Source organism: Crocodylus siamensis, chromosome 1 (genome assembly GCF_052110815.1).
Source record: "Crocodylus siamensis isolate JL-2025a chromosome 1, ASM5211081v1, whole genome shotgun sequence".
Classification (NCBI taxonomy): Eukaryota; Metazoa; Chordata; order Crocodylia; family Crocodylidae; genus Crocodylus; species Crocodylus siamensis.
In genome coordinates this window covers 332,698,412-332,842,590 of record NC_143395.1, presented here as the reverse complement: position 1 = coordinate 332,842,590, position 144,179 = coordinate 332,698,412, and the positions used below count along the sequence as shown (strand labels likewise).

The following is a 144,179-nucleotide window of genomic DNA, read 5'->3' as shown; positions in this document are numbered from 1 at the left end:
TTTCATATTGTATACACCTTGGTTCATACTCATTAACATTCACTCCACCCTTACTCCTCCTTCGGTTCCACCCATTTCTCCTCCCATCTCAAGCTCTGCCTCTATTTACTGTTTGCTTTATTAGCATGGAATTGTCTATGCATTTTACTCATTTACATGCCTTTTTGCTATGAGCATATGTCTAAGACCTTGACTCCTGTTCTTTGGTCAATGGGTGGACTTTGACCAAAAACTGGAAACTTCTGGAGGCTTCTTCACCAATTACCAGTCACCTTTTTGCATATGTTCATTTCGGATTCTGTTACCAATTACATGTTGTTTTTCATATTCCGTTCTGTTTTTCTGTCTCAAGTTATACCATCTTCCACATTCCTAAAACATCACCTCATTCACAGCACATAGACTCGCACAGATTCACTTGCTGCTTTTTTCTATGAAAATGATTGACACAATTAAGACGATTACTTAGCATAAGCAAATGGCTGGCTTAGCTATCTGCTAGGCCACAGCTCATGCCTTTATCCAGCTGCAAATCCAGTGCTCCCCCGAAATCCACAAAATGTTATTCTAACACATACGTAGTTTTTTAATATGAAGAAGAGGTTATTCAGGCAAGCTTGAAACCATGAATCACAGAAGGTTTCCTTCATTTTTAGCTGTACATTTTTTTCTTACATAAGAAAATATGTTTATTCATTATGTTTAATCTTTACACTAAGTTACATCTACTTTAACAAATAAACTGCTCGGCATGTACTGTACACAATATTAAAATCAATAAATTTATTATACTTTAACTTTATCTACATATGGTCTATATTCAGATAGTTTGGGAGGCCAGATTGTCTTCTCAATCGGTGCATCTACGTGAGATGCTGCATTGCCATAGTGACGAGCTACATCGCCATAGCTCATGGCTAAGGTGACATAGCATCCATGGGCATGAACCATGATGATGATACTACTGTGCAGTAGTGTGGGAAGAAACCCTATGGTAATGGGACTGTGCAGTAACACCAGTTACTGTGCAGTCATTTAGTTTTTGCTTAAGCAAGTATAAAGTGACTGTGCAGTAACAACTGTGCAGTGTGATGTATGTACAGATGTGTCCAGTTACTGCTAGTAGCTATAGATTGTGTAAATTATTGATTCCATTAGTTTATCTATATACCATAGAGTTGAGAGCAGAATTTTGTCATCTGTATATTTTAGTAAAGTTTTCAAACAAAGTTAAAGGTTAGAATATTTTTTATCTAAAATGGTTATATGTTTATTAATGTATTCTGTCTTTTCTCTTAAATCAACTGATTGAAGATACTACTACGTTTTGTTGCAGGATATTGAAATTCAGGTCATTTTTTATCATAAGTTATATTCAACTTAACAAAAAAATTATTCCATGTTTGTCAGTATGAAGAATGAAAGAGGAATTTAAGGAGACAAGAGAAAGTTTAAATGCTAATATTTTTGCTAGACTATTACCAAGAAATCTCAGTCATGAGACCTACCAATTCAAGGAGCTGATGTCATAAACAGCTAGATTCTGAGCTAAAAAACTATTCTCTGCAAAGGATAGCAAATGTTTAACAAAGAAACATCATAGGAACATTAGGAATACATCAGACTACACATTCAGAAGTGAAAAAAGAATATGAACATTCATATAGCTAGGCTGCTTAATCTGCAATATCTTGCTTAGTCCACGGAGTGGAATTACCACCACATTTTCTACCTGTCTGTAAGGGAGCTTACGTTGATCTAATTTAAATGTCAGAGAAAGGCTGCAGGAAAAAAAAAGATCTAAAAGGCTGCAAAGTAAAGTATCAACAGTCTAAAATTAAGGGTTAGATTTGTATTCAACAACACTAAACATTTTTGAGCTCTTGTAAATTCTGGGCCCCTAGCATCATAGGGTTTATGAGATCAGTCAGACATTGTAGATTTCTATTACTTTTTACCTTGCCTCATGAAAATGGTTGTGTTTGCTTAAAACTACATCAATATTGGAACTAGTTAATAGACTTATTCTTCTTTTGGACCTGACCCAAGCCACGATAACAGGTTTGAATTTGGAGATTCACATTGAAGAAACCTTTCCTGCACCCCTAATTTGAAGGAGTTCAGATTTGTGGCCCTTCATTTTTCAATTTATCTATATATCTGTCCACTGGAATGTCCACCCTAAGTACTAAGGATTTATTCTCTTTTATTCTCTTTTATTCTGGAGGGTGAGATCCACTTCCTCTAGTCTACATTTTGTAGGGAACCACAATTTTAGGGTTATTCAAATTAATATCTTTTAGTGTCTGCCATATTCAAAGTATACTTGCTTTTAACTGTTCCAAACCTGAATTGTCATAATGGTATTTTTTTCACTGTTTTTGTTTGCTTCATTGTTGAATCTTCAAAGCAGAATTTTGTTTCACCTTGTGGCTGACCAAAATGCAGCTTGAGACTAACAAGGTGCAACCCCATGAATGTCCATTTCCCTGGGGACAACTAGCAGCAACACATATTTATGCTGCTGCTAGTTGTCCCCAGGCATGCCCCTGCATGTCTGCTCTGGTGTGCAGTAAATTGTCCTGGGTGGGGTAAAGGAAGTTGGGGTCAGCATGTGGGCTGGCCCTAGCATTCTTTGGGGTCTCTTGGGGCTGCAGCAATGGTGATCGACATGTGCAGACCCTGGCCAGCCAGTCATGCTCCAGCAGACTCCCATTCTGGGTAGTGTATGCTGCAGCCACATGCACCACCTTCCTTTTTTTGGTGTTTGTTTTTTAGACAGCAGAATTTCCCAGTATCTAATTTTGCTACCACACTACAAATATGAAGTGAAATGAACATGTGTGCCATGTGTCTTTTGCAGTGCCTCAAAAGGCTTTATGTTGCTACAGATCTTATGTTCCCACTTGTGTGGATATGATCACGCCACATGAGTTTTTGGATTTGTATAGAATCCCTGTGGATGCATCATAGAAACATTATCTCATTATACCCATTATAGGAATATGGAGAAAACTGTACCTTTCTGGAGTGTGATCTTTTTGCTATAATAGGGTCACTAATGTACCTGGAGGGGTGGGGTAAAAGGAATCAAATCACTACTGTGTTACAGCCAGATAATTCAGTTAGTTTCAAGATCACTTTGGTTGTCCAGTGGGTGAAATGGAATTATGCCCCTAGTCTCCAGTGCCTTCGGTCACAGAGTTTACTTCTAATAGCCAATGCTTAGCTTAAAAAATTGATTGCCCATACTACATGAAACAGAGACAAACAAAATTTTTAAAACTTTCTCTTTAGCTTCACCTAATAAGAGAGAACTCTTTAAGTGCTTTGTTGTCTGAAGACATTCTAAAAAATTACATTATATATTATGGCAGGGGTGGGCTAAACACGGCATGCGGGCTGGATATGGCCCACTAGGGCCTTCTATCTGGCCTGCAGAGCCCCTAAAAAAAATTAGAAAATGAATATGTACCTGTCCTTGGTTCCTGTCAAAGATGACAGAAGCCAGGGGCAGTGGGACTCAGGGGAAGCCCTGGTGGGCTTCTGCAACAGCAGGCCCTACCCAGCCACTCCCCCCAGCTGGAAGCTGGAAGTCACTGCCTAGTAGAGGCTTCTGGCCTGAGACCATGTGACTTCTTGTGGGTGCACTGGCAAGGAAAACTCAGGTAAGAAGGGGCGGGAAAGGCAGGGGAGGACCTCAGGCAAGGAATAAGCTGGTGCTGAGAATGAGGAAAAGAGGCCCTTCCCCACCCATGGCCAGTGCTCCCTGCTGCAGCCACTCACAGCCCATGAGGGGCTGTTCTAAGCAGGCACAGGCAGCCCCACGTGAGCTGCAAGTGGCTGCAGCACAGAGGACCGGCCACAGGGTGAGAGAGGGGCCACTTTTCCCCATGCTCAGCATGTGACGGCCAGAATCAGAAATATTAATAAGCAATAAATATGTGCTTTTTGGAGGTATTTGGAATTTTTGTCTAATAGAAAGCTTGTAAGTTTGTAACCCACAAATACAACTTGTAACTGTTCATGAAACTGACTAGGCCTCAAAGGCAAAGCTGTAGCTGCAAGATTAGCTGACCTATCAGTTTTTGCTCAGAGTTCAGCCTTGATGATAAAAACTGGATCCAACCACCTGGCACACCCAGCACATTACAGGAAAACATGTTCCAAGAAAGCATATTCATAGAAACCTAAAAGGGGTTGGGCTTAGGCAAAGCAATGTCCATTTCAAACCTGAAGATGCTGCATTGTAGTTTGCTTATTGGATAAACTCGGGTCTGGGTAGTAACATTTTATGATAATTTTTAACACCTTTCAATCCCATAGGGTAACAGCTATAGGGAAAGATTGTGAGTGGCTCTAAAGCCAACAGCTTAGTATAAAACTAAGTACAAAAAGTGTGTGTGTCAGGTGACAAGCAGGAAGGAGGGAACAGGATGGTAATTACTTTTCTAAGCCTGGACACGGACTCCCTGTGTCAGTGAGGGTTGAATCCTGATAAAGGGGACTTCCCCGATAATCCCTCTGACAGTGTCTATTGGGGATGCCTGATTCTCTGGAATCACTTGGTGCACACCTGGCCTTGAGGGACTATCAATAAGTTGCAAACCCATGTCTGTCTATCTGTTGTTTTAAACAGCCCAGTGGCTGGTACTCTTGCAGTGCCCAGCTGACCTATGACAGATTGATATATTTATCTGTTGTCATTATCTGTTGTTATTATTTACAATTAGCTCTTTAATACTGCATCAGCTGCTTATTGCATTTATCTTTCTGTTAACTGGTGTGTGTGTGTGTGTGTGTGTGTGTGTGTGTGTAAACTATAATAAATTTGCCATTGCTTTACTCCCAACTCTGCCTCCTCAATCCCGAACCAAAAAGCCCAGTGGCTGATACCCTCACAGTGCCTATCTGGCCTGTGATACAGCACCAGCTTGTGACCGACCCCTGCTGCCAGCCTGGGCCCCACACCAGCTCCAGGCTTGCCAGTTAGGGTTGCGCCATGGTGGCAGCGGCTGCTCGGCAGGGAGTAAAGCGCCCTCCCCACCCCCCCGGCTTGTCATACCGGGCAGTGTTTGCTTGAACCTCAACAATGCCATCTATTCATAGATACATGGATTCATAGATTGTAGAGTCAGAAGGGACCACAAAGGATCATCGTGTCTGATCCCTTGCCCCTGGCAGGAAAGAGAACAGAGGTCAGAAGACCCCAGCTAGGTGAATATCAAGCCTCCTCTTGAAGACCTCCAAGTTAGGTGATAGTACTACCTCTCTTGAAAGCCCATTCCAGATTCTGGCCACCCTTACTGTAAAAAATGTCTTCCTAATGTCTAACTTGAATCTACTCTCCACTAGTTTGCACCCATTATTCCTAGTTACTCCTAGGGGTGCTCTGGTAAATAGCATATCCCCAATTCCCTGTTGTCTTCCCTTGATAAACGTATAGGTAGCTACAAGGTTTCCCCTCAGATGTCTCTTGTGAAGGCTAAAGAGATCCAAATCCCTCAACCTCCCCTTGCAGGGTCTTTCATGGAGGCCACTAATCATGCAAGTGGCTCTCCTCTGAACCCATTCCAGATTCTCCATGTCCCTCCTGAAGTGCCCAAAACTGGACAAAATACTCCAACTGTGGCCTGATCGATGCTGCATAGAGGTGGAGCGTCACCTCCCTCAATCTGTTGGTCATGCATCTCCTAATTCACAACAAGGTGCAATTGGCCTTGGTGATGGCATTGTTACACTGTCAGCTCATGTTCATCTTGGAGCCAACTATGACTCCCGGATCCCTCTCAGCTGCTGAGCTGATAAGGTCATCCACAGCCTATAGGTGTGCTCAGGATTCCTCCTCCCAAGGTACAGTACCTTGCATTTATCTTTGTTGTATTGCATCATATTTCATTCTGCCCATTGATCCAACCTGTCCAGATCAGCCTGTGTCTGCTCCCTGTTCTCCAATGTGTTAACGTTGCCCCATTACTTGGTATCATCTGTGAACTTGGAGAGGGTGCTCTCCATACCTTTGTCCAAATCACTGATGAAGATATTAAATAACACTGATCCAAGGACTGAACCCAGCAGGACCCCACCACCCACCTCCTTCCAGGCTGAAAATGACTCATCTACCTTTGAGTGCAGTCACTGAAGTCATTGCTTAGCCCTAGGCTTGGGCTGTCTGAACTGCAATTGACCTATTTTGGGGATATGGTGGGGAAAGTGGTTTTATGATATTTTTACATCTACTTCAAATCTATGGTTGGTTAAGGACCAAGAAGATCTTTCTAGAAATCTGAGCAGCTTATATTCACCTCTTCTTCTTTAAGAAACCTGAAAGCTATCTGATATTGAAGCAGAGCCAGGTAAATATAAGGGGAATGAAGTTCAAGTCCTTTTGATCACTTTCTGGTTGTTATTGTTTATGTCATTTTATCATGAATAACCTGGTCTTTATTCAATGAGAAATTTTGATATACAAATATGAGTTGGAAAATAACCCGGGCCACTATCCATTGATGAACTGAGAATTCAGAAGTTTCTTCCAGACTCGAATGCATATTGTCGTACCTTTTTCAATAACACTGAACTCTGGGAAGAAATTATATTCAACCGACGAATCTAGACATGGTTGCTTAAAAAACAAAAACAACCCCCCCACTCCCAAAACCCCCCACAAAAACATCCCTGACTGGATTTCTTAAGGGAGGGCAAAGTTTTTCATTTTGGTAAGTTTTGCATTTTCCCTATATTGACCCTGTTTCAGTTAGGTTATGCTTTCATTTATGTGGCTTTATAGCTGAGGTACATATTTTTTCTTTAGAAATAGCCAGATTTTGTAACTGAAAAAAAATTATATTATTTTCATAGATTTCATAGACATCAGGGCTGGAAGGGACCTCGGGAGATCATCGATCATTTAATTTATTTGATTTGTTCAGAATAATTATTTGAAAAGCTATAACAAGTCACAGTTTGAATATCAGTGAGCTTGCCTTAACTTTCATTTTGGTTTTGAAAGCTGGGATTAATATAGTAGGAAATGAATCTCTCATGGGGTTTTTTTTTTACCCCATTTTCCTACAGAGCAGATTGGCAGGGAGCTGCAAAGCATGGAGAGTCATAGCTGCAGCTTTCTTAGTAGGCTACTGAGCACATATGAACTGAACTGTAGTATGTCACAAGGTGTCCCAAAATTAGAAATGTGGGAAAAAATATGAGTCTGCAGTCTATTCGAGACACCGTGCTTCCTGAATTTACTCCTAGGAACCCATTTTATGCATTAGTCCTTTTCCAGGCCAGTGCTTAGAAACAAAATCTAGTCCTTAACAAAGCAGAATCTCTCCTTTAACCAGGAAGGCAAGGGTAGGGGAAAATGTCACCAACTCCTTTTCTTCAGTAATATTTTATGTAATAAAATTTCACATACAAGATGCATCAGAAGTCTTTGCCAAGAAAACAGGACTTAAAAGAGAGTGGAAAAAGATGTATTTTCTTTTTAAAATATTAATTGCTTTTGTATTTATGAACGTTTCCTTAATGAGAGATTAAGAACTAGGTAGTCTAGTATTAGAACTGCAGGTGGACAGCAACCCATATAAAGATTTTACCCAGCCCAAATGAGGAGGCTCATCTACTTAGATTGCTTCATTCCTCCAGAGATAGAAAATGCTGCATATGGGTGGAGGTTGCATTACCTTTTCCATGAAGCCCTCCTTTATGCTGTGGAACTTTTTTTCATTAAAGTATATTGAATTGATTACCGAAGATCTAAAGGTAAAGTCTCACTCAGGCTTATCCAGAGGGTATTTCGGAGCTAGACTGATGGTACTAAATTCTCATCAAATCATAAAGCTTGTCTAAACCAAGAAGCTAAAATTTATCTTGCATCTCATATGCTCTTAGAGTGCACTTTCCCCCAAGCCTGGGCAGTTACTGTCCATTTAAATTCACATCCTAGCTTATTATGTTTTAATTTCCCCATGTAGACAAGTGCACAGAATCACAGAATGTCAGACTAGAAGGGACCTAAGATCATTTTATCTATTTCCCAGAGCCAAAGCAGGATAAGTATACCTAGGTAAGTGACTCTTGACTAGGGTGCCATGGCATGAGGTACCTTGGGATCCTTTCAAGGGTGCCACGGGATACTGTGCAATGTTAGCACTGTTAGGTGTACAAACATGATTCACAAGATAATCCCAGATACATCAAATAGAAATTCACAGAATTAAAAACATTCTGACTTCTTGTGGTCCATTTGAGTTCTTTGCAAGAGGAGAATTGCTCTATTATTTTTCTGTAGTAAAAAAAACAAGTAACAACTAATAACTGTCATTTTGTGAGGAGTGCCTCGTGTCTACCACATGTCTCAAATCGACTGAGGGTGCCTTGAGTCTAAAAGCATGGAGAATCACTGGTCTTTTTTTGCAGGACTTCTGCCTAACCAGGAATTCCCAGTTAATTTTGTGCATTTGATTTATTCTTCTTACATAAAATGTGTGCAATACTTTTTGTGTGTCTCTCATGTAGAACAGTATCAAGGACTTAACTAAACTCAGGATATCAGTTACTACTTTCCTGTTATCATTACTCCAGTTATCTTGTCAGAAAAGGAAGTTATCTAAGTCTGACTTGACTTGTTCCTGACAAAATCAATGTTGGCTTTTTATCACTAAATTATCTTCTAGGTGCATATGCTTTGATTGTCTAAAAAATTGTTACAGTGACTTTCATGTTATTAAAGTTAAGTTAACTGGCATATGCATTCCTTGTCCTACTCTTCATGGTTTTCAAAGATAGGTAATCATTTTTTTTCTTCCTCAGATCCTCACAGATTTGATCCATCCTCCATGTGTGCTCTAAAATAATTGTTTTTAGTTCAGAGATTACGTCAAGCAATTATTTAACTACACTAGCTTGAATTTCAACAGGGTCAGAATATCTATCTATCTTCAATTCTTTAACATGTTCCCCTCTTCCCCCTTCTCTCATTCGCCCTTCCCCATCTCCTCCCACTCACACTATCTTTTTTTTTTTTTCCCATGTGCTGGCTTGCACTTCTATCTCCTTGTTAAAATACATTTCTGTAAGTGTCTGGTCAGAATTAACTCTCTTCCTCTCTCTTTTTGGGTGATGATGACTGAAGCAAAGAAGCCACTGACTACTTCAGCCTTCCTTGTATCAGTCACTATTTGTTCTATTTCCCCATTAAGAAAGGGATCTTACTTTTCTTAATCTTTTTCTTACTTCTAATATATATATATATAACCCTTTTTGTTGCTTTTAATGTCCCTTGGTAATTGAAACTCATTTTGTTCCTTAGCATTTCTGATTTTCTTTCTATGTGTTTTGTTATTAATTTATCCTCGTGGCATCCTGAATCATGTGTCCTTATTTTTATTTTTGTATAATTCCTTTTAGATTTTCAAGTCCTTAGAAGTAAGAAAAAGATGTAGAAAAGTAAGATCCCTTTCTATTACTATGCTTCCTGTCTTCCCTCTGAATTGGGATAGTTTGCTGTTGTGAATTTAATATAGCCTTTCTCAGTAACTTTCAGGTCTCCTTCACTCTTCTATCACTTAGATTATATTCCCTAGACACCCTACCTACAAGTTCCCTGACTTTGTTTAAGTCTGCTGTTTTGAAGTACATTATCCTTAGTCTGCTGCTCTGCTTCCTTCCTCTTCCTAGAAAAATGAACTTGCTCTTTTCAAGATCCCTTTTACTCAAATTACTTTTTACCTTTAGATGTTCAACCACAGTTCCTCCTTATCAGTTAGAATCAAAATGAAGAAAACGGCTCCTTTACGAGCTTAATTCACTCTCTGAAAGCAAAAAAGTTGTTGCTTGTACACTACAGGAACGTCAAGAATTACCTGTGTCCTGACATATTGCTTGTCCAATGGACACCTGGGTTAGTACATTTCCCCACTACCACTAGGTCCTGTCCTTTGCAGGCTTCTGCTAGCTACAAAAAAAACCTAAATTTAATCATCAGCCTCCTCCTCTTCCTGCTTGGATAGTCTATAGCAGATCTCTTTTGTTATTTTGCCACCGTTCTTGGTTCCTGTCTTCACTCAAAAAGTGTGGATCTCAACTCTTCTGAAACTTCGAAACAAAAACTTTTATCGCTATATAATGCACAATTGCTTCCTTTCTATCCTTGTTATCTTTCCTGAACAAGGTAGAGTAAGGATGGATACAAAGGTTGTGCAGTGTTACAACCATATTTTTCCATGAGCAAAATGAAATATCACTATATATATAGAAAAAATGTGGATTTGGGGTTCCTTTTTTTAAGAAATTGTTGTGGTTTTTTTAATCAGAAAAAAAACAGCATATATGTGTGTGTGTGCGTGTGTAGTGATATTTCATTTTAATGATGGAAAAATGTGGATTTAGGGTTACTTTTTCACCAAAATTGTTTACAAAAGAATATCTATATATACAGTTTCCCATATATCTATCTCTATATATATATCTATTAGTGGTGTTTCATTTTAATCACAGAAAAAATGTGGATTTGGGGTTACTTTTGTTAACCAAAATTGGGGATTATTTTTAAATCAGAGAAAACCAGGATCCCTGGTTATATGTAAACTCTTGGCACAGGTACTGCTCAGAGTCTCTGGTTTTGCATGGATCCTGACTCTAGAGTGTGAAAACTTCTGCTGCTCATTGTCCCCTGCTTTCCCCTGTTGATGAATTTAGCAGTGACAGGGAAGAAATCATATGGCCATTTTTAGCTGCATAAGTGACATTTTCATTTGACTTACAAAGCTTTTAAATCTTCTTTCTCTGGGTTTGTTTACTAGTTGTTCACTGATAATATCTTTACTGAGTAAAGTGAGGCCCAAAGGAAACATAGAGGAGAAGCTGGGATGTTGAGTCCTTTTTTGCATATAGCCCTAAGCAATTTAGGACATGGCCCTTTTGTCAGATTTTAATTGCATAAATCAGTACAGAGGCAGGGCTTTTAAAAACATACTAAACCTTATTTTTCAGATATTCTATTTATAATAAGTATTGCTAATTATTCTGCTGTCTTTTTCCCATTTCTTTTATTTAAATTATTGAAACCATTCAATTTAAAAAGATATACCAATTTGAAATTACCCATTCCTAAATGTAATAATGCTCAAAACTATTCCCCCCCTCACATTTTAATGGAAAGATATGAGAGAGTACTTTGAAAAATGCCTCCAAGTGGTAAAGGTAAAGTGGGACATAGTAACCTTTATTTTATGGGTGCTTCTAACCAAAGTCTAGAATAAAACTATAAAATGAAGTCACTTACGTAGATGGTAGTATATAGAATTCTTTGTAAAATAAATACATCTAAATCATTAATCATTTGTATGCTTGTTATAATTTGATTTTGGTACATACATTTTTTACTATATAGATTTGGAAAGGAAAGGGCAAACTTTGGACCATATTCCTGCTCTACCTATAGGGACCATTAGTGGAATGGACTTAGTATCCATTCCATACTGCTCAAGCCACTGTAAAACTAACAATAATTCAGGCAGGTGGTTCTCCTGATCTTGCCTGGTTTTGTGTGACAGTCCTAAGGGGAAGATGTTAGTGAATGAAAAGGTAAATGTATTAATAGATTTTCAAGGTGCAATAGTATTATACTAATATTCTATGGTATTATAGTATACTTAGACACCAATTGGTGGAATAGTTTTCCTTGAAATTGCTTATAAGCTTACCTTAGACTTTAGGTAAATAATTGCTGGCTGGAATATGATACTTCTCAGCTACCCTGGTATTTGTATCCAAGAGAATTGGTTTAAAGTGAGTTCAGGCATGTCTATACAAGTTGAAATCACATCTTTGCATTAATGTTCAGACAGACTGAATCTGAGTAAAAATATCAAAATATTGTTGAGTATGAATTACTATATTTTCTTACATACAATATACCACAGAATAAGATATGAACTTGTTTTTGAAAGGCAGAATAAAGAAAAAACTTGTTTCTTGTACTAAGTAACTGAGTAACAGCAGGTAGGGAGATGAGCCTTTTCATTATTTATCATGAAAGTTGTGCACCAATAAAAAGGAAAAGCTACAGGTACTGATTTTTCTTCATTCAGTGCAACCTATGTTGCTCCTTCAAGCCTCATTTCTTTCACCAGAAATGGTGATAAACATAGAACCATATAGAATAATAGAAAATTAGGGTTGGAATGGACATCAAAAGGTCATCTAGTCCAAACCCTGCTCAAAGTAGGACCATCCCCAACTAGATCATCATCCCAGCCAAGGCTTTGTCTAGTCAGGTCTTAAAAAACCTCTAAGGACAGAGGTTCCATAACCTTTCAGAATAATCTGTTCCAGTGCTTTACTACCCTCCTAGCAAGAAAGTGTTTTTCCTAATGTCTAATCTAAACTTCCTTTGCTGCAACTTGAGACCATTGCTTCTCATTCTGTTATCTGCCACCACTGAGAACTCTATCCTCTTTGTTACCACCATTCAGGTAGTTGAAGGCTGTTATTAAATCCACCCCCTCAGTCTTCTCTTCTCCAGACTCCAGATTATAAACATCACTTTCTCCATACCATCACTGGTATGTATTTTTGGTTTTGGCACTGGTTATACAGAGCCCAAAACACTAGTGAACAAGCAGCTAATGAAAATCTATGAATTTATTCTTAGAAACATGCCAATCAAGAAGAGAAAGCACTATTACTTCTATTTTATAGATTGGAAACTAGGATGTTAACTGATTTCCCTAAGGTCACAATGAATTAGCAGACCTTCGATCTCCTGAACTGTAGTATAATGTCTTAATCACAAGAACATCTCTCACTCTCTACTGTCAAACAAAACTTTCCTTTGCCCAAAAATAAGAGTGCTCCCAATAACTGTTTTTATCACAGAATTTTCTCTTGTGGATATTCTTACCTCTGAATGTTAGCAGTTATCATTATATGCTTAATTTTATAATTCTAATATTAAAAAGCCTAAGTCTGTCTGTCTGTCTGTCTGTCTGTCAATCTGTAATGCTTTATTTACTCTCTGACTGGCAGACAGAAACAGCCAATCAGAGTGCTCCAAGCACAGGGGAGAGCCACCGTAATTCCGAAGCCATGCTGAAAATTGGACGGGGGGTGGGGGGAGCTGGGGTGAGAAACGCTGGCCCCAGCTCCCCTCCCCTTCTCCCTGCAAGTGGCACCGAGGACCAGACAGGGCTAAATTGGCTAAAATTTGATATTTTCCATGTGTTAGGTATCCAGCTTGTAGCTGTATTGGTCTAGAGGAAAAGACAATCAGGACTCATAGTAGAAATGATATCTTGTATTAGAACAACAAGATTTTTGCAAAAAAAAAATCTTTAATTGCAAGCTTTCAGGCACAAACACCCCTCATCAGGCACTGGAAAAAAAATTGTAAAAGTTCTCCTGCGTAGAAATGAAAGTTAATATTTCATAGGATTTCACAGAGGAATCAATAGATGGAAAATTCATCTGGGCAGTCATAGCTGGTATGAAGCCTCTCACCTCCTGGGAGGATCTGTGATGATGCAAATGACCTTGAAACAAAGGCAGGAGCAGGATCTCAGGTTTCAGGTGGTCACAGTTGCTTATTAAAGATTTTTTTTTTGTTTTTTTGCAAAAATCTTGTTGGTCTAATAAAAGATATTAGACCAACTACACTACAAGTCCTGATTACCTTTTCCTGTAGACCAGTACAGCTACATCCTGGATACCTGCTACACAAGTAGATTCATTCCTATATTTTTGGGACTTGAACAGGATGGAATAAATTATTTTGGTGCCTAAGCCTATTTAGAAAGCTAACAAGTAAAAGGGGTTCTGGACCCATCCAAATGATTGGAAAAGATAAACATTTCTAAATTTGTTTAACCTTTTTCTAATGCCAATAAAGCATGATGCTAATGACAAACCAATGCTTTTATTTATTTATTTATTTGGTTTGCAAATGATATTTTGCTAAATGTCAATAAAATATCTATTTTCTAATTAAGGATAAATAGCTGTGAAATGTAATAGCATAGTTTAACAACTGTTAATATTCATTAGGGGCCCTTTTGGAAAGTTCTGAACTTTGCAGCTCCCACTATAAAGTATGATGAGCCCTAGGGAAAAAAAATAACTCTGAACCTGCCACAGGTAAAGGAGTGGGGCAGCAGTCAACATCTGCAAAGGTTGTTAATATGTGCTCGAGAAGTCCCAGGAAGAGGGCCATGGCCCCTACTACAGAGCAAAACCCTCCACTGTGGACACATCTACATGTGCAGTTAGTACACCTGAATAAATTCCGGTGCAGTTCATGCCAGAGTATATTGCTCCAAGGTGTAGTGTTTATACATGCACCAGAAATGGCAGCATGTTGAGCCATGGCAGAGCAGCTCCAGTTGGCAACAGGTCCAGAGGGGCCAGCCAGTCCACCTGGAGTTGGTCTGCCCTCGCTCAATATGCTGTGAAGGGCCTGGCTGGGCTGTGAAGATGCTACACTGTGGGGCTAGCTGGCAAGCAACCCTGCATTGTAGCATTCTTGTGCCCCAGCCATCCTCGGTCACCATCTACATGTGTGTTGTGGTGCACTAAACTCCACCATAGGAAAATACTTGTACCAAACAGTACTATCCTACAGCAGAGTTAATTAATTTACTGCAGCCTAATAGTACTGCATGTGTAGATGCTGATGTTTTACTGTGTAGTCAATTCCACTGTAAAGGACACATGTAGATGCTAATCTGATCATGGGATAAAATTCCCTTCAAACTCCAAATATAATCAGTCTGACCTTGAGTGAAGGGATGTCCCAGCCTTCTGCGGAAGCTTCAGGATTGAGAGTATGGTTGAGGGCAGAAAGGTAAGAAAGGTTTATTGACTTAACAAAAACAAGAGTACGCGTAGTATACTAAGATAATGACAGACAATAATAATTTGCATTGGCAACTTATTGGCAGTCCCCTCTGATGCCTGATGTACAGCAAGTTTCTCTTTCCACAAAGCTTGGAGAAGTCAGAAGTCCCCAATCAGCGCTGTCTGAGGGGTACCGGGAAGGACGCTGGTATTCAGTCCTTGGGCTCCTCAAGATCCATGGGCCCACTGATCCAGGTTAACAGCTAATTAGTCATTCTTTTCACAGAACTGTATCTTCCTTGTAAATGATTTCCTGATGTGGCAGCCAATTTATAACTTCTCAGCTATGCTGATAACTTATAGCCATTCAGAGTCTTTTTACTTCAACTGTCCTTAGACTGACCAATAGCAGTACAAGCAGTACAAACCTTGCATTCTTCTGATAAGGTTAATTTTAACTATGCCACAGGGCCTACCATCACTACTTCTATAAGATTTACTCCCTACATCTTAGACTTTAATTAGGCTCTTAGCAACAACATATAGCTTAATATCTGAACAAATGACAGAAAAACACTTGGTCTAATCTTCATAGAGCCTTCAGCAAGCACCTTTATCACACAGACATAATTTTCAGCTGTCACAAAGGGGCAAGAGCCCCTAACCAGGAAACTGTATGTTAGAAGTAGCTGAACAATGTATTTGGAGAGAATGGAACATACTTGTTTTTTATTGATCATACTTGAAAATTGGATGGTGTTTCATGGATGTAGGATTGCTTATCTGGTTTGCATGAAACACATTTGTTCATATAAAACCATAACTTTTACGTTCCTATTAATGTGAACTTTCTATGGAACAAAACATTCTATTAAAATTAATTATAACAATTTGCTATCTCAATATACAGAATACACAGCAATAAACACAACAGAACAGACATTCTAGGAAGTGGGTCTTTTAAATCAGTATGGTAAGACAGTAAAAGCAGAAAAGAGAAAACTAGAAAGCTGGTACTATTTACGGGAAAAGTAAAGGTTGTTTTTATTAATCTGTTACAAAGATATGGAAGGCAAAGATTCCCCCAAAGGAAAGTGATCTATTTAAACATTATGTTGGAGGGTTTTTTTTTTTAATTGTCCTTGCTATGCTCATGTAAATTATATATTCTGAAGCCAACAGAACAGTTCGGGTAAAGGAAAATTTGCAAAAGGTGGTGTAGTGTGATGGCTCTGAATTATAGTTATGTAGCAATAAGAAGTCTATACAATTCTTACTATTTCCACAATATAGTTTAAATGCAAACATTTAAATTTAGGTCCTAAAGGATTTTAATTTTGTAAATTAACCCCCCCCCACACACACACACATTCTTGTAACAAGCATTTAAATAACATCATATGCTATGCTTTCTTTAAAGAAGTATTTTGAATTTCATTGGTAATATCTCAGTATATTGTTAGTTGACTGGTCCTTCCTTTTATGTTTCTTTTATTATTTGATAGCATAGTAATTGGCCTTAGGAGACGTTCTACTATTGTAATTGGAAAAAAGCAAAATTATTTGATTACTCTGTATGACAGATTTTAATTATAGAACAGAGGTAACGTGTTCCTTGTATTCTAAGGGGAAGAGAAAGAATGTATCACACTTTAAATTTAGACTGCCATCTAGTGCTGAATATAAATGTCCTAAATTCTAAATTGTCTAATCAGTCAACTATAACTATGATTTAAATCTTCTTATGATCCAGAAAATTATTTGTGAAGTTTAATTCTATGTCTGGACTACATTATAACCTACCCCCCCCCCAAAAAAAAATACCAAGAAAAAAGGAAAGACCAATTCTCATCTATTTAAAATGTATACCTGAATAGTCAGTATCAAATGAAGATTAGAAATACCCTGAAAGCAAAATGTGGAATAAACCCTGTTCTGTATGCTATAAATAACAAATCTGATTTCAGTTCATTGAGCTTTTATGCTTAGGTATACTTTCTTTATTAGTTAAACCAGGAGATCTTGAACTTCTTCTTCTAATAAGCAAGATTATTTTGGGAATATCTCCCTGTACATTCCTGACCATGTAGATTGCTTTCATGACCACTCAGCAGATGACCAAGGAACAGCTTAAGTCTAACTTCTGTACTCCTATCATAAAAACAGGATTGCCCTCCAGAGATATGCAGACCTATAACTATCTTTATAAGGAGGAAGTCATTTGTAGGAGCAATATAATCACTGCTACTCTTCAGTTGAGTTAGTCAGAGTTAGTTCCAAGTTGGACTTTGGCCATCTGCCAATGAAACAGAATTCTGCCATGTATGTCTTTAGCAAGCAACTGGTATGTGGAAAGGAACTATAAAGAGTTATTTAATATGTGAAAATAGGTTAGAAGGAGATGTGTGTGCCATGGCCAGGAAACACGGAAATTCTTAGAGATTGACCTATAGATCATTCAACTTAATAAGACTGCTACAAATATTAAAGCTGTAGAAGATAACTTTGTGATAATGATGGGTCCTGTTGCCACACAGAAGGTGCATCTATACATGAGCTTTACTGTGACTTGACTAATTAACTCGGAGGTAAAGCATTGCTTTACATATCAGGGCACAATAATATAATTAACTCTGCCATAAGATAATACCCATAAGGACAGTACTATTATATGGTGGAGTAATATAGACAGTGACAGGTGCTGGATGGGGCATGAGGATGCTAAAGTGTGGGAGCTACCTGTCACATGGCTTAGCTAGCCTATCTGGTGCCCAACACCAATATCTGGAGTTTGCACCTGGCCCACTGAGGCTACTGCCAGCCAGGGGCTACACTGCCCTGGCTCAAGCTGCTGCTGTCCTGGGAGCACTTGTAGATGTTTGCCCAGGAGCAGCTGACTCAAGCTTGAGCTGCTCCTGTGTTTATTGAATTTCATTAATTTCACATGTAGATGCACCCACTGAAAATAAATAAGCTAGTACAGTCTTTGGGTGTAGCATTTAGATACGGATACGTGGGTTTTTGGTGAATAATTTATTTGCCCCACAATGCAACTGTTGTTTCTCCAAACTATTCTCAAATGCAAGTAAAATTAACTGAAATGTTTCATGTTTTAGCTATATTCTCAAACCCAACAAAGAAGAGGTGATGGCTTACCCAATAAAGCAGAGGTTGAGTAGTCCCAATACTGCCCAAGGAAGTGTTAACCTATATCTCCCACTATCCAAGCAGCATGCTACAAGTACTTTGGGAGTATGCTACTCTGTATCTTTCCTGTTGACACTATATCACCTTAAATGATCTATTTAGATATTCACTGCAGCACAGGCTGAAACCAACATTTTTAGCCTTCTGGGTGAATGTCCTAACCACAATGCATGCATACTGTTTTAGATAATAATTAGTCATTTCTACAAAATACAAAAGTTCTAAGGAGAGATAGGCCACTCACAGTTGAATTATTCTGAAGCATAATGATTAGAGTTCCTTGATGGGAGATGTGGGTTCAAGGCCCTATAAAGATTAAGGATATTAGACAAAGTTTCCCACATCCTAAGATGTTGTCCTGCTTTTCTCTCACCCTTCTCCCCAAACATACCTGTTTACTTATTTCAAAGACCAACAGAAGCATGCTAATACTCATTTTAGTTTACAGCTCCAGTGGCCTAATGGATAAGGCATTGGCCTCCTAAGCCAGAGATTGTGGGTTCAAGTCCCATCTGGAGTAACAGCTAATATCTTAAGGCAACTTTTCCAGTTTTGGGTACCACACTTCAAAAGGGATCTGGACAATATTGAGAGGGTTCAGAGGAGGGCAACTTGTATGGTCAGAGGCCTGTAGGCAAGGCCCTAAAGGAGACACTGAAGGATCTAGATCTCTTCAGCCTCCACTAGAGAAGAGTGAGAGGTGATCTTGTGGCTGCCTATAAATTCATCAGGGGAGGACAGCAGGGAATTGCAGATGTACTATTTTTTCATAGATTCATAGACTATAGAGTTGGAGGGACCCAATGGGTCATCATGTCCAAGGTGATAGCACCACCTCTCCTGGAAGCCCATTCCAGATTCTGGCCACCCTTAGTGTAAAAAAATTCTTCCTAATTTTGAACCTAAATCTACTCTCCAATAGTTTGCACCCATTATTCCTAGTTACACCCTGGGGCCCTCTGGTAAACAGCGAATCCCCAATTCCCTGCTGTCCTCCCCTGATAAATTTATAGGCAGCTACAAGGTCCCCCCTCAGCCATCTTCTGTATAGGCTGAAGAGATCCAGATCTCTCAACCTCTCCTCATAGGGTCTTTCATGCAGACCATTAATCGTGCAAGTGGCCCTCCTCTGAACCCTTTCCAGATCCTCTGCATCCCTCTTGAAGTGTAGCCCCCAAAATTGGGCACAGTACTTCAACTGTGGCCTGACTAATGCCACATAGGAGGGGAACATCACATCCCTCAATCTGTTGGTCATGTATCTGCTAATATACGACAAGGTGCAATTGGCTTTGTTGATGGCCTCATTACACTGTCGCCTCATATTCATATTCAATGATGACTCCAAGATCTCTCTCAGCCTCTGAGCTGCTGAGGAGGACATCCCCCAACCTGTAGCTGTGCTGGGGATTCCTCCTTCCTAGGTGAAGTACCTTATATTTATCTTTATTGAGTTGCATCCTATTATATTCTGCCTATTGATCTAACCTGTCCAGGTCGGCCTGTATCTTCTCCCTGCCCTCTGGTGTACTAACTTTGGCCCATAATTTGGTCTCACCCATGAACTTGGAAAGGGTACTCACCACACCCTCATCCAAATCGCTGGTGAAGATATTAAATAACACTGAAAGGACCAAACCCTGCGGGACCTCACTGCCCACCTCCTTCCAGGCTGAGAATGACCCATCAACCACCACTCTCCGACTGCGGTTCCTAAACCAGTTAGCCACCCACCTGACTGTGTAGGCATCCACTCCACAGCCCATTAGCTTCCCTATGAGAATATAATGCAAAACTATGTCGAAGGCCTTCCTATAATCCAGGTAGATGACATCAGCCTCAGCTCCTGTGTCAAGGCAGTGTGTGACCTGGTCATAAAAGGCTATAGGATTCCTCAGGCAGGATCTACCTGTGCCGAACACATGCTGGTCTCCTTTCAGCATCATTACCCTTGCTGAACCTTCACAAATATGCTCTTTGATAATTTTTTTTCTAGTATTTTCCCAGGGATAGAGGTAAGAGTGACTGGCCTAAAGTTACTTGGTTCCTCCCTTCTTCCCTTCTTAAAAACAGGCACCACATTGGCCTTTTTCCAGTCCTCAGGGACCAGAGTACCATGAGAGCTCAAACAGCCCAGCCACCAGCTCTGCAATGACACTGGACAATTCCTTCAGCACCCGTGGATGGAAGTCATCTAGGCTGGCTGACTTGTACCCATCCAGCCATTCTAAGTGCACTTTAACTAAGTCAGCATAAACCTTTGGTAGTCTGGTGCCTTTTGAACATCTGTCTATGCTCAAGGTGGGGGGATTGTCTTTGTCAGTATTAAGGAATACTGAAGCAAAGAACTCATTGAAGAACTCTGACTTTTTCTCTGCATCAACCACCAACTGGTCTGATTGGTTCTGCAGGGGCCCTATGCCACTCTGCGCTTTCTTTTTCCTCACTCTGTATCTATAGAAGGACTTCTTATTGTCCTTAATTGTTGAAGTCAGCCTAAGCCCTAGTCCTGCCTTGGCCTGCCTGACTCCCTGCAATAGCCTGCCAGGGTGGTGTATGCCTCCTTGGTGGCTGTTCTCTGCTTCTACTCTTTCTTTGCCCCCAGTGTTTCCTGAAGCTGCCTGTTCAGCCAAAGGGACTTTTTTTTATCCCCTTAGCCCCTTTCCTATGTAAAGGGATAGACTCCTTTTGTGCCCCAAGGATCACTTCCTTAAGGCATTTCCAACCCTCTTGGACCCCCATTAACTTGATCTTCTTAAGTTCCAGCACTTCACTAACTAGGTTTCTAAGTTTACTAAAGTTGGCCCTTCTGAGGTCTAAAAATTTAGCATCGCTGGACATTTTTCCCATCCTTCGCTGGATAGTGAACTCTACCAAGTGGTGATCATTATCGCCCAGGTTACTGTGTACCCACAGGTCCCTCACAAGATCACCCCCTGCTGCTAAGACCAGGCCTAGCAAGGTGCTACCCCTGGTGGGACTGGAAACCATCTGGGTTAGGTGGAGGTCCTGCACACAGTGTAAGAACCTCCTTCAGTGGCTTGTTTTGGCTGCCTGTTCCTCCCAGAGGATGTCTGGGTAATTTAGGTCCCCCATGACCACTGACTCCCTCACCTGTATGGCATCTGAGAGCTGCTTGGAAAATACCTCATCTAGCTCATCATCCTGGTGAGGACATCTGTAGTAGACCCCTACTAGCAAGTTCTTTTCCCCTGCCCCCCACCTTGGATCTTGACCTACAATGCCTTGGTATTCCCCTCCTCCACTCCTGCCTTGATGATGGAAATGTGTATTGCTTCTTAACATAGAGAGCTACACCCCCACCTCTTCTCCCCACTCTGTTTCATCTATACAACCTGTACCCCTCAATGCTTACCAGCCAGTTATGCACAGAATCCCACCATGTTTCAGTTAAGCTGACTAGGTCATACTGTGTGCTAGCAAGTAGGAATGTGCGTTTCTCCTGCTTGTTCCACATACTCCTGGCATTTGTATAAAGATATTTTAGGCCCCCAGTGGGTGCTCTTGGTGTCTCTTTTCCTTGATGGCATGTGGTTCCCTTAGTTAGGTCCAGTGTCTTGTTTGAGGCTTTCCAACCCTGGGTTCTCATCAACCACTGGTTCCGCATCCCTCATTGAACCTAGTTTAAAGCTCTTCAGAGATCATCCAACCTGCAGGAGAACAGATACTTACCTCTAGGAGAGGGATGAAGATTGCCCCATCCCAGGAAGCCTTCTCTCTGGAAGTGCTGGTCATGGTTGCAGAATCTGAATCCCTCCTGAAGACACCATCTCTGGAACCACCGGTTGACTTCCCTGATGTGGGCAACATGGTGCCTTCAGCTAATGCCAACTGGAAGGATGGAGGAGAATAACACCTATGCCCCTGACTTTCTGAGGCTGGCCCCCAACTCATGGAAGTCCTTCATGATACAGTTAGGACTACTCCTAGTCACACCATTAGTGCCCACATGGACAAAAAACATGGGGTGGTAGTCAGAGGGCTTGATGAGGTTAGGAATCCTTGCAGTGATGTCACTAATCTTAGTTCCAGGCATGCAAGAGACCTCTCTCATTTACCGGACACCCCCTGGAGTAACTAGGAACAATGGCCACAAACTGACAGAGATCAGATTTAGTTTGGACATTACAAAGAACTTATTCACAGTAAGGGTTGCCAGAATTTTGAATGGGCTTCCAACAAAGGTGGTGCTCTCCCATACCTTGGGGATCTTCAAGAGAAGACTGGAAAAGCACCTAGCTGAGGTTGTCTGACCCCAGCGCTCTTTCCTGGACAGGGCAGGGTGTTGGACTCAATAACCTACTGAGGTCCCTTCTGACCCTAACATTTATGAATCTATTAATCAGTATTTGGGAATTATCATAAAAGTTTAAAATGAAAAAAGAGGATGGTTTACATCATCTAGTTAGTACGCATTTCTGCCAATGAAGAAAAATACTCCAAAACAGTGATTTGCACAGTTAGAAACAACAGGTGGTCCATTCATTTTGACTTAACTTACAAATAAGGCATCAACTCACCTCTTCTCACATGCTTTTCACACTTCAGACTCAAGGCTTGATTCATTTTGGTAGTTATGTACATGTAAAGTCCAGATAAAGATAAAGATATCACAAGGGAATCTGCCTTAAGTTGTAGCTGAGACTCCATGGGAATACCACAACAGCAGCCCAATAGGAGACAGCAGTAAATCACTATATTTCCTGTATGTCCTGGCCCACCACCTTCTTGACTGTGCTGGCAACCAGTGAAAGCTGCTGTTATACCTTCTCCCAAGGTAGGCTTGCTACTCCGTGGACTTCACTTGATCTATTTTATATGCAGCTCTGATAACAAAGGATGTGCATGTTAAAATGCCATCTTGGGTTAAGTCAGTTTTTTCTCCATATGTTAGGAGACTATTGCAAGGGAAATGAAATTCTCCCTTCAGGATTGTCTTTAGCATCAGAAGAAAGTAGTACAGATGGGTTCTAAAACTAACAGAGCTAATCTTTCCAGCTTCTTGGCCCTCATTTCTCTTGTTGTTTATGAAAGATGAATTCCCTACAGTGTGAATCAAATTAGTTTTAAATTATTAAATTAGTTATGCTTTTCACTAACATTTCTAAAAGGAAAATATCCTCTTCCTCAAAGATATGGAATGCAAGTGTCTGGATCAACCAAATTTTTCTTTATCACTCAGACAGGGTGTGTCCACACATGCAAGCAGATGCGCTTGCAGCAGCTCAAACGTAAGCAGTGCAAATTTGAGAAGGAGCTTTTTGCTTCAGCACACATGCTCAGACATGCACTTTGGTGTGGTGCAAATTGTGCAACCTTGGGCAAAATAACTCTGCCTGGCTTCTCCCAGATCTGCAGCCGGGGGACCTACAGGCCAGGATCAGCAGCTGTGCTGTCCCCAGCAGTATAAAAAGCTGCCCTATCCTGGCCCCAGCATTAAAAAAAACTCACCCTGGCAAGTAGCTCAGGGCTACTCCCCCTCAGGAGCTTCTGGGGTCCAGCTATTTGGTACCTGGGGACACTACCCCTTGTGCCAGCTGGACTGCTGAAGCATCCCTGAGAGTTCCCTGCACCCTCTACCCACTGCAGCAGTCTGGCAGTGGGGGCTGCTGCCTGGCTGTGACCTGCAGTGCACCAGCCAGACCCAGATGGGGACTGCACAGACAGTAGAGGCATCTTTCCCTCTGGGCCAGTTGCCAGTGGACTGTGGTTGCAGGGTTGGCCTCTATGCAGCACTACTGCCATGTGTGCCCCTGCCCAGCTATCTTGGCAGCTATCGCCCAAAAGACATTCCAGGTCTGGTGGCCTAACTTGAATTTTCAAACATGTCCTCCTGGCCTCATTTGGCCAGGAGGTCAACCACAGACAGCTGGGTCCAAGGTGCTAGCTGTGAGCAGGGAGGGTCTTGCCACTGGCCTCCTTAGCAAGAATTCTGATGTTCCCTATTGGAAAACTGGAAAATCCCTGATAAAAAAAGTCCCAAAGTCACTCTGTAAAATACCCCCAAACCCATGTTCCTCCGTAAGTAAAACAAAAGACCACTATAAAGAGAGGGAGAGAAGGTGAGACAGACACAGCGATCAGTTGGACAATATTTTATTGATATAGCTTACAGTGTTAAAGCAAGTGTCTTTTCATAATAATAAAGTGAACCCTAAATACATGTTTCATGATTTCATGAATACATATTTTTCTGCAATAGCCCCCATACAGGGGTTACAGCCCCCCAACAGGGGGGTCTGGGCCCCAAAGAAAGTGTATGGCCACCCAACAGGAGATTTTGCCCCCACAAAGGGGTACAGACCCTAACAGGGGATTCAGTCCCCACACAGGGTTTGGCCGCCTAACAAGGGGCTTTGCCTCCATATAAGGAGTTCAGCCCCCCAGCAGGGGATATGGCCTCCCCAACAGGGGCCAAATGGCCCCTACAGGGACTACCACCTCCCTGTAAGGCCCACATACCCCACCCCAGTCTCCTAGCTGCTGCCCGACCTAGCCTCATCCCCCACCAGCTGCTCCATACCCCCAATGGCTTCCCACCCAGCCTCACCTCCCAACTTGCACCCCCAGCCTCCCATGGCTACCCCAACAAACCCAGGCACAGTCACTTAAAAAAAAAAAAACCCAGAAAAAAAAAAGAAAAAAAGGGGGGGAAGCCTCTGCTTACCTTAGAAGTGGGGGGGGAGGAAAGGGGGGGCTCCAGGGCCTCCTGGCAGAGTCCCCCAGGCAGCACAGGACAGTGGGGGGGGGGCAGGAGAGCCTGGGCTGGGGCTGTCACCCTGCTCTGCACTGTGCAGGTGGGGCCCCAGTCAGCCAGATTGCAGCCAGACTGCCTGTAAGTGCCAGGGTTTAGGGTTTTTAAAAAAATATGGGGTGGGGCTGGCAGGGGTGGGGCCAGCCAGGGCAGGAGTTGGGGGCCTGGGGGAGTGGGCAAAGCTGTCATGGGTCCCCCCCATGGTCCCGTCCACCCTTCTCCAGCCCTCCAATCTCTTACACACCAGCACTGGAGCCCTGGTGCTGAACATTCAGCTTTGCTGGCTGCATGTTTCAGCACCAGGCTTAGGGGCCAACCATAGAGATGCTCTGGCAGCAAGAGCATCTCCGTGGAGGACACAGCCTCCAGTTACCTTGGGACACAGTGCCTTGCTTCACTTTTTGAGACCCATATCCAGGGGGTCTAATTTATTCCCCATACTGCAAACATTGTTTCATTCCCACATGTGCCTGTTGCCCCACCTCAAAGGAGTTTAAAGCAGGGCAAAAGCCACGTGCGTGCTCATCTGGATGTGCCCTTAGGTTGTATCGACACATGGAAGCATGTGCGCTTCCGGCAGCTTAAATAGAAGCAGTGAAAATTTGAGCCGGGGCTTTTTTCCCCAGCACACGTGCTTGGACATGCACTTTGTTGAGGAGCAAACTGTGCCCCTTAGGACAAAATAACCCTGCCTGGCTCCTCCTGGATCTTCAGCCAGGGGGAGCTGGAACCTGGGGCCAGCATTTGTGCTGTCCCAGGCAATATAAAAATCTACCCTGTCCTGGCCCCAGGAGTACCAAAAGCTGCCCTGGCAAGTAGCTAAGGGCTACTCCCTCTCAGGAGCTTCTGGGTCCCAGGCAATTGGTACCTGAGGACACTACCCCTTGTGCCAGCTGGACTGATGAAGCAGCCTAGAATGTTCCCTGCTCACTGTACCCACTGCAGCAGTCTGGCAGTGGGGGCTGCTTCCTGGCTATGACCTGCTGCTCACCTGCCAGACTGGGATGAGGCATCTGTCCCTCTGGGCCAGCTGCCAGTGGGTTGGGGCTGCTGTGTTGGCCTCTGTGTGGCGCTACTGCCATGTCTGCCCCTGCCTGGCCACCTGGGCAACTATCACCAGGAATATGTATGGGGTGTGATGGCCTGCTTTGTACTGTCAAAACATGTCCTCCTGGCCCCCTTTGGGAGGGGACCCAAAGGGGGCCAGCTCTGACCAGGAGGTCAGCCACAACCAGCTGGACCCAAAGTGCCAGCTCTAAGCAGGCAGGGTCCTGCCACTGGCCTCCCTAACAGAGAGACAGCAATCCATTTGGCAGTGCTTTATTGATATATCTACAATGTTAAAGCACTGGCTGTTGGGGGCTATGACCACACAGGGGTTATGACTCCCCGACAGGCACAGCCGAGATCAGGGACCTCGGCGGGGCAGGCTGGGGGTGGGGCTGCGCAGGACAGGGATTGGGGAATTAGGAGAGTGGGTGGGGCCAGTGGGGGTCCCCCCCATAACCCCCTACCCCCTTCTCCATCCCCCAACCCCTTACTCACCGGCTCTGGAGCCAGTGAGTAAGGGCCAGCCATGGAGATGCTCTGGCAGCCAGAGTGTCTCCCTGGAGGACCCAGCCTTCCATTTCCTCAGGGCACGGTCTGGGACTGTGCCCTGCTCTGTTTTTTAAAACTTCAGGGTTTTTAGACCCTTGGATATCTAATGAATATGTTTTCATTCCCACATGTGCCTTTTGCCTCGTCTCAAAGGTGTTTGAGATGGGGCAAGAGGCATGTATGCACTCATCAGGATGCAGCCTTAGTGATTATGTAGATTAAAATGGGAAAGTAGAATTTGGACTTAGTTCTGCCTCCTGGTTTGAGGAGTTCTTAGTTCTGCCTTCTGGTTGTAGATGTCATGGCCACATCTACAAGAGACACTGGTTATGCCGTTGTTACTACTCATTCATTTAAAACTAGTTTATACTAAATGACTGCGCAGTAAACGGAGTTACTGCACAGCAGCATCACTGAATGGCTTTCAAGTGTTGTTGACTGTTCAGTAGCTTGTTACTACTGTGCAGCAGCATCACATAATGCAGTCAGCATCTTGTACAGATATGGCCCATGCGTTTTTGTTGTACACAAGATATAGCTTTTTCCCAGACATGTATCAATATCGTAAATTCCCATGGATTGAGATGATCTTTACCTACTTATTTCCTCCCTTAAGGAAAAAAAACTACAAAACAAGTTTTCATTTATATAAGGGTTTTTTTTTACATATTTAGAAGACAGTTATGAAGCCTCTTTATTAAAATAATATTAAACATATCAAGAACATATCAAATAACAACTTGTTAAAAAAGTTTCATTTTTTATGTTACTGTAAAAGCAAAATCATAGTTCTTAGAAGTGCTTGAGTGGTGTACAATCCTGAGTCTCAGGTTCCTAAATGCTCCATTTTTTGAAAAATCGAGAGTCTTAAGTCACAGAAGCATTTTTGAAAATTTTATATGGAAATTATTTTTAAGCAGCATAATATTCCAAGTAATAAGGCATATATCTCAAAAGAAGAGTGTAATTAATACATTGTCCAAATGGAACATAGGGAAAGTAACTAGCATATTAAGATTTTTTTCTGTCACAAGTTGAAGAGTATACAATGAAATAATTCCATGGCTGATAAAAATACTAAATTGACTTGGTTTTGTCTTTTTCCCCTTTCTCTTATGCAGAGAAAGAGTGGCACAGGCCCCGTGTTTCATGCTCAGATATGAATATCGATATTCTATTAGACCTAGCAGTTATATCCTCATTGAATTTGGATTCTTAATTAACAACTTATTAGTTACTAACTTGAGGCAAATGTTTGATATTAGACAGTGAAAGAACCAGTGTCTTATTGGTTATTGCTTACTTTGAGCAATGTCATTACTTAAAAGCCTGAAAAAAATCACTGTCTTAAGTGAAATTAATTGGAACATACTATTTCTTTTGGGCTTCTATTAATGGCATAACTTTTAAATTAATAAAGATAGTTCCTTATATTCCAAACAATAACATGAATGTTCACTCTTATTAAAGTAAGATTCAAAAGCCATGTCTGAAATTTGTTGGCCTTTGCATTGCTATACATTTAGTTTTCACTGAAGAAAATTTGTGAGGGATAGAGATTTATTGTCACTTAGGTCAGTACTATTTTTCAAGAAAGCAGTGAAATAGAGAGATAATCCATACTTGGGAATATCAGTGTCCACAGATCAGCACAGTTCCCTTCTCTTCATGATGCCCTATGTAAGATGTACATGAGTATAACTGACCATTCTGTGCAGTAAGATTCTGTGCATGCCAGAGTCTGAATTAGTGGCCTATTTTCAGATTTTTTTTCCCCCCAAAAGGATACCCTCAAGAATGGTAGTAATCTTATAATGTAGCTCAGTGGAAGCAACACAAGCTATCAGTACTGTTAGAGGATAATGGCTCCTTTTCCTTGCGAACTCAATCCTCTTTCCAGCTGTCTCCTGTGGCCTGATATGCCTTCCCTTCACATCCTCTTCTGTGAGATTCAGATATTACTATGTTCCTCTGCCCTGATTTGTTGCTCATGCTACCTTTGCATTTTGAAGTTTTCTGACTAAGGAATGCTCCATGAACTGAGTCCACACATATACAAAGGAATGCTCCATGAACTGAGTCCACACATATTCAAAGGCTGCATCTTTTGGGATAAGTTGTGCAGCAGTGCCTTTTACCTCACTTTGGTACATTTTAAAATGCAACTGTCATTTATGTTATATGGTTATTACAAAGTGGAAATTCACTTTTAAAGGAAAAGGCATAAATGAGTGTTGAAACAAGAAGGTGGTTTGGGTATAATGGCTCACTGTGTGTCCTGTACTTCTTCAGAAAGATGCCGACATTTTCTAATGCAGCTGCTTAAAACAGAGTAACTGAAATCTCTAATCAGGCACTTAAAATTAAGGAAACAAACATGCAGGTGCTCAACACTTCTGAAAATCAGGCCAGACCAATGCTTAGTATTAGCTACTCTTATTTACAAACATTGCCCTTATTCTATTTGTGCCTCACTTTTCTTTATGTAAAAAGTTAATAATATTGGCATTTACAGAGCATTTTGAAATGTACCGCATTAAAAGAAGTTGTTAAGCAACTATATAAAAAAATTCATACACCACATACTATATTTTCTTCATGCCACACACTCCCAAGTAAGAGATACACCTTTTTCTGGAAGGCAGAATGTAGAAAAAATGATTTTTCCGAAGTTGTGGCCTAGATCTGGCTTTTTCATGAAGACACTGTGCTACAAGATAGCTGCCAGCTTTTCTGTGCCTTGCAGGAAGCAGTAGGGGTTTCAGTCCAGTGTTAACCCTTTCACAGCCATTCTCAAATTGGCAACAGTTTTTTGGCAAGCTTTGTCCCATAACAAAGTGTCAAGGGTAGACCTGGTTAAAATTGCAAGAATGGGTCCCAGATATCCCTATGACATTAACTCTTGCTCATGCGATCACTTGCCTGGTTCCCTATAGTAGTGGTCCCACCTCTCTTCTGCCATGTCTTGATGTTTTGAAAAGGATATCTTTTGGGAGGTGGTATTTTTCACCGCTGATGGATGATGATCACTCGAGGAAGTTATCCTCTGGGGCGCCCACCTCCTCTATACCCCAGCCTAGCACCACCTAAATGCTATGTCAATGGTTCTGTTTTTTCTGATATTAACTGTTGTCTCTTCTTTTATTTTACAGGCTTGTGTGTATCCCAACAATTGTCTCAACAGAATGGAACTGGCGAGGCCTGACGGACATCTTTTTCAATCTCAGGAGGGTCTCGTCGTTGTTCTGAGGACAGCTTGTTCTCTGCCCTCTCTTCTAGTTATCAAAGTTTCTAATAAGAATAACCAATCAAAGTAAGTACAAACAAAGGAACAGAAGCCCATCTGGGCTGGTATTCCCAATCCTGGGAATATCAGTCTGTCTGAGGCTTTTTCTTTTAAGATAGTTTAGGTATGTTTCTTTTCACCTGATGTCCCACCCTTCCAGCCTGTATAAATAAGGGCATGACAGACAACCCAGTTCCCAACCGAAGGGAAAAAAAAAAAAAAAAGAAAATGCCCCCAACACACTGACTTTGAGGCTCAGCTGCTTTTATCAGGCTGGCCTTTTCTCAGCAGTATCACTTTCTTGCCAACAATGCTTCTCCTCTCTGTGGTACCAGACCTGTATTTCCCGAAGTAATTAAGCTATTCCAAGCTTAATCAGCAGCTGTCCACTGGCTCTATAATGCTGGGGAAGTCCCGCCATGCTTCTCAGGGCTCGGGAAGCTGTTCCTCACTCCCTGACTGCCTGTGCTCTCTCTCTCTCTCTTCTGCAGTTCTCCAAGGCTGCTTTAGCCTCACCAAGCAGGCGCTCAGGAACCATGGCTCCGGGGGTGCTCGTCTCTCTTTCCCCAGCTCCTTGCTTCTACTGGTAAGTATCTCTCTTCTTACCTCTTCTTCACACAAACTAATGGAAGACAAACAGCACTGAGGTGGGAACTCCTGTATCCTTTCCACTCTCTCCAGCTCCCCAGACCTCATCCATTTTTCTCAGTTTCCAGTTTCTTCTCACCAGGACTTGCATTGTCATGTGTATCTCCACTGGACATCTCTTAAGTGTTGGGCATCTTACCTTTGTTAATAGGTCAACAAAGCCATTCAAGGCTCTGCTAAAGCTGACTATCCATTTGGTCTTCCCCTGTGTCAGCCCTTGCACTTAACCCTTTACTGTCACTGCAAAGGCTAAGGAGGTAAATTGAATCTTACAATATTATGTGAACACAGTTAATACAAAATATCACACTGTAGTCCATCCTACCACCTCCTTCCAGTTTTCTATTCAATAAGCTCAAGATGTTGAATCCTTAAAACTTTATATCATAAGGGCATGTTAACTTGATCTTGGTCTTAATGCTGTCCAGAAAGATAAGATCACTTTCATGCTATTATTTTGATTTCCTTTTATTTTTATATCTTACAATCATAATAGTCTTTACCGTGCCCCACACACACAACATTGTGCTGAAACTGGGGATGATTTTTTATACCAAGGCTGTCTAAATGGTGGCCTGTGAGCTTCATACAGCCTGTGAGGGTTTAAATTGAGGCTCCAAACTCCCACCACTTCTCTTACTGCAGTAGCAGATATAATTTATAAAGTCCCTCTCCCTCCTTTGGTAGCAGATTAAATTCATAAAGTCCATCTCCGTCCTCTGGCTTCCACTTTCAGTGCCTGCCCCACAATGATACAAGGTAGCATGGCACTGGTTGAGCTTGGGATCATGTGTCTGTTTTGCAATGGTAGTGGTGAGGAGGGACACCCACACAATGTAGAGGGGGTCATCTGTGTGGGTATGCAGTGCTCACTGGTATAGCTCCCCCTTGCTTAGAAGTTAGACAGCCCTAATTTATAGCAATCTTCATTTCCTTATCTGATTCACTATCAAAGATAGTCTCCCACATGAATTATAGTCCTTGGTTTTCATTCCCAGTTACATTACTTTGTATTTCACTGGGTGTGTCTACACATCATCTTGAATTAACTGTGCATTAAATTACTGAGCAGTAAATGGGAATAGGCCAGTGTCTGTCTATACATGCGGGCATTAAAGGACATTAACACTTTGTATGGACTGACTTGGGACTAACTTTAGTTAACATAGCTAACTTTAGTCCCAGGTCAGTCCACACACAGTGTTACTGTGCCATAAGGCATCTATATGTGATTAATGTGCAGAATCTAATTGGACATAAATTTGATACCTGCATCAAATATATGCTCAAGTCAGCATAGGTGTGCACAGAAAAGTGCATGTGTAGATATGCCCACTGTGTTAAAACATGTTTTCTTTGATTGTGTTCATTTAAGCAGATGATTTAGATCTCTCTGTCATAGTAACCTGTCTTCTTTATCTATCATTAAGCCAAACATTGTGAGAGGAAAGGATTTCTAAGGGTATTATCTTTTTTCAGGGGTAACCATATAGTTGGGATGAAGTTAAACAAGGTTTCAATGCACGGCATTCTTAATCAGGTCTCTGATCAAAGGAAGCCAGGCACAACATAGTGAAACACAGCAGAAGGGAGGGGCTGAATGAAAATCTCAGGGGTAGCAGATGCACAATTAGCAAAAGGAAAGAAGCTAACTAGTTGGAAATCAAGCCTGTCTGAAAGGAGGAGGGCCATTCTCACTTTCCTTGTGTAGAATGAATTTAAGAGTTTGATAAAATATAATGTGCCATAAAGCCAAAATCAATGTTTAGTCCTTGGTTGTTAGTGTTCAATCAGCTTATGAATTTTGTTCCCAATTTTATGTTTTAAACGTCTTGGGTAGATTTCCATTGTGCATGAGTATAGAGCAGTCAGAAAGGGAGTAGTTGTCCTGTGACAAATGGGCTCCTAGCAGTATGTGTATATCTCTGTTATTTTTTTTCTATAAGACTTCATTTTTGTTCATAGCTGTTGTTGAGTTTTACCCACATAGTTGCTACGAGGATACTTGGTGCATTATTAGATCAGGTATATTGTATTTGGGCAAGGCATGTGTTACAGGATCTTTCAATAGTTGGGCTTACAGCAGATCACGCTTTGCGATGTTATAGGTGGTCAGGCTCAACTTTATTAATGAGGTGCAAAACAAAACAAAATCAATGGTGCTGTGTCTACCAGTGAGCACACACTCACCACGTCTCACGCGCCCTAGCAACACTTGAGACTGCTGTTGTTTCCTGGCGTGGTATTTCCGGGGTTGGTGGCTGGGATCTGGCGGGTCTGGCGTCCTCCCCTCCAGCTGGCCGGGCCGAAGGTCGCTCCATGTTTGAACTGCTCCGTGGGTACGTTCCGTCGGGCGCGCAAAGACCCCAAAGTTCGTAGTGCAATGTCTTTTATACCCTCAGTGATGCAGGGCGGTCTAATCACGTGTGGCACTTCTTCATTGGCTCGGAGCGGTGACTGTCACATTACTGACAGACCCTGGACTTTCCCTTGAGAAACCCTGCATGGAAAATCCCAACCGCATGTTTCTCCTATACTGCCGCCCTAGAGTCTCTTATTCACTTAGCAAACCTCTAGCTGATGTATGCGAACATGGCCACCTATTACAAAAGGTTATAACGCATAACAAGTGCAAAATGATTACAACAGCATGTATAGGAACTATGTGTAGGAACCAAACTTTGTGTTATCTATAAACTTAGCTAGCACAGACTTTATTCATATCACGATCTAAATTGTTGGTAATTAATGGACTGGTCCCTTTAGTCCTCAGCTAGAAGTGATCCTACTAATCAATATTTCCTCATCCTAAAATCTGCCAACAAGTTGTTTTCTAACCTACATCTTATATGCCCTATTATTTCCATACAATTCCACAGTCACCATCTACATGCGCGCTGAGGTAGCATAAATTATCCCCAACAGTCCTATCCTATGGTGGAATTAATTAATTCACTGCTCCCAAAAAATTGATTATGATACTTTAATGCAGAGTGAATTAATCAACTCTTCCATTGAGCACACATGTAAATGCATCCAGTGTCTCAAACACAGACTTGCTTTATCTTATAGGCACACCCTAATCCCTGTTGCTAGAGTTCCAAATTAACATTTCTGTTATTTTACTTTGGATCTACTTCCCCTCCTATTCTCTTTTACTCTTACATTTTAGAAATATATTTAAAAGATCTGTTGAAAACTAATATTACTGATTCAGAAAGTTCATGAGTTAATTCCTTTAAGATTTTGGGGTATAAGTTATCCAGGCCTCTTGAGTCGTAAAACAGGCATAGCAGATTCTGGTTTATCCTTCTTTGCTAAAGGTAATATATTTCCTGTTTCATTCAGTGTATCATATGAGATGCATATATTTTCTTACCTCGCTCAAAATATACTTGCATATGTCCTGGACTCAAAAAACATATCCCCCTTTTTCTTTGGTGGTGGGGGAGGATGTCTATTTTTTTTTTCTCTGTTACTATTAAAACATTATTTCAAGTCTTACTAGCTGGGTTAGCTAGGTTTTGGTTGTTTCTTCCCCTGGTATGTTTTCAAAATGTCTTCTTCCTGTCATAGACCTTATTTATCATTGATATTTTGTTGATTCCCTCATCGATCATCTACATTTTTAAGTTGCAATTATATTCAATATTTAGTTTCCATTATGTGCCCTCTTCTCTTCCTTCCTTCCTGGCTTTTGTATTCTAATCAGTGGCCACATCTAAATGAAATTTTGACTGTGCAGTTGTTACTGCTCAGTCATTTAGTACTTGTATAAACAAGTACTACATGACTGTTTATAGTAACCGGACTTACTGCACAGTCACACTGAGGAACAGCTTTTTCATGATGCTGACTGTGCAGTAGCTCATGACCACTGTGCAGTAATTTGTGTCCTTCTTCTTGCCATGTGATGCTACTAAAAAGTGGTCATAGGCTACTAAGCAGTCAGTGTCTCATGTAGAGAAAGCCACTGTCTTCATTTTATACACTTCCTTGTGCATGTCCTTTCACAGCATGTAATGACATGAGCTGGGCTCACAAAAGCTTATGCTACATATATATTAGATTTCATAGACATTAGGGCTGGAAGGGACCTTGGGAGATCATTAAGTCCAGCCCCCTGCCCAAAGGGCAGGAAGTCAGCTGGGGTCATAGGATATTTCTAATTTAGTAAGCTTGTAAGGTACAAATCTGTCTTGTTTTCTACGTGACTTCACATTAACATAGCTAACTACCTCTTTATTCACCACTTTGTGCTTAGAATTGTCTCATATATGATGCCATTAAATCAGCCTACATGTTATTGTTGATGGCAGAAGTCTTGATAAGCCAGAATCCTGATTTTCTCTATTTAAAAAATCACAAATTTTCTGATAAAAAAATCATAAATTCTCTGGTTAACCCTTGCCCTCCCCAAATCTACACTTTTCTGTGATTAAAATGAAACACCACTGTTAATATAGGTATCACTTGAACAAAATGTTGTATTGATATATTTAGAATGTTAAAGTGATTTGGAAGCCTGCAAGTGCATCAATCACTATAATAAGATATATTCTAAATACTTATAATTTTGGTGTTTGATTTTGAGTTGTTTATCATTACAAAATAGAGCTCCCTCTGCCCACTTTGCTCACCAGAATGAGGGTACAGCTGCTTTTGTCCGCTTCACCATTGCTTTGTGGTGCTGAGCAGCCCTGATATGCTGGTGCCCTGCCCATGCCATTGCCCCTCACGCCCAGCCCACAGACTCTCAGCTGTTCTGGTGCCTCTAACTCCTGACCCACAACCCCCACAGACCTTCTGGTTCCTTTCATTCCCAATCCACCCCACCACCACCACTTCTGGTGGCCCTCACTTGCCAACTACAGCCCTCAACCTCTACTTGTGCCCCTCACTCCTTACCCACACTGTCCCTACCCCTGCTGATGACTCTTCACTCCACAGATCCCCCATTCCTGATGGAGGGGCCCCCAACTTCCAAGGCTATGGGACCAGGGACTCAGGTCCATAGTCCCCTGTTCAACCCCTGCAGCACCTGAACCCTGGCTGCCCCCCATGGGAGGCGGTAGTTGCTGCAGTGGAGCAGAGTGTGGAGCTCACCTCCCCCTCCCTTACGGGTGGCATGGCCAGTGCAGAGCCATTTGGGGGGCAGATGTGGGCTGCCTGCTGTGGGCCTGGGGCTCCCTGCCCTGCTGCCCTCCCCCCGGGGCCTCTGGGGCACAGCATGTGAGATCAGGCACAGCAAGCCAGAGTAGGGCTGGGCATGGAAACTCATTGCTTCTGCTGGAAACTCTGTGCAGCCATGGCAAGGTAGTTCCTGCCCACCCAGCAGCAGCAAGGGGCACATTTCCATACTACCACCCCTGCTGCTGCCAAGTGAACTGGGGGCACTTTGCCATGGTGGCATGGGACTCACAGTGGCAGCAGCACTTAATTTCCTTGCCCAACTCTGCTTTGCCATGCTGGGTTCCATCTGCTGGGCCATGGAGGGCCCATGGAGAGGGTAGCAGGGCAGAGTCCAAGCCCCTGTCCCCATGCCATGCACAAATATGGGCCATGTGCCCCCTCACTCTCCACCCAGGAGTGTACCTGCAGCTCTGTCCCACTCCTCACCCAGGCCCTGTGGCAATGCATTCTGGTCCTGGGCCCCAAGCCCCATGTACCACCACGGCAGGACAGCAGCCCTAGCCCCAACCCTCCCAAACTCCCTCCCTCCCTCACTATATTTTTATATTTTTATTATTTTTTATTTGTTTAATTTAGAAAAACTCCAGGATTTATTAACTGAAGAGTTTTGGCTTTCTTTTCCCTTCAAAACTTGCGTTTTTATATGCCGCCTTAGTACCAAATCAATCCTTTCATTTTTTTCCCCCTTCCATCTCCCTCTCTCTCTCAATGGTCTCAATCCTTTGTTTGCTTGACTGATTTTTTTGTTTGTTTCTCTTCATTGACAAAACACCAAGGTTGTGGACACAGGCTACATTGATCAAATGGTGCTGTAAATCTGGTGGAGGAACTTTAGTAAATTAAAAAAAAAAAGTCCAAAACTGTTTTTAGTTAATCCTGGAGTTTTTCTCAATTAAATAAATACATAATAACAATAACAAAAAATAGAATCTTATGTCTCAAAGTACTCTAAGACTCTAAAACAAAATCTGTAAAATTGAGATCAGTAAGGTAATTTAGGATCACAGCACTAAAAACATACACTTTTTAAGATTTAAGGCTCTTAGACAAGCTTGTACTAGATGTTGACCTAGGTCAAGATAAAATGATCCTAGGGTCTTGTCATTGGAAGATCTTCACACAAAGCTGGGGTATAAATTTACAATATACTTACTACTTTATAATAAATCTATATGTGGACACTCTTAGCCCAAATTCTGTTTCCCAAATAAGGCATTTAAATGAAATTGATGCAGCTTTTAGTCATCCCCCCATCACATTCTAGTCCTTCCTTATCATCCAAGTTGTGTATCAGGACCATATGCCCAGAAGCAAAGGTCCTTTGAGTGCATAAGTGCCAAAAATTCTATGTAGATAACTAAATTAATAATAAAATGACCAGGAAGGAAGTGAATCCCACCATAAGTCCCTAAAATACAAAATCCATTCTATCCCTAAGTCACTAAATGTGGTTCTATTCCATGCCATTGACTAGTCACAAAACTGGTAAGTTCTGCTGTGATCCAGTTTAATTCTTCGAAATGCATATATTCTGTATAACTCCCTGATTCCATACATAGAGGGAACCTCCTCATCCCCGCCTCCACATAGAATGACTGTGGGGTGAGAAAATATTGGTGATCCTCACACTTCTCCCAATATGGTTTGAGACACTGTGCAGGAAGGAGGAGATACATGTTCTAGGTCCCTCTTAGCCTGAGAGGAGTTTAACATTAACTTCCCACTTTACAGGTTACTCTCTTAATCACCAACCATTGCCTAAGAATGCTTTCTTGTCTCTGTACCTAGTGGTGTTTGCCCATTGCATTACATAGTCATATGATAAAATTACTGGGTTTTGGAAAAAAGCCTGATTCAGTGGACTACAGATTCTGGTATTTCTTCTGGCTTTAAGAATAAATGGTTATTTCTTCCTACCCATGGACCCAGTTTCAACAGGAGAAATGAAGGATTCCCTCAGCCCTACCTCATCTCATATATATGGTTGTTTCCTGAAAGTTTGTGGGTTTAAATCTCTATAGAGTGAGACGGGTCCCCGCTTCTTAGGCAATAGCCTTGGCAAAGGTGGGCAGCATTACTGTAATCAAATTCCATACTATCTCTCCTCTGAGTTACCTGAATCCTAACATGAGAAAGATGCATAAAATTCCCATTTGAGAGAATGAGAGAGCTATGTTTCTTCCTGGGGGAATAGGATCAAAGTCCTGAAAAGAGATACATCCTTTCTGGCCTACTGGGAAAATGTTAGACATCTTAGGGATGGAATAGGATCCAAATTTTAGTACACACTGGGCACGTATACATGTGTATTAATATACTGTATTATGGCACATAATTGCTATAGACCGCATCTTTTAAGTGACACTAAAGTGCAGTAGACTAATTCTACTGTGCATTAAAGCATTAGCACGTCTATGAAATACCACTCTGTGTGTGTGTGTGTGTGTGTGTGTGTGTGTATCTATCTATCTATCTATCTATCTATCTATATATAATCACATGGTATTTCATTTTAATCATGGAAGAATGTGAATTTTGGGTTACTGTTTAAATTCAATATGCCAGTGAAGTCTAGTTCTCCAATACCACTCTATCGCATTTTAGAAATTCCTCAAATGATGACCTATCTTGCTAGCTTTGTTAGTAATTAATTCAATATGGAACATCAAGCCTGTGGTAGATCCAACTCTCTTGAATCTAAGCCTAGAGCAATATGCCCTCAAATGTACTACTCAATATATATTTTCTAATCCTACCTTATATTTTTCTGCTGAAGAATGGATGCCACTGAACCCAAACATGTCATGGGGTTTCCCTAGCTTAAACTCTGAGATTTCTGCATAAGGGGATATTCAAATGATGAAGGAATAAATTGGGAATTTCTTAGCTAAAGAATCAGTTCACCTTTTTTCATAGATTTCATAGACATTAAGGCTGGAAGGGACCTCGGGAGATCATCGAGTCCAGCCCCCTGCCCAAAGGGCAGGAAGTCAGCTGGGGTCATAGGATCCCAGCAAGATAAGCATCCAATTTACTCTTGAAGGTTTTCAATGTAGGTGCTTGAACCACCTCCGCTGGCAGACTGTTCCAGACCTTGGGGGCTCGGACAGGAAAGAAATTCTTCCTTATGTCCAGCCTGAAACGGTCTTGCAGGAGTTTGTGACCGTTCGACCTCATCATCCCTTGGGGCGCTCTGGTGAACAGATGTTCCCCCAGATCCTGGTGGTCACCCCTGATAAACTTAGAGGTGGCTATCAGATCACCCCTGAGCCTTCGCTTTTCCAGGCTAAAGAGTCCCATTGCTCTCAGCCTGTCATCGTAAGATCTGTTTTCCTGACCTCTGATCATGCGCGTGGCTCTCCTCTGGACTCTCTCAAGCTTCTCCACATCCTTTTTGAATTGTGGAGCCCAAAACTGGACGCAGTACTCCAGCTGCGGCCTCACCAAGGCCGAGTACAAGGGGAGAATGAAGTCCCGGGATTTGCTCGAGAAGCATCTATGGATGCACGCCAGCATTTTGGTCGCTTTACTAGCTGCAGCATCGCATTGGAGGCTCATGTTCATCTTGTGGTCAATGATGACCCCGAAGTCTTTTTCTTCTGTAGTGCTAACCAATGTAGCACTGCTGAGCCTATAAGGGTGCTGCAGGTTTTTCCTCCCAAGGTGGAGAACCTTGCATTTTTCGGTGTTAAACACCATAAGGTTCTCGTCTGCCCATTTGCTGAGCTTGTCCAGGTCAACCTGGATCACCCGCCTATCTTCTGGCGTGGATGCTTTGCCCCAAAGTTTGGTGTCATCGGCGAACTTGGCCAGTCCACTCCTGACTCCAATGTCCACATCATTAATGAAGATGTTGAACAGGATGGGTCCAAGGACAGAGCCTTGAGGGACCCCACTGGTCACAGGGCACCACGATGAGTGACTGCCATCAATCACAACCCTCTGGGTCCGACCACGAAGCCAATTTCCCAGCCAGCGGATCGTGGTGGTGCCAAAGCCATAACTGGGCAGTTTGGCCAAGAGGTGATCATGGGATGCCAGATCAAAAGCTTTTTTGAAGTCAAGATATATGACATCAATCTCTTCTCCCTTGTCCAGGTGATAGGTCACCTGGTCATAGAAGGAAATGCGATAGAGTGGTATTGGAGAACTAGACTTCACTGGCATATTGAATTTAAACAGTAACCCAAAATTCACATTCTTCCATGATTAAAATGATATACCATGTGATTATATATAGATAGATAGATACACACACACACACACACACACACACACACATTTCATCCATTCTAAATTTTTTTATTTCCCCTTTCTCTCATATTTGTCTTAGTTCAAGTATATACAATGGGCGTTTTATACATGATGAAACTGACAGTAGATTTTCTTTAACTGCATTGTGAAAAAGGATAGCATAATTATGTTTTCAATCTTCTTTTGCCTAGCAAAAGAACAAAGTTCTCAGCAACAAAACAAGCTAAAATCACAGTAAACTACAAGCCACCATGCAATCTAAGCCAATTATTTCATTTAAATAGAACTCCTCACCAGGAATAAAAGAGCTATACAATTACAAACTATTATTATTACAATTATTTTTTTAAAAGATTCAGAATCATGCTGCAGTGATACTTAACATATTTGTAACCCTTTTCATTAAAAGGTGCTTTGAGGGAGCATGACAAGAAGAAATGCACAATGAACTGCCTGAAATGCTTTCAGAATTCCCACCCCCTACTTCTGATACTACATATGAAGCTTAAGTGACAGTATCAGAAGCCTGAACAGTTAAAAAAGAGCCATATGAGACAGCAGATTTTTATTCCTGACTCTTTTTATCAATTCTGCTTACATGTGGCCTATCATGGTACTTGCTACTGGAAACTCTGCAGAATTTTATATGACACGGGTCATAAATAAAATGTAAAAATATGACTCAACCTCCAAGGTTAAATGTTCAGGTGCAGATAGCTGAATTATTATGCAAAGACAAGGTCCATATGACTAGGTGCCAGACAGTGAATACCTTAATCACAATGCTCAGTGGATCCTCACATGAGAAACATATGGGGATTATCAGTGCAGTAAAGTAATACTTAGAATGAGTATTAGAATCGGAAACTGTCTCTCAATTAATGTGTAAGAAATAGTGATAGGTAGGAGACACAATCTTTGCTTAAACAAAACTCTGAATGATTTACATTTAGGGCCATAGGTCCAGAGTTTCTGCCATGAAGCAGAAGAAAACAAAAAAGAAAGAGGGAGGATATATGGCTAATCATTCCTTGTCTGCTAATTTAAGTTTAAGCAAGGGCACAACATGCAATAACTTCTCCAAGCAATTTGTAGTTTAACTAATACAGGGCAAGCTTGCAAATATAATTATTATACAAACATTGCCCACACCAAATGTAAAAATGTACTGTAACTCCATTCCAGTATAAGAGATCCAGTATATCTCTGCTCACATATGAAATGACAGAGAATCTGTTTTATTAACTGGTTTAAATAAGGTAAAGAAAATGAAGCACTGACTGACAATACATTCTTTCAATTCTATTTCAGAAAATCAAATGGTTATATTCTATGTTTTTCACTAATGCCCCCATGCTTTGGATATTATGACAGCTTGTTTCTATTATTTTCAAACTGAGAATGACTTAAAATGACAATCCTCCTTTCATGCACTGTTCTAGGAATCAAACATAAAAATAGCTTTAAAAAGTATGCATTTTAATTTTATCAATTTATGCACAAAGATTCTCTTTTGTCAGTCTCTCAGGTTCTATTTATCTAACTGGTCTTCACCCAAACTAGTTACCTCTTTGCTGGGTTTCAAAGGAAAGAATGCAAAAAAAGAAATAGTGTCACCCTATTTTATTTATTTATTTTCCTAAAAAAAGAAATAGTAAATACTGATCCCTCCCTGTGATCATTAGCTGTGGCAGGGAATAACAAGGCAATTTAATTTTCAATATTGTTGAATTCCATATGAAGCATGTGTCTTACTAAGAAGCAAAGGTATTCCTAATAATATTGTCAATATAGGGCACAGACAGAAGTGCAGCAACCCACTGAAGAGTTCTGACTTACAATGATCTCCTGGACCAAACAGAAGTTCACTGTGGTTCCAGGGGGGAGGGAGATTTAACTGCTGGCTGCGAGCAGTGGCCCCTTCTCTCTACCAAAGAGCACTGTTTTCAGAATGAGAGGGGGAGAAGGGAGAAGAGGGAGCTCATTTTAGGGGTTCCCTAGCCAGTGCTGGAAAGTGGGGTAGGTGAATTGGGTCACTGCTCCAGTGGGCTCCAGTACACCCACCCCACCCTCCAGGAGGAGCTGAAAAAATCCCAGAATGAACTCCCTCCTCTCTCTTTCTCCCCTCCCATTCTGAAAACAGCAACAGGTTGGGAGGCAGTGCAGAGACAAGTTATAGAAGATGATTTGTTTTGAAATATCGTCATCTGAACCCTCAGGGTTCAGATTTTCATTTGATTGTCCATTTTTGAAGTGGTCTGCAATGGTGCACTTGTATTTGGTTATAGCTATAGTCTACTTTTGTGGCCAGATCAGTGGAAATTGTCACTTTTGTCTGTGCCCATATTCATCTGCCAGTTGTTTTTGTTTTTTTGTTTATTTGTTTATATTTTTATCAAGGTCAGGTGTTTAGCAACCTTCCTTTAAAATAAAAAGAGAAGAAAGTCTGCTCATAAAAGAAAATAATTTGGCTACCTTGGCAAATGATGACCCTATGATGTATCTATTCATTTCCTTTTCTAGTTCATTTTATCTATGTAAGTCCCAATTTTATCAAAACAGGCCACATCTACATGAGCAACAGACTGCACAGTTGTTACTGTTCAGTCATTTAGTGCTCACATAACCACTATTACTAAATTGCCAGTAGTTGTTAGTGCGCAGTAGTGTTCCCACACGGTTGTTTTCTGATGCTACTGTGCAGCAATTTGTTAGTACCCCCCCAATGCTACTATGCAGTAGTGTCTTGTGTAGACATAGCCACAGATTACCAATGGGATACATCTATGAACTGTGGAAGAACAAAGCTTCTTTTCTCCCTGTTCATTCAATCCTTTCCCCAAGTGCCCATGTGTTCATCAATTGTAGTCCTAGCGAATGATCGTTGTGAGGATAAGGTCATTAATAAAGGCACTTATTCACCAATAAATTGATTTTGGACTGCCAATTTATAAATGATGAAATGAACAAACATTGATTTTAATGCAAGTATTAACATTTGAAAGAGACGTGCTAAATAAGGAGTAATAAAAAGAAAACTTCATGTAAGAGGAAAAATACATAATTTGCAATAAATCTAAAGAATCTTTTTATCAAGATAAAAATTAAGAATTCAAAACTTATTTTCCTAAGTTATTAATTCAATGGAGGAAGGACTAATCTGTCTTGTAGTAATCTTATATTGATATGCTAGATGAATGAAGGTAGGCTTTATCCTGGCACTGTCAGTCTGTAGCCTTGAACATGAGACTATTTGATATAGCCACTGATCTTGGGCTGCTATCTCAGCAGCAGGCTGCTAAGTCAGACACTGGCAACCAGAACCCTCTGGGTGGGCCAAGTCCATCCCTCTGGATCTCTGACTTGGTGGATCTTCTGGCTTTCTGGTTTCCTTACCCTTGGACTTGACACATTTCCCCTCAGACCTTGTCTGCCTCTCCTGACCATGAGGTAACCCCCCAGACCTGGCTGCCTAAAACTTGACATGAGTTAGGGTCAGTGGACCCAGAAGAAGGGAAAGTGTGATGAACTGTGACAAAATAGAGGACATCCAATTGTGACAAAATAGAGGGTGCATTTATGCAGGACACTTCACTGTCCAGTAGACTAATATGTACAGTAAAGCATCAGTATCTACACATGCATGACATTTACAGTGCAGTAAATGAGTTTACTGTGTAGTTAACTAGTACCGAAAAATACAGTTACTAGATGAACTGTGCAGAAGTTACTGTGCAGTAGTACACATACAGATGCTGACTGGGACTAAATTTGCTCTCCCTTAACCATGGCAGGGGGCACAGGGGATGGGGAACTTCTCTGTCCCTAGTACTGGTGCTGCTCAGTGCCTGGCTCCCCCAGGAGCCAGGACCCTATCAGCATGCAGTTGAGGAACTGGGAGCCACACTGTGCCAAGACTGGGGAGCTTTCTGTTTCCCCACTCAGCCATGTGCTTGCTGGCTGCTGTCCTGCTTGTGGGACACTCAGCAGGGGGCTGTCTGGGACATGTCCCATCTCTGTGGCAGCTGCCAGTGACCTGGAGCAGGACAGCTTCCAGTGAGCCTCCTACTGTGCAGGGAAGCCCCACAGGGCATGGTGCTCACTGGCAGCTGTGTGTCCAAATGTGCACAGGGCCAGGAGACAGCTGCAACTGCATTCAACAGAGTTCTTTGGCCCCGTGCTCATTTGCACCAATTCCTGTGCTTTCTTCCAGCCCCCAAGCTACCACCTAGGGAAGCCTGGAGATCCCTGACTGCTACAAGGAGGAGGAGCAGAGCAGGAACAACCTTGTACCAGGTTGCTCCTGTTGGGAGAAGATTTGATCCCCAAAGTGTGCACATGTAGATGCGCTCCCAGGAAGGCTTTATATGCAATGTTTTCCTGCACAATAAGCCTCTATCAGATTTTCACATGTAGAAAAGAGTTCCAAATATACATGTCCATACTGAAATACCCACAGACTCATTCGAAGAGTTTCTGTCTAACTAGAGTTTGTCATTTTCACTGCCAAACATGAAGGATTACTGTTTCTTTACCTACCTACACTAAGTGTTAAACAATATAAAAGGGTACTGACACAAAGTACCGATGAACATCACAGACTTCCATATCAGCAGGATCAACAGGCTGCTTCTGTAGTGCTGTTTCCTCTCTGGTTTGAAAATAGATACCATTTCCTTTCTCCTAACTAGAAGAAGCTATTTCTGGAGGCACACCAAATTGTATAATAAGGTAGGTAAAACGTACTTAAGGTTACCTCCTGATCTGCCCCAAACCTTAAAGGCATGGAACCCAGAATAAAGGGGAAAGTCTTTTTTGCATTCTTTTCCATAGCCATATGGTTTACATGGTTGATGATGATACATTCTGACAGTCTTCAGGATTTCATTTCAACCTCTTACCTATACTTTAATGAAATACATTCCTCAACTTCAGTAAATAAGCATTTTTACAGAAAACACTAACATCAGTAATCTCAATAGTGTTATGGTAGAATAAATTCCCAAGTACACAGGACATACAGTTATTAGATATGCTGGCCAATTGATTAAAAAATAAAGAAATAGACAATGTGTGCACGCGTATGCCTGCTTTTAAGCTGGACTATCTCTAATACCACTGATCTCCAATTAGAAATTTGTTTCTTTATTTTTTGGGGGGTGGGGATATAATTAAGGAAGTATATCTTTAAAGTCAGATTAAATCTCTTTGATGGCCTATCAGGCATTATAAAGTTATTCCAGAAACTTTAAAAAATTGAAGGGCCAATTCAAATTAATCTTATGAAACATTATCACATTTTACAGTATTTCACTCAGAAATATAATTCTATAAGTTATTCCTATTTTTAATAAATTTCCTTTATCTAGTCTTCCAGGCAGTTTTTGGTTTTTTGTTTATCATTTCCACTCAGAATGCTGAGCTTGTAAATTATATTTCAAAATATTCTTTAGGATCCAGTCATTAGTAACAGAATTTTTTCAGATCTGACCAAAGGAAAAAAATATTCTAGCTTCTTAAATTAAAAAAAATGTAAACTATGCTATTTCTCCCCACCCCCCTTGCAGAAAGGACACAGACAATGACTTGTGACATGTCAAAGCATCAGTTAATAGGTTACTTCTTAAAACTAGAATTAATATAATAAACCCTGACAAAGGTACGGTGCTCTATTTTGCTATTATGCATTAAATGTGTAACAACAAATACTTCATTATAACTTTCTCAAGAGAAAGGTAAGTTTGAAATTCTACTGTCATTAAAACAGGGAATTTCAAGGTAGCTATAGAAAATTTTCATTTTCAACTAGGCGATCATTATGATGGACAATAGAAGCTTCAATTAAAATATAGTGTATGCAGGATCAGATCCAGGAGGGTTCACTCCTGCAGTCACACCCCACTTTGATTCCTGGTCCAACCAGAATTTAAAACCAACTGCTAGGCTGTGGCAGTAGAATTTATAGTCAGAGTGCTGAGAGAGTCAATTGACTTCATGACTTCTTATATTCTAACTGATCACTTCTAAATTCTTATTTTTAATGGTCTTGATGTTCAAGCTACTCTTTGTTCTGAAATTCTTCTGTCTGTTAGCTGTTCCTGGTAACAAAGTTCCTATTTCATAGCCCTGCAGCTAGTTTTTAACTCATTCCAAGGACATTATACTTTTTTCTGCCTGAATCCTACACTGAATAATACAGCCTTTGGACCTTGCATATTACTAAAATATCTAGTTTATTTTTAAGGTGAGATAAAGGTTCTGTTTTATATGTGATAAGTCACCTCACCATCTACACACCAACCCTTACAACATTCTAGATCTGCTGTGTGCTTAACATATAGTCATTCCTTGACTACAGAGATTTGGATTAGGAAAAAAGGGAGTAAAATCGCATGTCACTAGTGCCTCAGTTTACAGAAGTTACAAAATTTTGAAATGTTACTTACTTAATTGGATTATTAACACTATTCACCAAAATTAACAATCAAATTTCTATGCTTTGGGACAAGCCAGATCCTAATTATAGCCTTTATGTATAAATTGTAGTTAAACATCATGCACATACCACAGTTCCTATTAACAGGTGATTATTTTAAATGGATTTAGCACAGCTCCATCCAGGATAGATGTCTAGAAACCCAGGAGATTAGTGTAAACATCTTCATCAGTGACTTGGATGAGGGGGTTAAAAGCACCTTGTTCAAATTTGCTGATGACTCTAAGATGTGGGGGGATGTGGGCTTGCTAGAAGGGGGGAATAGGCTGCAGTTGGACCTAGACAAGTTACAGGGGTGGGCAGATGAGAACAGGATGGGTTTCAACACTGACAAGTGCAAGGTGATGCACCTGGGGAGGAAGAAGCAGCAGCATACCTACAGACTGGGGAACTCCCTTCTTGTCAGTGCAGAGGCAGGAAATGATCTTGGAGTCATTGTTGATGCCAAAATGAACATGGGCCAGCAGTGTGGGGATGCGGTCAAGAAGGTCAACCACACCTTGTCATCTACAGATACATCTAAAGCAGGTCCAAGAAGGTGATCCTCCCCCTCTATGTGACACTGGTCAGGCTGCAGCTGGAGTACTGCATCCAGTTCTGGGCATCACACTTCAGGAGGGATGTGGATAACTTGGAGAGGGTCCAGAGGAGATCCACTTGCATGATCGGGGATAGCAGGGCAGGCCCTATGAGGAGAGGCTAAGGGACCTGAACCTGTTCAGCCTCCACAAGAGAAGGCTAAGGGGGGATCTAGTGGCCTGTTACAAACTAGTCAGAGGGAACCAGCAGGCACTGGGGGAGTCCCTGCTCCCTTGAGCACTACCAGGAGTGACTAGAAATAACGGTCACAAGCTGGCAGAAGGTAAATTCAGACTAGACATCAGGAGGTACTACTTCACTGTCAGGGCAGCTAGGATCTGGAACCACTTCCAAGCAAAGTGGTGCTGGCTTCTATCCCAGGGGTCTTTAAGAGGAGGCTAGATGAACACCTTGCTGGGGTCATTTGACCCCAGTACTTTTTCCTGCCATGGCAGGGCGTTGGATCTGATGATCTGCTCAGGTCCCTTCTGACCCTACCAATGATGAATACATGCTGCAAAAAGCAAACAAAACAATAGTCATATTTACAGCATGTTTGCCCTCATTAAGGTTCAGTCAGCCCTTGGCTGAGCTGATTTGATGCATGCCTGTGTTATATATGAAATCTTAAGGCAGGAAAATCAATGGGGCTGCACACAGTAAGATCAGGACATTAGAGTTCTTCAAATTAGACATATATAAATCAGCAGGAGCAGATGAACTCCACCCAAGAGTTCTGCAAGAGTTGGCCTAAGTAATCACAGAGCTCTTGGCAAAGGTCTTTAAAAAATCATGGGCCTCTGGAGAAATCCCAGAGGACTGGAAGAGGGCCAATGTTGTGCCCATCTTCATGAAGGGGAAGTGAGAAGACCTGGGAAACTACAGGCCTATTAGCTTAACTTCTATTCCAGGGAAAATCCTAGAAACATTCATCAAAGAAGCTATATGTGACAAACTTGCAGAAGGCATGATACTGAATGACAGCCAGCATGGCTTCATCGTGGGAAAGTCTTGTTTGACCAACCTAATTTCTTACTATGATCAGCTGACTCGTCACCTGAATGAGAGAAAAGTGGTGGACATCATATACCTCAACTTCCAGAAAGCCTTTGAGCTGGTATCCCATGAGGTACTGATCAGAAAACTGGAAGATGTTGGACTCAACTGTGGGACCATCAAGTGGGTGCAGAACTGGTTGTGGGGTAGGACACAGAGTCCAAACAAATGGATCAGTGTCATCCTGGTGAGATGCAGGCAGCATAGTACCCCAGGGGCTGGTACTTGGCCCAGTGCTGTTCATCAATGACCTGGTTGAGGGGGTGAAAAGCCCATTGGCCAAGTTCATGGATGACACTAAGATATGGGATTATGCAGCCACACCCGCAGATTGGCTGAGATACAAGCAGACCTAGACAGGCTGGCAGTTGGGCAGAACAGAACCACATGAGGTTCAATTCAGAGAAATGCAAAGTGCTGCATCTGGGAAGGAAGAACCCCCAGCAGGGCATTTTTAACCTGACCAGCACTACAAATGGAAGGGATCTGGGGATAACAATAGACCCCAGCATGAATATGAGCTGGCATGTGATGCAGTAGCCACTAGGGCCAATAAAACTCTGGCATGCATCAATCAATGCATCTCCAGTAAATCTAAAGAAGTGATTCTCCTGCTCTACTAAACATTGGCACAGCCACAGCTGGAGTATTGCGTCCAGTTCTGGGTGCTGCACTTCAACAAGGACATGTTAAAGCTTGAGAGGATTCAGAGAAGGGCCACCCATAGCAAGCCATACAAGGAGAGGCTGAGGGATCTTGGAGTCTTCAGCCTAAAGAAAAGAAGGCTGAGAGGGGACCTGATTGGGGCTTACTGCTATATCAGAAGCGTAAATCAGAGGTTTGGTGAACAACTGTTCACCAGGGTGCCCTGGGGGAAAACTAGAAACAATGGACACAAACTCCTAGAAGATAGTTTCAGGCTGAACATTAGGAAAAACTGGTGCAATCATCTACCCCAGAGGTCTTCAAGAGAAGACTGGACAGTCACCTGGCTGGGGTTGTTTGACCCCAGATGTCTTTCCTGCTCATGCAGGGGGGTGGACCTGATGGCCCTTTGGAGTCCCTTCCAGCCCTATGATATACTAAGGACTAAAATTCAGTCCAACTATTAGCCTTCAAAGTGATACTTTGGTATTTAAGGGCCTTGTTACATGGTAACTTTGGGTGGCTTCTGAAGCTCTTAACCCCTGGATTGGCTGAATGTTAACACCTCTGAGTGTTTGACTTCCTGTTCCATTAAGGTGTGGCCACTCCCCTGAGCTGTTATGGCCAAAATGAAGTCCTCCAGCATCCTAGGATGTAATAGCCCCTCTTATTCTGTGGGCTCACACACCCTCAGCTGCTTCTTCTAACTTTATTTCCCATTTAATGGGGATTTTCATCCTACACTGGAGGTAGTAGGTATAATTCTTCTGGTGAAGGGTAGTAGGTATGATTCTTCTGGTGAAGTGTAATTATTTAGGCAGAGAGAGAAAGAGAGCTGGAAAAGGAAAAAAATAAACAAGGCACTTCCTTGCTGCTGCTGCTGCTGCTTTCTTTTCCCTCTCCCCAAAAGACTGGACTTCAGGTTAATATCAGATCTCCCTCTGAGGTATGACAAATCCAATCAGTTCCAAACAAACAATCCTCCTTAGTGCAGGGAAGTGGTCATAGACAACAACTCCCCATCCCTTATAATTATGTTAAGAGATGAATGCTATAGTTGAAAGCTAATTATAGTTGTCTCTGGGATGGAGAGGTAGCTGAGCATCAGCACTGGGCAGCCCATCAGGCATACTGATCACTATGGATTAGAAAAGGAGCTCAGACAGGTGTGCGAGAACTGATGCAGCATGTTTATGGAGATGCTGTTGTCTGGGATACAGGTAAATGAAGGCAAAACACTTCTTAAAGGGACTGATGCAGACCAGATGTCCTGGGTAGAGGCAGAAGGTGCAAGCTTTGTTGGGGTATCTGCAGACAGGGTAACCCCAAGGCTCAGGTCAGGCTGGGATCATGGGAGAGACAGGGCTGGGAAGAGGGGGAGATCAAAGCCTCAGCAGCAGGTACAATCTCTGCACTTCCGCTCCCCCTTGCTCTTTGGGGTTTGGGTTTTACATAGGAGCCAGGCAATTTTCTGGTCCTAGGCACAGAGTGGACATCCAGGCATCTCCAATTATGCTCCCTCCCCAGAATAGGGAACCTCTCCTCTACTTGCTTTTGTGGGACCCAATCCCATGATCCACTCCCAGGATAACTCCCCCTTCCTCCCCCAGGGAAGCTTGGGGCTCCCCACCTGCAGACCCTTGGAAACACATCTCCATCATCAGAGGTGGGAGCCAGGGGCTCAGCAACCTCCCAGTACCTCCCCCACTGAATCCATCAGGTTATCTCAAGGGACCCCACCATCTCCCTCCCCTCCCTGTAGTCTAGGACATTCCTGTTGCAGCAGGCAAGGGATGGGCAAAGTATAGAAAAGTAGGGCTGGAAGGGACCTTCCTGCTTACTACGTTTCTAGTGGCAAGTCACAGATGTGCAGGTAGAGTGCCAGTCAGATAAGGTTTCTAGACTAAAGGTGTGACTGTTCCAAACATAAAGATAGTCTTAAGCTGATCAAAATTCTTGCAGCTTGCATCACAAGGTGCAATAGGACCCTAATTCTGCAGTAAATTATATTTCCTGTTCCATTAAGTTTTGGTCACGTCCTACAACTATTCCACCCAAGCTGAAATCCTTCAGCATCCCAGAATGCAGCATCTCCTCCTGAGTCAGTGTGAGTGGGGGCACTGAGGCACAATGGTACCAGGCATGACACCTCAGCTTCCAGATATAACAGGCAGAGCAAGCACCAGAGCCTTGGAGTGCCTGGTAGCCACAATGTCTCCTGTTGCCTTCCAGACTGGTTCACTGTTCCCATCAGTGAGGGGATGGGAGGAAGGGGGAGTTCTGGAGAAAAAAGGATCTGGCCCCTTGGAGCTTAGGTGATGCCCAGCTGGCTGGCAGCTCTGTAGGGGTGGCACAGGGGCAGGCTCTGGAGATAAAAAGGATTGAGCCTTCAGAGCTCAGGCAGGATGTGACCAACCGGCAATCCAGGCAAAGGCAGAATAGGGAGGGCAGGATCTGGCGGGAAGAAGGATCAGGTACCTTGGAGCTCAGGCAGCCAGTCCAGGCAGCAGCGGTAGGCATCCTGGCTGCTAGGCACTCCGGAGCTGTGTTGCTCACGCTTTTTGGCTGAAACATCAAGTCAGTCCTGTCCCTGGTGTATTTATTGTCATTGGCTGCTTATTGCAATCAAAGAAATTATTTAGATACACCAGCATTTCCCAACTAATGTGCCATAGCACACTGGTGTGCCATCAGGCATGTCCAGGTGTGCTGTGGTATTTTGGGTTGGAGCCACACTCCCCGCCTGCTGTTGCTGAAGACACAAACAGATGTGGAGCATGGCCCCAGCCAGGCAGGGGGTGTGGCTCCAGCCCAAAATGCCATCTGGCTAGCCACGTGCCACCCCCACTCATTGGTGTTTGGCTGGCCACATGCTCTCCCCCCACTCCTGGCTCCGTGTCCGGTGTGCCATGGTACTTTTTTATTTAAATAAGTTTGCTGTGGGATGAAAAAAGTTGGGAAACACTGAGATACACCAATACATTCAGAGTGTCAGACCATTACCACCAAGAGAAAGCTTTTTCATTCTCTAAGGGTGCATCTACATGTTGCCCTACATCACCAAAATGGCACACTACATTGCCATATGACACACTACAGTGACGTGGCAATCATGTTAATCTACATATGATCAGCAGCTATTTCACTATAGTGGTACGCTCTTCCATTTTTAGTGTGCTGGTACAGTGAAGTAGCAGCAAAATCTAACCGTGCATTGTGTGAAAGACACAGTACGGGCAGTTACTGCACTATGCTTTAGTACTTCCAAAAGGAAGTGCTAAAGCATGGGGCTGTAGCAACATCACCATGTGATGTATAGTCATGCTCTGACTACCTCAGTTCTGTTTCCTCTTCTTCCACAAGAGGTTAAAAAAGTAACATACAAAACATGAGGACAATGTGACTGACAGTACTGACTTTGTTTGTAATAAGAAACATTTTAAATAGGCTCCTAGCCCTGCCCCTGCTCACCAAACTTCTAGTGACAAGTCAGCTTTGCAGGTGAAGGACAGTCAGAGGTGCTTTTTCACCTTAAGGTATGACTGGTCCATTAAACCAAACATCACTAAGCCAATTACATGTCTTTGAAAGAAGTGTAAGGTGCAACAAGATCCAATGTGGATGTGTATACATCTTCACTGGCACCACTGAGATCACTGGCAGAAAGCATGCTCTACCTATCCACTTTTGCTTTACACACATGCCAAATGTGGAAACATCCAACACCAAAACACTCTGAAGGCACCCTCATAGATTCATAGATTCATAGATGCTAGGGTCGGAAGGGACCTCAATAGATCATCGAGTCCGACCCCCTGCATAAGCAGGAAAGAGTGCTGGGCCTACATTACCCCAGCTAGATACACATCTAGCCTTTGCTTGAAGACCCCCAGGGTAGGGGAGAGCACCACCTCCCTTGGGAGCCCCTTCCAGACCTTGGCCACTCGAACTGTGAAGAAGTTCCTCCTAATATCCAATCTAAATCTGCTCTCTTCTAGCTTGTGGCCATTATTTCTTGTAACCTCCGGGGGGGCCTTGGTGAATAAATACTCATCAATTCCCTTCTGCGCCCCCCTGATGAACTTATAGGCAGCCACCAGGTCGCCTCTCAACCTTCTCTTGCGGAGGCTGAAAAGGTCCAGTTTCTCTAGTCTCTCCTCGTAGGGCTTGGCCTGCAGGCCCTTAACCATACGAGTGGCCCTTCTCTGGACCCTCTCCAGATTATCCGCATCCTTCGTGAAGTGCAGCGCCCAGAATTGCACGCAGTACCCCAGCTGCGGTCTGACCAGCACCCAATAGAGGGGAAGTATCACCTCCTTGGACCTATTTGTCATGCATCTGCTGATGCACGATAAAGTGCCATTGGCTTTTCTGATGGTTTCGTCACACTGCCGACTCATGTTCATCTTGGAGTCCACTAGGACTCCAAGATCCCTTTCCACTTCCATGCCACCCAGCAGGTCATTTCCTAGGCTGTAGGTGTGCTGGACATTTTTCCTCCCTAGATGCAGCACTTTGCATTTCTCCTTGTTGAACTGCATTCTGTTGTTTTCTGCCCACTTGTCTAACCTGTCCAGGTCTGCTTGCAGCTGCTCCCTGCCCTCCGGCATGTCCACTTCGCCCCATAGCTTAGTGTCATCTGCAAACTTGGACAGAGTACATTTCACTCCCTCATCCAAGTCGCTGATGAAGACATTAAAGAGTATCGGTCCAAGGACCGAGCCCTGCGGGACCCCACTGCCCACACCCCTCCAGGTCGAAACCGACCCATCCACCACGACTCTCTGGGTGTGACCCTCCAGCCAATTCTCCACCCACCAAACTGTGCAGTCATCCAAGTCACAGCCCCTTAACTTGTTCACCAGTATGGGGTGGGATACCGTATCAAAGGCCTTCCTGAAGTCCAAGTATACGACATCCACCCCTCCTCCTGCGTCGAGGCATTTTGTAACCTGGTCATAAAAAGAGACTAGATTGGTCAGGCACGATCTGCCTGCCACGAACCCATGGTGGTTTCCCCTCAGCATAACTTGCCCTGCCGGGCTCTCACAAATGTGAGCCTTGATCATTTTTTCAAAGACTTTGCCAAGGATGGAGGTGAGACTAACTGGCCTATAGTTGCCCGGGTCCTCCTTCCTCCCCTTCTTGAAAATGGGAACCACATTGGCCCTTTTCCAGTCCTCCGGGACTTGACCCATGCGCCACAAGCGTTCAAATATTCCCGCCAGTGGCTCTGCAATGATGTCGGCCAGTGCCTTCAGTACCCTCAGATGGAGCTCATCCGGGCCTGCCGACTTAAAGGCATCCAGTTCTTCCAAGTGACCCTGCACCACCTCAGGGTCCACGCATGGAAGTCTGGTGCCTTGCTGCTGCCTCCCTACACTCCCAGTGAGAGACTTGTCATGCCTCTCGCTTAGGAACACTGAGGCGACACAAGTCTTGATATCTTTGTCTCCAGCATGCTAGAGAACAGTGATGAGGAGTATCTGTGAAGAGGCTTCACTTCCTTCTTTTCATCTTTGTATGTGAGGCTAGAGCTGGTGAGTGCCGCTTCTTGGTGGCTTTCTCAAAGGTACCAGTATAGATCACAGAATCATAAAAAATAGGGTGGAAAGGCACCTCAGGAGATCATCTAAGTCTTGCTTAAAGCAGGACCATCCCCAACTAGATAGTTTCAGCCCAGGATTAGTCAAGCCAAGCCTTAAAATCCTCCAAAGATAGAGATTCCACCACCTCTCTAAGTAACCCATTCCTGAGATTCACCACCCTCCTAGTGAGAAAGTCCTTCCTAATATCTAACGTAAACTTTCCTTGCTGCAACTTGGGACACTTGCTCCTTGTTCTGTCATCTGTCATCTGGTGCTCTCATCTGCTGCAGCTTAGCCTAGCTCCTTCAGTCTTAGTCCTACCCTGCCTGGGGGCTTCTCCTTGGCTGCTTATTGCAGTTCAGATAACTCCCCACAGCAAGCTATCCTGTCATAGTTTCTCTTTAAATTGCCTTTTTATATTGTTCCCTGATCAAAGCATGAACCACTCTTATTTTTTAGTCTAAGGCCATGTGAAGACATTACAAGCATAATTGTATACCACTTCCAGTGCCAGAAGGTTGATCTAAGTAAAGTGGGGGGAGAGGCAGCTGGGATGAGGGGTGTTAGTGGATCTGTGGGGAGCTTGGTGGGATTGAGGGGGTTAGTGCATCTGCAAGGTGGTTGGTAGGTCCAGTGGGGGTGGGGGCAGGTTGGAGGAATTAGGGAGCTAGTGGTTTCACAGGAGGAGCTTGGTAGGTCCACAGAGGGATTTGTCTGCCCAGAGGTGCAGGGACACCGGTGGGTCTGTTGGGGGTGAGTTGGTAGGTCCACAGTGGGGTGGTCTGTCTAGGGCTGAAGTGGTAAACATTCAGGTTAAATCAAGCACAGTTTAGTTCAATTTAAATTGTTCATCTTCTTAGGTGAATTAAAGTTAGATCAGGCCAGTCATTTTTTCCTGAATGTATGTATAGATCAGCACTTAGATTGAACTAACCCTAGTTTTGATTAATCTAACTGTAACATCTGCATGTGCCCTAGATAAAATAATATTCTTTTCCCATATTCTATTAAAATATACAACAGATGTTTCTGTTCTACATGATGTAGTTATTATTAAAGTTGTTGTATTTGCACAAAAATATATATATCTTTAGAAAGAATTTAACTTTATGAAAGAGCAGAGAGAAAAAAAAAAACCTTTCAAGAGTCTTTCAAATGTAAAGCAGCATATTTTCTGTACAGGCTTGCTTGGATTTTTTAAAGCCTTCCCCAGAAGTAGCATAATTAACATCTAGTCATAATTCTGACATAGAAACACACACATACACATATCTTTCAGAGCCTAGAAGGCCACTGGGGTAGAAAAATTAATAAAATACAACAGCTTGCACCCTCTACAGTATACAAAAGACTGATATAATCTGGTATTCCAGTGTAAATGGCCAAGTACAAAGTTGAAGCTAGGTCAATTGGTGTCAGCTTTTGGCATAAATCTGACTGAAACACAAGATCTGTAAAGAAATTCATTAGCCTGTCTACCACTGTACCCAAAGTAAGACACACCTACACATTATTTTGGGTACAAAATATGGAATAGTTCCTATTCCACCTACTAGCATCTAAGTGGATCGTGGAGCCTAGGTGCAATTCTACTGTGCCCTCTTCAAGTCATAAAAATCTGTTAATGCATCTATTTTCATAAAATGTCATTGTACCCTTAAGACCAAATCACAAAAAAAATTGAGGAAATGGAAGACCCACCCACCTGTACTAAGAGTTTTTCAGATACTCAAGTCCACTTAGAGAGAATAGGATCTGTCCCTTACCTAGGTATCAATTCTTTATTAACAGAGATGTCATAAATACCGCAGACTCTGCTCAAGGTCTGGAAGGATAACCTGGAGAGGGGGACATTAATGTTAGTGTCAAGATTCTATAGTAAGCTGTTACTTTGAAGACATCTTGAATATTGTGACAACATCTTGACCTCTAGGGATTTGGCTGATCCCAAATTCAAATGAAAGAATGCTAAATCATAGACAAATACATCAGCAGGGATCTGGGTTTTCTCTGGAAAAAAAAATCCCCATTTTTCAGGTTAACTCCCCCCCCCCCCCCACACACACACATTTTTCCATGATAGAAATGAAACACCACTCATATATACATACAAACATACATAAAAAATGGGGATTTTTTATCAGAGAAAACCAGGATCCTTGAACTTTGCCCTGTTCTCTGCAGTAAGACAGAAAAGGTACTTTCCTTCTTCATGGGACCTTTCAGATATTTGAACACTGTTCTTTGTGCCATTTTAAATGCCTTTTTCAAGCTGCAGATGGCTTTTTTCTTCAGTCTTTCCTGCAATAGCTTGCCTTCCAAATCATTTATCATTTCTGTTGCCCACCTTCAGATCTTTTCTAACTTTTCCAGGTCCTTTTTTAATGTTGCACCCAAAACTGTATACAATACTCTAGGTGAAGCATAGCCAGTTCCAAGTAAAAAGGCAATGTTACTTCCCATGCCTTGCACCTGATGCTCCTTTTAATGCAGCTCAAAATCACATTCACCTTTTGTGCAGCTGTCATACTGCAGACTCACATTAACTATGGACTTTCATTAACTATTTCAACCTGGAAAGTTGTAGGCAGTGGTGTACCCCAGCATGGTCCTTGGACCAGTGCTGTTCAAAATCTTCAGTGATTTGGACCAGAGTGTGGAGATCACACTGTCCAAATTTATGGATGAGACCAAATTATGGGGCAAGGTAGATACATCTGGAGGTTAGGGAATGGATCTAGGTAGATTTGGATGGGCTGGAAAGGTAGGCAGAACAAAATAGGATATAGTTCAACAAAGATAAGTGTAGAGGGCTGCACCTAGGGAGGAGGAATCACCAACACACATGCAGACTGGGGGTTGACCTTCCAAGCAGCACAGCAGCAGAAAGGGATCTCAGAGTCATAGTTGACTCAAAGATGAATATGAGTTGACAATGTGACAAAGTAATTCATAGAGCTAGCTACACTCTATCATGCATTAACAGGTGCATCACAAGCAGTCTAAGGAGGTGATACTTCCCCTCTATGCAGCATTGGTAAGGCTGCAGCTGGGGTACTGTGACTAGTTTTAGGAGCTCCACTTCAAGAGGGATGTGAATAACCTTGAGAGGGTCTAGAGGAGGCCTACTCATATGCTTAAGGACCTATAGGAAAAGTCCTACAAGGAGAGATTGAGAGGCCTGAATCTCTTCAACCTCCATAAGAGAAGGCTGAGAGGGGATTTGGTGGCTGTCTACAAATTCTTCAGGGGGGCCAGCAAGGAATAGGAAATACTCTGTATACCAAGGCACCCTTTGGAGTAACTAGAAACAACGGCCACAAACTGACAGAGAGAAGATTCAGATTAGACATTAGGAATGACTTTTTTTATGGTAAGAGTTACCAGAATCTGGAATGGGCTTCCAAGGGAGGTGGTGCTCTCCCCTACTGTGAAGGTGTTTAAGAGGAGACTGGACAAATACCTGGCTGGGGTCATCTGCCCAGGTGCAGGGTGTCAGACTCAATGAACTTCTGAGGTCCCTTCCAGCCCTAAAAATCTATGTAATCTATTAAATCTACGTGATACATCAAAACTTCAATATTTCTCAAAAGCGCTGTCATCCAGTAAGGTGTCAACCATTTTGTATTTATATTTTGATTATTCTTTCCAAGGTGTAGCACCTTTCATTTGCCATCATTGAACTTCATCCCGTTAGCTTCGGCCCAGCTTTTCAATCTGTCAAGATCCTCCTGAATTGTGTGCCTGTCCACCAGTGTGTTCAAAATGATTCCCAATTTTTCATCAGTCAAATCATTAATAAGCATGTTGAACAGCACTCTACCCAGGACAGACCCCTGTGGGACTCGACTCAAAACTTCCTGGCATTCTCACATGGATCCACTCATAATTACTCTTTGTCTGAAGCTATTAAGCCAGTGCTCTATCCACCTTACAGTAGCTTTATCTACCCTGCATGTCTCCAAATTGTATATGAGAATGTTGTATGTGACTTTGTCAAACTGTTTGCTAAAGTCTAGATGAACTGCATCCAAAGAATTTACATAATCCACCCAACTAATTATCTTATCAAAAGAGGAGACCAAGTTTATTTGGCATGATTTGGTCACAGTAAATCTATGCTGGCTGTTTGTATTCAGCACTTCTTTATCCAGATGTTTACAAATGGACTTCTTATGTTTCATGCCAGTAACTTCCTGGGCATTTAGGTGAAGCTAATTGGTATCTAGTTCCCTGGGTCCCCCTTTGTGTCCTTTTTATAGAAGGGGACTACGTTGGTCTTCTTTCAGTCCTCTGGCAGCTTGCTCATCTTCCATAACTTGATAAATATTGTTGCCAAAGGCTCTAAAACGACTTCTGCTAGTACTCTGGAATAAAGTACATTAGACCTTGCTGGCTTAAATTCATTCAAAGCCATTAAAATGCTGACTGTTTCTTTTGTTATCCTCATTTTGTTCCATTCCTTATCTAAATAATCCTTATTAGCTATTGCCTACAGTCTAATAGTTTTTGGGGTGGGAAGGGAAGACTGAGGGAAAGTACCTATTGAGAAGCTCTGCTTTCTTTGCGTCTTCTGTTAAGACTTCCTCCTGGCTAGTTAACAGTAGACCTACAGCTTTCTCAGTCTTTCTTTTCTAGCCATATAGCTATAGACTCTCTTTTACTGTCTTTAACTTCTCTTGCTAGGTGAAGCTCATTTTTTAACTTTGCCTTCCCGATTTTTTTTCCTACAAGTTCTTGGTATTTCTTGATATGCTTCTTTTTATAGATATGCTTCCTTGGAAACCCACCGATCTTTTCATTACCATCTGGTTTCCTTTTGCATTTGAGGCATTCTAAATTTTCTTTATGCAGCCACATTAGTTTCTTGCCATTCTTTGTCTGCTTCCACCTTCCTGGAATAGATTCTTGTTGGGCTTCCAGTACTGTGCCCTTTAGAAGCTTGCAGCTCTCCCGGTGCCTTTATCCTTCAGTCTGTCCTCCATGGCACCATGCCTAATGTCTCCTTCAGTTAGCTGAAATCTGCCTTTTTGAAATCTAGTGCCTTAGTTCTGCTGACCTCATGCTTTCCTCATCTCAGGATCATGAATTCTATCATATTGTGATCACTGTATCTCAAATTGTCCGTTACCTTCACATCCTTCACCAGTTTTTCCCTGTTGGTCTCACCAAAATCCAAGATAGATAATCCTCAATTGTATTCTTCATTTTTTGGAACAGAAAGTTACTTTCCAAATAAATTAAGAACCTGCTTGACAGTCTATGTTTAGGGCACTATCGAATTCATGGAGGAAGTGGGCTGTACTGTGGCTACTTTAATCTTGCAGGTTCTCCTGTGCACCCCCTCCAGCCACTGCTGATTGCTAGAGGGGATCTGCCTCTGGCTTACTCCTGATCTGCAGAAAGGCAAAAACTATTGTTTTAAATATGGCACCATTTTTGCCTCCTACCACTGCTTGGTCGAGGGGACCTAGTGGCACCACTGCTTGCTGCTGACCAGTGAGGAGGTAAAAACAGTGCCACAATTCTTACTTCCCTGCAGATTGGGAGCAAGTCGCAAGCAGGGCCTCTCCACCAATCAGCGGGGGAGAGGGATGTGGGGGAAACAGCAAGATTAAAGGTGCTTCAGTGCAGCCCACTGCTGCCGTGAATTTGATAGGGCCCTTTTTATGTTTGGTTGTATTATTCTCCCATCGGGATCCATAAAATTGAAGTTTCCCATCTCATACTATCTCATAACCAACATAAATTGCATTACCTCCTTCAAGAGTACTTCATCCACCTCTTGTTCCTGGCTCAGTGGCCTGTATTAAATCTCTACCATTATATTGGTGCTGTATTTTTTACCTGTTACCTTCACCTAAATACATTTTGATCTGCCACCTTCTTCTTGCTCCACCAGGCAGCAAAAGTATGCATTTCTGACATGCAAGGTGACACCCTCACATTTTCTTCCAACCTTTCTGAAACAGTGTTAACCCTCAGTACTGATATTCCAGCCATAAGAGATGTCCTACCAAGTTTCTATGATACCAATCAGATCATAGTTACTTTCAGTGTGTAGCTTTCAGCTCCTCCTCTTTGTTCTCCATACGTCTCACATTTGTATACATATGCCTGATGTACGGTGCATTTCGATCTACACGTTTCCTTTTTGTACAATTTCCTGTTACAATATATTAATAAACCAAAATCTAGTGTCCCAGAATCTCTAGACTGACTTTGTGAATGGGACATGTCTAAAGGAGACAGGATGAACTAAGAGTTTTCCACATGTGGTTATCCTTAGGGTCCTAAAGGTAAATTCAGTTTCTAATGTAGTTAGAAGTAGACTTTTAATAATGTTTAAGGATTATTCTGGCATCTTGGGACTGGTCAGATATAAAAATCCCTATCTATATCTCTCTTACTGCTACATAAGAAGGAATCAGAAGGGAGATAAGTTAACCGTTTTACAACAGCCCTGCAATACTGAGAGATTCTCTTTATACAGTATCACTGCCATTGCTCACTCTGCTGGCTTTCCAGTGGCTTTTTGTCAATTAAGTAGACAAAGCACAAAGACTCCTATTAAACGTAATCTATTTCATATGGTGTGCAACGCTGTGCTTGGTTATGTTAATATTTCCTACTTCACAGGGTGTTCTCAGGTTAATTCCTATAATGCTCAATATTTTATATGCACCAAATCACAAACACTTTATCTTAAGTGTTTTCAAAAAAATTTGGCAGACTTAGGCACATAGGTATGCAATTATATAAAATGTAAAAATACGAATAAAAAATTTTCAAATAAAAATGAATGCAGCATTCAGAGTAACTGGACTTATTCTGCAGACCTACCCTGATTATCATTAGAGTCAGCAGAAATATGTAATAACCATCTAAGACAGTGTGTGCGAAAGCAGTTTATTGAAGTCAGTAGAAAATGTGCTTGTGTAAGGACTTAGCCTTATCAACGTAGTTGAAAAATAAAACAAACAAACAATTAAAATAATTCTTTTTATCTCCTTAACCTTAAAAAAATCCCTGCATCTCACACTGGGTCAGAGGATTTCCCAGACATCACTTTTAGCATTGTCTGCTTCAGGGAGCAAGAAGCCATTACCTTATCTTTGCTTGATCTCTTGCCAAGTTTAGTTCATGGTACCATTGCCAGCCACCAGAAACCACACAAACAAAAAAAATTGTACATGGTTCAGAGTAAAATAAAAAGAAATGCTCAGCCTCTAGCATTATGTTTTCTTTTGGGATTCCATTAAAAACTGAAAAGGTTCTCTCTTTTCTTTTCCCCTAGATTCTTCTAAGCCTACAACATTTTTTTTTGCAGACTCTTGTATAATTTAAACAGTACTGTTCAATTTACACAATAATACTATATTGCTTCAACTCAGGATGTAGTATCAAATTTGGTTAACACATTACCTTCCACACAATACAGAATTTTGTAAGGAAAAATGCCATGGGTAATAACATAAAAACCTATTAATACAGCATGTTTCATTTAATCATTTCACAGGAAGAAAAATCCAGGGTCTTGACTACCATGTTCTCTGCTCTGCCATACTTCTGATGTTACCTTGTAAGTAAGCTACTAAGGTCTACATCTATAAGGATTAGACAGGACCCTAACCAATTCCAAAATGTGAAACTCAAAGCCCCTACCTAATGCAATAGGGGCCTAAATTGTTACCTGTAAAGTCCCCCTGGTGTTTAAAGTAGTGCTAAGAAACATTTCAATTTTGGTAGTTCTGAGTAGCTTGACACCTATGGCTAAGCAGTTTGGTACCTATTTCATGCCTAATATTCTCAAACTAGTCACTTTTCCACCTATCTCCTCTGAGGGGCCTGAGGTAGTAGATGTCCCTTTGTAAGCTCTTTGTCTCCCTGAACCTTAATGCTTCATCCTGACCTCATGTATAACTATAAATACATCAGACTGGTAAAATATTCAAATACTATGTTAATAGAAGCCTCATAAATATACAAGACAGATATTAAAGTATGCAAATATAGAAGTCCTCAGCAAGAGAGCTACCAGCTAACACAAGATGTTAAGGTTAATTCTAATATAATAAAAGGCTTAGTACTTCTGCCTGTGTGTCTGTCTCTCTGTAACACTGAGGGACAGCTATACTGGGAGACAATTACCCTGGAGATGGCGGGCAGCAGTGAGCTGCATGGGCTCTGCCCCCTCAGGCAGGGAGCTGGAGGTGGAGGCATTGGTAGAAGGAGCCCTTAGGCTTTAAAACTGTATTGACTTGCCCCAGCTTCTGTCAAAGCTGATAGGAGTCAGGGGCAGTAGGACCCAGGAGGCCCCTTAGCAGGACTGAGCAGCCCATCAATTGCATTCCCTGCCTGCCAGCATGGTTGGTACCACATGGCCCAGCTGCATTACAGGAATGGGGAACACGGAGCCACCAGTAGGATGTGTGTGTATCTGGTCTGAGTGTGTGTCATGCAGATGTGGGGTGTAGGTATATGTGCATGTATGTTGTGTGTGAAGCCAGGGGCAGAGTGGGTGGGTAGGCATGGCTGTGGAGCCACAGGCAGATTGAGTGGAGGTGGGTGGGTGTTGGTGTAAAGCCAGGGGAAGAGTGGGTAGAGAGTGTGGTTGTGAACCCAGGGGAAGAGTGGGTGGGTGGGTATGGGTATGCAGCTAGGGTCCCACATGCACACCCCACAGATGCACCCACACTCCTCTCACACTGCCATACATGCAGACCTCCACATCCATACCCCCTCATACAGTCAAGGCTCCCTCCCCCCACACGGCCTCCCACAAACCCCATACCCACCCACACCCCGCATGTCCACACCCACACACCCACATGCTCTGTCATCCCACATACCCACACACCCACTAGCCTATATCCGCCCTCCACAATATACAAGAGTAACGCTTCATTTTCAGCTATTGTGCAATCACTTCTGTGTGCACTATAGAAACACATGTAAATCAGGACAAAAATATTTTTTTAAATCAGATTAATGAATGCTGTAAATGTTTCCTTTTTAGAATATAATTCGGTATTCTTCTGGTTCCAAGATGGCACAACCCCTTGCTGAAAGGAGTACTTCCAGGGGTAAGGAAACAGACTTCCAGTGTTAAAGGTCAGGGGTTAGGGGGTGGGCCTTCTGATCACAAGATGGTGACCAGAGGGTAGATCACTTGTCAAGGGGTGGTGTTATCCATGCAGCCTTCAACGGCTTGTCAAAACTCGGTGAGTGGCCCTCTGCCCAAAATAATTGGCCGCCCTGTTTTACATGGCCAGCTCCAAAGGGTGAGTGGTGTGGGGCATGGAAGCTCTCCATGAAATGCTCCATCATTAATGATGGACAATTGGCTAGTAGTAATAGAAGTCTATGCTGAATACATTCAGAAGCAGGTCCAGAAGTTTTGTTGTGGGGAGGAGGCTGCTTAGAGTAGTTTGTGATCACCAGGGATCCTGGTTTTCCTTAATAAAAAATCACATATCCTTAGATACCCCTCCCCCGAATCAGTGATTAAAATGAAAGTCCCCCTCACTCCCCCACTACAGCTTCCCCAGCCCTGCTGGTTCCCCTCAGTTCCCCACCGTCCTGCCCAGCCTTACAGCCCTGCTGGTGCCCTCATTACTCCCCTCCACAGCGTTTTAGCCCTGCTTATGATCCTCACTCCCCTCACGGTGGCCCAGCCCTGTTGGTGCCCCTCAGCCCCTACACACAGCCCCTTGCCACTCCAGACTTGCTGCAGAGAGCCCCAACTGCCAGGGATATAGAGCCAGGGACCTGGGTCCACAGCTTCCTGCCCCTGGTAGGAGGTGGTAGCTGCTGCAAGGGAGTGGAGCCTGTTTCCTGCCAGGCTTCTTGCTGGCTGCCTGCTGTGGGCTCAGGAATGGTTGGAATAGCTCTCCACCACTGCACACACTCCTGGGGGGGGCAGGGGAGCCCATGCCCCCCAAATATGTGCGTGGGGCAGGGATAGGTTCAGGCTGCCCACTGAGGGCTTAGGCTCCCGCCCTGTTGAACCTCCCATGAGGCCTCTGCAGCCCAGCATGTGTGACCCAATACTGCAGGAAGCAGCAAGGCCATGTAGAGATCTCTTTGCTGTTGCAATCTCTGCACTGCCCTGGTGACACATCCTTATGTCAGGGGTAGGGCAGCAGGGTGGGGAGTCTGAGCCCATAAAAGGTGTCCTACCCACATCCCTGCATCATGTGCAAACCTGGGAGACACAGGTTTCCCCTGCTTTACCAGGAGTGCATGCAGCAGTAGAGAGCCTGCCCTTCCCCCACTGCCCCCTGGTCCAGCTGCCCATGGCCCTGTCCCTGCTGGTGTCCTGTGGCCATGCATTGCAGTCCCAGGCCCCAAGCCTCACGTGTTGCCTGGCTGGGCAGCAGCCCCAGCCCCAACCCCGGCCATGCCTAACCCCATCCCTCCCTATGGGGTCCTCAATCCCCTCCCCCAAATTTGCATTCAGGAGCTGCTCTCCAGCCTCCCTGGTGGCCATAAGTATATACATGCACATTGCACTCCTTGCCTGACCACCCTCCTCCCACTCCCTACAAGCCAATTGGAACTCTGCCAGTTTTATACATATATAAAACATTTTAAAGTGAGATTAAATAAAAAATGTAGTATATACATCATTAAGTCTATCAAGCTGATAAACTGAAAAAAATGTACAATACAGTGGGTGTGTCTACATGTGAACATTTACTGTACAGTAAGCTAAATTACTGCCCAATACTTGTGCATGCCTACATGTGCACACTTGTACTGCACAGTATCTATGGTCACTTACCCCAGCTTGGAAAGACATTTGACACCTGAATGATTCAGGTATAAAATGTATGCCTAATTAGTTACTGCACAGTAACAATGTATAGATGTGTTACTGCATGGTAATGCAGGAGCCTCCTGGATGGGTCTGCCAAGCCACTAGGAGGCCAGCAGGAGCCCAGGCCCAGGGCTCTTGCCTGGCTCCCTCTCCTGCGGCTGGGCTGGGCTGCTCTCCGGGCAGATACTAGCTGCAGGGTACAAAACCCTGTAGTCATTTTGTGCCTTGGGGAACACACTCCAGAGAGCTAGCAGGAGCTTCTTGCAACTGAAGCACCCCAGTAGGTCACGTATGCCCACAGGCTGGGTCTGACTGGGCATTTCCCCTCCTGAGCTACTCTCTGGCCACAGGTGAGTGCTGCCAAGGACTGCAGCTGGCTACATACTTTGCCTAGCTCTGCAATCCTTCCCCAGGCTGCTGGCCCTGCTAGCTGTGCTACCAGGGCCAGCACCCACTCCCCACTGCTGCTCACTCTGCCCACCTCTGTCTCTTTGCAGAACCTTGGTGAAGTGCCTCAACCACATGGCTGTGACTCCCTAGCCATGCCCCTGTTGAAGATGCTGGTCCCAGCCCTCCAGAGATGATATCTCATGGCCAGCTGTATGGGGGCCCAGTCAGCCAGTATGGTGCATGACATACTCCTCTTCCCCTGTGACCAGCCCCAGCCCCAGCCCCATCTGTGTGTGCCCACCTGCCTGGAGCCCCAGGAATGCAAACTGGACTCTCCTTCATGGTACTGTGGATTGAGGAGGATATCCTGAGGGAATTTGCCCAGGGTGGGCACTTGAACACCCACATTTATGAGTCCCTAGAGTGCAGGGACACTCCTGGTTGGTGCAGCAGTGCCACATGAAAGCCAAGGAACTGCAGGCCCAGTGGGTGGCCATGACTAGCCAGTGGGGCCCCAACGATCATGCCCTTTATGTGAGAGCTGATCATGATTTTGGCAAACTGGGAGTCCATACCCATACCCTACCCTGAGATACCTCTGGTGATAGGACCTCAGGCCTTCATTGCCCCATCTTGCTCTCTTCAGCTGCTGGGGGCACTGGTGGTCACTGGCCCTCAGCCCACTGCACACTGCAGACTCCAGGCAGAGTTGGACAACACCTGGCATGGGGAGCCCCATGATGAGCTGCACCATCCCTGGGCCCATGGGAAGTCCCACACTGGGGATCAGGCCCTCTCAAAGCCTCTCACCCCCCACCCCAGCCCCATCCCCATCCCCATCCCCATCCCAGCCTCAGGCCCCTGTCCTTGCCTGGCCTGCCCACACTCCCCTGGCCCCAGGTTCACTCTGACAGCATGCAGAGAGGTGGGAAATAGATCATTCTTTTACTGAGAAGTCCATGTCCCCATGGCTGGGTGGGCACAGGCCTCTTGCACTGAAGAAGGCATTGATCTTAGTAGCAATCTTCTCCTTGGCAACCATGAGCAGGAACATGTGGCATTGGAACAAATAACCCTCCAGGCAATGATAGAGGTTGCAGGGCATGCTGGGCTTCCTCCCCACACTGCTGTAGCTCAGGGTCCCATTCCAGGAGCACAGGTGTGCCCAGGACACTAGCAAGATCAGCAGCAGCAGGGCATAGTGGCTTGAGCAGTCCTCCACCTGCACAAACAGCCCATTGTGAACTGTCCATGGCATGTTCAGTAGAGGCACATTTGGGATGCAGCAGCAGCATAGCAGGGGGCTGGCCCTGGGACACCTCCCTGGAAAGGCCCTCAGAGGGAGGGCAGGGTATGGCCAGCCGTTCACCCCAGTTCTCCAGGAGCCTCATCCACCCTGAGCCCAGGTTCCGGGGGCTGGGCAGCAGCACAACAGACCACTGGACCTGCAAGGGCAGGTGTGGGGAGCTGGAGTTGTGTCAGCAGATGCTGCCAGTGGCTTGGCCTGGCCTGGAAAGGGGGTAAGGGAGGCAGATGACCTGAAGCCAGTCCCTGGGGAGCAAGTGGGAACAGGGGGTTTGTGCAACACCCACGTAGGCCCAGGCCTGCCTAGCCAGCTTACTGTGATCCCTAGGCACCCACACATGACCGACCTCCAGTCTGAGGTCAGGCAGTGCTGGGCCCCTGGAGCAGACCATCTTATCTCTCAAATGTTGCAAACTCTCACAAAAGCCTTCTGTCTCTTGCCTCTGCTGGGCCAATATCTGGACATAGGGGAGAAGCTGCAGGGGCCCGAGGACCCCAAGGGTCTCTATTTAATAACAAAGGGACTGGAGATTGTGAATCATCATCAAAACCTCAGGGAAGCTTCATGAAGTATTATCTCTATAGGTTTGTGGATTTTAAGGGTTTGGTTGGTCAGATATTGGCTTACAGTCCAGTCCCATCTGACATCATCAGAATGCACAGGCACACCAAAAGTTGAATCAAGAAAGTATAGTAATAAACAATCATAACAACATTAACCAGTATGAATTTACAAACAAACAAGCAAACAAACAAAACCATATACAGGGATTTATTACAAGCAAGGGAACAGATTACAAACGCTGCGGACACTGGGGGCCAGTATACTGCAGCAGCCTGGTACTCTTTTTCCCTTCAGGGGTACTTAGAATCTCAGGTTCAGGGTGAGTAATACATTATCAAATTCAAATGAACGCTGAGGTGGAGGAACAACAGCTGCAGGTAGATCTCCAATAGCTCACCAGAATGTCCAGATATGTTCCTGTTCCTTATACTCACACATTCTCACTCACTTCAGATCCACTAAGCAACACACAGCTTAGACAGTTGCTCTACTACAAAAAACCAACAAATCCTCAAGGTCCTCCCTTGCACCACACAATAAGGGCTGAGGCCTGAGAGCAAAGAGCATAGAGCAAAGAGCTCAGAACAAAGAGCTCCACACCTTATGAACCTTGCAATCACCCCCTACATTTCAATCAAATTTTATCCAGTCAATCACAGGAATGACCTATCAATCAGACGTTCATCACAGATCAGGTGTCTTGTTACTTCACGGAGGACTGAATACTTTTCCCCAACAAAACAGGTTATTTTGCCTGTATAATATATGTATCTAGGTCACAACATTATAAAAGGGCATATGGTCAGTTTTTCTAGAGCCTTTGTCCCTTCTATTCAGGGGCACATGGCAGGCCACTCTGACATGGGACTAAATCTGGTCCCAGGTCTGCTGCATGTATAGACATCAGCCTTTACTTGCTTACTGGGCAGGTTAATGCAATGTAAATACAAATATAGACATAACATTTCCTTAACAGTCTGCCCTGAGAAAAGAACTAGAAAAAAATGTATGTAAAATATATAGTTTTTTGTTTGTTTGTTTGTTGTTGTTGTTTTTTTTAATGGCTACTAGGGAGGAGCTGCATCCTCCAGCCACATAGCTGCCAGCACTTGGCAGCCATGCTGAGGCCAGAGGCAACTGCCAGCACATGGCAGCCCATCTTAAAGGCTCTTTCCCACACACACAGCCCTGCCCAGCCCCTCCCCTGCCTGGGAGCTGTATGCCCAGTGTAGGGGCAGCATGCAGCAGCTCCCTCCCTGCCCCCCCTGTATCCCCACTCCACCCCTGCCCCTCCCTCTGCCCCTACCTCTGCCAGTGGCACCCAGTGCCCCAATACTCCAGCTCAGTTCCTACCAGCAATGACCAGTGCCCTATACTGCTGCTTGCCATGGTGCTGGCCCCATCAGCCCTCCCGACCCCCACCCTGCCCAGGCCTCAGGACAGCCACACGACCACCAGCTGGCCCCAGGGAACTGGCTGTGGAAGGCTCTTGCTGACCCTGCACTTCTCACTCCAGCCAACCAGCCCACCCCCACCTCCAACCTCATGCCCACCTGCAGGACTACCCCAGGAGATACAAGTGTGTGTGCGTGTGTGTGTGTGTGTGTGTGTGTGTGTGTTGAAATATGTTACAGGAAAAATGGACAAAAATATTGTACTCTAACCTAAAAAGACCTAGAAAACTTCTATACATTATTTATTTGTTTATTTATATTTTTTGTCTAATAGGAAGGGTTTCTGGTTGAAGTGTATTTCCCTAATCAATGAATGTTGTCATTCAAAAGTACACACATAATAACACTGTATCATGTCACAAGAAATGGAATTAAAACAATAGGGGAAAGGTAAGCGGTGATGTAGAATCAAAGAGGAAATTAGGGACCGGCAGTAGTTACGAACAGACTAATTCAGAGGCTAATACTAGACATTGCATGCAGCATTTTAATGACTTAGCTAATTCATCTCCTTAGAGTCACCCTGTATATGCAAATATTGATTTAAAATAATTAATTTTCTAACAATTCGTCATTTTATATAATTCCTGGAAAAAATATTCTATTTTCCTTCTTTTTTTTTTTGCAAAGAAATACTTAATACAGTATTAACTCCAACTAGCTGCAAATGGAATGGCTATATTTTATAAAAATAATATATTCATTTTGGCTAAAGAAATTAACACCTATTCCTTTAAGACTCAGTGCAGAATTGCACACTCTGGATGGTCTTCCCGAAGGATATTCTGTGCTCATTTTTAAACACAAATGAAGCTGCTGTGGTGTGAGGGAAACTGACCACATGCATTTTGACAACCACATAATCTAATCTAAAATGACTGTGACTCTTCTGTAGGGCTATGCTGCTGGTAATAGTGGTACAGCTGCACATCTACCGAAAATAATGTGCAGTAATTTGTATTATGCACACAAGTCCTGTTTTGCAGTAATGAAGAGTATATGGCTCATTTCACCCTTATCTTCATTTGTTTTTCTATTTTAATCTAATTATTTATTATAGTTTCCACCTATTATTTAAATCCATAAATCAGTGCAGTCATGTAATGCAAAAGTCTTGTAATGGGGAAAGTTTCACTGATTTTTGGTATGAACAGTCATTACTAAAAGAAAATTCTGGAAAAAATGGAGGGAAACAATGCCAGTTTGAACTGAACTCCACATTTATGCAGATGTAATTCCTGTTAACTTAATTGGATTTTCACCTCTCCTAGCCCAGGTCTGAATGTAATTTTTAAGGTTATGCCAGTGGAACAGTATGGAGTAAAACTGACATTACTACATGGAAACAGGTATGATTGACAGTCTTCAGCCTTTGGAGATGTGTGAAAGAAATTACACTTGCCTTCTCTAATGTCTAAAATATGTCTACAATGTTCTGTTCATCATGATAAAAAAATCTGAAAGTGCAGTAGTGGGTGGGCTAGTTGTTCCCTTTGTTAGATGTTGGTAAATATCCATTAATTTAAAAACAATGCATCTTAAATGAACATAAAGAGTTAACTCTACTCCCTGTCCTTTATATCTGAGATATTTCTATCTTGGGCATTGATTACCCCTACTATTATTCCATTTCTAAAGCGGTTTATTGAAATTAATGGAACTGAGGTGTAAAATTAGAGTAATGTTGGTGAATAAAAAATCTCAATAATACAAAATGTTTCCAAAATGTATATTTTGTAGCGTGTGAATTCTTTGAGGCTCAGACAATTTTTCTAAGTTCTACGTAATTTGAAGAAACAAAAAATTATATATATTAGTACAAAAACAGTCTCTTAGCAACACAGCACTCACCAGTAACTACATTTCCACTTGTTAAATCCCATTTAGTTAAAAGATCTCCTCACTTTCAGGGAGCTGAAGCTTTGTATCATAGTTTGATTATAAGCTGAAGCTGTAGCTTAAGTGGTGGAAAGTGACTGGCATTTCTACTATCTTGGAATCTCAATTGAAAGTTGATTACAATAAAGAGTTTTCTAAAATTGACTTAATGGGTCAAACTCTCCTGTTCAGTTATAGCAAAACAAATGTATTGACTTCAATGTTCAAATACTGAATTTGGAATGCCATTTTATTTAAAGCTTCAAGTTTAAAAGATTTTCCCTAACACTGAATAGAAAATGAGAGAGAGAGATGAAATCTCTTATATGACCATACCTTAAAGGACATAAAAACTCTAAAAAGGGCAAAACTGAACTGGTTCTCTTCCTGGAAAGAAGAAATAGATAAATCATTGAGGGAGCATACAGCTCTAAACCCATAGTTGAATCAAAACCTGTAGGGATGCAAGCATTCAAAGCACTTAGGTCAACCTAGAAATGGTGCATGTAGCTAAAACTTAGGTTGTGTCCAAGGTATACTAAGTCTAGACTGTTAGGGGGTAGACTGATCAAATGCTTACTTGGTTCTCCTGTTGGAGAACCTCTACCATCCCAGTATTCATCACAGCTCCCCCAGTATCCCTACTGGCACTTGGTCTGCACTCAGCTCCTCCAGCTGAGTGCCCAGCAAACCCCTGTCTCAGAGCTGAGGAAGCATCTCCTTTCCTCCCCTCTCCTCTCCTCTCATGCCCCGCCATGTCACATAGTCAACTCTAAATGCAGTTAGAAGTAGATTTCTAATAACTTTAAACAAATATTTTGGCAGCTTGAGACTGCCCAGATGTAAAAAAATCCCTGTCTACAGCCCCTTTATTTCTACATAAGAAGGAGTCAGAAGGGGGATAGGTTAGCCATTTTACAACAGCTCTATGACACTGAGAGATTCAGGATCATTGTCAGAGTTAGTTCTATTGGTTTTCCAGTGGTTTTCTGTCAACAGAGTAGACAGAGTGGAACGACTACAACTAAGTGTAACCTGTTTCAACTGGTTTGCAATGTTGTGGTTGATATGTTAGTATTTCCTGCCTCACAGGGTAGGAATTAATTAAGGTTAATTCCTATAATGCTACAGTATTTGTATATGTACAAATCACAAACAACAAACTCTATCTTAAGTGCTTTCACAATTTTTTGACAGACATAGGCACACATGTATGCAGTTATATAAAATGTCCCACCATGCCACATAAGGGGACCCAGATAGCTCATAAATACTGAAGACCCCCAGGAACTGAGATTCCAGACTGTCCCCACATGTCCAAGACCCTATTGTGAAACATCCAGTGATCTACATGAAGACCCAAACACTGAGAACCTCAAGACTCAGGCACATCCACATAGTCCCAAACCCTGACACTCGCACACTAAATCAGGAACCCTAAACCCTAGGACTTGGCACAGCCTCATTGATCCAGACCCTGTTGCTCACAAACCAGGACAGGAGCTCCAAGACTGAGGCATAGCTCTACAGACCCTACATTCCAAAAGTCAGAACCCAGGCAGAGATTATCCGAGCAGGATGCGGGTTCTGGGACAAATTAGCCTGTGCAGGGTCCGGCACCCAGATGCAAGGAAGCTGGCAGCAGATTCAGTGGTGAGGATGGGGTGCTGAGTAGCCAGATGTGTTAGATTTGGTGGCGGATTTGGAGGAAGATTTAGTGGTGGGGGGAGGGTGCTGATAGGCTGGATGTGAAGCTGGTGGCAGTGTGGAGTTGCTGTGGCCCTTCCATCCAGCTCCACGGAGGCCCCAATGCAGGGGAATGGGATGGTCACCCCAATTGCCACCCCCCCCGGGACAGTTCTGGACCCAGGCATCCACAAACAGGACCCCAGCATAGATCCAGCCACCTGTAGCAGGAGCCAGTGCAGGTGGTTTCACTCTAGGGGCAGGGTGAGAGTAGAACCACAGGACCAGGCCAGCATGAAACACCTCTCCATCCCACAAGTCACCACTGCTCACCATCCACCTAGATTTCTAACCCCCCCAATCAGTCTGTCCATCCCACAATCCCCTCCTGCCTCCCTGATCCACCTCTGTTACCCATATCACTGCTCTGCAGCTGCAGTCACACCCTCCATGTCCCAAATCACGCCCCCAATCACTCCCTCCATCAGCCATCCACCCCCACATCACTGCCTTGCTACCCCAAACACCCTAAGAGCACTGGTGGCAGTGGCTTGGACACTGCTAGGATGTGCCTGGGACATGTTAACTTGGTGTACTGGTGGGGACTTTTTTTGATTGCAGCCATATGTGCCTGAAGCACTTGTGCCCAGTGGAGACAGCAAGCATCTGAGCTGGGGGGAAAAAAAGATGCATGCCTCTGGAACCTTCAGGAGAAAGTGGAGCATGGCTAGCACCTCAGTGCTGCCAGGTAAAAGTTTCTGGAAAGTTTGAGACTGGGGGGCTGGGCCTGTGGTACTTTGGTCACTCTAAAGCAGAAGCCTCACCAAATTGGAATGAGAGGCAGAGCCACATGCCATGTTTCACATCCACACAACCATTTATGTCCAGAGAGAATCCCACCTAATTGTGGTCACCAAGACCCACAGATGCCAGCACGCACTATGGCAGACCCCTTCCCATTCTCCTTCAGTACCTAACCTTGGGCAAAGAACTGGACGGTCATGAAGATGAGAGTTCTCATCTGCCTCTGGGGTGAGAAAGAAACCCAGGACCAACTCCACAGTGGGCACTGCAATAGGGCGGTGTTTAAACATATTGCCGGATGGATGTAAACATGGGGCCACAAAAGGGACTGGGTTCAGTGTTGGGAGAAGATGGAGTGGATGATGTACAGACATGTTCATGTTCAAGAGGATAACAAGTTTTTCCACGAGGCATACCTGACTCTTCTACTACAAACAGCTTTTCCATTTCCTTGCCACTGAGGCACTTTTGGCACCACTGATGGGGGAGGAAAATTAATTACTGGGGGTGGCCAGCTGCAGCAGGTGGGGCAGGAGGGCCCTGGGAATATATGAGGCCCAGGAGCAGGTTCTTTGGGCCATAAAATGTGCTACTGGTAGTCCCTGATAATCCTGGTTTACTGGTCCCCAGTACATCAGAGGAACAAGGACTAGAAGTGCAGAAGGAGCTGGACTTCAGCTCCATGAACCTCTTCCTGGGCTCCAAGTACATGTACCTTTCCACAGAGGACCCCGTGGACAGCTGTGACAGCACACAGCATAGATTCTGACACCATGCCATTCTTCTCACAGGTAACCCCAGCATGCAGCATGATCATCCACCCCCTCAGCCCTGAATCCCACTGACTGTGGTTGAACCCATGAGCCCATGATACTTTTTTTCTGTATCTTTGCCACAAGTGTACCACTTCATCTGCTCTAATGTCCCCTCAGTGCTTTCCGAATACTCAGACTCAGACCAGTCCACCTATCGTAGGGCAGGGAGGAGGAGGATAGCATGGCACAGCACCCATTCCCATCCCTCTTCCCAGTTCAAAAATGGACCCACCCACCAGTAGCAGGAGCCAGTGCAGATAGTCTGGCTCTAGGGGCAGGGTGACAGCAAAACCTCAGAACCTTTTCACCTCCGGAAGATGCATTATCACAGATTACGGGAACATTAGGATTTGAGGTTACTTTTTTTTAACTGAAAATTGGGGATTTTTATTTATTTATTTTTCCTTTGATTTATTATTTTCTTGAAATCCAAGAAAACCAGGATCCCTGCCCTTCAATGGCATTTTCATGCATGCTCAGGCCTAAAACCTGGGTCATTTTATCACAGCAGTTCAAAGGTTCACAGCTGCTGGAACCTTCTACCCTTCAGACCCACTGAGCATGTTCAGTGCTTATGCAAACTGCCCAACTTTACACAAACTACCTAACTCTATGTAAAAACACAAGACAAGCCAGGAGACATTCCATCTTGTAGCCTAAAGTAGAATGGGATGCCCACTGTTCTCCCATTACCAGAGAACAGGTTTTCTCTGATAAAAAAAAAGTCCTCAATTTTTGGTTAAAAAATAGTAAACCCAATGCTACATATTTCCATGATTTAAATGAAACCAATAATATACATATAGCAGTGTTTCATTTTAATCATGGGAAAATGTGGATTTGAGGTTCTTTTTTTTTAACTGAAAATTGGGATTTTTTTTTTAAATTAGAGAAAACCAAGATCCCGACTTATCACCAGAAATCCTGATAAATAAAACCCCCCATCAATTTTCAAATTAAAAAAGTAATGCAAAATCCACATTTTTGCGTGATTAAAACAAAACAGGAGCATTTGACCCATTAAGTTCATTAGAAAACTCTTTATTGTAATCAACTTTCAGTTGAGATTCCAAGGTAGTAGAAATGCCAGTCACTTTCCACCACTTAAGCTACAGCTTCAGCTTATAATCAAACTATGATACAAAGCTTCAGCTCCCTGAAAGTGAGGAGAGCTTTTAACTAAATGGGATTTAACAAGTGGAAATGTAGTTACTGGTGAGTGCTGCTAAGAGACTGTTTTTGTATTAATGTATATAATTTTCTGTTTCTTCAAATTACGCAGAACTTAGAAAAATCGTCTGAGTCTCAAAGAATTCACACGCTACAAAATATACATTTTGGAAACATTTTGTATTATTGAAATTTCTTATTCACCAACATTACTCTAATTTTACACTGCAGTTCTATTAATTTCTATTAATTTCAGTAAACCACTTTAGAAATGGAATACACACACAATCACACATACTTATGTGTGTGTGTGTTTGGATGCATGTATGTATATATTAGTGATGTTTCATTTATATCATGGAAAAATGTGGGTTTTGGGTTACTTTTTAAAATCTGAAATTTGGAGGATTTTTTTGTCAGAGAATATCAGGATTCTTGCTCATCACTTCATTCGTCAGTCTTTCTGCATCCCATTTCTATTGTCTTTTAATGTTTTCATGTTCCTTAGTCCTGGACAGATGTCAGACAAGTGTCCCATCAAAGGGTGTACTCAATATACCTTCAGTTATGAAAGGCATGAACCTAACTATAGAATCATATTTTATTGTAATAATATACTCACACCTTATTAACACTCCCTTTTAGATATTTATTTAGCATAAACAAATGGGAAAACAGTATTATTTATTATAAAATTGGTAGAATAAAACAAAAATCATATGAAATTATTACAATAAAGGAATGCCTTTCTCTTCTATTTTTCTAGGTTTTTTCCCCCCACACAGTAGATGTGAGCATAAGGAGTTGGCATCCATTTATTTGTTACTAATGGCTATATACCCACATGGGAACCAGCAAAGAGCCACTTTATAGTCACAAATATGTTTTATGCTTAAATCTGCACCTGTTTAAAGCTCAGCCAAATTATGGTACATGGGTCACTTCTATTCTTCATTTTCTTTATGAATTAAAAGTAAAATGAATATGTATTTGAGCCTAGACAGCAGATGGTGTACAATAGGTACAAACATACTGTACCATATGTCTGCAAAATCCTTTCAAAAAGGCTTGGCAATGTTAAACAATTTTAATTGAATTAGATAATATAAACATATATATATAGGTGTGATCTTTTTCAGTCTAAGGATATTTCAATTAAACCGTTATAATTGTGTCCCCATCATATTATGGGCATCAAGACTGAGTTATCAGAAGAGCCTTAAGATATTAGGTACCTAACTACATTACAATTCAATGAGTATGTGGGGTCTAATACCCTTCAGCTCCACTGAAAATTTTAACCTAAGTGCTAAAATCTAATGAAGAAAAATTACACATTTAATTATTAGGAAAAATCACATATTTGTTTTGTTCAGCAGGCACAGCACTGCATGAATTCTCTTTACATTTAAACTGCTTTCTTGGCTGCATTTCTTTGTCAGACTAAGCTCATCACCATGGTATCAGAGTGCCTTATGCCAACCATAAGGATTATGAACTTTTTTATTATTATTTTACTATTTTAATGAAAACTTACATTCTTTTAAAAACAGATGGGCCTGTAACAGTATTCTGGTCTCATGTCAAGTCCCATCTATTAGAAAGTCAAAGCTACTATCATTTGCCATGAATGGAATGAAGAACCACTATGGCAGGAGTGGTTGTATGGCCCACATTAAATAAGAATTACAGCTTTTCCATTGCAAGACAAAGGCTAATAATTATAGGACTCAATTAAATTTTACGGAAACAATGGAGAAGATTGGTGACCACTGAACCACATAGGAATTGCTGAAACAATAGGGAACATAAGGTATTTTTGGAGGATACAGGCAGGGAATGTGGGGGAAAATGTTTTTACAATCAGTAGACAACACCAGATGGACCTGTGTCCTGATATGGCATGTTTCATCACTATGCTGTGGTCAGAAACTGTCTTTGGCAGCATTCTTGTTCTGGACTTTTACAATATAATAATTCATATATGAAATGGTATATGGAGAAGCAGCCTCCAAGAATGGAACTTCCATTTTCAAAAAAGTATTGGGCCTGATGGATTAAATCCTCATAAAGTAAAAGGTTGGTTTATAATGGTAAGTACTGAACAATTATAGTATTAAATTATTAAAAGCTTTCTAATATTACCTTCAGCTTAAAATCCTCACACCCTGTAATTTGTTTTAATTTGCTTTTATGCTTGAAACGGAGTAGTCCGCTTCAAACACAGGAACAGAGCCTGCTCCACAAATAACTCTACCGATTTATGCAGGAACACTCCAAATGTAACCTGAGTAAGAGTGGCAGATTCTGGTTTGAAAAAGACATAACTATAAATATACAGGCACATGTTTTATGTGGCAACTGGTTTGGGACAGTGAAGCCTACAGGGTCTATTATAATCATAAAAGTCAGAGATGTGAAACACTTATTAAGTTATCTTTGCACCAATGCTGAAGTAAATGTGAAGGAAAGCAGGTGCTGAGGAAATGAAATGGAACAGATAAATTACATGTAATATTGACTTAGATAAATGTAAGCCTGTAAGAAGGTCCTATAATTTATTTATGTTTTGTTGTTTGGTTCAGCAAGAAGAGGAATGAATGTCCCCTTTAAGGTTAATGTAGATCTGAAGAGAACAAATGTATTATATTTTTTAAGTGGTACAGAGAGCTCATTAGCACAAGTAACATGTATTTATTAATAGATTTATGTTGCTTTTGAAGCATTTCAGACTTATAAAGGGAAGCATCCCACCTGGTACAACCCTTTGAGCTGCTTCAGAGGCAAACTGATTTGCATCTACAGCTCTTATAAGATGTGACAGTTTGTGAATGCTTAAACTGACAGCAGACTGTGAGTAATAGCTGACTTTATCCTCACATTCCTATTGTTCGTCTAGGAAACCACAGACTGTCAAAGTCAAGGACTGTGAAAAACATGGCACTTGGACAAACTTTTCTGTAAGGCATAAAACAATTTTTTTTCTTATCAGAAATAAAAAAACACCTGGGACAGTTACAAATGGTCAAGGTGGACTTCAGTCTTGTCACTGCAAGTCCTTCATTGTGATGGTAGAGTTTTCCAAGTTGAACAAAGTGTTTTGCTCAAGGCAGTAATGTGTGAAGGAAAATATGACTGCTTGAGATGTGTTTAAAAATGCTACTTGGTGAACATTTATACACATGTAATCAGTGTGCATCGTGGGCTATTCATAGCATTCTTTCTGGTGCTTTGGCACTGCTATTTTTTAAAAGTAGCAGTCCATGTACGTGGCTACATTTAGTTCTCTTCTGCACAAACAGAATAGGTGATACATTCACTGATAATACCAGTATCCCTGGTATCATATTTACCCAATTTCAAGACAACCCTGAATTAAAAACAACATCCCAATAATTAGATTATATACATGAAAATTTTGTAAATCTGTTATTGTTTCCATGAATAGAATCTAATTATTTGAAGATCATCCTAAATTCATCCCTCTTGTTACTGTAGCAGGGAAAGCAGTGGTAAAGGGAAGCCTTTGAATGAGCAGGCACAGGTGGGGCAGGCAGAAGAGGAGTTGTAAGGGAAAGAAGGTGGGAGAGGTAGCAAGAGGAAAGCAGGTGTTGGGGGTGAAGGTGGTAGAGGGGTCTGGCAGTGCATCTTTGGGTGTCTGCCATGTTAAGGGCAGAGTCAGGCAGCTACCTGGTGCCTAATAGTGGCAGCCATTTTGGGGAACCAGGTATGAAGAGGCTTCAGTTTTCTGCTGTCAGCACAGGAAGAAACATTGCCTGACTTAGCTGTAGCAGGAATGTTTAGAAGGTAAGAGCAGGAGGCACTTGGTCCTGGGCATCACCTAAAACTGCACCCTGCCAGAGATGGGTGGCCTGGTGGGGCTCCTGGTGGCATGGGAGCCCTAGGAAATGCCAGGCTAGTTACCACCCTGGTGAAAGGGGGGGCCTTGCCTACATAAGCTGAGGTGAGAATTTATGGCTCACTGTCTGCTCTCCTTTAATTCACTGTTTTATCTGTCAGAGTTTCTATTCCACCTATTAGTTGTCTAAGTGAACTTAGGTGACTAAGTGTGATTTAACTTCACCTTGTTATAGTTATGAATAGTCATTACTATATTTGTTTTTGTAACATACTGGGTGTGTCTACATGAGGCGCTTTACTGCACAGTAGATTAGTATACATCACTGTCTACACATACTCACATTAGCTCACAGCAAATTAGTTTACTGAGCAGTTAGCTACTACCTGTAAATACCAGAGGTAGGGACAATCTCAGGGATAGCTCTGTCAGGCCTTCGGTCAGTACAGATGTAGTTAGGGGTCTTCTGGAAGGGCTAGACATTTTTAAATCTGCAGGTCCAGATGCCCTCCACCCAAAGGTGTTGAGGGAGCTGGCAGGGGTCGTCGTGGAACCCTTGACCTGGCTGTATGACCATTCATGGTCATCTGGCCAGGTGTTGTGGGATAGGAAACTGGCTAATATGGTCCCAATTTTCAAGAAAGGGAGGACCCAGGTAACTATAGGCCTGCAAGCATCACGTCAGTGCTCAGGAAGATCTTGGAGAGAATCATCAAGGAGCACATATGTGGGGGGGCCAGCAGGGGAGATCCTGCTCAAGGGCAATCAGCATGGGTTCATCAAAGGCAACCTGACCAACCTGGTTGCCTTTTATGACCAGGTGACTAAATCCTCGGATGATGGTGTCACCATAGACATAGTCTTTCTAGACTTTAAGAAGGCCTTTGACACTGTCTCTCACCCTATCCTCATCAATAAATTAAGCAACTGTGGCATTGATGCCTACACAGTTGGATGGGTAAAAAATTGGCTGATGGGGTGCACCCAGAAAGTAGTGGTGGATGAGTTGTACTCAACCTGGGTAGATGTGAGCAATGGGGGGACTTGGTCCTCGGGCCTGCACTGTTTAGCATCTTCATCAGCAACTTGAATGAGGGGGTGGAAAGCACACTGTCCAAGTTTGCTGATGATACTAAGATATGGGGCAAGGTGGACACACTTGAAGGGAGAGAGAGGCTGCAACTAGATTTAGACAGACTACACAATTGAGCAGATAAGAATAGGATGGGGTTCAATGTAGACAAATGCAGGGTGCTGCACCTTGGGAGAAGAAATTCACAGCATACATACAGGCTGGGGAGTTCCCCTCTTGAAAGCACAGAGGTGGAACCAGATCTTGGAGTCATTATTGACTCTAAGATGAACATGAGCTGCCAATGCCAGACCACAGACAGCAAGGCCAGCCATACCTTTTTATGCATCCAAAGAAGCATCTCAAGCCAGTTCAGAAAGGTGATATTCCCCCTCTATGTGACTTTGGTCAGGCTGCAGTTGGAGTACTGCTTCCAGCACTGGGTGCCGCACTTCAAGAGGGATGTGGCCAGCCTGGAGGGGGTTCAGAGATGGGCCACCCACTTGGTGAGAGGGCAGCAGATCACGCCCTATGAGGATAGACTGTGGGACCTGAACCTGTTCAGCCTCAGCAAGAGGAGGCTGAGGGGGGACCTGGGGGCTGCCTACAAACTCATCAGGGGAGATCAACAGCGAATAGGTAGACCCCTTTTCTCCCCAGCTCTGCCTGGGGTGACAAGGAATAATGGTAATAAGTAGATGGAGAATAGGTTTAAGTTAGGGATCAGAAGGCAATTTTTTATAGTTAGGGTGGCCAAAATCTGGAACCAACTTCATAGGAAAGTGGTCCTTGCCCTTACCTTGAGCAAATTCAAGAGGAGGTTGGATGATCACCTGTCTGGGGTCTTGTGAACCCAGCATTCATTCCTGTCTGTGGCAGGGGGTTAGGCTAGATGATCTGTTCAGGTCCCTCCTGACCCTAGCTACTATGAAACTATGAAATAGTAAGTTAAAATGTGAAGTAGATATTGTTCTGTAATACACAAAGAGATGCTGACTAGAAGCTAGTTTGCTCCTGGTCAACCTAGGTAGCAGGAGGCCAAAGGGAATAGGGAGCTCCCTGTTCCCAGTCCTGGCACTGCTCAGCTCCTTGGCTTCCCCCCCAGGAGCTGGGAGCCAATCACTACCAGGAGTAAGGAGCCCTGTGCCCCCTATCCTGGCTCCCAGCATGTAGCTAGCTACTCTGGGGACCTGGGAACCTAGCCCTCACCTGTCCCACAGAGCAGCTTCACACCACATGGAACTGGCTGCTTGGGAAGTGAACAGGGGCTGGGAATCCAGCCCTTGCCTGTTCCCCCTGCAGAGACCTTTAACCTATTACAGTAAAGCACTGCCAGCCATTTGCCTTGGCAATTGCACCACCCCAGGCCCCACAAGTACTCTGTGTGTGTCTGTGTCTGTGTCTGTGTGTACTGATCATCTGGCCTGACCTCCTGTTTACACAGAATGTTAATTACTTCTTGAATTAATTCTTGCTTCAAGTCCAATTACTGGGATGTAATTAGAATATATCTTTTAAAATTTGATTTAAATTTTGTAGTGATAAAGAATATAACATACTTTAAACTAAGTTATTTTAATGGCTAATTACCCATATTCCCCGTTACAAAATGCTTTATTTCTAGTACTAATTTGCCTATCTTCCACTTGCAGCCATTGAATCTAGCTATGTCTGTAAGATTGCCTGGTAGATTGATGAGCTTTCTGTTATAAAGTTTTGGTTTCCCATATAACTGCTTTCATTATCCTTTGAAGCTAGGCCATTCTTTTCTTTTTTCTTTCTTTTTTCCTTTCTTTAAATAATGTAGTCTTTCTTGAGTGTGGGTTTCTAATAACATGTTCTTATACTATCCACAGTTCACATTTTTCTGTATAAAATCTTTCTCCAGTTTGGCTCGTAACTATTTTAAGCATTGTGAAACTGGCTCTTCAAATGAGTTTTGTAAATGATTGTTACTTTAATTTTAAATATTCAGAACTATCATATTCTTAAGATATTGTTGCTACATATATATGTCCGCATGTGTGTGCTTAAGAATACTTGAAAATGTATGCATTTGTAGGTCAGGCTGGTTTGGTGAACACAGACATGTGACCAAAATGACAAAAGAACATATTTTTTCTTCTGGAATACATATAGATGTACACTGACATTAAAAGTGTGTGTATAGATGTGTGTGTACACACACAAGTGATACATTCTTTAGAAATGTTACGTAGAAAATTCAGTTGACCTCAAAAGAAATAAAGGATTATTGTTCTAATTTCAGTCTAAATTCATTCACCACAGTCTAAAATAGTGAATTTTTTTACTTATTTTAACATCTAACTTTAGCATATCTTCACTATGGAGTCATTATTGATATTTCTATTCTTTTGGTTAAAATGACTTCCTGCCCCCCTCCACTCCCACTCTATTTATTCTGTTTGTTTGTCACATTCTATTTAAACTGTAGGTTCTTTGTAACTGGGGCTACCATTTTCAATATGCTTGTACATACACACTGAGACCCCCACCTAGCTAACTTCTTATAGGTTTATCAATATCATCCTTAACTTTTATATTGTGATAACTAAGGGCATTTGTACATATGTGTGTGCTGCAGTGCTGAGTGCTTTTAGAAGCCCCCAGCTCTGTGATGCGTGCATTTGTATAAATGGCAAAATGCGCATCAGTGCTGAGAAAATGGTGGTGACATGCTTTTGAATTAAAAGACATCAAAGGTGTTTTAGTTCAAAAGCACACTGCCACCATTTTCTGAGCACTGATGCTCATTTAGTCATGTATGTAAATGTATGTGATGTAGTGCCAGATGCATCAGCTCGCATGTTCCGTAGACTTGCTTAATCGCGTCTGCTCTGATGTGCTGGATTTCCGGTGCATTGGAATAGACAAAGATGCATGTATAAATGCCCTAAGATCCTATATCTGCCAGAACTTCATGTTTACAGTCACCTTGGATTCAATGCTATCCATCTGAAGGCTGGGTTACCTTTGGCAAAGTTTAGAGCAACCCCAGTGCCATTATAAATTATAATGGATTTTAATAGCTCCCAAGGCACCATTATGCTGACCAGAATCATCAGTGTAATACCTTTTAGCCATGTGCCTTTCCAGTCAACCATACCAGATGGGAGAAATAAAAATGGCCCAACAGGCTTTCTACCAGATGCGGTTTACTTCAAGGGGAGAATTACCAGGTGTCCATCTAAGCCAGCTTTACAGTCTCTGCATGTTGAAATTGCCTGAGTGTAGCAGTGAGGCCAAGAACCTAGTACATACTATGAATATTGTAGAAATAATTCAAGAAGTAACTTAATTTCTCTGTAATTCTATGTTTTTCATTAAAAATCATTATTAGAACATGATATGTAAACTAACCAATACTACTATTTCCTCTGATTTTGTAGCAGTGCAGCAAGTCTTTGGCTTTGTCTTTTTAGCTGTGTAAGGGCTTTCTTTTTCTTTCTTCAGTTGCTGCTCCATCCCCCGAAGTACTGCAGGACTTTGATCTCTTGACTACTCTCAGCCACCGATCCATTCTCTTCAGGCACTTGAGTTTTTCATTGCTGCTTCTTAAGCAGTTTCTAGCTGGTCCAGGTGCTCAGTCTCATTCCTAACTGATTTGGCTTATCTATGTTAGCATTTTCTGCTGTTCTGGATCTTTAATCCTCATTTTTGCTAAGCTAGATATTTTTATCTTCTTTTCCTTGAACATGTCTGCCACCTATTGATTTTCCTTATGTACTTTAGGCTTATTATACCTCTGCCTTCACTCATTGTTCTTGGTTTATTAACCTTATAAATCTGGTAACACAGAGATTTCTGTGCATGGCATGAGTTCAAAATACATTTAACCAGAAGTGGGATCTGAATTTTTTATTCTTTGCTCTATCAATGAGAACTGAGCATCTGAAGAGCAAGAGGTATAGAAAATGGAGGGGAATGAGAGGAACAGAAATGTAAAATAAGAGAAGGCACAGAAGATATGACTAAAGGTACTTTCTTTATAGGGAAAAACTGTACGGTATGTTAGGAACAACAAAGTGAACAGTTTGTTTTGGAATGGATGTTGGGTGATCTGGTTAAAGAAAAAGGATTAGTAAATTCTTAATATTAGTACCTTTTTAGGGCGTGGGGGCAGACGTATTTAGCATTGAGTTTGTTCACCTGTTATCTTATGCATTGCTTTTCTGCAATATAAACAAGTCTAGAAAAATCAGATAAGTTGGGAGTAGCTCACTCATTATTTATCAACTGGACATTTTAAAGCTCCTGGGTAATTCCCTGTCACACCTGCTTTAGTAAAATATCAAAAATATGAATCCTTTAGCATATAAGGATTTAATACAGCTTTGCTACAGGGGGTCTTTAGTGTCAACCAAAATATATAACTTCTGGATGAAATTGCTTTTGAAGCAGTAGTTGAAGAAAAACTGAGCAATTTTCTACAAACAATTATTGACTACACGGAGGGTAGTGCGCTGTTAAAAAGAAATTTGCAACTCTATTTTATGTAGCTGAATTTCTAGCTTACAAAATAACACCACCACTATCTGATTTTCTATTAGCCAGGGAGATGAAAGAGATTGTAGGCTTTTAAAGTTCATTAAGTAGGTGGCTTCATGTTTGTAGTTAATTCAGGCATGGCAGACTGCAATTTGCACATGAGATCCTGTTCCTCTTTTTGGATTAAGGATTACTTTTTTTAGTATTTGATAATTCATGGTAATTGTAAACATTATAAGTTCATGTTTACGCTTAGGTTGCAGTGATCATATTCAGAAATACTTCTGCCCTACCATTTTTATTTTCTCAATGTGCTTCGTTGTAACATGTAGCACAGCACTCCCCCTTGTGGCATAAATATTGACAAAAATGTTGTAACCCCAGGTTAGTTATTGAATAACAAGAACTATGTACAAAGGGAATGGCTAGTGTGTACAAGAAGACTCCCCTCTATTTCCTTTTACAACTGTTTAGGAGCCAGCTACCATTGGCCTTTGGTGCTCTGAAATCACCACAGTTAGAATTTACCATTACTGACAAGTTCTTATAGTGCATATGTAACTTGATTCAAGCAGAAATTAATTTTATTTTCTGAGAAAAGCATTGAGCAAACCAAGAAGAATTTGCATGTAGAAGTCTTTTTCATGGAAAATTACTTTTTCCCCCCGAAATTTTATATACACAGTATAAATGTGTGTGTGAATAAATGTGTGTGTATGTATATATAGCACTGTGGTGATTAAGGCCTACATCCTACCTCACCTATAGATATTTTAAGATGATACAGCCACTTGCCCCCCAAAAATATAATTCTCACCTTACAAGAGCAATTCTGTTCTGGCCTAGGGAGATGCATGGGTTTCCCATTCCTTTAATGAACAGGCTTACGCACTTCTCCAACATCTAAACCTGGAGCAGATTATCTACAGGCAGCGAACAAAAATGCTAAACACAGAGATGTATGTGAAGTCACACAACTATTAGTTGTGTTTTTACTTTGATTAAGGTTTTGGGGACTTAAGTGGGATTCCATCCTTCCCAGTGTAATTAGAGTAATTAGAGTGTAATTAGGTGTAGACACCCTTCTAACATGCTCAGAAGGATCTGTGTCATAAGTAAAAATAGGACCTAAAATCCACACTACATGTTATTTATTGACACTATTTTTAAATAAAAAAGTAGCCCTTAGAGGGGTCAGCAACCCCTGGCACGCATGCCAAGCATGGCATGTGAGGACATTTTGCTTGGCACACCATGACCAGTCCATGCTCTGGGTAGCTGCTGCCAGCAATAGAGTCAGGGCTGTTCTCAGCAGGGCTTGCAGGATCCCAGCTGCTTGCTGGGAGCAGCCCAGGCTCCCAGCTGGCAGCAGCTACCCAAAGCTGGGGCTGGCTGCCGCTGGGAGGCCCTAAACAACCATGCTGGGCTCTAGAGCCCAGGTATCAGCTCTGTACTGACATGTGCACGTGTATGTTGGAGCGGATGGTGGGGGAGGGGCCTGAAGCAGTGCAACTCCAGCCTCTTCTCTGCTCCCGGCACACGAGCTGGTGACTGGGCTCCAGAGCCGGCACAGCTGTTTGTAGCCTTTTTTTTTTTTTTTTTTTTCTGTTTTTTTGCACCGGTCCTGGAAGCACTGCTATACCAGGTCAATGCATGGAGTGGATGGAGCACGCTCCGGTTCCACCACCCAATACCAAAAAGAATCTGCTCAATATAGACCTCCTATGGGCTCTGGGCAGCTGCAGCAAGCAGGGGGCAGGCTGTAAACTATTATGCTGGGCTCCACAGCTCTGGCATCAGCTCCATGATTGTGGTGACTGCAAGCACACCAGGAGGCAGACATCAGGGCAGCACAGCCTGAAGCTGCCCAGAGCCCAGGCTGGCTACAAACAGATGCACTAGGCTCCGGAGATCAGTCACCAGCTCTGTGTTGCTGGGAGCCTGAGTTGCTCCCAGCAGGCATCTGGGATGCTGCAAGCCCTGCTGGGAGCAGCCCAGGGTCCACCAGCTACCCAGAGCCAGGATAGCTGCTAACAGCTGCAGAGCCTGGGCTGGGGAGCAGGGGCTTTAGGTGGGGGGCATAGGGCAGCACGGCTAGGGGGTAGGGGCAACAGGGCTGGGGGTGCCGGTATTTTTTAGCACTCCGGCCAAAAAACATTGCCTATCCCTGCCTTAGCATTACTACTTTCAACTGACCATTTACTCCATGCCCCCAAAGACAACTCATTCCAAGACAATTAAAGTACCCTTTGTAGGCTAGAGATGAAAAAACATGTACATTAAAGGGAACCTCAGTGCAAGATCTAGGACCTGTTTGCTTTGTTACTGAAGTCAAAGTGAATTTTATATCTGGGGCAGATCAAGTCTCAAGTAACTAATGGTAAAAAATGGAAAGATATGTGATTATGCTTATTAAATTACATACTTTTTAACAGATGTAGTATTATTTTCTTTTTCTAAATGGTTAAAACATGATTCACAGAGGGGGCATGATGGCCATCTTCCAATACTTGAAGGGCTGCCATAAAGAAGGGGAGAAACATCTTTTCTCTCTTGCTGCAGAGAGAATGATGAGGACCAATGGCTTCAAGTGGCAACAAAGTTAGTTTAGATTGGATATTGTGGGGGGAGAGAAAGGGGGGACAACAACTTTTTCACTGTTAAAACAGTAAGACAGTAGAATAGACTGCCTAGGGAAGCTCTGAACTCACCATCACTGGAGGTGTTCAAAAAGAGGTTGAACAGTCACTGGTTGGGGGTGATCAAGTTGTAGCTATGCCTATATTATGCTGTGAGTATTTCCCATGGTTCTGGGCTTTGCTAGTTGCACTCTTCCTCCACCCCGCTTTTGTGCTACATGGGTCAGGGTGTTTCTAAGCCTTTCTTAGAGGCATTGGGTGTCAGCTACAGCCAAGACTGGAGACTTTGACTGGGATGTGCCAATGTTCCTTATGGAACCAAAGCCAGAGGTTTCTAGCTAAGGGTCTTGCCCCTCTGCTCAGGGTTAGACCAATCACCATAATTTGGGTCAGGAAGGCATTTTATCCCATTATCAGATTGGTATGGACTGTGAGGCATTTTGCCTTCCTCTGTAGAGGAGGGCATGGCCCTCTACTCAAAATCTCGTGAGCATATATCAACAACTTTTCATAGAAGCAGGGCATTGGCTACTATGGTTCCTGCCCTGATTTACGTATGGCAGGTGTGCAAGGTCTGTGTTTGTGACAGGGTTGTTGGTAGTCTTATGTAGAATGAGACTATGGTTTGTATACGATGTTTGAATAGGGATGATCCTGCTTCAGGTGGGGGGGTTGGACTGATGACCTCTGGAGGTCCCTTCCAGCCCTGCTTTTCTATAATTCTGTGTTTCTGCTTGGGAAAGGTACAAACAAAAAACAAGTAAAACTTGCTGCCTTCATTGACTGAGTCAGTGAAGTATTCACAAATTCAGATCTATTTCATTTCCCACTAGCTAAAACAATTTGGAGTTGAGAAATGTATCTGTGGTGTGTTCTGACTGTCTAAGCAAATTGTAATGGCACTAATCTAAGGATCACATCACAAATGTTGGCATTTTTGTAAAGTTAAGTGCAGTGAACCATTATAAGTTGGTTTCCTATTATCCAGTTTGAAACGAAGCAATGGAGTACTTTGTTCTTACTTTAAAGAAAACCCTGGAGATACATTAAGCACCTGACAGAATCTCATTGTTTGGTTAATTTTAGTTTAACTACAAAAACACAACAGGTTATAATACAAAACAAAAACACAGCATTTTTCAACTATTTTTAAGTCAGGAACCCATTGTTTATTTCTAAATTTAATTTGCCAAAAGTGGTAGAAGAGAATGACTTTAAGAAAAAGCCATTTCACTATAGTTGAAAGTGATACTTGGAGAGCTTTATTCTTGATAAATGGTAGCACATTTCAAAGCAGTGTGTGGGAGTTCAGTGGGACTAATTGTGGAGTACAAGTCGACATGTGTAAGGGTGTCAGAATCAGGCCCTATAATGAACAAATAATTCCCACACACTTCTTCCAAAAAGTACATCATTGTACAATGTTTATATGTGTATGTGTGGATATATATCGCCTTTCAAGCATCTTGCAAAATACAGAAGTCCAAGTTATAAGAGTACAGCTTAATTATGGTAACGGTGGGGATATCACTACAACTGCCTTTTAAATATGCAGTTGCAAATAAAAATAAACCACTTAATTAGGTAGTAGAACAAGTATAAATAATATAACTGCAACAGTTTGTATTTTTAGGCTACATAATAATACTAGCTGGAGTAATACTTAGTACTTATATAGCATTTTTCATCTGCACTTCACAAAAGGAAACAATATTATTATCCCTGCTTTATAGAAATGAGAGACAGAAGTTAAGGGCTTTGATAACTAGTGGCAGAACCATAGGAAAAAATATTTGGACAATTAAGGTGAATACTCATCACAACTTCCATCCAAGAGAGCAAACTTATTTATTCTAGGAAGCTCTTTGGCTTCTTCCTGCTGTAGGAAGCTCAAGTGACTGTTTCTTTTATTAATAAATGAATATATTTGGGCAAGAGCAGGGATTTTTTCTCTATCTTACCACCTTATCAATAATATGATGGTGATTTTCTGAAAAAAAACAGGTTATATATATATATATATATTCTGACAAAACTGATATTATTATTCCAATGTCAAGCTATTACCACACCTAGCTGCTACTGTATTTTCACAATTATACCCATCCAAAAATGTTTTAATGTTCTCCCATTCACTAAGTTGTAAAGACCATAAATATTCCTAGAGAGTCATTCTCAGTGTGCAGGGGAACAGGGTCCATAACAATATATTACAGAAGTTCTCCTAAATTTTGTGTACTCCTGAATCTCTGTGAAATATGTGACAGTCTTCATTTTTTAATAATCACTGTTGGACATATACTCTGCTTGTCATTTGTAACATTTTTTTCTGGTCCTCTGAACTTACTATTCTACCCCTGAATTCTTCTTTATTCCTGAGCTTTCTGGAGGAATTTTTAATTAATAAGCATTATTTAAATTGTTTCTTATTCATTCTTTACCTCCATTTATTACACACTAGTAGGTTTTTTGCTCATTTTTCTAAGTGACCTTGATTTGCTTAAAGTACTTCTATGACCAAAAAAAAAATTTCTTAATACAAACTCATTCTAGAATTACTTCCTCTACAGTGCACAAATAAGTGCTGGTAAAGGATTGAATGGTGGAATCTAATAAGCATTTCCTGCACGGATTTTTTTACATTTGAAACTCAGAGTACAAGTTATTTAAATCAACACCTGAATATATTATTGTATTTAAATATGCAATTTTATAAACTTTTATGATATGTCTTCATTCTACTGATTTGCATTTCAATATGTTGATTGTGACATTGAGTTTTGTTTGTGCTTGTGCCTTAAGAACCAGACTTTCAAAATGTCATCATAGAGATGGTTAGAAAATTGTTTATGTATCCCACAAAATAAAAATTGTGATTGTAGAATAACATTTGTCACGAGTTGGGGGAAAAAAGCAGTCTCAATTATATTTTTTGTTGCTAAACATAATTTCTCTCCAGTTTCTCTCCTATCTATCTATCTGCACCTCTACAAACCTGTCTCATGACCAGGGATCCTGGATTTCTGATTTTAAAAAAAACACAACAATTTTTACATTAAAAAAGTAACCTAAAATCCATATTTTTCATGATTTAAATGAAATACCAATAATAGATAGATAGATATATTAGTGGTCTTTCATTTTAATCATGGAAAAATATACATTTTGGGTTCCTTTCTTTAATCTGAAAATTGGGCATTATTTTGTTATTATCAGAGAGAACCGGGTTCCCTGCTCATGACTGCTATGGTTCACTTGACAGTCCAAAATACACCTTTACTGTTACACGTTACACCATCCCTTTCCAGTTGCAGTGACGGAACTGTGTACCCATACACTTGAGCACTGTAATCCCGCATATTCATGTGTCAGTATGTCCAGCATCTTCACCTTTAGTCATCATATTCACACTAAAGACCACATCTGCATCTCTTTCCCGTCTAAACCTCCTACCCACCCCACCAAACCTCCTTCCACCTCCCTTTCCTGTTAGCCATAATATTCATTTTCATCATTGTCATAGTCATCTCCATCATCCTCACTGTCGCTCTCACCAGCTGTCCCACCCCTGAACACTCTGTGACAGTCTTTTCTTTTCCATCTGTTCTCTGCCATCTCCTCTTCAATGTCTTCTGTTGACTTTCTGTGGTACCTCTGCATCTCACTCAGTCCCATATTGACATAGATTCACAGATGCTAGGGTTGCACAGGACCTCAAAGGATCATCGAGTCCAACCTCCTGCTAGTGACAGGAAAAAGTGCTGGGGTCATATGACCCCAGCCAGGTGCTTGTCTGGTCTCCTCTTGCAGACCCCAAAGATATGGGAGAGCACCACCTCCCTTGGAAGCCCGTTCCAGATTCTGGCAACCCTAACCATGAAGAAGTTCTCTCTGATGTCCAACCTAAATTTACTCTCTATCAGCTTGTGTCTGGTTATTCCAAGAGGTACTCTGGTAAACACAGCATATCCTACTGGCCACAACCCCTAGTGAATTTGTATACTGCCACAAGATCTCCCTTCAGCCTTTGCTTGCAGAGGCTGAAAAGGTCCAGGTTCTTCAGCGTTTCCTCATAAGACCTTCCCTGCAGGTCTCTAACCATATGAATGGCCCTCCTTTGGACCCTCTGAAGGTTGTCCACTTCCTTCCTGAAATGCAGTGCCAGAATTGGATGCAGTAATCTTGCTGTGGCCTGACTCGTGCTGCATAGAGGGGGAGCATCACCTCCCTGGACCTGTTTGTGATGCACCAACTAATGCAGGCCAAAGTGTGCTTAGCTCTGCTAATTACTTTGTCACATTGACAACTCGGATTCATTTTGGAGTCGACAACAACTCTGAAATCTCAGCAGCACAGAGGCAGAAAGAGAAGGTCATCCCCAAGCCTATAGGTGTGCTGGTGATTCCCTCTCCCTAGGTGCAGCACCTCGTACTTGTCCTTGTTGAACTGCATCCTATTGTTCTCTGCCCACTTCTCTAACCTGTCCAGGTCTGCCTGGATTCAGTTTCTTCCCATCAGTGTGTTTGCTTTGCCCCATAGTTTGGCATCATCTATGAGTTTGGACAGAGTGCTTTCCATGCCCTCATCCAGGTTGCTGATGAAGATATTGAACAACACTGGCCCAAGGACTGAGACGTGGGGAACCCCACCACCCACATCTTTCCAGCTTGATACCAGCCCATTCACCATCACTCTCTGGGTATGACCCTTAAGCTAATTTGCCACTCACATGACTGTGTAATCATCTATGGCACAGCATTTCAATGTGTTCATAAGAATTGCATGGGGTACCATTTCAAAGGCCTTCTTAAAGTCTAGGTAGATGATATCTGCCTTGACTCCCACATCTAAGCTCTTAGTGACCTGGTCATAGAAAGAAACAAGGTTAGTCAGGCAGGATCAACCTGCTATGAACCTGTGCTGGTTGCCCTTCAGCATAAAATTACCTGCTAGGCTCCTACAAATGTGATCCTTGATAATTTTTTCAAGGGTTTTCCCAAGGCTAGAGGTGAGACTAACCAGTCTATAGTTATCCACATCCTCCTTCCTCCCCTTCTTGAAAATAGGGGCCACATTGGCCCTTTTCCAGTCCTTTGAGAGCTCACCTGAGCACCACAAGTGCTCAAACATTCATGCCAGTGGCTCTTCTATGACACTGACTAATTCTTTCAGCATCCTTGGATGGAGCTCATCTAGTCCTGCTGATTTTAAACATATCTAGCCTCTCCAAATGTCTCTTTACTAGGCTGGCATTGACAGGTGGTGGGCTGGTGTTTCTCCTGCTTCTGTCAGTAATGTATTTGGGAGATTTGTCTAGATCCAAATTCAAGAATACAGAGGCAAAGAACTCATTTAAGAGCTCTGCTTCGCCCCTCCTATCTGTCACCAACTGCCCTAGTCTATCCTATAGGGATTCTATGCTGCCCTGCGCCTTCTTTTGGCTCTTTATATACCTGAAGGACTTTTTGTTGTCCTTAATTTTTGTCACCAGCCTGAATTCTAATGCTGCTTTGGCCCTCCTAAGTGATTCTCTGCAAATGCAAGCCAAAGAAGTATACTCCTCCTTGGTAGCTCCCCTCTGCTTCCACAGCCTGTATGCCCCTTTTTTGCCCTTAGACTTTCCTAGATTTCCCTGTTTAGTCAGGAGGATTTCTTAAGCCCTTTGCCCCCTTTTCTATGCAGTGGGATTTCCTCCTTCTGTGCCCAGAGGATTGCTTCCTTGAGGAATGACCACCCTTCCTATACCCCACATCTTGTCAATGCTCTTGAGATTTAATGTCCCACTAACTAATCTCCTAAGCACACTGAAGTCAGCCTTTCTGAAGTCTAGTACTTTTGCCCAGCTGAATACTTTCCCTATGCTTCGCTGGATAGCTAATTCAAACAATTGATGGTCACTATCGCCTAGATGCAGGAGCCTTGTAATCACTCATGATGTGGTCCAGACTGCTTCTGGATGCCTCATTCGTGCCCACATGGACAAGAACCATGGGATAGTAATTGGACGGCTGGATTAGGTCAGGAATCCTTGCAGTGATGTCTTGCATCCTGGCACTGGGCACGTAGCAAACCTCCCCCATCATAGGATCTGGTTGACAAATAGGTTCCTCTGTGCCTCTCAGGAGGGAGTCACCCAAACAATGACCCAGCATCTCTTTTATTTGGCTGCCTGGTTGTCACTCAGCCTGCATGGTTGTTGTGGATGTGTCTTCCCCTGTGACTTCCTCTGCTGCATCATTCTTCTGTGCTGCCGGATCTTCATATCTCTTCGCCAGTTGCGTTGGGGAAGCAATTACAGCTGCATGCTGTCTGGCTCTGGAGGTGACCATCTTCCATTTTTCTGCCTTGGGACCCTCTTGTGGTGTCTCTGTACTAGGTGTCTTCAGAGACTGAAAGTACCCGTCAATCTCATCCTCTGCAGGCCTGATCTCCCACAGCCTGCTTACCTCAGCCTAGAGTTCTCTCACCTGTCCCTCCAGAGCATCAATTTGGGCACATGTGGCACAGGCAAGGGCCTCCACACTGGCTGGGGGGCAGGGCAGGGCTGACCCAGCCAAGGGCCCTGTCTGGGTGGAGTCCTCACAGGAGCTCCAGGGCAGGGCAGGATCCCTGGCTGTGCTCCAGCCCCTTCCTCATTCACTCACCTGAAGTCTGTGTCTGAAGCTTCTGACTCTTGGAATTCAGGCCCCTCCTGGGTGAGCTCCCGTGCAAACTCTGGTGTGCCCCTGAAGAGTGCACCTGTTTGCCTGGCCTGTTTATGCAGCTCCCGTCTGGTTTGGCTATATGAGGATGGGAGGGTGGAAATAAACCAAAACCCTTCCGAATCCCCTACAGCTGGCCTGGTTCCTCACCCCTCCCCCTCACTCTCCCTGGCTTACCTGGTTAATGCTTCCACATCAATTGTTCAGCCCATTCTGCTCCACTTTGGTGTGGCTGGAGGGAGCCAAAAGCACACATGCGCCGAAGCACATGTGTGACTGCTTCAGTGTCCAGGCCCAACTGGCACAGTTTGAAATTCCCATAGCAATCAATGGCTGCTCAATCAAAGAAATAGTCCTTTACTGAAAGTTTTTGTGTGCCTGTACATGAGCAGGTTCTTAGTCTTCCACAGGGCATTTCTGAAGCAGGGCATGAACTGGTAAAATCAGCTTGTTGGGGTCTCCTGCTGCTTAATCACTTGACCAAACTCTGTTTAGGATTTTTACCCCGTCACCATCATGAAGAGTAAGATTACCAGGGATTTGGATTTTTCTCTGATTAAAAATAAAATCCCCAATTTTTAGATTAAAACAAGTAACTCAAAATCTATATTTTCCCCCTAATTAAAATGTAACCCCACTAATATATATGTATGTGTGTGTATATATGTAGGTATAGGTATATAGGGTATGTGGAGGGACACATGAATGTGCCATATCAGAGGATTAAAAAAAAAAATCCCCACTCATTCCTTCTGGGTAAAGTAACCAACTTTAGTTATCAAAGTTACCAAAGTGACCTTAATCTGCAGCATGTCATAGTCTGGAAAAACTTTAATTTAAATACCAGTTACCTGTTACTTGTATATTTCAGCAAAACTGGTAAACACATTTTCATAAACAGTATGCAAGATTTTAGTCCTTAAATGAAGTTTTTTAAACCCATGCAAGCAAGAATAAATTTGCAGATCAAAATGAAAAACAACCACATATACCAGATGTTACCGAGATGTAGATACTTTTAGGTAGCTCGGCTGCAGTAAATGAAGTTTTGTAAGAAGGGTATCTTTAGAGGCATATATTTTATGAAGGATATCCTTTTTCCTTAGTAGTTTTTTTTGTAAAACTTTGAAATACATTTTAAGTTTCAACATTGCTTTAAAGATTGACACTATGTTTTACATTCACTTCTGTCCACATGTTGTTAATGAGAGACATTGTTCTCTCTGACATTTTGGTTTTGGGTATAGATAATGAAAATCAGTTAAAACATATGAAAACATTTTATTTGTCCCTTTACTCTGTAGTACTCAAAAGATCTCCAGTCTGAATAATGTTCGTGATGGCCCTGCCATGTTCATGAGTGTTTCACTTAAAGTTTCTGGGAAAATTAGCATACATCTCAACACATAACAATTTATCAAATAGCATGCCAGTGTAAGGGACAGGATTGTTTGCAAAGAAGGTGAGCTATTTCACAGATGGCCACACAAAAGTTTAACTTGGGAGCATTCAGGAGAAAATTCCATAATCCTTCACTGGTAAAGAAAACTAGTGATGTCCAAAATATCTCTATCAGATAACTGCTTCAGTTCAATACAACCTACTTGTCTTTATTTTTGCATTTTGTTTCTAAGACAAAGTTTCCTCTTTGGCTGTCTCAGGGGCCATTCAAGCTTCTTCTTACAATATATTAGTAAATGAGTTTTTAAAAAATAACTGATCACATAGAAATCATGGGCAAAACTGAGAATATGAGCTCTCAGAGAACTTGTGCAGGATGATACAGCACTTTTCAAAGACTTAAGACATTCATATAATTGTAGTCTGCATTCAGGAGAGAGAAGCAGCTCTCACCAATGAATATTGTTATGTCCCAGAAAATCGTTGTAGCTAACTTCAGTGAAGCTGAAGAACAGGTTTCGTTTTTGCTCTTGCCAAAGTACTTGAATGTTTCCACTACTACACATTGCACATCAATCAGCAGCAAATCACTGGCAGCGTGCCCAGCACTGTGCACCCAATAAGCAATGTAAAAAATGTCATGAATCCCTCTCCCTCTGATAGCTGTCATCCTGTAGCAACCACTGCCTTTTCTAGTTTAAATAGCCCCTGCAAAGTTTCTGCTAGTGTTATCCACACAAGGAAGCTATGTATATATATTTTATTATATTTTCCTTTTTTGCACTTCTGCTGTTTCTTTTGTCAAATTAGCAAACTCCAGTAAAACTGTTAGCATATCACTGTAACAGTGAACCCCAGCCCTTACACGATAAGAGAAGAAAGATCAGGAAAAAAACAGAAGCCTTGTCACAAACTCATCCAGAGACCCTTCCCACCACCTACCTCCAAGCCTCTAGTTTCTCTCTGATGTCCCACTGTTGCTCCAAGAAGGAAACCAACATTGTACAGTTAAAACTCCTTGTCCTCACAAGCCTCAGCAATACTATCCTTATATACTGGATCACACAGCTAAAGGAAGAAAAACTTTGTAAGCTGTAGGTGGCTCCCTTTGGGTTATGAAATAAATTTGATGTCCTCTTTTCCATAGAATAAGATTAGCGGTTGTCCAGAGGTCAATCTTTCCACAGGCAACTGTCATGTTTGAATTTTATTTGTCAAGTTAGAGTGCCGATGCCAGCAAACCAAAAGATCTGGTAGGATTGCAAACCATAAAGCCCACCCCCACAAAATTAGTGGCCTTTATTTCTTTGCTGAAGGTAGCATTACAATTGGAGTTGGTTAAAAGTTGTTCTTCACACTTAGAAGCTTGTGATCTGCAGTCATAAGTATTGCAGGTGCTAGTCACAAGGTTGACCTTTTGAACCCACTGAGGGCAGCCAAATGAATGATGTATCTGGGCCAAATGATGTATCTAGGTCAAATGAATATGTATCTAGGTCACTGAATATGTATCTAGGTCACAGGTGAAAAATTGTAATTGGCAGTCAAAAAATCATCCGACTTTAGACACCAGGTGATTGGTCATTGCTGACTATAAATGAGAGCAGATTCCTCCATTAAGTGGAGAACTCCGAGCACACCAAGGAGACACAGTCAGCAGATTGGCCACTTGCAGATATCTCCCCACCAGCCGTTCTTCATTTGGCATATCTCGTTCACCAGTTCGTCTGATCGTTTCGTCAAAGAGCTCTTGGAAGGTTGATCAAAGTGCATTCCCTTATATGAGCTGTTGACCAGTTCTGGGACTATTGAGTCGGGTAGCCACACCTATCCTGGGCTTTGGCACCAGGGTAGAAAGCAAGGGCTCAGCTCAAGAACCCTGTGGACCAACAGACCCCTTTAGTTTGTTTTATATTCATGCAGTGTAACTGAACGAAGCCAGCTATCCTGCCTATGCTATGACCATCTGTAGCATGAGTACAATAAACCTTTGTTATAACCAATACGCTTAAGTGACGTGACTCCTAGCTGCTAATCCCCACCTGTCTGGTTATCGATCCCTTCTGTGCCTAGCCGGTCGTGCCGACCTAGGCTCGCAGGTCAAAGGGTACGCCGGTTACATGGTGCAACAGCAACCAGTAAGGATAGAAAACAACAAAAGTATTTATTATGTAGGGTAAAACAGTTATATAAGCAAAATTAACCATAGGTTTGAAGACAGAAAAATACCCCAAGTAAAGTTTCTCACCTTCTCACCTGGCCTTACTCTACCCTCCTGAAAGACCTGTAAGTATCACTAGAAATCAGCCTTTCTGCCATTGTTGTGCTAATCCTGGCTGCTGGGTCCTTAAACCTTCTCCAGCCAGGAAAAAATTTCCAAAGACCATTATTCTGTCATAGCCAGACTCTAAAAAGTATCCAAGCCAGAACCCTCCAGCATTATCCTAATTGCTCATAAGTCACTAGCCTTAAAAAATGTTGGGTCTCCCCAAGGCACCTGGAATTCCCCTGACCAAAGGGACCTTCTTAGCAGATACTTTTGCTACTGAACAATTGAATTCCCTTTACAGGATGACAATGCTTTGGGTGTGCAACCCAAAATGTCCCCTTTTGCTTGTGTCTGGGACTGGCATTTGTCCATAAATATGCAACCCTAAGTTCCATTTTCAAAATCATGGCATAAAAAATATACAGATGACATTGAATAATCTATACAGTGATAAAATGACATCAGTGGATATAGCATAATACTGGCTTTCAAACTAGTGTTATGACTACATATGCCATATCAGTGAAATGAAACACCAGAAAATCTGCATGACATCTCATGAACCCCTCAATGAATGGTGGTGTTCATGACAGGCCTCTTTAAGAATTAGACTTATGCAGCTCAGAATGACAAAGCCCAAAGCTGTATAAATTCCATTCCTGGGCAGAGCGGTGCCATGTGGTCCAGGCCAGGAAGAGCAAAGGAGCTCTCTGGATAGATTCTGCTACATAGAGGAAGGAAACAGATGTTGCTTTTGTCCCTGGACAAGTTGTGCCTTTGTTCCAGAACAGAAATGTCCTGGGATTGGTGTGTACACACATCACTCTTCTAATTAGGGTTTAGTGAGCAGCTGAATGCACTGCCCCTTTTTCTGTAATTGATTCAGTGAAGCAATCCCAGGGTAACCATTCAGATTCACTTTGTGATATCCCAGGATAAACTATTATTACTTCTTATCCCATGAACCTCATATCTGAGGACAATGGGAATGGATGTATGAATGATTGTTTTACTTTGCTCCAGGATAAAATAGTTTATCATAAGACAAATTCACTGTCTGTTAGTAGCCAGAGACAAAAAGTACATAAGCTCTGAATAAGTGAAGTTGCCAGTAGCCAGCAAGTTAGCAAAAGGCATCCCTCTAACTGGATATTTTTTCACTGGGGGTTGTTTTTATTTATATTTTTGGTGAGGGGAGGGGTTGGGGTGTGAATGGGCATGTTCTATGACTTAGAAGCCTTATAAGAAGGTTTAGGATGGCTTGTTGGCAAGTAAGGAAGTACTCAGGGAAAGAGTACACTCCTTGATTCTGTGTGAGTTTCTTAGGACTCATTAAGGTCTGTCAGTTCTGTTGAAACTAATTCCTGGACAGGGACGTGGTGGGATTATTCTGAGTAGATGGGAAATCTAGAATGATACTAGATGGGCAGATGTCCAGCCCTGCGTCAAGCTGTTCACTGGAGCTAACTGGAAGCTACTGGCCCTTAGTAGGGGCTAATTGAGGGCTTGGACAAGACTTATTGCAGCTTTACAGGCTTGGATTGTTATAGAAGACTGGAAGCAAGCTGGAGGAAGCTGATGAGACTGACTGGTTGATTAAATTAGTAGAGTTGAAAAGCCATGAAGCATCTGCTTGGATTGGTTTGTCAAATAGTAGGTCTACACAAGATACTACTTTGCAATAGCAATGCACTACATTTGCATCAGTGGGCACAAACTGTGATGCTACAGCTATGTCCCTCCCTCACTATAGCACATCACTATGGTGACATAGCAACTAAAAATAAGCATGCACCACCAGCACAGCACAGTATTGTCTGTTACTGTACTGTAGGGGCATGTGTAGATGCACCCAAAGATACTGATCTCAGTTGGGCCCAAATGAGCCTAGGGATAAGCAATTTAAGGAGAAACACCTGGGTGAACTGAGGGATGACTCCTAATTTCTAATAAAATATAAGAGCAAAGATATTTTAGGTGAGACAAGAGTGGCAGCTGGGGAAGCCAAAGTGGAAAAATAGTTTGGGAGGCCATAGGGTACCTAAGAGTTCAGTGTAACACCAAACCTACTACAGTCACTGACTGACAAAGTATGACAAAATCACAGGAGCTATCTTATTGTGTTTGTGATCAGGCATGCCTAGGGCAGTACCCAGGAATTTCATCTGTTTCAATACAGTTCTGGTTTCTTTCCAAAAAAAAATAAATATGTTGGTGATCATCAGTTTGGACAACCAAAAATAAATATTTAGTTTCTCATGTTTGTGGTGCAAACTATGCACTTGGAGCTTTAAAGATGATCAACATGATGATTTATCCAAGTGTCCTCTCCTGCTGGCATGTGTTCACTGTCATGGACCTCTTAATTTATATTATTTTTGTTATGAAATGATTAATAAAAAATTAATGCTTTTCATTATGAGCAGAGATCCTGTTTTTTTTTATTTAAAAAATCCCAATTTTCAAATTAATAAAAATAACCCAAAATCCACATTTCCCATGATTCAAATGAAACAGAACTATATATCTATGGATATGGATACATTAGTGGTGTTTCATTTTAATTATGGAAAAATGTGGATTTTGATTTACTTTTCTAAACCCAAAAATGAGGGATTTTTTTTTAAATCAGAGAAACCCAGGATCCTTGATTATGGAGGATATCAGATGCTCAGATTTTTTTACGTGAGTAGTGACGTAAGTTTTGCTTTGTGATCCATGAGAAATGTAAACTATGCTGCTGGAATACCTTCTCTGTCTTTCATTACCTCAATCTCTACAAGCAAGGTCAGTTTCCAAACTACTGAATCTGACAACACAGTTTTGGGACAAGGTGAGCAGCTAACAGTGGCAAGAGAACAGGTTAGGGACTATTTAGAAAAGCTGGATAAGTACAAGTACATGGGGCTGGATGCGATGCACCCAGAATGGTGAGGGAGTTGACCAATGTGATTGAAGAGTAGCTGGCCATTATCTGTCAAAACTTGTGCTGATCTGGACAGGTACCAGATGACTGGAAAAGGGCAAATACAGTGCCCATATTTAAGAAAGAGAAGAAGGAAGATCAGGGGAACTATAGACAAGTCAGCCTCATTCTTTGGAGGTCCTCAAGGAATTCATTTGTAAGCACTTGGAGGAGAAGAAGGTGATTAGGAACAGTCAGCATGAATTCACCAAGGGAAAGTCATACCAGACCGCCTGATTACCTTTTATAATAGAAAGACTGGCTCTATGGATGTGAGGAAATCAGTGGACATAATATACCTTGAATTTAGCAAGGTTTTTTGAAACAGTCTCTTGCAACATTCTTACAAGGAAGCTAAGGAAGTACAGGTTGGATGAATGGATACGTTGGAAGTATGGAATGGATAATGGCCAGCTACTCTGCAATCACATTGGCTAACTGTAGTCATAAGATGGATATGAAGCTGGCTGCATTGTCAGACTCAGAGTGTAGTAATCAAGGGCTTAATGTCTAGTTGGCAGCCAGTATCAAGTGGAGTACCCCAGGGGTGGGTCTTGGGGCTAGTTTTGTTCAATATTATCATCAGTGACCTGGAAAATGGGATGGAATTCACCCTCAGCAAGTTTGCAGATGATATCAAGCTGGGGAGAGTAGTAGATATACTGGAGAGTAGGGCTAGGATTCAGGGAGACCTTGACAAATTGGAGAATTGGACCAGATAACATCTCATGAGGTTCAGAAAGGACAAGTGCAAAATCCTGCACTTAGGATGAAACAATCCCATTCACCACTACAGGCTGTGGACCTACTGGCTAAGCAGCAGCTCTATGGAAAAGGACCTGGGGGTTACAGCAGACAATAAGCTGAATATGAGCCAACAGGGTGCCCTTGTTGCCAAGACAGCTAACAGCATACTGGGCTGCATTAGTTGCAGTGTTGCCAGAAGACTGAGGGGCGAGATTATTCCCTTCAATTCAGCCATATCTGTGGAATACCATGTCCAGTTTCACTACATAAAGGATGTAGACATATTGGAGACAGTCCAACAGAGGGCAATGAAAATCATTAGGGGGCTCAGACTTTTGAGGAGAGGCTAAGGGAACTGTGCTTATTTAGACTGGAAAAGAGAAGACTGAGAGGGGATTTAATAGCATCTTTCAACTATCTGAAGGGTGGTTGCAAAAAAGATGGAGCTAAACTGTTCTTAGTGGTGGCAGGTAACAGAAAAACGAGTAAGATCTGAAGTTGCAGCAAGGAAGATCTAGGTTAGATATTAAGAACAACTTTCTCACAAGGAGGGTAGTAAAGTAATGGAACAGGTTCACCAAAGACATGGTGGAATCTCCATTTTTGGAGGTTTTTAAGACTCAGCTAGACAAAGCCTGATCTGGGATGATATAGTTGGGGATGGTCCTGCTTTGAGGTTGAACTAGGTGACCTTCTGAGGTTCCTTCTAACCTTCATTTTCTATGATTCTCTGATTTTTCTCAGGATATGCATATTAAATTTGCCTTTCTTTATTAAAACTAGTCTTTCCCCCGTAATTCTGAGTGCTCTTCCAGGAAAGCAAAATCTCTCTCACTTCAGTTCATTAACATTTTATGATCAAAGTTTGCCTGCAATAAGTAATTTCCTGGAATCAGAATATATCTGCATAGGTAGGCAGAAGTTATAATAAATGTTTTTGAAGTTTACTAATATTTTAATCACTTTGTCAAAGTAGTATTCAGCTATCATTGAAACTGATATTTACAAGAAACAGGGAAAAAAAGACCATTAGCCAAAACCAGGACAAAAAAAAAGCTTACAGTAAGACTGTGGGATTATCATAGCATGTTATTTAAGATACCCTCCCCCACAAAAAATGCCAACAACAACCCAGGACTGTCTTGGGATAAAACAGGGTGGCAAGGGCTTTACCTTTGTGCTGTCTATCAATATGGCTTGGTAACTAAAGATTGTCAAAGGACATCAGGGCACAGTTCAGATTGGTTTGGAGAAGCCACTCACTGTTAGAGTGCACATTCACCTTTGAGTACTTGCAAAAAGACAAGCTCAACCTGGCTTTCAATTCTAATTAATTTATTTCAATAAATTGAACTGTATCCTTCTTCAATGCAAACTCTAGTTTAGATTAGTTAGTATACACTATGTCTAGTCTGATTGTTAGCTGCCTGTTGTAGAAGATGAAACATTCAATAATGAACTGTGCAATTGGAAAATTCAGGAATAAAAAGAGCTATTTTCAAGTTCTTGTTCTGGTGACAGTTAAAATAATTACTATTAATTTCAGGGTCTCCCTGAAAATAGTAGTAATTTATAGTCATGATAAATAGATACAGTAGTGACTCACTATGCTATTTTCCTTGGATCAGTTAAGCTTTTAATACACCATTTGCTATCTCATCAGGTTTCATCAAACCGACACCATTTCCTCAAGTTTTCAGACTATGATTTGGAAAAGCCATAAACCTTCTTTGCAAATACCATAATGTTCTTTTTATACTGGAATCTACCTATAAGAGAAAGAGAAAGCTTGTCAGAGGATGTCCTCTATAAAATGCTTCTTCTGATCACCAGGGATCCTGGTTTTCTCTGATTAAAAACAAAAAAAAACAATTTTCAGATTTAAAAAAGTTACCCCAGATCCAAACTTTTCCATGATTAAAATGAAACATCACTGTATATATACACGAGAGACACAGTTAAAAGTGGTTTACATTCCCTCCCCCTCCCCATACCCACCTGTGGCTCCTGTTGAAGATAGGCCACTTCAAAGGAAAAAGTCATGGAGCCAAATCAAAAGCAATTAAGAAGAAGCCTGGTATATTGAGGTAAGAAGCCTGGTGTATTACAAGGTAGGAAAAATTCCCAATACTGTTTATTCATGTTTATTTAATACAAAATTAATACAAAACAGTCCTGGCAGAAGGGACTAAGATGCAGGTTTCCTTCTTGCATGCCTTTGCTGCTCTCACTGGGTTACAGACACATTCCCTTGTGTTTGATTTCCTTCTGTCTCATTACTTGAGTTACTAGGACATGGATGAATCCAGGATTTTGTAAAAGTCATGCTGCATCAGTCATCAGTGCTGTAAGCATGGTTAAATACTCACTCCCAGCTTCCCCTCTCTTATTGGGATGGGCAGATCATGCTGAAGAAACAGCAACCCGGAACTTCTGTAGTGTCCCTATATCAGATGCAAATCTTGCCCTTCCTCCTCCCCTCCTCCCAGCTCCCTTTTCCTCAGGGCCCAGAGGCATATCACTTACACTCCCATTCAATCCCCCCATCCCTACTACTGTCACTATTTCTGGTTGACATGGTGGCAAAGGGAGCCCTAGACCTGCTCCTGCCACCCTGAAGCAAGGATGTACTGGGAGCTGGGTTTGATGGGGAACAGTAGCCATGGCAATGAGTTGGTTTCCCTTCTCTGTTTCTCCTATCCTGGTCCAGAAGAGAATACCCAGAGGCATTGGGTAGGGAGAAGGAACCCTCTTACTGTCACTTTCACTGCCACTGCCCTGGCTGAGGCCAGCTCCCTGTGCAGCCTGGGTAGAGCAAGGCAGGAGGAGCTTTGGAGTGGCCGTATCCCTGGGGCAGACAGGAACAGTGGAAGCAGTGGACAGAGGAGAGTGGGGAATTGAGGGACGATGGGAAGTGTCACTGAGTTCAGAGGAGATGGGAGGGAATGGTAGACTATGACCTGTAAAAGCTTTTACATTTCTGAATGAGTTAGTTTCTAAGGTACCACTGTACCTGCCTTCTGTTTGATTTCATTAAACTTTGGATCAGGCTTATAATCCTTAGATATTATTTTAACTTTAAGTATATATATGAAATTGAAGTGACATAAACTACTAGTGATGGATGGATGGGTTTGTTTTTTTTCCTTTAAGACTAAAACAATATCGATGGACTGAACTGTTTTAAACATGTTTATTCTACAGCAGCTTTCAATACTAGGCCAAATCCTAAAAATTGTATTCATGTAGTTAGCCCACTGATTTTAATGGAACGGACTCCTTGCACAAATAGGGCTCAGCTCCTAATGTCATGCTGAGTTAATGGGGAATTTGTTTACCCTGGGATTTTTTTGCTGGAACTCAGCAATTTAGAAAATGCTAGCTCTGAATTAAACATGTTTTTCCTACTGTGGTTCTGTTCTAGAATATTATTTCAGGTCTGGCACCACCAATTATAAAGGTTTTGTGACATTTCGCATTTCAGGACTTTGCTTTCAGTTGAATATAACTTGGCCAAACTTTAGCCATTTAGAATTAAATTTCCCAAGCCAGTTGTTTGCCTAATGCTTAACTAACTTATTTCTTTTGCAAATATCACCTAAATTGGTTCAACTATTTTGGGGTATTAAACTAAAGAAAAATACATTGTTTTTCAATGTTATGTCTGTCAAACTTTCCTTCACAAAGCTGTTGCTCCTAAGTCTGATCATATTGTGTTTTGCCATCATCCCAGAACAATGACTTAGTTATGGGGAATAGAACAACTACTTTCCTAATAGTGACTGCTCTAGGCTGTGCTACAGCTAAGCACTGGAAGTGATGAGACAGCCTGTTTATTTTGTACTTTCTGAGTGCATTTACAGATGTAATTAATGCACCTGAATTTTCTGTGCAGAAAATTCAGGTGTATTAACTGGGTCCCCACATGCATCTGAACATGTGTCTGTTCAGGAGCATATTTGCGCTCTATGCAAGCAGTTCAGTTTAGGGCTGCTCTTGCCCTGCTCTGCCCCACTGTAGCAGCCTGGAGGAGCTCTAAGATCTCTGGGGTGCCAGTCCTGGCCTGGCAGGAGACATGGGGGCTGGCCCTGATCACCACAGATAGGGAGCAAGCTGTGCCAGCTGCTGGGCAGCTGCCTTCCAGCCTGATCTCCATGTGGTTGGAAGGGCTGTCCTGGCTCTGTGGGAAGCTGCCTCCCAGCCGGGTGGATATTAGGATGGGCCTTGATCTCCATGTGGCTGGAAGGCAGCTGCTTGCTGACCCAGGAAAGCTGTCTCTCTGTGGCTTCCTGCTGCCTAGGCTGACAGGGAGCAATTTGCTCCCCTTCAGCTTCTACACATGTGCTTTAGTGTATTAATTTAATAAGCTGATTTCTAATACCTAGTACTAGAAAATGGCACTTTACACTAATGAATACAGTAATTGATGCACATGTGTAGCCACTGATGATTTACTGTGCAGTAGATTAGTTTAATGCACAATAAAGTGTCTCATGTAGATGTGCCCTCTAGGCATATCCAGATGAGCATCAAAGTGTCATATGTGGCACTGCAAACACACTTGCAGTGCCACATACTGCACAATCCAGAGTTCTCTGTGCTTCAAGGGCATGCTGCCCGAGCTGTGCGCTGCTCTGGGGGTCTTTTTTCATGTTTTTTTAACCCTTGGATATCCAGGGGACAAAAAAACTGTGGAAAAAACCCCTCAAAGCAGCACACACTTGGGCAGCATGCCCTGCTAAAAAGCAGAGCTGGGCTGCTTAGAGCCACACTGCAGCTGCCTGTCAGACTCTGCCTGGCAGGATCACTATGGCTGTAGCTCTGGGAGGCCCCCCAGGATCCCAGGTGAAGATGCTGGGGCCAGCACAGTGTTGGCCTCAGCCTCCCATGTAACCCAGGGCAAGTTGCCATTCACCGAAGTGTGTGTGGCATGGGCATTCCCCAGGGACAAGAAGCAGCAGCACAAGATGTACCACCACACTTGTCCCTAGGGAACTAAACATCCATGCACATCTGGACACACCCTTTGTGTCCTTCGCTCCTTTCCTCTTGGCCTTCAGTCTTATGTGGGGAGGACACAGAGGAAGCTGCAGAGGGATACCATATGAATCAGAATTAGGGAATTGTGGGAACAGAGTATAGAGCTGGACAAGGTGGCTGGTACTTGATGAACAGGGATCTTAATTTTCTCTGATTTAAAAAAAAATCCCTAAAAAGTAACCCTAAATCCACATTTTTCCATTATTAAAATGAAACATCACTAATATAGAGACTTCTATATTAGTGATGTTTCATGGAATCATGGAAGAATGTGGATTTGAGGTAACTTTTTTTTAAACCAAAAATGGCATTTTTTTAAATCAGAGAAAATCAAGATTCTTGTTGATGGGACAGGAGAACAGGTCTGAAAGCCAGGGAAGGAATATAGATTCTATATGCAGGGCATAAGGAACAAAGCTGTATAGGAGTTTTGGGAGTGAGTATTCTGGGGCTGGGAGTAAAGAGACGGTAAGATAGAAAAGGATAATAGAGCAAAGAAATTATAGAAGACTGGTCTGATACATTTGGAACTGTATAAAGGTAATGAGGACTGTATTTGGAATAGACACCTAACAAGGGATACTAGAATCCAGTAAAGTCAGGGGAAATAGTTGATGAATGCTGAAGGTGCAGGTAAGAATTGAGACTGCTAGGGAAAGGAGACTGGGGACAAAGGGCTTGAAGAAAAGGACGATATATGGCAAAAGAATAAGAGCCAGGAAAAAAAAAATTACTTGGTGATTGAAAATAAGACTGCATCCAGTATACGGGATTACTGAGACTAGTCTTCTGAGGAGAATTGCTTTCTCTCAGTCCTAATGAACATTTAATTACTCAGTGGAAAGTAGAACCCCTCGAGTAGAAAGTACTGAGAGAACCCCATTGAATAATACGCTATAGCTTTGTAATCAGAATAGGCATACATGACATTGCTGGGTAATCCTCCCCCAGGGAAGGGTCCCAAGTGTCATGGTGGGACCGAATGAACAGGCTGGGTCTAGCGGCGGTGGAGTTCTGAGTGACAAGGAAGCTAAGAGTTCTTTTAACAGAATGGATTTATTGACTTATGCTTGGAAGAGCGCAGGTACAGAGTCTTCAGTTACAGTATTAACTCACAACAGAGGAACCTGTTGTCCCACGGGGTTCACCGACAAGACAAGCCTGTCGGATAAGTCCCAGGGATGGTCAACAGTTTATAAAGGAGGAACAACTGACAACACAGAACCATAACTCGCTGGTGTCCGCTGACAGCTGAACGGTTGGGTGGTCGAGATGGTTGCTGAGGTCCAGAACTAGGTAAGTAGTCGAAACCGGAGTCAGAGTCCAAGGGGTGATCCGAGATCATGGTTAGAAATCAATGCCAGGTAGGTCGTAAGCTGATAGATCAACACTAAGCTTTGTATATGGAACACGAGACGGAGGAGGAGACCGAAAAGCCTAAGGGCCTAGCTGAAAGACAGTCCTGGAAAAAACCAGGCTCTCTCTCCAGTCCCACAGGTCTCTCCCTCGAGGGAGGGATCGTCAGACCTTTTATAGCAACTCTCACAGCCAATTAAATTGCTAGGAAGACCGCACTTTCCAGAGAGATTACCTCATTTCTCTTATATGCTGGGCATGGGTAGCAACAACCTCTCTGTTACAACTGAGCCTGCGCTTCTCTAAAAGTAGGTCACACTTGACTGACAGGCCTTCAGGTCATGAAAAGGGCACCTACCAGGCCTGTTTCCATGGCACATGCTTTTATCAGCTTGCAGAATTCTCCACTCCTGTGTTGGCAGCACACATGTTTTTCCAAGACAGACATGAGGATTCAAACTCCGTTTTATAGTGAAGGGAATTCAACTTGGTCTAGAGTCTATTGAATAAGTGGACTTTCCAGGTGCATTTTGTAAGAAAGCATGCCTAAATAATAAGAGTTGGCTTCATCATGATAGAATACATGCTTCTCTCTGAAGCCCAGAATTCATGCCTAATATCCTGTGAAAATTGTGACTTAAATCTACTCTTCTCCTCCTCTTCCATATAATCACCCATGTAGTATTTCAAGACTGTTATCAAACCCCTCCTCAGTCTAGGGACTGGGAAGAGTAAAGCAGCTGCTGCTTCCCATACTCTGTAGACTGGGGGTGATGTCAGTCTAGAGAAAGTCCAAGAAACAGTGGGAAGGTACTGTCTGGAGACTGAAATGCCCAGATTACTCCATTTTCCAGAAATATTTCTAGGAGTGGAAATTTCCCAGAAATTTCTACTGCTAGAAATGAACACCTTTTTATAAAAAAACTTGAAGAGTTCATATAATAAAAATGTGCTGTCTCATTTTTAACAGGGGCTGTCCAGTAATAAACAAACAAACCAAGACAACTGACCAAACAAGTGTACATAACCAGGGATCCTAGTTTTCTTTGAAAGGATGGAGGATGGGATTCACCTCCAAGGAGGATTATTCTGCACTGGTCTAGTCCTGCAGGGAGCAAACCAGGAAATCCAAGGCTGCAACTGAACTCCAACTAGCTTCAAGCATCAAGGACAACAAAAAATCCTTTTTCAGATATGTGGGGAGCCGGAGGAAAAGCAAGGGCAATGTTGGACCCCTGCTAAACCAGATGGGGCAACTGATAACTGACGCCCAGGAAAAAGCCAACCTATTAAATAGGTACTTTGCATCAGTCTTTCATCAGTCCCATGGGACGCCCATCCCTGCTATGGGACAGGGAGATCCGGGTGATGGGGATCCCCTACCCTCCATAAATGCTGACCTCGTGAAGGACCACCTTGAGAAGCTGGACACCTTCAAGTCAGCTGGCCCTGACAATCTGCACCCCAGGGTACTCAAGGAGCTGGCCAGCATCATAGCCCAGACCCTGGCACGGATCTTTGAAAACTCCTGGCGCTCTGGCGTAGTGCCTGAAGACTGGAAGAAGACCAATGTGGTGCCTATCTTCAGGAAAGGGAGGAGAGTGGATCCGGCTAACTACAGGCCCATTATCCTGACTTCTATCCTGGGGAAGATCTTAGAAAAGTTTATTAAGGAGGCCATCCTTGAGGGACTGGCCCAGGCTAACGTTCTAAGGGACAGCCAGCACGGGTTTGTTGCGGATAGGTCTTGTTTGACCAATCTCATTTCCTTCTATGACCAGGTGACCTATCACCCGGACAAGGGAGAAGAGATTGATGTCATATATCTTGACTTCAAAAAAGCCTTTGATCTGGTATCCCATGATCACCTCTTGGCCAAACTGGCCAGTTGTGGCCTTGGCTCCACCACAATCCGCTGGCTGGGAAATTGGCTCCGTGGTCAGACCCAGAGGGTTGTAATTGATGGCAGTCACTCATCATGGTGCCCTGTGACCAGTGGGGTCCCTCAAGGCTCTGTCCTGGGACCCATCCTGTTCAACATCTTCATTAATGATGTGGACATTGGAGTCAGGAGTGGACTGGCCAAGTTCGCCAGTGACACCAAACTTTGGGGCAAAGCATCCACGCCAGAAGATAGGCGGGTGATCCAGGCTGACCTGGACAAGCTCAGCAAATGGGCGGACGAGAACCTGATGGTGTTTAACACCAAAAAATGCAAGGTTCTCGACCTTGGGAGGAAAAACCTGCAGCACCCTTATAGGCTCGGCAGTGCTACGTTGGATAGCACTACAGAAGAAAGAGACTTGGGGATCTTCATTGACCACAAGATGAACATGAGCCTGCAATGCGATGCTGCAGCTAGTAAAGTGAGCAAAATGCTGGCTTGCATCTATAGATGCTTCTCGGGCAAATCCCGGGATGTCATTCTCCCTTTGTACTCAACCTTGGTAAGGCCACAGCTGGAATACTGCGTCCGTTTTGGGCTTCACAATTCAAAAAGGATGTAGAGAAGCTTGAGAGAGTCCAGAGGAGAGCCACGTGCATGATCAGAGGTCAGGAAAACAGATTTTACGATGACAGGCTGAGAGCCATGGGACTCTTTAGCCTGGAAAAGCGCAGGCTCAGGGGTGGTCTGATGGCCACCTATAAGTTTATCAGGGGTGACCACCAGGATCTGGGGGAACGTCTGTTCACCAGAGCGCCCCAAGGGATGATGAGGTCGAATGGTCACAAACTCCTGCAAGACCGTTTCAGGCTGGACATAAGGAAGAATTTCTTTCCTGTCCGAGCCCCCAAGGTCTGGAACAGTCTGCCAGCGGAGGTGGTTCAAGCACCTACATTGAACACCTTCAAGAGTAAATTGGATGCTTATCTTGCTGGGATCCTATGACCCCAGCTGACTTCCTGCCCGTTGGGCAGGGGGCTGGACTCAATGATCTCCCGAGGTCCCTTCCAGCCCTAATGTCTATGAAATCTATGAAATCTATAAAAAAAAAAAAAAAAATCCCCAGTTTTTGGTTTAAAATACATAACCCCAAATCTGGATTTTTTCATGATTCAAATGACACACCACTATAATGATGTAGGGACATACTATAGTGGTGTTTCATTTGAATCATGAAAAAATGTGGATTTGGGGATTCTTTTCTAATCCAAAACCTGGGGATTTTTTTTGTGTCAGAGAAAAGCAGGGTCCCTGCAGATAACTCATTTGCTTATGTTCTTGAATTTAGCAATATTACTTTAGAAATAAAAAATAATGCTTTTTCCACAGTGGCTATTGCTCACATTCAACATTTCAATCAGGAATTTCTATCAGGAGCTCCGTCTGGCAAGTCTCTGCCAGAGCTCCAGTGGGAAAGCAGAGGGGAGGGGCCAGCCCAGCTCTCAGAAGCAGAGAGCCCCGTCCAGCTCAGAGAGCATGCTGGGATGCTGGGGCTCTGATTTAACTTAAACCAGGAAGCGGTCTGGAACAGACATTGCATAAACCAGTTTGACCCGAATCAGTTAAGTCTGATACTATATTCAAGCAGGTTTATCTCAAACTGGTTTCAGCCATTTTCAAAATGGTTTATGTGCACTGAATGTCTGTTCTTTTACAGGTTTAAACTGGTTTCTGATCACTTAAACTGGTTTACGTATAATGTCTGTCCCTAGCCCTGAAGTCCTGCTAGTGTGAAGCCATAGAGAGTGAAGACAAAGGGTGTCTGCCATGTAGGGATTTCAGCTGAAAAGACTGAACTGATGGGGAAAGGGGATGAAGCAGGGGGGTGGGGGGGATTCACTCCCCACATTTTGTGCATTTCTTTTCCTTCTGAGTATTGGCAGAGACCTAGCACACTCATCGCATGGGTGTGACAAGGCTCAGAGCAAGCCAGAAAGCTGAATTAGCTTTTTGTAGGAGAAACCTAGAAACTACATGTATATATCAATTAAGCTCAGTATCACTAAAGAACACAAAAGAACTAAAATATCCACTGCAAAGATTGTAAATATATCCTGGTGCCAACTGACTTACTGTCCCCAGTAGCCTTTGATCTTCACTCCTTCACGTTCCATTTTTATATATTTCTCACCGTGCATTTTTATATTTCATTTGACTCATATTTACCATGGCATTTTGTATTTTATATTTTATACTTTTAAACTCTTAAGGAATGTACTCCCTGTAGAATGAAATTACACCCTGGACCATTGTTAAAACTGCATTTAAATTGTAAAGTGATAAATTCTATTATATTGGGCAGTCCCTCGTGTTAATGCGAGTGAAAGATGATCATCAGTAGACAATAGCCTAGCCAAAGGATCTCCACTTTAAGCTCATCAAGCTAAAAAACTGATTCCTGGTACTGAGCAGCTACCCTATTGACTCTTCCTGCAACCCTTAAAAATACCATTGTTAATTAATTAAAATCACAAACTGACTCCTGAAACTGCACTACCAGCAGACAAGACCCCTGTGAGTAACAGCTGTCAGGTCCTACTCAAGACCCCTGTGTGACAATGACCTCCAGATTGGGTAGCCAAGATGATGTTGGGGGATCACACAAGTCTGCCAGAATAAAGGGCAGTGAAATGTGACACTCAGTGGTGCCCTCTCATCCAACACCTGACCTACCAAGATAGAAGGACAAGCAGGTGACCCCCTTCTGGAGAAGACATCACCCTGAAGGAAGATGACCATCAACAGCAGACTTCAGGGCTTTGGATAGCTAGATATACTGACACTAGTGCTATCACAATCACTACAGCAGCTACTATACACTATACTACGTGGGTTTGAATGAGTGAATGCATTTGTGTGTGTATGTACTAAGGTGACCAGTACCACCCATAACACAAGTTTATTATGACTTTATTGGTAACTTCACGTCCCATCCAATAAACTAGAATTTGTTATGATCCCATGAGCTGGTCCTTTGTAGCCAACAAAATTAGCCCACCAGGGTGGGGGGCAGGGGTAGGAAAAACACAGCCCTGGGGTTGAGGTGAGTAGCTGCACTTTGCCAGTCCTGGGGCTGTAGTTTGAATGTGTTCTAACCCACATGTTTGGGTTAGATCAGGCATGCACTAGCCTAATCTACATAATTTGCCTCTTAGATTAAATAAAGTTAGTTCAGGCCAACCATTTTTGCCTTATCGACCTTTCCAAACACATGTAAAGACTAGCACTTAGATTGATCCTAATTAGGTCAATCTAAGTGACTTCTACACATATCCTTAGAAGATATTCAGTTTTCATGGCCTAGGATCTCCTAGAAGTTTCTGTAGATGACAAACCCTTACTTCATATTTGGATGTAGTTTCTTGGCAAATTAAGAGACACCACACAAGCAGAATATTCCTTTCTGATGCAAAAATCACTCCAACAAAAGCTTAACTTTGCATCCTTTAAGTAATTCCATTGAAATCAAGTGTCTTTGTAGAACTAGAGTCTTGATTGAGTGATGGAAGACTGCTATAAATAACAGGCTTCCTGCATTGCATTTGCATAACATAATTAGTTTTTATTTATTATATTTTAATTCTTATTTTTTTTTAATATTAGAATCAGGTAGTTAATGTACTTTGTATAGAATTTGGCTCAAGACTTCACTAATATATTGCAGACAATGATAAATCTAATCAATAGGCAGAAGATATTGGTTCACTTCATCAAAAATGCAATTACTACCAGAAATGTGGAGCACACTTTGGTACATTTCATGCAAAGCTTTTGGCTTTCTGAGGCTGGGTGAATTGAAAGTAAAACATTATCAGGAAATCATGCTGAACTACTGAATTTCCAGCCTTTAAATGTAATAGCTGCTTGCAGACATTAAAAAAAAAAAGAAAAAGAAACATGTGCTCTACCAGAAGTAGTAGCACGTTATTTTGACCTGGCTCTGCAGCTTCTGTATAGCTTAAGCACCTCAAATTCCTGAAAGCAAAACTTGTATCACATGCTGGTGTTAAGCCACAGTCAGGTGAAAACTGCAGGGATGGTAACTTCCTGAGGCCACAAAGCCTGCCAAGTTTCAAGGATATAGGTGCAGGGGAAACTGCACCTCAAACTGCTGATAAGCAAAACTCATGGCATAGGTGACACTGTGTGTCTGTTAAGGCTGTGTTAGCAATCAATCATGATTCACTCTGGGACCAGCACAATAGTAACTAGTGAGGATAATGAGTTAATGAGGAAGGTGTGACATGAGTTTTGTTTGTCAGCAGCTTGAGGTGAAGTTTCCCAGAATCTCCTGCACCTATCTCTTTGAAGCTTGGCATGCATCATGCTCTCAGAAGAGGCTACCATTCCTGCAAGTTTAATCTGAATCAGCCAAAAGACAGCAAAGTTATAGATATTTCATTGATTTCCCATTATACCCTATGGCCATATCTCCAAATCACCAAATGTTTTCTGAATCTTCTCCAAACCTATTTGGAAGCTCCGAGTTGATTCAGAAAGCCTAAAGCTTCCAGAGATTCAGTTTGGATTCATAGATTTGGCCTCCGAATCATCTGAATGGCTGGGTGTGGCAGCCATTGACAGGGCTGGGAGAGTGGATTGAGTTTGGGGGGCACTCAGGGAGAAGACAGGGGATGGGGCCTGGCAGCAGTTCCCCCATGGTCTGCTCCCCCCTTCTCCATTCCCCTGTCCTACTTACCAGCATGAAGCCCAGGTCTAGCTCCCTGTGATGTGAGCACGGATTGCCCGAATCACCAAATCTTTTTCCAGATATTTTCCTAATCAATTCAGAGGCTTTAAATTGATTCAGACCTTTTTACTGGTGTCCTGATTTGATTCACATTTGGAGATTTGGCCACTGAACTGGGCTGAATCTCCTCTGAATCAAATCAGCACCCGAAGCTTCGCACAGCCCTACAATGCACTAAGTATACTCAGTGTGATCTTCAGTGTGATATATATATATATTAATGGCATTTCATTTTAATCATGGGAAAATGTGGATTTGGGGTTACTTTTTGAAATCTGAAAATTGGGGATTTCTTTTTACTGGAGAAAACCAGGATCCCTGGTGATCTTTCATCTATTCTGGGATAACTGCTATAGCTCTTATTCTCTGTTAAACGTAAACTGGTATTTCCCTCAATGAAAAAGTAGTAAATCATGCTGTGTTTACTCTGGCAGAGGAACATGCACACCCAAACAGCTAATACAGAGTAGCCATTGTGCTGCAAATATCATTCTAGCTTGCTCTGGATTACAACATATTAATTTGTGCAGCCATATTCCAAAAGTCAACAGAGTATGAAATGATAGTCCAGATAATGCCTCTAATTATAGGGGAATATTAACATAAATACCCAGCGAATTAAATCAATATTATTAAATATTTCACCACTCATCTAAGCATGAAAAAAAAGAAAGAAGTATTACAGTATATAGCTTTTTAAAGTCTCATCTGAGAGAACATTCATTTTAGTGCTATGAGGGCACATGCCTTATTGAAGATAACTGCATTTTCCTTCCACTCAAGAAGGAGGGAACCTATCTACCTCTGCAGAGGTCAGAGGGCATACATGGTCCTTATGTGAGCACCATAAAATCATAGAAAATTAAGGTTAGAAGGAAGGCCATCTAGTCCAACCTCTTGCTCAAAGTAGAACCATCCCCAACTAATTCATTCCAGCCAGGGCTTTATTGAATTGGGCCTTAAAAACCCCCAAGTATGGAGATTCCACTACCTCTCTAAGGTCACATCTACATAAGACACTGACTGAGAGGTAGCTCATTACTAGTGTGCAGTAGCATCACATGGCACAAAGCAAGACACAATGAGACTGTGCAGCAGTAACAAGCTACTGTGCAGCCAGCATCACCTAAAAGCTGTTCGGTAATGCTATTGCACAGTCAGTTACTGTGCAGTCATTTAGTACTTGCATGTGCTTGTTTAGACACTGCCAGCTAACCTGTTCCAGTGCTTTACCACCGTCTTAGTCTGAACATTTTTCCTAATATCCAACCTAAACCTCCCTTGCTGCAACTTGAGACCATTGCTCCTTGTTCTGTCATCTGACAACAGTCCATCTCCATCCTCTTTGGAACCACCCTTCTGGTAGTTAAAGACTGCTTTCAAATCTTTCCTCCATCTTCTCTTCCACAGACTAAATAAACCCAGTTCCCTCAACTTCTTCTCATAGGTTATGTGCCCCAGCCTCCAAATCATTTTGGCCCTTTGCTGGAGTGTGCAGGCTCATTTTAATATTGTATCTGAGATAACCTTATGCTGTAGGTGAATCTTGGAAGGATACCAGTATATTTCCCACCCCTCCACGCATTTTCAATGCAACTTCTGTTCATTAAGCATTTGGAACAGGCAGTAACTAAAATGTTAATTGAATTTATTATTATGCTAAAACGGTAGGTGTTGAAAATGCTGTTGAGGAAGGAAAAATAATGTAATGGAGTCCTGAGAGAGTCAAAATATTGGCAGCATAGCACACCATGAAATTCAGGTTAGACAAATGTAACTGATTTCAACCGGAAACAAAAAATAAAATGGGAAAAAATATATTAGTAAGTGGGAGGGATAGATCTGTGAATTACTAATATTTCTAAATAATTGCATTAATAATAGAAAATTAAAAGATGAGTATATTGAATTATAGCCAACCTAGAAAAGCATTTGGGGGCAGTTTACATACACTTAGAACATTCACATAAAAAGTAATATTCCCTCTCTCTAACACTATTGTGATAACATTTGGAATATTGACTTCGGTCTTGTGCACCTTATTACCAGAAAAATTCAATTTTTTCAGAGTATTTGTGGAAGATTAACAAAAAATATTAAGATGTTAGAGAAATCAATTTGTGAAAAGATTGCAATATCCATGTTTCTATAATTTATCAAAATAATGATTAAGAGGATGACATGAATCCAGAGAACCAGCAGGGTTTACATGAATGCCAACAGAGAATTGCTTAGGGACATACAATGACATTTGATCTCATGTAATGGAATCCAACAGAGAAATTATTACTCAAGCACAATTCACACTGCAGACATTGCAAAAACGGAAATCAGCTCAGGGAAACCAGTTGATGAAATATGTGGAAACTGAGCCAATTCTTCACATCTAATTCCTTGCCTTCCTCCCCTTATGTATTTATTTATTATATGCGTACCGGTAGACATATGAAGGTCCAATAAAAATCCAGGTGACTATTTATTAAAATCTATGTGCATATAGATACTGACAATCAATGATAGATACTGACTCAGTATATATTAAAAGCTACATATGTTGTGATTACTAAATGCTGTAAGAGACTAAACATGCCAATATTCTCTTCAGATTCTCCTCCTGCTTATAAAGCTGTGAATGTTTCTTAACGAACAGAAACCATACTGTCTAATTGAGATTGTCACTAAGACAATAGCCTGGTTTTTTTTCCTTAAATTAATTCAGAGGGAAAAAATGTCCCCAAATGCCTAAAGAGTGTCTGTTGAAATATTACCATTTTCAGACAAATTATAGAATGGTACAATGGCTTAATAGACAAATGTCTAAAAGGGGAGAAAAAAGTAGTTTACAAAAAATAAATGGGCCATCTTTGTAACTGACTTTGAGTTAAGTCAGCCATAGATGTCTTCCATGGGAAGTGAAGGCAGCATCACTCGTCGGGTTGGGGAATTTAAAACTGAAACAAACATGATCAAACTGATCCCTGGTTTCTGTTCATGGGCAGATCCAAAGGGGGTGCAGTGGTGTGATACCCTGCACTCCCTTCTTTGACTACATGGAAGAAGCAGCAGCCCAGGAAATTTTTAATTCCCAAGGAAGGTAAAAAATTCTCCCCTACCCTTCCCCTTCATTCTTATAGGCACAGTCCTGCTATTCTTCCTCCCTTGCCTTCTCCTGCCAGTGCCCCTGGTATTCTGGGAGCTAGAGTAGCTCCTGTTCTCTCCATCCAAACAGTGTGGGTACTGGACTCAGCCCCGGACACTAGCAGTGGTGGCGGGTGGGCAGGTCCCCACTACACACCTTCTCCCCCTGGGTGTTTCCTACCAGTCCAGGAGCAGGCACAGCAAAGGGCAACCTGCCCACCTGCTACCACCACCACCTAAGGCTGAGCCCAGCCTCTGTGCAGCCTGGCTGGAGTGGGACAGGAGCTTCTTTCATCCCTGGGACAATGTGGTCAAGGGGATACCAGCAGCAGTGGGCAGGGAAGTGGAGAATAAAAGGGGAGAGGTAAGGAGGAAACATGGTTGGGGGAAGGGAGACAGGGAATTCTTTCATTCTTTGCGACTTAAGGTTGGCAGTTGCTACTCTCAGGGTGCAGTCTGCCTGTCCTGGTGAGGAGGAGGAATGGGGGCTACTGAGTGCAAAGAGTATAGGCACCTCTGCAGTGCCAGTCACTGTTACTGCATCTTTCTTATAAACTCCTGGATCCACTTCTGCTTATCTTAACCAGTGCAAGTCCAGTATATTTAAAGAAGCTATAATGATTTATACTAGCAGAAGATCTGACCACATATACATGTGTATAGACTGACACACATATTTAGAAAAGAATCCTACATTTGCTTAATGATAGAGTGGCTGATACAGTGAGTCTATGATTGTATTGAACTATGGCTTCTTCAAAGTACAGTTGTATCTAATCTCCTAGAAAGTTTTGAATATGTCAGCATAGTAGCATATAAAGATTAGCTTGGTTTACTCAGGCTGCCAAAAAGCCTTTGACAATAGCCTGAGCAAGAGACTAACAGATATGCTAAATTGTCATAGGGTGAGAGGTTAAGTATTGTCATGAATCAAAAAGGAAAAAGAGAATAAAGATTAAAAATCCATTATCAATTTTCATTATGGATAAAGTTTAACAGCAGGTTGTTTCAAGGTTCTGTACTGAGTCTCATTTTATTTAATACATTTAATGGTCTAGAAAGAGGTAATAAGTAGCAATGCATTGAAATGTGAGGATGATGATACAAAGTTATTTAGCTAAGTCGAGATCGGAAAGGAGTGTTACATCAATCAGAGATATCTAAGCAACTTAGGAAAATGGGAAACACAATTGAAAATGAAATTTAATGCTGATAAATATGAAGCAATACACATAGGAGTGAAATTAATAAGGAATTGTATACAAGGTTCTAAATTAACTGCAACAAGGCAGGAAAAGGGACTTAAGTATTACTGCAGACAGTTTAATGAGAGACATTTGCTCAGTGCAGAATTATGTTAAAAAAGCTAACAAGATATTAGAATGCATAAGGAATGAGTTTGAGAATAATATGGAAACCATTATAATGCCTTAATAGAAATCGATGGTGCAGTCCCACATAGAATGATTAATACCATTCATAATATTCTGTCTCAAAAAGGATGTAACAGAATGAGAATTAGAAGAGATAATGCATGGAAACATTCTCATAAGGACTCATATGGAAAAAAGCGGGCTTAGAAAGGAGAAAAATAACAGGTGCATGGTAAAAAAATATATATAAAATAAATACAGCCAGTAAAGAGGAAACTTTTGTTCTCATCTGATAGCTCAAAAGTAAGGGGATATTCAATTAATTTAAAAAATGGGAAAACTCAAACTAAAAAAAGCAAATGTTTTGTCCACACAATATTTAATTGTACTGTGGAGCTTATTGCCACAAGAAGCTACTGAAGACAGAAGTTTAAGTTTAAAGGAGGATTAGTCGTATTTGTGGATATCAAGTATATCCAGAGTTATCCCAAAGAAGAAAAAAAAGTTGTTTCCCAGGAAGAGATATGAATCACATGCTCCAGGGTTTAAATCAGTCTGTAACTCAAAGGCCAGGATGAGAAGTAATATCCACAGCATACTATATACCACAAAACTTTTCCATGTGATTTTAACACCTTCCTGTAAGCATTTGATACTCTGCTTCATTCTCCATAATATAAAGAACTTTCATTTTATTTTTAAAAGCTGCCTGCCTTCCTCCCAGTTATATTTACTCCCCTGAGCTTGTTGGCTTTTTGTTGAGTGTTGCCTGACAGTGAAATGGCAAAAAAAAAAAGAGAAGAAGAAGAAGAAAATTTTACCTTCTACTCAAACAGCTTTCATGTGAGTTATTCCTTCTGACAGGTAAATAGGCATAATGCTCTGTTTGCAATTATTTATATTTGTCCTTAGAAAATTCATAGTCAAAAGGCAATGATTTAAAAGCAGTAATTGAAAATGCCAAATGCTTCTAGACTGTTTTACATGATCAATGTGCCTTTCAAGCTATAATTACCCCAAATCTGAAAAAAGAGAGGGAAAAAAAGAAATCAGAGCATCAAGTGAATTAAAATCTAAAGTCTGTTGGGCTCCTCAGGTGAAAAAAAAACAGAACAAAAACCATCTGTCTATAATAAACGGGCCTTGCAGAAAGGGGCACAGAGTATCACTTCCAGAAGCCTTATTGCCTCTGAAGTCTGCTTGTATACCATCAAACCGATCCACTTCTTTGACCCAGCCAAGTCTGCCTGGCTTCTGGGTGAAGACCTTGCTGCCTATGTGGGCCTACTCTACTTAATTTGCCTCATACCTCTTTGCTGAAGTGAGGGCAGCTTTTACCTTCAACTGTGTGGCTGTCCTAAAGGACCACCTCTGTGAAAGACACATCCTCCATGAAGGCAGTTCACTGGATACATCATCTCCATTGCTGCCTGTCTCTCTGCCCATGGAAAACAATGAGAGTAGAGGGAATGGAGCCCTGCTGCCCCCCTCCCCACCCATGGCCAAGGAGAACAGCAGAGGGATCTACTTTAAAATCCTGCATAGAAAGGCACTGTACATGAGGACTGTTGAAGTGTACTATGCCAACATCCTTGCTGCCCAACCCAACATGACTGTTATGCACCAAGGAGTAAGTAGTCCAGCCTAGGTTCATTACCCAAAGTGCAATTTTAATCCAGGTTGACTGCCCAGGGAGGGACAGTTTAAGGGGATACAGTGTCTGAGGTGATGGTATTGTATGTTACTGGTGGTATTGCCCAATTGTACAAATGGTAACTAGGAGGTGTGTGGCAAGACCAACCCAAGGGGCAGCTGTGATGCCTTCTAGTGACCATGTGGCTCATGTCCTGCTCTAGCTCCTTGTGGTACCCTCACTTTTTTTATCACACCTGCCACATCTTGATGTAACATATAGTGTACAGGAAGGCTGCCCTTAGGGTACCAAAGTGTGCCTCAGTTCTTCAGCCAGCTGGTCCTTCTTGTGCCCAGCAGTTCTGGTCTTCCCCCTTGGGCTCTAAATAATGGTCTGCTTTACCTTGCCAGTGTCTTGGGGCACCAGTCACCTTATGAGCTGTGTTCAAGGCTTCTGTCCTCCCCTGTAGCCACAGCCATATCTCACAGAAGTTACTTTCACTCTAATCATAGATCATAGATATGAAGGGCTGAAAGGGATCTCCAGAGGTCTTCTAATCCAACCCCTGTCTAAGGCAGCAAACATCCAACCTGTATAGCCTTCAGCCCTCCTGACTTTGGGCTGTTGGTTGCTCTAGCTGTGGGCTCGTAAGCCTAGATCCACTTCTTCCAGCCTGGCTTCTCAGTCCCACATTATCTCCCTCTGCCTCGGGGGCTCAGTCTCAGGCCAGCCTGCCCTTCTCACTCAGTCTCAGGACTCTGGCTTGGACCCTCACAGTTGAAGCCAGTCCCTTGGCCTCTGGCCTTTCTGGATTCAGCCTTTTGTGGGCTCCAGTTCCACTGAGCTGCAGGGATCTTGATTTTCTCTCTTTAAAAAATCCAATTTTTAGATTAAAAAAGTAACCCAAAATCCATATTTTTCCATTATCAAAATGAAACACTATTAAATATAGAGAGATATAATTATTTAATATAAATAAATTTTGAACACAACTGAAATTTAAACACACCAAAAAGTAACCTAAAATCCACATTTTTCCATGATTGAAACACTAGCAATATTGTGGTATTTCATTTTAATCATGGAAAAATGTTGGTTTTGGATTTTTTGTTTTCATTTTGAAAATTGGGAAAAACAGGATCCCTGTGGGTCAGAGCCCAAGTGAGTAGGGAACTCAATCCAGGTGAGTTTGTCCTTCTACTCATAACTTAAGCCCTAGTAGAACTGGAAAATGTGGGCTGTCTCATTCCATTTGGTATCCACAGCCAATTAATGCAAGTCCATGGTATATTGATTCATAGATTTCATAAACAATATTGCTGGAAGGGACCTCACAAAATCATCCAGTCCAGCCCCTGCTCAAGGGGCAGGAAATCAGCTGGGGTCAGATCACCCCAGTGAGAGAAACATCCAGGCATTTCTTAAAGGTATCCAGAGCAGGTGTTTGTATCATTTCTGGGGGGAGTCTATTTCTTCTGGGGGAGTCTATTCCAAACTCTGGAGACTCAGATGGCAAAGAGGTTTTTCCTTATGTCCAGTCTAAAACAGTCTCCCAGCAGTTTGTGACTGTAATAACTTGTTTTCCCTTGGGGTGCCCTGGTGAAAAAATGTTCTCCCAGTTCCTGAGGCACACCTCTTATATACTTATAGGTTGCCACCAAGTCACCCTTGAGCCTTTGATTTTTCAGGCTGAAAAGTCCTGTGGCTCTCAGCCTCTCCTCATAAGGCCTGCTCTTTTGTCCTCTAATCAAGCACATCTCTCCGCTGGACTCCTTCAAGCTTCTCTGAATTCTGGAGCCTAAAATTGGATACAGTACTCCAGCTGTAGCCTCACCAAGGCTGAGTACAGTGGGAGAATGACTTACTGGGTCTTGCTTGAGATGCATCGGTAGACGCAAGCCAGCCTTTTGTTTGCTTAGTCAGCTGCGGCATTGCATTGGTGGCTCATGTTCATCTTGTGGTCAGTCATGACCTCTAAGTTTCTTTCAGTTATAGTGCTAATGAGTGTTGCACTGCTGAGCCTATAAGTATGATATGGGTTCTTTCCCCCAAGGTGGAGCACCTTGCATTTCTCCATGTTGAATGTCATGAGGTTTTCATCTGCCCACCTTGCAAGCATGTCCGGGTCAGCCTGAATTGCCACCCTATTTTCTAGAGTCACCACACTTCCCCATAATTTGGTGTCATCTGTGAACACAGTCAGTCTGCTTCTGACATCTGAATCCAGATCTTTTATGAATATATTAAAGAGTACTGGTCCAAGTACTAAGCCCTGGGGATGCTGCCGGTCACCATGCACCATGCTGACTCAGTTCTTTTGACTATCACTCTCTGATTCTGACCACAGAGACATTCCACAGCCATTGGCCCATAGGGTTGTCACGGCCACAGTTCCCTCGTGAGTGCTGGGCACCTGACTAATGGGCCAGCAGCCCTGTTGACTCATGGACAAGCTGACTTACGGGTCAGCTGCCCAGCTGTCTATGAGTCATGGTCCAGGTGCCCTGCTGCAAAGTTTGGAGGGCAGTTCTTCTAATTCAGACTTCAGGAAGTCTGCATACATGTGAGACATTGCTTCTAAAAACCTATCCAAGTCACTGAGAAGAGGAATGGAGCCCTCCAGGAGAAGGGATGCCTAGGTGAGTATGTTCTCTGCTAGAAAAGTCAAGATAGTCCTACCTTGGCTTGGTCTATAGGATAGGTGTGGGGCACAGCATAAAGAGCAGTTGGGAACTTTTTTTAGTCCCTTTTCTTGACTGAGGAATAAGACCTGGTGTTCAGCTGGAGCTCCTTCTACCAGAGGTGAGTTTTATTGCTGCCTGAGGGTTTCGTTCCCCTTCTGGAATTTTGCCCAGCACTCACCAGGATCCAGCCTGGGCTAGTGCCTCCTCCAGGTAGCCTAGTGGGACCTGCTTTTTCCCCTGCAGTTGCTCAATCAGTGCCTGGAGACACTGGACTGTTTGCTGCAGATGGCTAATCATTACCAGAGATCCTGGTTTTCTCTGATAAAAAAAATCCCTGATTTTCAGTTTAAAAAATGTAACCCAAAATGCACATTTTTCCATGATCAAAATAAAACACCACTCTTATATATATGCCCATCACTACCAAAGACAATATTCCATACTAACTGGAAATATATATAGATTTGTTTCCTGCGTGAAACACATTCTATGTCCTTAAAGGTTAACTGGCAATATTTATTTTGAAATAATATTCCAGGATCTGTACTGAAGAAAAAACAGAGTGTTTAATATTTTTTTTATTATTTGGAAAAAATAGTAGTACAAAAACATTAACCTTTAGAGTGGGCAACTTTGCTTTTCTCTGCCTGGAGCTAAAACTGCAGGGTCAGATTTTTGGTGTGGTTCAGACCGTTGATGTATTTAAATTTTCCTAAGGGGGTGGAAAACGATGTGTTTGCACAGCTGCAATTTACCCTTCTCCGTGGGTCATGGGAGTCATTCTGATATTTCTGGCCATCTGCATCTACAAAGGAAACTGAACCAGGTGTTTCTGCAGACTCTGCTATCATATATTTTGTCTCTATAAATAAGGATGAAGGTGGAAGGAAAATGCCTGAGGTTACCTTCACAAGTTCCTTAAAGATAGTTCACGTTCCTCATTGTTCAGTTTCCAAAATGAGAGTAGAGAAACTACTTTTTTAGATAAGTAGAATTTAACCATTCAACATATTTTTTCTGGGACATTGTCCTCTCAGTAAAGATTATAGACAAAGACTTTAATGTACTTCATTGACAATGAAAATATAAAATGTCTCCACCAAGGATACCACAGGTCAGGACCTTGTGGATTCCTAAAATATATAAATTAGCAAAACTCAGAACACTTGAAGGCTGCTGTAAAGATATTTAAGCATTTAAACAAATGGGGCATTTTGCATGGGGATTTTGTTTTCATCAGAGAAAACCAGGATCCCTGTTAATGACAAATCAAGCCAGTCTGAAAATTCATGGGTATTCAGATGTAGGATTTCAGTGTAGAATCATCTCTACATAACACATAAAAACATTATGATTCTCAATTTAGAAAAAAAAATATAGATGATGTATATGTAGAAAATATTTGATATTTAACATAGCTACAGTAAATAAAATATGTGGAGTTTTATATCGCTCAATAAAACTAAAGCTGCTGGCACATTATTTTTGTTGTGTTACAAACTATAGCACTACAAAAAATAGATCTCTCTAAAATGTGTACATGTGCACAGCACCCCAGGCTGGGGCAGAGCAAAGTTGCCACAGTCATGCTCTCTAATCCAGAAGACTGTTTTTTATACCCCACATCTCCAGGTGAAAGGGTCACTGAGTGAGATGGGGCTGATGAGCAGGGATCCTGTTTTTTTTCTGATTTATCCCCAATTTTCAGATTAAAAAAGTAACTCCAAATCCACATTTTTTCTGTGATTAAAATGAAATATCACTTACATATATATATGGTGGAGTTTTGATTGGGGAATAAGATCTGGTGTTCAGCTGGGGCTTCTTCTACCAGAGGTGAGTTCTATTGCTGTCTGGTGGTTTCCTTCTGTAGGATATATACATTTATAATGGAGTTTAATTTTAACCATGGAAAAGTGTGGATTTGGGGTTATTTTTTTTTAAATCTGAAAACTGGCATTTTTTTAAAAAATCAGAGAAAACTAAGATCTCTCTGCTGATCAGGTAGCCTATGGTCTGAAGCTGCCTCCTAACTAGGAATTTTAAAAGGGCTGTTGGTGCCAGTAGCCCTTAAAGTTTCTATTTTTTTCCCCATCACTCTTTCATCAGATGGCAAGGGTGACAGGACTGCCTGCAAGCCCCTACAACTATGGGGCACTGACCAGGCAATCTGTCCATCCAGTTAGATCCTGATGCTGTTGTTGAGGGATTCCTCACAGTTCCTTCTTGGTGAGGTTATCAGGGCACCAGGAAGTAACTCCCAGTCTCTCTCCTCCACTTGGAGTACAGAGGATGTAACCTTAAAAGCTGCCATGGCATAATTGATGTCATTTTCCCCCTTTTCTTTGAATGGACAACATGAGTTGCAAGCAAAGGGCACACAGATGGCACTGAGCACAGAGGTAGTGCAAGCAACTACTGTAGACAAAATAAAATCTATATAGCTCTAAAAAAAAAAAATCCCCAATTTTTGGGTTAAAAAAGTAACCTGAAATCCACATTTTCCATGATTAAAATGAAACACCGCTAATATATGGATATGTTACATTGCCGTAGTGATACACTACAGTGATTTAGCATCCACAGGTGTCTACATGTGACTACAGCTACTTTGCCATAGTGGTGTGCACCACTGCCATGAAGTAGCTTCTAAAAATAACCATGTGCCATGCATAAGGCACACGATGGGTGGCTACAGCACAATAACCATGTCATTGTAGGGCAACATGTAGATGCACCCTAGGTAGGGTACATTCACTGAAGTCAATGATTTTTCTATTGATTTCAGATAAAGCCAGATTGACTTCGAAATCTGTTTCTGGTGTGCTGATCAAAATCTGTGAATCAATTCATATCTGGATCACAACAGATGCTTATCACACTCAAAGTGGACTCTCTGGCTCTTGGAAGTGTGCCAGTATGTTCTTTAATGAGTACAGAGAACCCTGTTTTTATACCTCACCTGGAAAATCTTAGTTTTAGTGTATAAAAATAGAAGAGATCAGGTTCTTGCACAGATCTGATTTTGTTAAATAAACATTTAGTGTTTATTGCTCTCTGATAGATTTCAGAATCAGAACATAGAGTTCTCTTTATTCTCTGTAAAAGGTATATGAGATATGGATATTCAGATTTCCTATTCATTTCAGAAGCTTCTTATTCTTTGCATATGTCTTTAATTTCCTTTTTGTATTCCGTGTTTATTTTTTGTATGGACATTTGATAAATGAGAGTTCTCAATTACAATTTAAGGAATGCATCAGCACTATACTATGCCTTAATATTATATATTTTATTAAATCCATTATTATATCATGCTATCATAACATGAATATTTCACCATATAAAATTCAAGGAGATATCTCAGGAAGGCTCAGAATTGTCTTCCAACACATTATTAAAACTTGTATATTGCTGTTAGGTATTCATAAATTCTGACAATGTAGGAATCCTGTGATACAATGTTCAAATGATTTTAGTCCTCATTAAACTCTGTATCTCCTTTGAGATAACCGAGGAAAACTAAATATTGATTTTTATCAGTACAGTCTGCATTTCCCTTTGGCATCAAAGGTTTTTGAGATATGAATGTCAAGGACATAAGAATTCCAGGCCTGAACAAAACTGTGTTTGTGTGATTCTGGACATGACTAGAAGTACTTGGCTTTGTATCATCTGAAGAAATGACCAGTGTCTTATTTCAGTTGAGATAGAGTTAAGCTATATTAATATATCCTTTTCTTTGCATATTTCTTCTTGCAAAATGTATGTTATCAAACTACAAATAGTATGTCTTACACTGTATCATCTGACAATAAAAAAAACCCTATAGTTTTCAGTTATCAAATTACTAAAAATATTAGACACACATCTTCTTGGCTTGTTTCATCTCTTGTAAGCTGCCTTGAGGCTTCTTGGGGAGGGAAGCATATTAATCTAATGCTAAATTAAACTAAACATGCATATATAATAAATTAATAAATTATGCTAAGCACACGTATGTCCAATAATGTATAATTTAAAAATATATATTAAAAAATATAACACTATCACTTGTTAATAAATGGATGTAAATGTATATTTTATGCACATATGTTCTATGGATTTATACAATGTATTATAATTAAAATTTATCATTATTAAACATATTTAAACTCATTGATATTATCATTACATGTATTAAATGAGAACAAATATACAAATTAGAGAAGATATGCAAAGTACAAACACACCCCCTTCATGTAAGCAATAAGTATGTCAGTTTTAAGATCTGTGTTTTGTTAAAGTAACCAGAATACCTTAGGTGTGCTCAAGGTGTCTCTACAGAAACTCAAGCTACTTCATTTAAATTAGGTTGGGCATCAGAACTAATCTTGCCTTGGTAGCTAGGAAGGTAATACTGGAAGGTATACTGGCTACTGGAAGGTAATGTTGCACAAAGGTGGTTTGTTTCCCTGGAGGCAACACAGAGATCACAGACACACAGACATCAGTCAGCACAAAAGGATGTATTTGTTTGCAAACAAAGGTCAGAGAGTGGAGCTTTGAAGCTCAGATCACTCCTGGCAAACTAAATGCGTTTGCAAGAGGAATTTATCTTCTCTCTCCTGGGCACGTGTGCAGACACAGGAATTCTTGCAGCTTACTTCCGTTTCATACAAACATCCATGTAACTACATCATTACATACATCGCATGTATAGTATAATTAGCTATTTGAGTATATGGGGTGGAGAGGTAAATATGCAACAGCTCATTAAGCATGCTCAATGCTACAAGAGTTCAAACGTTTATACCCCAAGGCCATGCAACTAAATTCTAGTCTCTGTAATCAGTAGGAGAAAGTTTAAGGAGGATGGGGGAGAGGAGCCTTGGACAGTATTTCTTTCTTATCAAGAGCAAGATGCAAGCTGTGCATTTCTAACAGTAATATAGTCTGCATAGAGCTCATTCTTCAGTAAGTGGTTCTGCGACTTAAGTTAACTCATTTAGAGCAAGGAAGGATATCTCTACGCTGCTCTGAATTGTGACGTGTAGACAGTGAACCTAACATAGCAAAAGACTTACTCATGTGCTTAATTTTAAACATTTGGGTAGTCCTGTGCTTTTAACTGGAGAACTCATATGCTGAAAGTTAAGCATGTTTAAGTTGGTTGGATGGCACATATGTAAAAATAAGAAACTAGATTGATTCTACCTTTCAGTTATGCAAGGCTACTTTGGTACCTTGGCATGTTTCAAATCCTACATACACATGTCCCTGGACAAGTAGGCAAAGGGTAGGGTCCCCTATCAGAACAATCCACCCACTAAATCTAAGTCCCTGTTCTAAAGTACGGAAACCCTAAAATCTAGGCCTTTGTCAACCTATTGGAAGTGCAAGTGGAAAATTACATGTAATTAAAGCAACTTAGTGCAATTATTTGGGCTCCCACTCAAGTCCCTGAAAATCTGTTAATATAGTCATTTTTGTAACACACCGTTGTCTGACTCATAAAAATAAAATCACAAAAAATCAGTTAGGATGATGAAGATCCAGTCAGCTTTTGTCTTAACCATTTTTTTTTTTAATCAAACAGGAAGGAAATAGATTGCATTTAGGCACCTAAGTGTGCCTAAGTTCCTAATAGGTGAAATGGGGTCTGAAATGAGAGTTTTTCTAATCTGGAATTAGTTTAAAAAAGTGAAACATTTCAACCCCTTCTACTACAGCACTAAATTATTGACAAGACTTAGTACTTTAAATGTTTGAGGCACTGTAAAGGATTAGCTAATCAATCCTCCTGTAGCTTTGTGAGAGAGGTGGGTATTATTAACCCCATTTTTCAGATACTGAAAATGAGATATGGGGCCACACAAAACATGTCATTGACAGAGACAGTATAAGAACCCAGGTGTTTCTGGCCTCCTGACCTGTACACAATCCATTAAACACGGTCCCTCTCAGAATGAACGAATGATGCTATTTCATTTTGTGAGCAGAGAGCTCTTAGAAAGAGTAGTAAAAAACAAAAGTACAAATATATTATTTGCCATTTTTAAATTAAGATTCTGAGAGTTTCCATTATACATTTTGAAATACAGTATTTTATAACTCCTGTAAAAATACTTTGTACTTCTTGGCTTGAATTTTCCAGACTAGGACAATTTCTCCACCCAAGCTAAGAATTCTTGCTTTTCTTTAAAAATTGTTAAAAACAGACAGGAAATGAGTCAGGAATTTTTCAGCTCTTTGTAAAAAAGCAATATAAATACTTTAATAATTCATCATGGATTCTTCCTACATAGAGATCTGTAGATCTACAGTCCTATAAATGTGGTAAAAGCAGCTGTTGTTATGGTTCTGCTAAGTAACCACAGAAAACAACAATAATATAACACAAGATGCACAGTAACACTTTAAAATCAGATTCAATGTCTACTGCTTATTTTTAAATAGTCACATTCACAACATCTATTAAAAAAATACGATATTGGACCAGACCCATTTTGATCATGCGAGTGTTTAAAACAAGACCTACACAGAAATTAGGGATCTTTTTTTTTTTTCCTAAGAGCAGTCTAGATTCACCTTTCTTTTAAAGCCACGGCATTCACTAAGTTCAGACAAACACATCCTTTTGAAAATTACCTAAGTGCTTACACTGGGCTTCTGAATGTGCTAACAAATTACATAGTTTAATCAACTAGGTGCCTGTCTCCAGTTTCAGCACAGCTGTGATAGAGAGCGATGCTGGGAATGTGCCTATGTTCCTGGAGGGACTTGATATGATACTCAGGGCACTCCTAACTCTCACAACTAGCATTAAGTACCCACATTTTCCTTAGTAGTTTAATAGATAGAACATTGATCATGTATTTGGAGAACTGAGTTCTGCTCTTGATTTCTAGAAATGTTAACCGATCTTATATTACACAGCTACTGGTTACACAAAACAAAAATAACCATAACCATGGGTACTGGAATCCAGAATTGCCCCATCCCAGAGGAGTCCTCTTGCTTGTTTTCCTTCTCACCATGAAACCACTGCTTTCTTTGGTGTTCAGTAGTCTAGGACCAAGGTTTGATGAGGAAACCAGCTAATGCTGGCCCATTCTACATCCTGGTGGTTTGGACATTCTTGTGGAAAATGTGGTGTTTAAGTATCTTCTGGATGAAAAGATACTAGATACTTTCCCTTCCTGAGCATTAGGCAATTATGGAATAGACATGTAGAACCAACACTAGTCAATCAGGGGCCTAGTTTCAAAAGTGGAACAAAGCATTAATTCATAAGTTGAATTCATTGTTATGAAGTTTCATAGACAATTTTTTTTTAATCTGAAGAATGTAATAGAAATATATAGCTCTACTATGGAACTCTTTAAGGTTTAAAAAGAAAAAAAAAGCCTCCCTTCTCCCCCCACAAAAAATATCCCTCTCAAGATGCACAAAATAGAGAAAGAACATCCTTCAATTTTCAACTCTATAGGTTTTTTAATAACACCCTCCTATATTTATACATCTTCCTGAGGATTTTATCGTAATGAAGTTCTGTAGGACTTTTCGATGAAGAAGTATAGTTGAAATCAGCTGAACAGTTGATATTTTTATCACTTTAAGCCAAAAGCTCATGAGAATTACTGACTGCTATTAGCACCACCTGACTCCAACCCTAGCTCTGACTTACTCCTGAATTTGAAGAGAAAACAGCCTAATGCAACTCAAAGTCTGAAAGTCAAATCAGTGACCTAGAGCTAGTTATACCAAAAAATAATAATAATAATTACCATAACAGATTCATTATTCATATTCTATGCATCTTTACAAGACTTTACCTTAAGGTTTATTAAGGTAATGAACTTCTTCTACCATACACTAGAACGTATAAAATGAACAGCAGGGATCCTGGTATTCTCTGATTAAAAAAAAAAAATAATCCCCAGTTTTCAGTTTTGAAAAAGTAACCAAAAAAGTAACACTTTAATAATGGAATATGTGGCTTTGGGGTTACTTTTTAAATCTGAAAATGGGATTTTTTTTAAATCACAGAAAACTATGATCGCTAATGAACAGTCAAGTCTGGGGACTAAAGAAACAGCAGTAGATGACAAGGTTAGTAGGGGACTTAGATTTTAATTCATACTCCAAATGAGAGGAGAGGATTGTGGGACTCTTTCCAAATGCCTTATTCAATGAAGGGCATGATCCTAGGAACATAAAAGAAACATGTATGTATTGTAAAATATGCTGACAGGGAAAGGCCTGGGAATGGTTACAATGGATTAAAAGGGGAAAGAGAAAACCATTTGGATTGAATTTGATTATAAATAACCTTTCTAAAACAAGGAACCTCAGCAGTATAACCACAGTGCCATTGAAATTGTTGTGCCAGAATAGCTATAATTGATTTCATTATGTTGATAAGCCAGCTAATTAAAATAAATTATTAACCCTATTAAGATTTATCATCTATAATGTTTTAATTCTTGATATAAGTGTGATAGACCTTTTGGTCTCATGATTTTATAGCTTAAAATTAGTATAAGAAAAAATAATGCTTATGCAAGGTCTGGTAGTATGTCTGGTATGGATGTGATAAGGAATTCTATGTAGTCTTCATTTCTGTTTGAATGTGGTATGAATGTAATAAGAATTCTGGAAATTCCAACAGTCAAAGAATTGAAAAACAATTCTATGAAGAAGCTACAAAAATAATTATATGAAAGAAGTTTGCAAAACCACTCTAACAATGTCAACGGTTCAAGAAGGGAGAACCCAGAGCAAGGAGAAATCAACCTACCAATCACAACCTGGCAACAGGGCAGAGGAGATGATCTTCATGTCTGACTCAACAGAATCCATAGACTTGTATGAAGAACCATCATACAAATGGGTGAGAACAGCAAAGATTTGGGTCTGTCCATCTGCAAAGAGGAGTTTTGGGCATGTCCAAAGAGACCTGAGTTCATTCCTCATGGTTAGTCTGGCTGGCCACCAAAGTAACCCAAGCAACATAAGATTTGGTAGCACTTTAACCTTTGCAGGATTGTTTGTGTGTTTGTTTCTTTTGTATGAATATATGAAGGAATGAAATGAATGAGTTTGTATGTGTGATCAAATGAAGCAGATAACTATGCTTTCTTTATTTCTTTGTATGTTTTATGTTTTATATTTGAGTAAACATGCTGTTGTGCCTTATCCCCTTAAGTACAATCCTGCTGGTCTTTCTTTAAACCCAGTATGCTTAGGCATACAGACATATTAAATTAATAATAAAATCAACAAAGAAGTAATAATCTGTTGGAAGAGGAATAAGTTTATTCTGTAACTAGCTTCTATTAAAGGTCCTAAATAAGTCCTTTGGTCAGTCATTAATTAAACCACAAACTCAGTAGTTCCAAGACAGTCTAGTGCTGTTCATGCAATTTATACATACTGCATTTGATTCTTTGTGGTCCCTTAGCAACATAACAGCAGACTCAGTGAAAAAAAATTGAGTCTCCTTGAAGAGTATTTGTAGGATTTTTTTTAAAGCAATAAAGTGTGGTTCTCTTGTCTGATCAGTGGCTTTTTCTATCTTTAAGGTACATAATTTTACAAGGATAAGTTCCAAAGACCTTTGATACAAGTTAGTTAGGTTAAAGGAATCCCTGCTTGCTATCAGTACACATAGCATGGAAAACCTCCTCAAATATGTAGCCTATAGAGGGCAAAAGTATATGCTTACATTCTGCTAAAGTTCTATACTAGTCCCCTTTTCAATAGTGCTTTGAATTAAAAAAAATTCCAGCAGCTATATGCTTCACTCAACCTACTGTGGTCCAATATGACACAAAACTAAAGTGGATCACATGAGAAAAATAGTAAAAGGAGTAAATTACATGTAATTTGTGTCTACAACATTAAAGTCATTGTATACAACCTCATTTTTCAGATGCAGGATAAATAATGCAAATAATTTCAGAAACAAAATCTGATCATAGTAAAGAAAGAGAAATGTAGTTTTTTAAAAAAAAAACAGCTTTCATGAGAAACATCATGGGGAATATAATTCATAAGCATAGGCGATGCATCAGTGAGATAGGGGATGCCTGTGCACTCCCTGAAATTGGCCCTCACTAGCCGGGGAGTGGGGGCACCAAGAGAAATGCCAGCAGCACTTCTGGTTTTGCCACCAGAACTTCCAGGGTCAGTGACTGGCTGGTGGGGCACCCCCCCCCCGCCCCAGTCAGTGATCGGCTGCTGGTGCCCCCCCAGGCTCAGGAGGCACCAGTCGCCCATGTTCATAAGAATGTTTTACATCTCTTCTCTACAAAACTCTTGTCTTCCTCTTCAGTGCTTGTGTAGCACAAATAATCTCTCATTGCTAACAAAGAGTTGGTTCTGAATTCTTCAGCAATCCCTATCTTGTGACACTCAATGGTAAAAGTGACTCCTTTTCTAATGACAGAAGCAGCATAATCATTTAAACTCCTTAAATGAAACTTTTGCCTAGAAAAAAAGAAGGACTTCTACTACCCTTTAGGCATTTAAGAGGCAATTTTCCATTGTGTAAATTGTGTTTTGGGCATTTAGAATCATAGAAAATTAGGGTTGGAAGGGACCTCAAGAGGTCATCTAGTCCAATCCCCTGCTCAAAGCAGGACCATCCCCAGCTAGATCATCCTAGCTAAGGCTTTGTCCAGCTCTTGAAAACCTCCAAGGATGGAGATTCCACAACCTCTTTGGATAACTTTTTCCAGTTTTTTACTACTCTCCCAGTGAGAAAGATTTCCTAATATCTAGCCTAAACTTCCCTTGCTGCAACTTGAGACCATTGCTCCCTGTTTCATCTGCCACCCCTGAGAACACTCTGGCTTCATCCTCTTTGGAGCTACTCTTCATGTAGTTGAAGGCTGCTATTAAATCCGCCCCTCAGTCTTTTCTCCTCCAGACTAAATAAGCCAAGTTCCCTCAGCCTCTCCTCAGAAGTCATGTGCCCCAGTCCGCTACCTTTTTTTTTGGCCCTCCTCTGGACCCTTTCCAATTTTCCATATCTTTTCTATGTAGGGGGCTCCAGAACTGATCACAGTACTCCAAATGTAGCCTCACCAGTGCTGAATAGAGTGTATGAATCATTTCCCTCAATTTGCTGGCAGTGCTCCTACTAATGTAGCTCGGCATGCCATTAACCTTCTTGGGCACATCTACATGTTGCCCTACGGTGATATTGTTACTGTGCTGTACCTTTTGGAAGTACTAAAGCACGGCAGTTACTGCTTGAACTGTTCTGTGTGCACAGCACACAGTTAGTTTTAGCCACTACTTTGCCATAGCATCATGCTAAAATGGGTGGGGCACACTGCGATAACAAAGTAGCTGCTGGTCACATGTAGACTCTCGGACTTCCACTGCCTCCCTCCACCAGATACCGCCCAGAACTAGTATGCCCAACCTGTGGTCAGTAGTGATCAGAGACAATGGTGGCAAGGAACCAACCCTCTTTCTATTTTCCTTTTTTCTTTCTTTTTTGTCTTTCTCTCTCCTCTTTTTCTCCCTTTTTTGCTTTTTTCTTTTCTTTTCTTATCTTCTCTCTCCTCTTTTTCTGTTTTTCTCTCCTTTTTCTTTCTCTTTTCTTTCCTCTCTTTTTCTCTCTTCTCTTTTTTTATCTTTTTTCCCTTTCCTATCTTTTTGTCTCTTCTTTTCCTCTTTTCTTTTTTCTCTCTTCTCTTTTTCTTTTTTCTTTACTTCTTTTTTCTAATTCTCACTTTTTCTCCTCTCTTTTCTCCTTTTTTCTCTCTCCTTTTCTGTATTTATTTTTCTTTACTTTGTTTCTTTTTCTCTCCTCTTCTCTCTCTTTTTTCCTTTACCTCTTTCTCTTTCTTAACAAAAAAGAATACACAAGAAAAAAGGTAGTATATGAAATTATATTTATTGTTACCAGGTTTAGAATTTTTAGAAAACCTGTTAACTGCTGTTAAAAAAGCAATATTTATTAACTATATTGATATACAGTGTATCCTGCTGTGTACCCTCCACCTCAGTTTTGTTTTTCTGGTATGCTGGTAGGGTACATGGAAGGATACACTGTATATCAATATAGTTGATAAATATTGTTTTTTTAACAGCAGTTAACAGGTTTTCTAAAAATTCTAAAGCTGGTAACAATAAATAAAACTTCATATACTACCTTTTTTCTTGTGTATTCTTTTTGCACTCCAGACAAAAAACATTGCCTACCCATATCCTATCTCCCAGGTCATTGATGAAAATACTGCATTAAACTAGCACCAAGACTGACCCCTGGGGCACTGCACTTGAACTGGCTGCCAACTAGACATCAACTAGACATCAACTAGACTCCTACTCTCTGAGCTTGATGATCCAGACAATTTTGTGTCCATCTTACAGTGCATTCATCCAACTTGTTTGTGGGACACCCTATCAGAAGTCTTGCTAAAATCAAGGTATGTCACATCCACTGCTCTCCTCCCATCCACAGAGCCAGTCATCTCCTCATAGAAGGAAGGCAATCAGGTTAATTATGCATGACTTGTCTTTAGAGAATTCATACTAATTACTCCTAGAGCCCCAGTGGTTTAATAGATAAGGCACTGGCTTTCCTAAACTATGGACTGTGGGTTTAAGTCTTACCTGGGGGGATGGTTTACATCTTGAGTGAATTTCCTGCTTTCCTTTGCAGCTGGACTCAATGATCTCACAAGGTTCCTTCCAGCCCTTCTCTTCCAAGTGCTTAGAAGTGTATTCCTTGAGGACCTGCTCCATAATTTGTCCAGAGACTGATGTGAGGCTGCCCAGTCTGTAGTTCCTTCTTCCTTAAAGATGGGAACTATATTTGCCATTTTCCAGTTGTCTGGAACCTCTTCAGCACTTATTGGGCTGTCCAACTTACATGCAGGTTCCAATTCTATTGCCCTGGCACTGTGGAGCCATAAAGGTGCATGCATAAACTACACATGGTGATAGCATACTGGCCAGGTATGACTGTGACTATGCACATGTATACATAATAGAAATAAGGAAGGGCAGCCTCCTATGTTTTTATCCCCAATACCGAAATTGTTAGGGTATTATCCAGGAAGCAGCATACTCAGGTTCTAAAACCACATCACACATAAGAGTTTTGAGCCTGTCTCTCTGTCTTCCTAACACAGCAGTTAAACCACTACTGCTAATGAGTGGCATTACCAGTTTGCTCTTTAGCGGTTTGGAAACAGGCCTGCAGGGAAGCTAATCCAGAGAGATGTGTGGGACTAAAAAGAAGAACATGAACTATAGGCTACATAGCTTAGAGACAGAGCAGCTGCTCTAGAAATTAGAAGAATCTGGCATCTAATTTCAATCCTTGTTACCAATAAGACATAACCTTTTGCACATCTAACAAATATTTATGAAATGCAAGGTGTGCTATCTCAACTTCAGAAGGAAGAGTCAGGTAGCAGTACATAGTCTGCTGTGTGATGGGTAGATCTCTGTGTGGGGGAGTCAGAGAGTATATTCAAGCCTTCTCTTAGTTAGGAGACCCTGGAATTTGGGTCTTTTGTTTCAGGGGTAAGTTCCTGAAACAGAGGATGCCATGGTGCAAAAACCCTTCCCAATCCCCTACAGCTGGCCAGGTCTCTGTCCTTCCCTGACTCTCTCCCTCTTACCTTAGAGTCAGGCTTCCTTGTCCACTGGAGATCCACTGCTTGATGTGCTGTGGTTGGGGGAGCCAAGGGCTCATGAGTGCTGCCACACGTGTGTCTCCTTCTGCATCCAGGCCCAATTGGCATGGGTTTGAATTTCCAACGGTTATCAATGGCCACTCAGCTGTTCTGCATAGGTGTGGCTTGCTCTGCGCCTGCACAGAAGACTCTGCCCGCAGCCCCTCCTTCAAGGAAACTTCACCCTGGGAGCCTTCCTCACCCCGGAATCACCTGGGAAGTAGCCCCCTCCCCCTAGGAATCAGTTGTCTCCCCGGCTACCCCTCGCCCATGCCTAAACTTTTTAAAGTTTTGCTCATATTGGTTTTTAAAGTTTTACTGCCTAAGAACAGCTATAGAGAGGTCAGCAATAAAGTGGTTAAAGTCTTTCTGAAACTGATGTCAGACTGGTGTTTATTCATTTTTACAAAGAAGGACCACACTTGCCTTATAAGCAGGTGATGACCAGGGATAAAAAAAAAAATCCCCTATTTTTGGATTTAAAAAAGGGAAACCAAAATCCAATTTTTACATGATTATATACATATATACTGGAGTTCCATTTTGATCACACAGAGAAAAATGTGAAGTTTGGGTTACTTTTTTAAATCCGGAAATTGTATTTTTTTTTTTTTATCAGAGAAAATCTGGATCCCTGGTAATGGCATATATGAGGTGTAGGTGACTGAAATTTGGATGTTATAGTCCATGTTATTTGGTCCAGTGATGATGTAGTTTGCATTGATGAGGAGGCACAGCTGGCATCTGGGTCAGCTGCAACACCTGATGACCTCATGAAAGTGAAACAGGTAGCCTGCTGCTTAAGAAGTTGGAGGCTATCTATAAGCCAGCACAGGTTTGTCCCCCATAGCTACCTCCTCCTCGCTAGGGATGTAAAAGGTTAAACAATTAATGATTTAACTGAAAAGCCCAGTGATAGGCGGTTATTTTAGTGAGGGGTGGGATTAATCTGGCAGGGAAGGGACGAGAAGGAAAGACATGTAGTGCCCTATCAGAAACTGGAGGGCAGGCAGGAGGGAGAGATGGTGGAGCTAGGAGTGAGGAGTGGGAAGGGAGAAGGAAGATGATTAGTACCCATAGCCTGTGGAGTTAAAGAAGAAAACAGCAGGTGGCCTAATGACTTATCAATTAAGCAACTAGCTGCTCTTTGACAGGTGTTACCTCCTTTGCAACATAGGGCTTCACATGGGCTGTGTTGTCTGGCTGAGCTTGCCACTGCCTTTTACCTCTCCTCTCCCTGTCAAAGACCACCTGGAGTGGCTCCCAGCAACAACGGTGTCCAAGCTGCTGTGTTATCAGTTAACCATTTAACTGATATAATTAGAGGAGGTTACATTTTTAAAACAATATTTACATCCCTAGTCTTCATACTCCTACTCTTTCCTCCCTGCCTACCTTTGGCATTCAAACCTCTCTATCCTATATATTGTTTTGTGCATGTCTTTTCACAGCATGTGTAAAGTGAGCTCAGGCTCATGAAAGCTCATGCTACATATCTCTAGTGTATTTAGTCTTTAAGGTGCAAATCTACCCTGCCTTCTGTCTGACTTCAGACTAACACTACTACCTCTCTGTGCTTACTGAAAACTTAAAACACACCTCAGCATCCTTGTTGATCTTGAGGATTTCTATACTCCACAATAAATCCTTTGTCTTTCATTTATTTCTTTAACACCATTCGGAGAGTGAAATACTACTCAAGGTAAAGAAAGAAGGACTTTTAGCACTGAACTCATTAGAAATATAATCAAATCTTACCCTATCCTGCAATGTTCCTATTTTTGGCTCATGTGAATCATGACATGCATATATAGGGGCACCTTTTTACTGCTAGACTGCAAACTCTTGGGAGGCTTCTAAGCTGATTTATTGAGGTTTGCTGTACATCTGGCCTGAGGGGGTATTCAAAACTCAGTTGTGATGACTAAAATACTTAAACTTCTGTTTATAGCTTTGTCATATTATTTTATGTAAAGTTTAACTGTAGCTGGAGGATAGATATTTCATTACCCCTGGGTTATTCAAATGATCTTATTTTCCTCGATGCCAAAATATCCTAAGTCACTTAACATTTTTCATCTAATTTCCTTTTATTTTCAAGAAGACTATATTTCTGCACCCAGTGCAGATAAATGAAAAAGGCATTATGTTGATTTCATCAGGAGTTGCATTTTAATTTGGTCTAAATTATTCAACGTTGACAGAATTATGTGACAGGTGTTCTTCATAAGTAAGAATCAAGGCCCTAGATTAACCCACAATATAGCCACTCCTAGTTAGTAAAAAAATTGTGTGTCATACCCCACAAAATCATGAGATTTAAGAAGTAATAACAAATATTGAGCTTTTTTTGGCTTTCTGGTGTCTGAGCTTTTCTCCTACAACTGAGATGACCAGAAACTTTTCTTTTCTTATGAAAGTTACTGTTCTCTTCCAATTACCCAGCTTCAGGAGTTAGAAACTCTAAAGGGGGGTGAGGCAGAAAAAAAGACTGTAAGACTCATGATAAGGCGCAATAGAAATGTAAAATGAAAATACCAGAACATGCTCCCCATTAGTCAGATAAGACAAAGAACAGTCAAGGTGTTTCTAAGGTGTTTTGCATTATATATTTATTGATTTTTTGATGTTATTAATTAAAGTGTTTGCAAGGATATTGATGGTCTTTTTACTTATTTGTTCATCAATTCTTTTTTTGAATATGTAGAAAGCACGCTGTAAACATATCTATGCATAGAACTCAGCTATTGGTTAAACATCACATTCATATATATACATGAATTCCCAAAAGAAAGAAAAGATACCGGAAGAATTAATTCCATGATTTACTCAAGCATGTGTATGAAAACATACCCAAAAATGATATCAAGATTATACTAGGAGACAGCAATGTAAAAATAGGTAGAAAACAAATATATAAACACATGGCTTGTACAAAAAGTCTGCATGGAACCTACAGTGAAAATGGGATAAGATTCATGAACTTTGCCTCAAGCACAACATTTCCCTACAAACACATGCACTAACCAACATGGGTGGCTGAAGACTGAAGAACAGCAAACAGAATGATCAAATTCCTACAGAAAAAATGAAATAGAAACAGCGAAGAAATATGAAAAGTTTCAGTGGTGCAAATCTAGACAAAGATCAGTTTCTTGTTGGAGGAAGAGCACTAAGCTTGAGAAAGGGCAGAAATAGTATACTGCAGAACACAGATAAATTTGACATTGAACAACCTAAACACACAAAGGTGAGTGAACAATATCAACTAGAAATTAAAAACAGGTTTCAGGTACCCTGAAATGAATGGAGAAATGAATAAAAATAATAATGATGACCTAAATACTAGCAACCAATGAAACTATGTAAAATATCATCAAAGCAAGTACAAAAAATAGTATGGATACAAGAAAAAAAAAGGAGAAAAAACAAGCGCTCTCGTAATTAATGTAGGCAAGCAACAAATAAAATGGAATCTGCAAGAAAAAAGGCTCCTCCAGTACAAGTCAAACCAGAACATGGGCACAAGTTCGGAAGAATAATCTGAGAAACAAAGGAAGTCCTAAGAAAAAAAATTCAACACCTGGTGAATTAACTCCAGGATATCAAGGTACAATACAGGATAAATAATATAAGAAATTTCTATAAGTGTTAGGAACTATAAACAAGGATATCAAGCACCTACATCAGTCATCAATGACAAAAATGGAAACCTGCAGACAAGACAGACATTGTAGACAGATGGAGAGAATATTTTGCAGAACTATCCAACATCTACAGTGCAAGTAGAGCAAGGAACATATTCATCAGCTGAACCAAAAATAGAAGAACTATCTTTTGCAGAAGCTCTAACAGCCATAGCAAAACTTAAGAATAATAAGGTACTAGGAACTGACAGTATTCCAGCTGAAATGATAAAATATGAAAAGGAATAGCTTTATAAACAATTTCATAAATTCTCCTTTTCAGAAGTCATTAATTCTACCTGAAGACTGGAAAGAAACCTTACTATGTTCAATCTTTGAACATGTGTCAGACATTATGGAGGTATTGCCCTATTAACTACCTATAAAGTTTTTCTAACATCTTGCTAGTTCTTATTACCTTACACAGAAGAAATTTTGTGAGAATCTGAATGTGGAATTTTCAAGAAGAGACAAATTACAGGCCAAATCCTCTCACTAAGATACATAGTTGAGAAACAAATGGGAATATAATCAAAAAAATCTAAAAGCCATGGCAGGGGGTCGGACTAGATGATGTGCTCAGGTCCCTTCCGACCCTAGAAACTATGAAACTATGAAAACATAAATATTATTTTTATAGACTCCCAGATAGCCTATGATAGCATACATAAAGAAAGTCTGTAGGCCTGAATAGCTAAATTAGGAATATACACTCACTAATCAAACTTATTAAAATTTGCATGCGTGAATCTAGAAACAAAATTAGCAACTACAAAAGAAAATCAGACATTTGCCCAACTGAATTGGATAGAAACTGAGATGGTACACCTCTGATCCTATTCAACCTGTAATCAGGAACATAAATAAGATGAGGGGAGGAGTTTTACTGAATGGAGACCATGAAGTCCTCACATATGCTGAGCATATAGCTGTCAAATAAAAATACAGAAGCACTGTATACCCAACTAACAACTGAAGCCAATATAATCAGACTGCAAGTGACCATGAAATATAGGATGGCAGTAAATCAGGGACTTCATGTAACAATAAATAACAAAAATTTAAGCAATGTTACCCACTTTAAGTATTTTGCTCTATTCATAGCACAGGATGGTAAAATAAAGAAAGAAGTTAAAGGATGCTTAGGACTGGAAATACAGCCTACTTTACATTGCACAAGCTCCTGTCATTCAAGCTCATTCCAAGGAAAACTAAGCTTCGTGTTTCTAAAACAGTAATTAGGCCTTCTATAGCCAGTGACAGTTGAGTCTGGATTTTCTCACAGGCCAACAAGATACTACCAGTTCTTTTTGAAAGGAAGTGTTTTACTGAAAATCTTTGATGCATGATAAGATCCCATAACACACAAATGGTGCTAAAAAGCCAATAATGAGTTTTATCAACTGTATAGAGGCACAACCCTGCCACAGGAAATCAAAATGCAATGACTACAGTAGCTGGGCTATACTGAAAGAATGGTAGTGATTCATGTGCTCCTTAGGGTAGTGGAGGGAAGAAGGCTGCCTGGAAGACCATGATGGAGATGGTTAGATGATGTAGTGCCAGACTTACAAAAATAAACTATGGATGACTCGAAAACAAAGGCACACCAGACAGGAATGAATAAAGATAGCAGAGACAGCCAAGAGACTCTAGTGCTAAACAAGAATAATACCACCACTACCTGTTGTTGTTATGGCTCTTGCTAATATAACATTAAAGCTTGATCAATTCCTTCAGGTTTTTTTTCACTGCTCAGGCAACAGGAACATGTTAACAGAAAAAATATTGGAAAGTTTGCTGCATCTGTCAAATGGTAGAGTGGACAGCAACAAGGGGCAGAGCAAGGCATACAGAATCACAAAAGGCATGTTTTCTCATCAGTGACCTGGAAGTGACATTAATGGTCAGTACTGCTTCTGGATTTACTGAAACCACCATTAGCTATTTTAAAAACCTACCAATTCAATATTTAACAATAACTGCCTATAACAAACTGTTAATATTTGATATAATGAAAGATGCTAGAGAATGTTGTGATTAAGGAGGAAGGAAGCAAGATAGTAGATCTGTTATATTTGGGGATTTACCTTACCAACGTAAACATTTTTACTCCTGCTGATGACCTAATTACTTTAGTCACAATATAACAAATGTCTTCGAGATGTTGACATACAAGCCACATCCAGACATGCAGACATGTGCGGTCTGTGGCACCACAAACTGCAAGGAAGGAATGTTAAATATGCCTTGCACTACAAATTGGTAGCAGGGGGGCAAAATTTGCTATTGGGATTCCTGGTAGCAAAAAAAAGTACAGGGGGAAAAAAAGTGGCACAGCGCTCACTACAATAGCATACACCAAAACAAATGGACTTGATCCTCCAGGGAGACATGGAGGCAAACATGCTGGCCAGAGCATCTCTACTGTTCCATTTGTGCCCCTTCTGCTCCAGCATGCTGGGACCTGGGAAGAGCTGGACAAGGGCAGTTTGTCCAAAGAGAGACAATGTGCCCTGCAACAAAACACATGTGCAGGGGTATGCACTAAAGCACAAAGCAGCAGTACAAATTCATGCTGCTACAGTTTGTAGTGCTGCAAATGCATTCCCTTGCACATCTGGACATAGCTACATATGAGCAAGCAAAGCATCATAGTGTCACTAATACATTTCTAAGAAAATGATAGAAGTGTTTAATTTATGCTTTTCCTTTTGTTTAAGATAGTTTTCCCCACTCCAGATCACCTTTGTCACCATTTTATCTGCTCTGTGCAATATGTGTCATTAATATAGTAAACTGTCAGAATTATAGTAATTAATTAGGATAAGTTGGTGACACAGCGGAGCACTAATATAACGTTAGGAATGCTGGAATTTTCCTCCATGGATTTAGAGTCATATTTGTTTACTGTAAATTAATCAATATATAGCAGTAGCTACTATATTGATTCCTAACATTGATAGAGTGTACTTAATACACATAGGCAAATAGAATGAATCATTGTAGGATCATTTAAGTGACATCAATCAAGCTCTTCCAAAAATATTTGAATAAAATGTTAAAACATTCACAGAGTAATTATTTGTTTATAATTGCTGTTATAATTATTGTTATAATTATTGTTGCTATTATCACCATGTTGAATAGACTCAGTCAGATTCTGCCTTTGGATATGAATACAGAACTGACACATGTTCCAGTGGAAACTATTTCAGAGCAGAATTTGCTCTCAAATGTTTCTCCGGTTTGCTACCTCTCTCTTTTTCCCTTGAGGGGAGCACATGGAAATGCAATAGAAAAAATCATGAGCTTTTATTTTAAAAAAAAGAAAAAGTTAAGTTCTGATTAAAGACAGAGAGAAATGCTCTTGACAGTTGAAAAACCAACATTAAAAAAAAAATCAGGGAAAAACAAATAATGTAGTATCTTAGTGTTCTACATTTGTGAAATCTATAAATTCCTAGATATAAAACCCCATTTTTTCTCACATCTGTAGTGACATTTTAAAGATCTTTTTCCCCTATAGTAATTTTTAAAAAACCCTAGAAAGTTGTTCTTAGTCAGGAAGGATAAACTACTTTGAGAAAGAGATGGAAAGCTGTAATATACACAGAGATTCTCTAACCTTAGCCTTAAGCTGAGGCCATCACAACCTGCTCAATAACACTGAC

The 144,179-nt window shown here is 41.7% G+C and overlaps 1 non-coding gene across 1 annotated transcript; it reads left to right on the top strand.

Moving 5' to 3' along the window:
* Window positions 1-18,492: 18,492 nt before the first annotated feature.
* TRNAR-CCU (transfer RNA arginine (anticodon CCU)) lies at window positions 18,493-18,565 on the top strand. The gene has a single exon. It is a non-coding gene; the product is annotated as a tRNA-Arg (tRNA).
* Window positions 18,566-144,179: the final 125,614 nt, after the last annotated feature.